Source organism: Tachyglossus aculeatus, chromosome X3, assembly GCF_015852505.1.
Source record: "Tachyglossus aculeatus isolate mTacAcu1 chromosome X3, mTacAcu1.pri, whole genome shotgun sequence".
In the NCBI taxonomy this organism is placed as follows: Eukaryota; Metazoa; Chordata; class Mammalia; order Monotremata; family Tachyglossidae; genus Tachyglossus; species Tachyglossus aculeatus.
This window is the reverse complement of record NC_052099.1, coordinates 3,276,112-3,416,818: the sequence shown is the minus strand read 5'-3', so window position 1 is coordinate 3,416,818 and position 140,707 is coordinate 3,276,112. Positions and strand designations below refer to the sequence as shown.

Here is a 140,707-nt window from a genome sequence, read left to right as displayed (position 1 = left end):
AATGATGGTATTTGTTAAGTGCTTACTATGTGCCAAGCACTGTTCTAAGCGCTGGGGTAGACACAAGGTAATGAGGTTGTCCCACGTGGGGCTCACAATCTTCATCCCCATTTTACAGATGAGTTAACTGAGGCACAGAGAAGTAAAGTAGCTTGCCCAAAGTCACACAGCTGACAAGTGGAGGCGCTGGGATTAGAACCCATGACCTCTGACTCCCAAGCCCAGGCTCTTTCCATTGAGCTACACTGCTTCTCCAGGAGATCATCCTCACAGGGTGACTGATGCAAGGTGCTCCTCTAATGGAACGCCTGCCTACCTCCCCCCAAACCCGTGTTTGCTGCCCTGACTTCAGGAAAAAGTGTTGTGGGGAAGGGAGGGGTAATCACTGGCTTCTTTCTACCAACTTGGTTGTGTCGTACTCTCCCGAGCGCTTTGTACAGTGCTCTGCACAAAGTAAGAACTCAATAAATACCAATGATCGATTGATTGATTTCACAGCTGCCCACCTGACCCTCACTGGAGGGGCTTAGTGCCAGAGAGAGAAGACCAGAAGACTATCCTATTACCAGCTAGTCCCAATGGACAATCACTTGTATCAAAGATTCACAGAAATGGCATCGCCACAATAGTAATGGTATTTGTTAAGCGTTTACTATGTGCAAAGCACTGTCCATCAGTGGTATTAATGGAGCACTTACTGTGTGCAGAGCCCTGTACTAAGTACTTGGGAGAGGACAATATAGTGAGCAGCAGTTGCTCCAGCTCCATTGCTCCTTGCCTGCAATCTTGCCCGGTCCTCGGTGCCCTCTCCCCCCCAAGGCCAGCTGGGCGGACTGGGTTGGAATGAGGTGAGCAGTGGTCAGAACGTCTTATGCCCCCCCCCCCCCCCCCGCCCCGAAGCCCACGGATGGTAAGAAAAGTGGCCGGCGCTGGCCTCGGCCACACCCTGCCATCCCGGGGCCAGAGGTGGATGGTAAGGAGAGACGAGGCTCCTTCTGATGGGGAGAGGGGCGGCATCGACAGAGTTAAAGTTCTTGTGCCTTTTCCCCTAAGAAAAAATACACATCACTGTGACTACTGTGTTCTGTGGACTGGAATTGGGAAAGGCTGGAGAAATAATCCATGTAGGAGGTAGGTGTAGAGCCTGGATTACGGGCATTAAATCACTCGATCCAATTTATTGAATTCTTACTCTATGAGGAGCACTGTACTAAGCGTTTTAGAGAATACAAGAGTAAGTATACATAATCCCTGCCTTCAGGGAATTTGCAATCTAGCAGGAGAGACAAGTGCCAAGTAGAAGGAAGTGATAGAGTCTAAAGACATGAGCAAAGTTCAACAGAGAGTGGGATGAGTACCCAAGTACTTAGATAACAAGAAAGTGCTGAAGTGGAAGGTGGAAGGAACATAGGGCAGGGAGATGAGAGATTAATCAGGAAAGGCCATGACTGTGGGAATTGAGAGGTTATTGTTGAACCATTTGCAATTCGCTCCAAGAAACCTCGAGTAGGGACATGAGCCTTATTTCCAGGGAAGGTGGGGGGATGTCACCCCCTTTGTCCTCCTGGGATTTGGTTCCTCTGCCCCTTTCAGTTTCCTGTCGGCTTCAAGCAAAGAATGATCGACCCATCCACCCACTCCATCTCTCCTCAGTGAGCTTTTTAGCAGGGACCACACGGATGGCAGCAACATCCGTGACACCCCTTCCCCCCTCCCCTCCGGCTCCCCAGCAAGTACTCTGAGCTGCCTCTAACTTGCCCGTAACAAGGTGCCCAGGAGCTCTCCTTATTCTAGGCTCACAGGGGTTGACAGAGGACTCACCTTCCCACCCACAGGTGTCAGGAGTGCTGATGAATGCCAAACAACTGACTGTCCTCCCCCTGAGCAGGGGAGGAAATTGAACATATTATCTTTGTTTTTGCTTCTTCAGAGGAACTTATATCTCTCAATTTTCTGGGACTTTGGGTGATAACATAAAAACGTGGTCCTTGGGCCCCTGGAACTCTCTCACACACATGCATACACACACACACACATTCATACCCACTCAGCAACTGTAGCATTAGACCCGCGCAATCCAAAGTCTTGCATCCTCAAAAGGAGCATGACATAGCTTGTAGTGGGGAATAGTCCCTTAGAATGTGAGCCCCATGAGGGACAGGGACTGCATCCAACTTGACAATTGTGTATCTACCCCCAGTGTTTATAGTACAGTGTTTGGCCCATAGTAAGTGCTTAACAAAAACCACCATGATTATAGTCAAACCTGTGCAGTCAGGGATTCTGGAGTCCTATGTCCTAGCGTTAGGATTCCGGTAGCCAGAGACAGAGAGTATGGCGGGCTAGTGAAGGTTCTGGGGAACCAACTTTTCTGGGAGGGAGAGAGAAGAGATAGTGGGTGGATATAGTGAGATTCATTCATTCAATCATATTTATTGAGCACTTACTGTGTGCAGAGCACTGTACTAAGTGCTTGGGAAGTACAAGTTGGCAACGTATACAGTCCCTACCCAACAGCGGGCTCACAGTCTAGAAGGGGGAGACAGACAACAAAACAAAACATATTAACAAAATAAAATAAATAGAATAAATATGTACAAATAAAAAAATAAATACATAGAGTAATAAATACGTACAAACATATATACATATATACAGGTGCTGTGGGGAAGGGAAGGAGGTAACGCGGGGGGATGGGGAGGGGGAGGAGGGGGAGAGGAAGGGGGGGCTCAGTCTGGGAAGGCCTCCTGGAGGAGGTGAGCTCTCAGTAGGGCTTTGAAGGGAGGAAGAGAGCTAGCTTGGTGGATGTGTGGAGGGAGGGCATTCCAGGCCAGGGGGAGGACGTGTGCAGGGGTTCAACGGCGGGACAGGCGAGAACGAGGCACAGTGAGGAGATAAGCAGCAGAGGAGCAGAGAGTGCGGGCTGGGCTGTAGAAGGAGAGAAGGGAGGTGAGGTAGGAGGGGGTGAGGTGATGGAGAGCCTTGAAGCCGAGGGTGAGATATTTTGTCCCATCTCTGCCCGCCTCTGGGGATGTTCTAGCTCTAGACTAGCTCCTAGACTGTGAGGCCACTTTGGGTAAGGACCGTCTCTATATGTTGCCAACTTGTACTTCCCAAGCACTTAGTACAGTGCTCTGCACACAGTAAGCACTCAATAAATATGATTGAATGAATGAGCTCTAAATTCTTCAGTTACTGGAATCGATTTTCCCCTTGGTGTCCAGCAGGTCACCTGAAGTGTGCCCTCTCACACATTGAGGTCAGAAAACATTCCCTTCACTCCCCTCCCTTGTTTTCCCCTTTGGCCAGGTTTACGCCTAAATGCTTAATCTGCCCAGACATAGAGTTTTTGTTAATCTAGAATTGGGAAAGTGCCCAGAGCAGGTACAAGTGTCTGAGTCCACTGAGTTGTTTTTCGTACGCCGAATACCTTTTGCAGTGGGTGGTAAGACGAATGGTTCTGACACTTATCGGGAGACGATAAAAATGGATCCCCTTCCTCCCTGGAGACTTTCTCTCTCAAGCAGCCAAAACACGAGGGACATGGTCCCCGGCCTGGCCTCAGCTGGCCCAACTCAGAAAGCGTAGCATGAGGAGAGTATTTTTGGCCTTGAGCTGGGATGGGGGAAGAATGGGGGAAGGAGCAGAACTTTCAAGGAAACTGCATCTGGCTGCTGAGAGAAAAGGACCCAATGTGTTTCAGAGAAAATGGCGTCCGTATCTTTTGAAACAAAGGAAAGCTTGGCCAGTGGAGTTGAGCCCCTGGAGTAGTGAAAATGTAGAAGATGAATGACGGGGTGGCTGTATTCCTTCTCACATCTGTCTGTACAAATGCCAGTGGTCTTTTCCTCCAAAATGCAATATTCGTTCAATCGTATTTATTAAGTGCTTACTGTGGGCAGAGCACTGTACTAAGTGCTTGGGAAAGTACAATACAACAATAAACAGTGACATTCCCTGCCCACAGTGAGTTCACAGTCTAGCTATGGACTGTGAACAACTAGGTTGTTATTATTCATAATGATAATCATGCAATTTATTAAGCAGCTACTATGTGCTAAACACTGGGGTGGATACAAAATAATAATAATAATAATGGAATTTATTAAGTGCTTACTATGTGCAAAGCACTAGGGAGGTAACAAGGTGATCAGGTTGTTCCATGGGGGGCTCACAGTCTTCATCCCCATTTTATAGATGAGGTAACTGCGGCTCAGAGAAGTTAAGTGACTTGCCCAAAGTCAAACAGCTGACAATTGGCAGAGCTGGAATTTGAACCCATGACCTCTGACTCCAAAGCCCAGGCTCTTTCCATTGAACCACGCTGCTTTCAGACATAATCCCTCTTCCTCATAGGGCTCACAGTCTAAGTAGGAGGGGGAACATTTTACAGATGAGGAAACGGAGGCCAGAGAAGTTGTGACTAGCTCAAGCTCACATAGCAGGAGAGTCAGGGGGCCAGGACTAGTATCCAGGTCTCCTGCCTGGGAGTCAGGGTGGGTCTTATGCTACGTTAAAACACACCAAAGTATAGAGCAGCGTCATGGCCTAGTGGGAAGGGCCCGGGACCTGACTGCCACTTTTTTTCATCCAAAACGGGACTTTTCGTAGCCTCTTCTCTTATTTCAGTTCACGGTGGTCTCCTAAGTTCTCCAAAGTAACAACAAAACCAGAAGAAGAAGACCCTTTTTCATACCAGTTTCTATGACAACCTTTTAAGAAGCCACATCCTCAGGAAGTGAGATTGCTGGATGATACTGTAACTTTGTGCAGTTTTGGGTTTTTTTTGAGGGGGGGGGCATTGTAAACTATTAATTGGTATATTGTGATTTCTCAATTTTGTAATTACAGAGTCAGATGCAAATCATGCCACTATTTTCCCCAATTAAACAACTGTGTTTTCATTTTTGATAGATTTTCATTTGTGCAAATCCCTTTTCACATTCCTTTAGCTAATTAGGAAAAATATAAATTATGGTCTGGCAATAGCAATAGAGTGGCAAAGAAAGCAACAGCAATTGCAATCTGGAGAATTTACCCGTGGCTATTTCTTCATCACAATATACACTTCATTTTGGCAACTTGCAGGGAATAGGTTGTGATCTTTCACTGTGATTGACACTGTGATCTTTTTCATTTTAAAGTCCTTGCATGTAGCACTAGGGAGAAGCTCTGGTTTCCAGAAGTTGATTGCTTGTTTTCTTGGTCGGGGGGGGGGGGGGGGGGGGGGGGGGAGGGTGTTTGATGACATTATAATGGTCTTAATTATATCCTCCCCCCCCACCCTAACTTAAAAACATATTTAGCAGGAAAAATGCAGGAGTCACCAAGTCCTAGTTATAGTCAGCACCAATTCTTAGAGTATGTTGTGATTTAACACTTTATTGAGTGACCATGCCGGCTGAGTCCTAATGCATGTGACACTGCTAACTATAGAATGGTGCTTTTCTTCCACCACAGACATCAGACTGTTTATTTCTGTGCTGATTCATTTGGTGGGAAAAGATATCTTTTCCATATTCACAAGGTCACGAAACCAAGTCATGAGCACGATTTCTGCAACACAAAATGTTGTCAGCATGCTACAGTTTAGCTAATTGGTCGTAAGGAACATCCTGTAATTTGTCTTTAGAAACCATTAATATGTTGATTCCTAGAGTTAATAAGCTTATAGTTTGATTCCTGGAAAAAGTCCCCCAGTACATGTGAAAATGTAGGTTTAGGAACCAGCAAATAATATAAACTTCAAATCATATTCTTTTAAAGAAAGAAATGTGTCAGCCTTTTCATTTAGGAAATGCCCCAGAAATATGTCCATCGAAACTGTCAAGTAAAGCACTGTCCTGGAAAGTTGATGCAAAAACACTATCTGTTCCTGTAGTGGATTTATCATAATTGACTCTAACTCAAAGAATATGGATCTTGAAGTTGAAGATGATAACTCTAGTCTTTTTCCTCCCCTTCACTTTATTGCTGCCATGCAATTTGCATCTCTAGTGTCCTGTCTGTTCATTCATTCATTCAATTGTATTTACTGAGTGCAGAGCACTGTACTAAGCGCTTAGCACTGTACCAAGGAGTTATAATGATGGCATTTGTTAGGCACTTACTATGTGCCAAGCCCTGTTCTAAGCGCTAGAGTAGATACAAGGTAATCAGGTTGTCCCATGCAGGGCTCACAGTCTTAATCCCCATTTTACAGATGAGGTAACTGAGGCACAGAGAAGTTAAGTGATTTGCCCAAAGTCACACAGCTGACAAGTGGCAAAGCCGGAATTAGAACCTGTGACCTCTGACTCCCAAGCCGGTGTTCTTCCCATTAAGCCACACTGTCTGTTAAATGGGGAAGGAGCTGGGGACATTCATTTGCAGGAAAGTAGGCTATGGTGGAGTAACAATCTGAATTCAGCCCAGCTGGAGACTCAGGGTAGAAGGCTTGACTTCCCAGCAGACAACTGAGATCTTTGCCTTTAAGCTTTTTTTTTCTTTTTCGACAGAGAGCCTGACGTTAAATAGCATTTTTCATCCTTTTTCTTATAGTTATGTTTATTCCCTCTTTCTCCTTGGCATTCCTGAAAAGGCATTCCTAATATTTAAATGAGAACACGTCTTTATAATACTCCCTGTTCCTGAAAGGATAAAGACAATAATAGTAAGAATAATAATAGTGGCATTTGCTAAGTGCATACTTTTGTGCCAAGCTCTATACTAAACGCTGGGTTAGATACAAGATAATCAGTTCAGACTCAATCCCTGTCTCTATCTCTTCTGGGGCCTTTGACTTGGATGCAGCATTTTAAATATATAGTCTGGGAACTGAGCGTTTCATCTGGTTGCTTACATGATGTATTTCTTAAACTATGGGTGTGCCACCAGTCAATTATTTTAAATTTGTGCCTCTAAATTGGTCAACCCAGGCAACCATTACATTTCATGGCATAATGTTAAGAAAATGTGTGCCCCAAGAAAGTCTTAAAAGCATTCATTTACATATAGAGTATCTGTGGATCCCAAATGGGAAAAATATTATAAAAACCCCTTTTTATGCAAGCTCATTTCAATCATAGGATTTGGCAGAAATTATATTAAAATTCTGTAAGGGGAATGTAGAGGCAGCCATGACATTGTGCTTCCCTAAAACTACCTTCCTCTTTGAGAATCTCTAAGCACTCTCCGTAAGAATGAGACATTGCCCCATTTTTTTCTGGGGTCTTTGAAAGTTCTCCATAACCAAGAACCTAACCCATCCTTCTGGATTTCTTGGGTTTCGGCTACTCCGAAATGTTTTCCTGGTAACCAAAATAACTTTTCTGAGATCAATAATTATGAAGGAACAGAACAATGAATGAATCAATCGATAGCATTTCCGAGGGCAAATTATCTTTCCTATCTTATTTTCTTCAGTGTGGGTAAAAGGCACTCAGAAAAGGTATGCCAGAAACTTCCATACCTTTTCTGTAAACGAGTAAAAGATAGCTTTCATGAACATGAGCTCATCCTCTAGACTGTAAGCTTGTTGTGGCAAGGAATGTGTCTGTTGTTGTATTGTACTCTCCCAAGCACTTAGTACAGTGCTCTGCACAAAGTAAGCACTCAATAAATACGATTGAATGAAAACCTTCATAGAAGGTTTTGGGTCACAATTTCACACCATCAAATTGGGAAGTAAGAACTTAACAATAATGAAGGCATTTGTTAAGTGCTTACTATGTGCCAAGCACTATTCTAAATGCTGGGGGAGGGGGGAATACAAGGTGATCAGGTTGTCCCACGTGGGGCTCACAGTCTTCATCCTCATTTTACAGATGAGGAAACTGAGGCTCAGAGAAGTTAAGTGACTTGCCCAAGGTCAAACAGCAGACACGTGGCAAAGCCGGAATTAGAACCCATGACCTCTGACTCCCAAGCCCGTGCTCTTTCCACTGAGCCACACTACTTCCCTGATAAAACTCACTCAAAAAGTTTATCTGATTGTCTCATAGAAGCAATCTATGAGGGGGGAATATTTTACCATTTTGGAAAACTTTCTTCAAGATATTTTTGGTCACAATGATTTGATTGCCCATATAGCCTAGAATATAATGGAGCAAGAAACAAACAGAAAGTTTGTAGGGGTGGACTTATTTTATCGCTCTTACATTCATTCATTCATTCAATCGTATTTATTGAGCACTTACTGTGTGCAAAGCACTGTGCTAAGTGCTTGGGAGAGTTCAATATAACAGAATTGGTGGACACGGAACTATCCTGGCTGGGAAGAACCCTGGAAAGGAAAGAAAGAGCCTAAAGTAGGGAAGAGAATAGCTAAACCAAATCTGATTCAAGTCTAGGATACTTTCCTAGTTGATCTCTGCCTCCCTATTTCCCCACCCTTCACAACTCTGTCCTTGACTTTTGGGAATTGGACCCCACCTTGAGATGACTCTCACCTCCTAGGTGCTTACACCATTCCCCCATAGATTTACAGCTGTTGTTGTTCTTTTATGGTATTTGTTAAGCACTACGTACCAAGCTGTACTACACGCTGGGGCAGATAATCGAGTTGGATACAATCCCTGTCTCACATAGGGCTCACAGTCTTAACCCCCATTTTACAGATGGGGTAACTGAGGCACAGGTAGGTTAAATTACTTTTCTTAATGGTATCTCTTAAGTGCTTACTATGTGCTGGGCATAGTACTAAGCGCTGGGGTACATGCAAGTTAATCAGGTTGGACACGGTCCATGTCCCAAGTGGGGCTCACAATCTAAATCCCCATTTTACAGATGGGGAAACTGAGGCACTGAACTGAGAAGTTAAGTGACTTGCCCATACAGCAGACAAGTGGTGGAACTGGGAATAGAACACAGGTCCTCTGACTCCCAAACCCTCATTCTTTCCACTAGGCCACACTGCTTCTCAATAACAGCTGTCCTGGGAAAGTAGTTGTTTTATGCAGGCTTGCATATCTCAGGTCTCCAACAGGCTCTCAAGTAATCATCACCATCATCATCATCATCATCATCATCAATGGTATTTATTAAGCTCTTACTATTTGCAGAGCACTACACTAAGTGCTTGGAAGTGTACAATACAACAGAGTTGGCAGACAAGTTGATGAGTTTACAGCCAAGAGCTCTTTGAATCCTTTCAACCACTCCCAAGAAGGATTGTAGTTTAGTGGATAGAGCACTGGGCCCGGGAAGGACCTGGGTTCTAATCCCGGGTCTGTTGCTCATCTGCTGGGTGACCTTGGGCAAGTCATTTCACTTCTCTGTGCCTCAGTTACCTCATCTATAAAATGGGGATTGAGATTATGAGCCCCATGTGGGACAGAGACTGTGTCCAGTCCGATTTACTTGTATCCACCCCAGCACTTAGAACAGAGTCTGGCACATAGTAAGCGCTTAATAAATGCCACTATTATTATTCTCCCACCTCCTCTCCCCTGAAGCTCCTCCTCCTTCTCTCTTCACGCTTAGAAGGAAAAGTAGGACACTGCCTCACTCCACTGTCTTCCTAGTGTCATGCACCCTAGAAGAGAGCATTGATACTTGTTGGTATTAATAATAATAATAATAATAACTGGTATTTGTTAAGCACTCACTATGTGCCAAGCACCATGTGAAGCACTGGGGTACAAGACAAGCAGATTGGAAACAGTAGCTGTCCCTCAAGAGGGCTAAAAGGGGAAGGAGAACAGTTATCGAATCTCCTTTTTACAGCTGAGGAAACCGAGGCATGGAGAGGCTCAGTGACTTGCCCAAGATCATATGGCAGGCATGCGGTGGAGCCAGAATTAGAACCTGGGTCCTCTGACTCCAAGCCCGTGCTTTCTCCACTAGGCCACATATTGTTACTTCCTTTGACTAGACTGAAACTCATTAGGAGAGTTGAGTTTGCTATCAGTTTCCATTTATGGTAATTAAAACATTTGTAATTGTATTTGCTGGAACGGTGTCTTCCACTGAGTGACTGTAGGTTACGTTCAAGCCACTAAGGGTTTGTTCTAATGAAGCAATGATTTTAACTGTCTTGTTGCAAATATCAAAGTTCCTTCAGGCTAATAGATGATGAATCTATCCACAGCTCATAGCAAATGCTCAATGGTTGAGTCACTGGTTGAGCATGCCACAACTAAGTGGAAAGTGAGCTTTGTATTAAGAGTTCTGGAATTTTTCTGCCAGAGTGGCTTGGTAGAGTCTCTGGAATCCTCGTTAAAATTCAGGTGCCATTCTGTTATATCTGCTACTAAGGGGGAAAAAAGCAACACAGCTACTTACTGTGGAAAGACTATCAAGACATAAACAGAGAAGAACGGTGGGGGGTGGGGGGGGTGTCATAATGGCCCAAAAAACTTGAGGCATCAGTAATGTGGTGCCACCATTTGAAAAGGCAGCATGCTATTGGGGTGCATTCAGGTAGACGTTCCAAGAATTAGGAAATAATCCTTCTGTTGAACTCTGTGCTAAGCGAACCCTAATTGGGCTAATTTGCTCACCAAATTAGACTTTGGATAGAATTAAGGAAGAACTCCTTTAAGATGTCGATTAAACTTTGGAGTATGTTACTGCTGAAGGCTGTGGAGTCTCCATCCCTGGGAAATATTTTAGACAAGAATAGGCACTAATTAATTCATTATGACATTTGCTAAGCATTGGCTATTTGCCATTCTCTGGGGTAGATACAATACAATTTGAAGCAGTGTGGCCTAGTGGATAAAGCACAGGCCTGGGAGTCTGAAAGATCTGGGTTCTAATCTCAGCTCCACTACTTTTCTGCTATATGACCTTGGGCAAGTCACCTCACTTCTCTGTGTCTTAGTTACTTGATCTGTAAAATGGGGATTAAGACTGTGAGCCCCACGTGGGACACAGACTGTATCCCACCTGATTAGCTTGTTGTACCTCAGTCCTTAGTTATAGTGGTTGGCATATAGTAAGTGCTTAATAAATACCATAAAAAAATAGATACAGTCCCTGTCCCACACAGGGCAAGCATGTTGTGGGGAAGGAATGTGTCTGCCAACTCTGTTATATGGTATTCTCCCAAGGACTTAGTACAGTGCTCTGCACACAGTAAGCATTCAAAAAATACAATCGATTTATTGACTGATTAAAAGCCATTTAGCATTTTTTCTTGATTTTTCCACCTCCAGAGGAGGAGCAGTGCCATCTGGCTAAACATATGGAATTTCAGCAAATCTATAGTCATCTTAAACATTAGTCATTCTGTCTGCATCGCAGCCTTGGTTGCTGGACTTTCACGTGATTTCCTTCCTTATAGCGTGGGGCTATGTGAAGCCAACCCCCCCCCCCCAATTTTAAAATTAGCATGAGAAGCAGGATGGCAATATATGACAAGTTGCACCGATTCATGTCATAACTGATCCTCCGGAACACGTAATGAAACTCTGATCTTCAACGTCGACTACTTCAAACCCTGCATGTCAAAACAAGCATAAATGACTCAGCGTGCCTGCATACACGTTGTAAAAGTAAACAGTGATTATCAAGCATACTAGAGCATTTAAGTTAAATACCTACTGCATTTCTGCCTTCGTTGAAAAATACAACATTCATTCTAATTACAGGATTAAGTTTAGGCCCACCACGTCTCCAGATTCAGCTGGAACATAACAAAGATCTAGAGAGGCAGTGCGGCTTAATGGAAAGAGCGAAGACCTTGGTTCTAATCACGGTCCTGCTCCTTGCCTGCTGTGAGACCTTGGGCAAGTCACTTCAGTTCTTTGTGCCTCAGTTTCCTTATCTGTAAAATAGGGATTCAGTACCTGTTCTCCTTCTCACTTAGCACCCTCATGGGACTGGGACCATGTCTGACCTGACTGACTTGTATCTACCTGGTGTTTAGAACAGCGCTTGACACATAGCAAGCACCTACCAAATACCACAGTCACCATCATTCAGTCATCAGCTGAGTTGGACCTCTGTCTTTCATGAGTTTTGCTTTCGGACGCATCTCATTTATCAAAACTTTCCCAGGGAGGTGCTCGCCTTTGAAACCATGTACTGCTCCTCTATTTGAGGACCCCTTGCTTCCCAGAAGGCTGGCTCACCTCAACTACACTTGGAGTTTAGGGGGTTTTGAAATGTCCATCCTCCTCTCCCAAGGACTGCCCTTGGTCCAAAGTCAATAGTTCATGGAACGTGGCAGGAACTGTCTGGAAAGAGCAAACACAAACCCACACTTTTGAACTATATTTAACTCTCAACATCAGTCTCTGCATCACATGTATTTCCACCCCTATTAACCTGCTTCCAGTATTCCAGAAAAACTTACAAACCCTAGGAAGCATTGCCTAGTGGATAGAGCACAAGTCAGGGACTCAGAAGGACCTGGGTTTGAATCCTGGCTCTGCTCCTTGTCTGTTGTGTGAGCTTGGGCAAGTCACTTAACTTCTCTGTGCCTCAGTTCCCTCATCTGTAAAATGGGGAGTAAAATGGTGAGCCCCATGTGGGACAGGGACTGTGTCTAACTTGATAATCTTGTATGTACCCCAGCGCTTAGTACCATGCCTGGCACATAGTAAGTGCTTAACAAATACTACAACCCCCACCCCCCAAAAAACCCCCCAACAACCTAAAAAATAGTCTCACAGAGACTCAAAAATACCCTTGCTTGTAGTTTCTGTAGATTCTTGGTTCTCCAGAATGAATCGGATGTGTATGGAGAACCAGAAGATTTTGCCTCTTGGAAGGACAAGGACACTTGAAGCTTTCTCAAAGCCTTCTAATTCTGAGACACTGTCAAAAGAGCCAGCCTAATCTTGGCTTGTGCTCTGAGTAGTAATAATATTTTTCAAGCATTCACAGTACGCAGAGCACTGTTCTAGCCTGGGAGAGAATACATAGGTGGGTATTAGACAAACTTTCTGTGAGGGAACTGATGGCATCACCGGGCTAACTGATGGCATCATGGGTGCACCATGTGACATCACCACATGGCGCTACCCACATGGCAAAGCAGGGAGGACTGGCACCTAGACCGCTCAGTCGGGCCCCAGGCAGCACTTGGAGGCCCGCTGGGCCCGGGGAAGATGGGGTAGGGGTTAGGCATTGGGGGGATTGGGCCGGAGGAGGACAGGAAGGCATTCCCCAGGGCACAGTCATGATTATGCCAGGGAGCTGGATCCTCTCCCCTCTTCCCTCAACACAGGATGGCCTGGCTTCAGCATCTGCTTGCGCTCGCCCTGTGCCAAACTAGTCTCAGGGGAGGGGGGCTTCAGCTTCCCCACACCGAGAAACCCCCGCTCCGCCATCAGCTCCTCCGGACCCTCCGGGCCCCTGGTCAGGCAACCCAGAGCCTCGGTCCGGTCTGGGCCACAGGACCGGAAGGCAGAGGGGTGGGTGTCTGAAGCAGTGCGGCCTAATGGCTAGAGCTTGGGAGTCAGAGGACTTGGGTTCTAATCTCAGGTCTGCCTCCCGGGTGACCTTGGGCAAATCAGTTACCCGATCTGTGCCTCAGTTTCCTCATCTGTAAAATCATCATCAATCGTATTTATTGAGCGCTTACTGTGTGCAGAGCACTGTACTAAGCGCTTGGGAAGTACAAATTGGCAACATGTAAAATGGGGATTTACTACCCATCCTCCCTTCCCCTTAGACTGGGAGCCCCATATGGAACAGGGACTGTCTCTGATCTAATTACCTTGTATCTATCCCAGCTCTTAGTACAGCACTTAGCACATTATAAGGACTTAACAACTACTATTATTAAAGGGTGGGAAATTAAAGATCCCAAGGTAACTCATTGGTTTGTTTAAGAAATGTCAATAAATGCAAAGAAACAAACCACTGCAGACTTTTATTTGGTGGGAGGCGATTTGGGGCAGTGGACAGAGACTGCAGCCCTGTAGCAGAATGAGATAGCAGGGAAGCAGCGTGACCCGGGGGAAAGAGCCCTGGGTTTGGGCGTCAGAGGACCTGGATTCTAATCCCAGCTCTGACATTTGCCTGCTGTGTGACTTGGGGCAAGTCACTTAACTTCTCTGGGTCTCAGTTTCCTCAACTGGAAAAGTGGGGATTCAATACCCATTCTCCCTCCTACCTAGACTGGGAGCCGGATGTGGGACAGGGACCGTATCCAGCCTGATTACTTTGTTTCTACCACAACCTTAAAACAGTGCTTGACACATGGTTAGCGCTTAAATACCACCATTAAAAAAGAGGATAGATACACTCCTGCTTAGCCTCAGAAGACCGAGATTAAATTCCCTCGTTCAAGATTCATGTTACAAAGTGATCCCCTCTTTTAATTTGATATCTTGTCTCTTTACACTTTTCTATGAGAAAAAAAAAGTACTAAGGAAATGGTGGCTGGTCATTTTTGCACCTGATAAATGTTCGCCTGTCCAGAAGATTGTTTACACTTGCACTGTTTTCAGAGTTTGACCTGAGATCTCCCCACAGCTCAGTGCATTCCCACTAAACATGGACATCAGGGGGTAAACCAACCCTCTGGCTGTTTTGGTAAACAATTTCCTCTCTTCCTAATAGCTCCCACAGTCCCTTTGATCAGCACGAAGCGCCTAAGGGCAGTAAACACTCAGCATTTGCTCAAGAGGGAGCAAGGAGTCTCCAACCCTTCCTCTTTTTTTATGGCATTTGTTAAGCGCTTACTATGTGCAAATCGCTGGGGAGGTTACAAGGTGATCAGGTTGTTCCACGTGGGGCTCACAGTCATAATCCCCATTTTACAGATGAGGTAACTGAGGTACAGAGAAGTTAAGTGACTTGCCCAAAGTCATACAGGTGACAAATCGGTGCCGGAATTTGAACCCGTGACCTCTGACTCCAAAGCCCGTGCTCTTTCCACTGAGCCACGCTGCTCTCCTTCCAGCAAGCAGAAGGCGAAAGAGGACAGAGACTACCCCCAAACAGGCAGCGAGAAGGTGCCATCTCACCCCTTTCGGGGCTTCATTTGGTGCAGGATTTAGCCCAATGACCCTTTTTGTGGGAAGTTAGTGTTAGTGGGAGGTTGGCCATTAGCCTGATTAAGAGTGAGGGAGAGAGAAACAAGTTAGTTGCCAAAGCCCCAGTTCTCTTCCCCCACTTTATATATTTTTTGTATTAAATTCAATTCAGAATAAAATCAATTTTTTTACATTTTCTTCAGTGCTCCTTCAAAAGATCATGCATGTCCCTCACTCCTCAAGAGCATTTTGTACATGTTGTTCAAGTCCTCTAACGCCAACCTGCTCAGTTTCATCTCTTTCACTGTCAGCCTCTTGCTCACATCCTCCCTCCTGTCTGGCATTCCCTCCTCCTTCACATCCAAACATACCTGTGTTCTCCTCATCTTCAAAGCCCTCCTAAAATCACATTGACTGATCGATAGCTTCCAGGAAGACTTCCCCGATTCATCTCTCATGTCCCCATCTTATTTCCTCCCTACATCACCTATGCACTCATGCATCGATTCACTTGAATCCTCTCCCCTTAGCATTGCCCTCCCCTCCACAATGCTTATCTATGTATTTTTAAACTCTGTTGCTGCTGCTCACCTGTAGTTTATTTTAGTGTCTGTCTCACTTCCTAGATTGTAAATTCCTTGAAGGCAAGAGCTGGGTCTACTAACTCTATTGTACTCTTCCAAGCACGTAGTACAGTGCTCTGTGCAGAATAAGCTCTCAGTAAATACTATTAATTAATGCTACTTTCAAGGAACGCAAATTGTACAACTGCAATTGAGCAAAATAAGTGTAAAAATCTTTGGGATGTTTTGGGAATTTTGTCCCCAATGGGGTTCATTTTCTCCCAGTTCAGGGCCCCCTGAAGCTTCAATCAGGTCACCCTCAATCCAGTAATCAATCAGTGGTATTTATTGAGTGCTTACTATGTGCAGAGCACTGTACTAAGTGCTTGGGAGAATGCAATACAATAGAGTTGGTAGATGCAATCCCTCCCCTCAAGGAGTTTGTAGCCAACGGGGGAAACAGGCATTAAAATAAATTATAGATGGGGAATAGTAGGGTATTAATACATAGAACATTTATTAGGCAAGATGCTTAGAGCTTACAAGTTTGCTTTCCCATATTGTCACTTTTTTGCTTTTCAGTTGGGCTCTTTTTACTGAGTGAAGGACAAACAGCCTCCTTCACCTGATTCAGGGAAGGAACTGGAGATGTTAAATGCAGCAGCCACTGCTAATCCCTCCTGGTACAAGAGTTTTACAGTGCTTCTTGTTACACTTCTCTTTGGGATGGGAGCGGCAATAAAGAGGATGTGGCCAGAAAAGGAAAGACAGAAAGGGTGGAAGGGAGAATAGGAGATAGGAGCGAGAAAAAGGAAATCGAGGAGGAAGCTAGCGGGTCATTGCCATCTTCTTCCCCACAGCCCACCCGGACACAAGGAGTGGTAGGAAGCTTGGCGGTCTTCCTTGGGTGGGCCTGCCAGGCTGAGTCGTGCCGGTGTGGCTGCCTCTCCTGTCTGCCCTGCAGAGGCTCTGGCTGAATTGGCCTACCCAGAATGTCTTTCTTCTGTGTTTGGCTCACTGTGCAGCCATCTTGGGCCATTTCCTTGGATTATTTTTTTCTGGATAGCTCATGAAACTCTTGTTTCCGAAATGTCCTTTGAGTGAAGCATCTTTCTCCCTCCTCCCCCCCTCCAACCTCAGAGTCATTTTGGTTGTAATCTGGCAATCTGGGGGAGGCAGGAGGATGAGGGTTATAGGGGAGCAGCCCTCCTTATCCACTCCGCCACTTCATCACCTGGAAACTTCTCCAAGCCAATCAGAAGACCCAGAGACAGCGACTTGCCATCCACCGGCCTTATTTCCTTTACATGCAATGTACACAGTTTATTTTCTGGCTCCAGTGGCTTACTACTTTTGCATTCCTCAGTGATGTCAATTCAGTTTTACAGTGGCTGCTTTGTTTTGACTCTCTGGTTCACTTGGTGACCAGGCCATAGAAACTGCAAGAAGTCTAGTGGATAGAGTCCAGGCCTGGGAGACAGAAGGATCTGGGTTCTAATCCCAGCTCCGCCACTTGTCTGCTGTGTGACCTTGGGCAAGTCACTTCACTTCTCCGGGCCTCACTTCCCTCATCTGGAAAATGGGGATTAGGACTAGGAGCCCCACGTGGGATATGGACTGTATTCATTCATTCAATTATATTTATTAAGCACTTACTGTGTGCAGAGCACTGTACTAAGTGCTTGTATCCAACCTGACTAGCTTTGGCGTACCTCAGCGCCTAGTACAGTGCATGGCACATGGTAAAAGCTTAACAGAGACCATTTAAAAAAAAGTCAAAAGAAGCTTATGAGCATTTTGTTGTGTTTTTTTTTCTTCTCTTGTGAAAGAGCAACTGGAGCAAATTAAGGACAATGAGCACACTTCCTGTATTGCGGCATTTCTTCTAAAGAAAAAATCCTTCCCTACTGGGATTCAGCAATGGGGTAGATAGATGATGATCAGATCGGACACGATATCGGGGCTTTTGTTTATGCATATGTACAGATGAGACTGGCCGCATCATGTAATGAGATGGGTCACTGATAAAGAAAGGTCACAGTGCCTTGCCATTATTTTTCTAAGGAAATGTCCTTCCAAAACAAATCTGTGAGCCCCATATAGGGCAGGGACTCTATTGTGTCTGTCCCAGTGCTTAGTAATAATAATTATTATTATTATTACGGTATTTGTTAAGCGTTTACTATGTGCCAAGCACTGTTCTAAGCACTGGGGTAGATACAAGGTAATCAGGTTGTCCCACGTGGAGCTCACACTCTTAATCCTCATTCAACAGATGAGGTAACTGAGACACAGAAAAGTTAAGTGGCTTGCAGAAAAGCAGAGACATATCCACTCCATTCCTAGCTTGGGTAGTGGCTAGCAAGTGGAAGGCAATTTGTTACAAGTTGAAACTCACCTGTGCTGGGCAGCAGTGGCATGGGAGAGAGTCGAGGACAGAGACTCAAGTTTACTGTGCCGAAGGAGGCGATGGTAAACCACTTCCGTATTTTTACCAAGAAAAGTCTATGAATACATTACCGGAACGATTGCAGGTGGAGATGGGGTATTCTGGGAGAGATGTGTCCATGGCATGGCTATGGGTTGGAGACGACTCGACAACATTAGACAAGACATAAGTGCTGTGAGGCTAGGGAAGGGGAGAAGGTGAATAAAGGGAGCGAGTCAGGGTGACGCAGAAGGGAGTGGGAGAATAGGAAAGGGGGGGCTTAGTTAGGGAAGGCCTCTTGGAGGAGACATGCCTTCCATGAGGCTTTGAAGGGAGAGAGGGTCATTGTCTGAGGATGTGAGGAGGGAGGGCATTCCAGACCAGAGGCAGGACATAGACAAGAAGACAGGGATCTTGTCGACTGACTCTATTGCATTAGTACAATGTCCTATACACAGTAAACCCTCAATAAATAGCATTTATTGACAGTTTTAAATGAAAATAATGAGCCAGGAGGTTAGCAAGGGGCAGGAAAAGACTGTTTTTTTTAGCATTCTGATGATCCTTTTTACACTCCTTTGCTCTACTCCCTTTCCAAGATATACTTACTCTTCTCAAAATATGGTGAGGGGCTAAACCTCACCATTTAGTCTTTTTAATATCTTCAGAGCTACATCTTCCAACCATGTGGTTATTTCTGGCTGATATGATCTTCCAGGCCTCCAGTCATCCATTTTATTCATGAGATCTAAGGGCTTCCATATTCCACTGAGAACTTACAGGTCAGAGTCTCTCCCCCTTAGGAAAAGGAGCTCTGTATATAATTATTATTATTATTATTAAGGTACTTGTTAAGCGCTTATTATGTGCCAAGCACTGTTCTAAGCACTGGGATCAATACAAACTAATCAGGTTGGACACAGTCCCTGTCCCAAATTGGGCTCACACTCTAAATCCACATTTTTTACAGATGAGGTAACTGAGACCCAGAGAAGTTAAGTACCTTGCCCAGGTAACACAGCAGCCAAGTGGTGGAGCTGGGATTAGAACCCCTAACCTTCTGACTCCCAGGCCCGTGCTCTATACACAACACCATGCCATAGCCGGGAAACCAGCTTAGGGATGAATCAGCCAATCAATCAGTGGTCTCCTTATTGAGCACTTATTCTGTGGAGAACACTGTACTAAGTGCTCGTATCCCTGCCCCAGGGATGCTCCGTGTGCCCAAGGTCAGGGATAAAATCTGCTTCCTTGTGCTGTCAGACTCCTCTACCCTTGCTGTGAAAAGCACCATCATAACGGCTCCCATGCACGCCCACCTGGGAGTCTTCCATAAAATCTAGGGAAGACTGGTGATTGCTAGAGTGGTTGTTATGGCTATGGGTGTGTCCTGAACTTCAAGCCTACTTTGTGTATTTGATTGTGTTTTTAGCATTTCATCATTCCTCATGTGTCTGTCTCAAATCCCTTCTCCCCCCTTGTACTCTTAGATTGTGAGATCCCTGAGAGACCGGGACTCTGTCTAATTCCCAACTGCGTATTCTTTTCCAGCGTTTAGCACAGTGCTCTGCACACTGAAGTGTTTCAGAAATACTATTACTAGTACTATTACACTACGATATAATCTGTAGACATAATCCCCACCCTCAAGAGTTTTCAGACTTTCTTTGTTGTAAAGAATCTTTCTTGTAACAGTTCAGTCGGTCATTTAACAGGATTTAGTGAATGCCTCTCTTATATAATGGGCATCCTTCATTTTTAGAGATTCCCAGTTCGCTGCCAGGTCACATTGTTTGAAACTGTGCTTCATTACGTCTTTATTTCAATTATTCGGCTCTCCCGGCTCAGATGGGCCACCAGGCCACCATACGGCAGCCATTCGTATCTTCTGACGCCATCCATTTTCCTTGTGTCTCCCACCCGGTGAAGGCAGATCTCTGTGAGCACTGACTCGAAGTTGGCGAGCTGACTGCATCCCAGGGCCTCAATGATGGTATGGTTGATAGATTATGCTAATGGAACAGCTAACGCTCCAAAGATGGGACACCATAGCAGTCTTCCAGAAAGAGCATGGGCCTGGGAGGCAGAGGACCTGGGTTCTAGTCCTGACTCTGACACTTGTCTTGCTGTGTGACCCTGGGCAAGTCACTTAACTTCTCTGGGCCTCAGTTACCTCATCTGTGAGAGGGGGATGAAGACTGCAAGCCCTGTGTGGGACAGGGCCTGTGTCCAACCTGATTAACTTGTAGCTACCCCAGCACTTAGTACAGTATTGGTCACATAATATTTGCTTAAAAAATTCCATTAAAAAACCTTTTTCTTTGAGACGATCACTTTTAGAGTACTTAGAGTTAAGGGAGAGTGGCAGGGCGTTTCAGGGATGGGGGATTTTTCTCCTACAATACTGAAAACCTAATTTTCAGGACTTAATTACTATACTAGCCAAACTGTCCTCTTCTCCCCCTCCTTTCCTCTTACCTCTTGAAATCAAGGCAAAATCTTACCAAGAGGCAGGAGAGAAGAGGGAGTGTCCAGAAAGTCAGAACCTTAGATTTTCCTTCTCAGTTCTCTCCCTCTCCTTTTTTGTTGAAAAGCAACAGGGAACTCAAATATGGTGACTCATCTCAGGGGCCCGTACTACAGTCCGACACTGCAAGTGATTAGTAGAAAAGCTCACACTGCTGTCTTTTAACATTTATAGACTTCCAACAATTAGCCAGATACAATTCCCATCTAAGCCAAAATGCCTCCTTGGTTGTTTAAAAAATTCTAAATTAGACATCCACACAAGATGACGATGGGAACTCCAGAGTGTCCCAGTTGTAAGGTATGTAATAATAATAATAATGATAAAAATGGTATTTGTTAAGTGCTTACTATGCGCCAAGCACTGTTCAAAGCACAGGGGGGATAAAAGGTAATCAGGTTGTCCCACATGGGGCTCAAGTCTTAATCCTCATTTTACAGATGAGGTAACTGAGGCACAGAGAAGTTAAGTGACTTGTCACACAGCTAAGTGGCAGAGCTGAGATTAGAACCCAATCTGACTCCCAAGCCTGTGCTCTTTCCACTGCTTCTGTAGCTTGATGTGGGCAAGGAATGTGTCTACCAACTCTGTTTTGTTGTACTCTCCCAAGCGCTTAGTACAGTGCTCTGCAAATGGTAAGCTCTCAGTAAATACCACTGGTTGATCGATTCCCAAAGTAGAATTGATGGGAAAAACTGTTGAGAGCAAAGGAAGCTATAAAATGGTTCTCCTGGACTCTCGTTTCCCATTCTATTTCAGAACATGTGCAGAAGTTCCTCCCTGCCAACATTGTGCCACTCCAGGAAACTCCCAACCTACAGCCTGCACAGAGTCCATTTCCCATTTCAAGATAAAAAGTCACAAAACCCCGAAGAAAGCACATCCAAGAAGCAGATGTGGTTTATCACGCTGTCTGTCAGACTGCTGACAACAGTTCTTCTACAACTTCCAGTTGAAAAGCATTGCCCCGAAGTTGTACCCTCCTGCTCTGAGGCAAAGGAGGAAATGAAACAGCAGCAAAAATAGAGTGACTCGTTAGGAGTTATTTGGTTTCTCTGAACAGGATGGCTACATTAGACTCATCTCTCCCCTTCAGTCGTCCATTCTAGCTTCGCAACGTCTCCAAAATTCACTCCTTCCAAACTGCTACCACATGGTTTGACTGCTTGTCATATTCCATCTCTACTACTGCACCAACCTCCTCGCTGACTTCTCTGCCTCCAGCCTCTTCCCTCTCCCGTTCATAATTTCCTCTGCTGCTTGGATCATTTTGCTAAAACTTTCAGCACCCATCGCCCCAATCGATTGCACCCCGATGGTTGCTCATCCATCTCCGCATCAAGCAGACATTCCTCACCATCGAATTCAAGGCACTCAATCATCCCTCCCCTTTACTCACCCTTGCTCCTCTCCCACTACAATCCAGCTCGCACACTTCGCTCCTCTAATACCAGCTAAAGCCACTGTCCCTCACTCTCACCTCATCTGCTCTCAACTTCTTTCCCATGGCCCTCCACCTCTCCTGGAAGCCTCTCCCCCTTCATATAATAATAATAATAATAATGGTGGCATTTATTAAGCGCTAAGTGCAAAGCACTGTTCTAAGCGCTGGGGAGGTTACAAGGTGATCAGTTGTCCCATGGGGGGGCTCACAGTCTTAATCCCCATTTCACAGATGAGGTAACTGAGGCACAGAGACATTAAGTGACTTGTCCAAAGTCACACAGCTGACAATTGGCGGAACCAGGATTTTAACCCATGACCTCTGACTCCAAAGCCCGTGCTCTTTCCACTGAGCCATGCTGCTTCTACCGGGCCATCACTCTCCCCATCATTGAAGCCCTTCTAAAATCTTGTCTCTGCCAGGAAGCCTTCCTTGACTAAGCTCTCACTTCAACCACCCCCTCACTTACAGCACTTATGTACATATCCTTCTACTCGCTTGCTTCCTTTACCTGTAATTTATTTTGATGTCTGGATCTCCCACTAGACGGTATGTACGCTCTTTGAGGGTACAGATTGTGTCTACCAACTGTTTTATAGCATGGCCTACTGGAAAGAGCACAGACCCGTGAATCATAGGACCCGGAGTCTAATCCTGACTCCACCACTGGCCCACTGGATGATCTTGGGCAAGTGACTTAACTTTGCAGCTGCAAAATAGGGGTTCAGTATCTCCTACTTGGTGAACCCATGTGGGCCGGGAACCGTGTCCAACCTGATTATCTTGTACCTACCCAATGGTACATAGTAAGCACTTAACAAATACCTCAATTATCATTATTCCCAAGCACTTAGTATAGTGCTCTGCACAAAGCGTGTGCTTAATGAATACTATCAATAGAATGATTGATAAGAAAAATAATCTTGTAACTCTTTTAAGCAGTGATGAATGAGAAATGGATTCAACTTCGAATGCTTATGAATTCCCATAATCAATCAATGGTATTTGGTGCTCAGAAACGTGTCATTGATTTCAGCAGGAGTTCCGCTGAAATGTGGATTGCAAGAACAGGCCAGGAAGCAGCAGGACCAGTGGAAAGAGCACCGGACTGGAAGTCAGGACACCTGGGTTCTAATCCTGCCTCTGCTGTGTGGCCTTGGGCCTCAGTTTCCTCATCTGTAAAATGGGGATCAAATATCGGTTCTTCCTCCTCTTAACCATGAGCCCCTAGTGGGAAGGATTTGTCTGACCTGATTATCTTATATCTACCCCAGTGATTAGTACAGTGCTTGGCACAGAGTAAGTGCTTAATTAATACCACAATTAGTAGTAGTATTATTAGCAGCAATTCAGGAATGATTCTGAACAAAGAAAAATTAGAAAATTCAATATTTGGAAGTCAGTTGCTTCATTGTTCTGGTCCCATTTGGTTTGGCTTTGGTGTGCTCACCAAGTAAGTGTGGGAAGGAAAAAAAATCAGATGAATGACTAATTATATTTTGTTCCATTTCAGTTCAACCTTTAAAAAACTGTGGAATCCTTCCAAAATATTCAGGGTTTTTTTTTTTTTTAAAAGCCATTCTATTGAAACTTCCCTCAGAAAAATGGCTGATTTTTGTCTTTGAAAAATCATCCACATACACTGTCTTTCAGCACTGCCCTGCACTTAGTACAGGGCTTGGCACATAGTAAGCGCTTAACAAATGTCACCTTTAACTGGCAGGGTAAAGGTTAAGGTGAGGAGGAGGTTCAGTCTGAATTTCCACTTTCTGCCCTGAGTCACTGTCGACTTGGGCCAAGGGGCAAATGAGCCACAGGCTTCCACCTGACAGTCTTACAAACCCTCCCAGGCAGGGTGAAACCTGGAATGAAAATTATACTAGATCAGTCTCAACCCAAAAGCAGCTGTGGTCACACATTCCAGCCCCCATCCCAGCGAAGAGTCACAGGATCTGAGGAGCAGGACGGTGGCCCCAGATATGACAGGGAGATAGATATTCATTCAGCTTTCTAGTGAGAGTTGGGTATAACTGGGGTGGAAGACTCTAGTCATAAGTGACTGTACTGGCTGATGTGGGCCTCACGAACGCTGGGATGGAGGGTGGGTTTCAGGAAACCCATAATTCATTCAATTGTATTTATTAAGGAGATGGGCTGGGGGTCAGGGCTTCAGGGGAACTAGTTTACAGTATTATTATTATTATTATTATTATTTTTGGTATCTACTAAGCACTTACTATGTGTCAACTACTGTTCTAAGCACTGGGATGATAATGATGGCATTTATTAAGCACTTACTATGTGCAAAGCACGGTTCTAAGCGCTGAGGAGGTTACAAGGTGATCAGGTCGTCCCACAGTCTTAATCTGCATTTTACAGATGAGATAACTGAGGCAGAGAGAAGTTAAGTGACTTGCCCAAAGTCACACAGCTGACAATTGGCAGAGCCGAGATTTGAACCCATGACCTCTTACTCCAAAGCCTGGGCTTTGAGCCACACTGCTTCTCTAAAAGATGATCACTTTGGACATAGTCCACATAGTCTCACATGGGGCTTACATGGGCTTACAATCTAAATAGAAAGAACAGGTATTGAATCCTCATTTTACAGATGAGGAAACTGAGACACAGAGAAGTTAAACACCTTGCCCAAGGTCATACAGCAGGCAACTGGCAGGGTGGAACTGAGAATCCAGGTCCTCTGACTCCCAGGCCTGTGCTGTTTTCACTAGGCCCTGCTGCTCAAACTGCCTTTTCTGCTCTTCCCATGTAACCGTAGGTCTCTTTTTCCTCTTGTAGCCAACATTTATTCCCATGGCTCGGAGATGGCTGTTGTCCCAAGTCCCTTATGATAATTAGCTCCTGGATGAGGAGAAGGGAGAGCCTGGTTTCCCTGACCATAGACAAACAAAATGAAAACAGCTGGATGAAGGAATCAAGCTAAACCCTAGTTTAAACAAGTGAGATTTACTCACTTCTAAAGTCAATAAGATCAGAGCAAGGTTCAGTGGCCCAGAGTGAAGTGTGATTCAGCATCGCCTAGTGGATAGAGAACGAGTTTCGGAGTCAGAAGAATCTGGGTTCTAATGCCGGCTCTGGCTTTTGTCTGCTATGTGACCTTGGGCAAATCACTTGACTTCTCAAGCACTTAGTACAGTGCTCTGCACACAGTAAGCGCTTAATAAATACGATCGAATGATATATGATTGAATGAGTTCTTTGAGGCTCAGTTACCTTATCTGTAAAATGGGGATTAAGACTGTGAGCCCCACGTGGGACATGGACTTTGTCCAATCTGAATAGTTTGTATCTACCCCAGCACTTAGAACAGTGCTTGACACCTAGTAAACACTTAATAAATAGCATTATTATTATTATTATTATTAAGTGTAGGGTGTGGGATCAACTTCAGATGCCAGAGTCTTGTGTTTGAGAGGTGAAAGGTTAGGTTCTGGGTGTGACAGAAATGTGTGCTGATAGAGCAGATATTCTCATCTGCAAAGAGGATGGAGTGCATTTGATGGGAAGAAGAGATAATTCATCCAGGAAGGTCTTCCGGGTAAGCTCTGTCTTTCAGATAAGGGAAGGAGGGTCAGGTCCCCATACAGATTGTAGGAGAAGCCAGCAAACAACTGCTAACCAAGCAGGGCACCGAAACCTACAGGATTCTTTGCACCGGTGAGTTGTGTCAAGGCGAGCCCACATACCTAGAAACGGGCCGTATGATGACCAGGAGTGGACATGGGGGTCAGTCCACCCTCCATTCCTCAAGCACTGTGAAGGGATTGGTCCCCACTCCCAACTCATTTCTGGGACAAGAAGAAAGATAACGAGGGTGAGGTGAAGGAGGACAAGAAGAAAGATGTGATTTTAGAGGGAAAGTGGACTGGCTAGAGAGAGTGTTCGTTCATTCATTCATTCAGTCATATTTATTGAGTACTTACTGTGTGCAGGACACTGTACTAAGCACTTGGAAAGTACAATTTGGCAACAAATAGAGACAATCCCTACCCAACAGTGGGCTCATAGTCTAGAAGGAGGGAGACAGACAACAAAATGAAACAAGTAGCCAGGCATCAAAAGCATCAATACAAATAGAATTATAGATATGCACATATCATTAATAAAATAAATAGAATAATAAATATGTACATATATTCACCAGTGCTGTGGGGTGGGGAGGGAGGTAGAACAGAGGGATGGAGTAGGGGCGATGGGGAGGGGAGGAGGAGCAGAGGAAAAGTGGGGCTCAGAATGGGAAAGCCTCCTGAAGGAGGTGAGCTTCCAGTAGGGCTTTGAAGGGGGGAAGTATGCTAGTTTGGCAGATGTGAGGAGGGAGGGCATTTCAGGCCAGAGGTAGGACGTGAGCCAGGAGTCGACTGCGGGACAGGGTCCAGGGGACACCTAGGATCAGTCTGGAGTGGTCATTATTATTATCATTGTTATTGTTATTATATTTGTTAAGCGCTTATTATGTGTCAAGCACTGTTCTAAGCATATGAGTTAATCAGGTTGGACACAGTCCCTGTCCCACATTGGGCTCACAAGGCTAAACAGGAGGGAGAACAGGCATTGAATTCCCATTTTACAGATGAGGAAATGGAGGCACAGAGAAGTTACGTGACTTGCCCGAGGTCACACAGTAGGCAACTGGCAGAGCTGGGATTAAAACCCAGGTCCTTTGATTAATAGGGCTGTGCTCCTTCGACTCCTCTAGTAGTGCAGAGGAAACGAAGGTTGAGCTGTGAGGGGACACGGCGAAGAGGACAGGAGCTGGGAGAGAAAGAGTTAGCTGGAGAGACGCATGGGGCAGGGAGGAGATTCACACAGAGGGAGAGAAGTTGTGGAATAAGAAAGGCAAAGGAAGAGAAAACGGAGAAAGAGAGATTTGAGCCTATCTGCTCTCCACCCCTCAAATTTTGCTTTCTTTTCCTCCTCCTTATTCTCCTAAAGCTCCTGCCAGCCTCCAGAAAGAAGGAAATGTCCTCTGGTCCATTGGTCTCTGGAAACTCCTAGCCCCGGACTTTCAGTTTTGAAGGCAAGGGGCATGTCTGGAGGTGAAAATGTGTCCCTCCCCCGGACATGGAACTGGGAGACACACACACACACACACACACACACACACACACACACACACACACACACACAATCTAGAAGTCTCTTTGCAGCCCATTTAGTGTCATTTTGGCACTGAGGAGCAATTGCCTAGTGGCTTGGTGTGCTTTTGGCATCCTGTGAAATTTCTGGCCATGAGCAAGGAGACCACTCCCCGACAGACCCACAGAGAGCTTGCTTCCCTTTCCCAAGTGCATCTCTGTTTTTGAGCCTACTTCTTCAACTCTTTTTTCTGGTCTTTGTTAGCTGTTGAGAAGCAGTGTGGCTCAATAGGAAAGCGCACTGGCTTTGGAGTCAGAGGTCATGGGTTCAAATCCCGGCTCTGCCAGTTGTCAGCTGTGTGACTTTGGGCAAGTCACTTAACTTCTCTGTGCCTCAGTTACCTCATCTGTAAAATGGGGATTAAGACTGTGAGCCCCCCATGGGACAACCTGATCACCTTGTAACCTCCCCAGTGCTTAGAACAGTGCTTTGCACATAGTAAGCGCTTAATAAATGCACAGAAAAAACTCTGTTCAGGCACTTGTACTACCTGTTCTTCCTCCTACTTATAATGTGGGACCTGATATTAATAATAATAATTATGGCATTTATTAAGTGCTTACTATGTGCCACGCACTGTACAAAGCACTGTGGTGGATACAAGCAAATCAGGTTGGACACAGTCCCTGCCCCATGTGGGGCTCACAGTCTCAATCCCCATTTTACAAATGAGGTAACTGAGGCACAAAGAACTGAAGTGACTTGCCCAAGGCCACACAGCAGACAAGTGGTCAAACCGGGATTAGAACCCATGACATTCTGACTCCCAGGACCGTGCTCTCTCCAATATGCCAGGCTGCTTCCCATGCTACTATGCCAGGCTGATGATTTTGTATGTGCTCCCGCACTTAGAACAGTGCGTGGCACATAGTAAGTGCTTAACAAATGACATTATTATTATTATTATTATTATTATTATTATTATTTTCCTCTCCTCTGCAAACCAGAGTTCCACAAATCTGCCTGTAAGACAATCCTGGGGAGGCAGAAATGTGGAATGTGGGGCCCTCCAAGATGGCTGAGGGTCTCAGGACTTTGGTGCTGAAATAGGCCACCAGCTGAAGGTCAAAGGGAGATTTGGACAAAGAGGAGTTGAGTGATGGGACTTGAAATCATATTATTTTTATCTGCAAATATATATATATATATATATATATATATATATATATATATATATAATGGCTATTGCCTACTTCTTTCTAGGAAAATAAAGGAAGCAAAACTTCCATCTGTTGTATGATTTGTGGCTGCACAAAATGTCCCAAATGATGCAGCCACCATAGTCAGAATTTCCTTTCCGAGGCACAAAGCGCTGCTTTCGCCAAGTGACTCAACCCTGTTGTATAATGAGGAATTTGGTATTTTCTCTTTATCCAAATGAAAGAGGAAAATTGGGTTTTTGAATTTTGAATCTTCTTTTTTTTAACTTGTTAAGGGCTCACTGTGTGAAAAGCACTGTATTGAGTGCTGAGGTAGATACAAGATAATCATGTACCATATGGGGCTCACAGTAGGAGGGAGAACAGGTATTGAATCCACACTTGCAGTTGAAGAAACAGAGGTACAGAAAATCAATCAAGCAATCAATCATATTTATTGAGTGCTTACTGTGTGCAGAGCACTGTACTAAGCGCTTGGGAAGTACAAGTTAGCAACATATAGAGACGGTCCCTATCCAACAGTGGGCTCACAGTCTAGAAGAAAAGTTAAGTGACTTGCCCAAGGGCGCATGGCAGGCAATTGGCAGAGCCAGGATTAGCACCCAGGTCCTCTGATCATGCTGCTTCCACATTTCTTGCGGATCTGGCTTGACTTCTACAGGACTTGTCAAAGTTTTAGACCCTGGAATCACTTTCCTGATGAACGTGTGTATGTGGGCCGGTATGAAATGATTCTTCCTTAGGAAGTGAATGTTATGGGGAAGCAGCGTGGCTCAGTGGAAAGAGCACGGGCTTTGGAGTTAGAGGTCATCAGTTCAAATCCCGGCTCTGCCACTTGTCAGCTTTGTGACTTTGGGCAAGTCACTTAACCTCTCTGTGCCTCAGTTACCTCATCTGTAAAAAATGGGGATTAAGACTGTGAGCCCCCGATGGGACAACCTGATCACCTTGTAAACTCTCCAGTGCTTAGAACAGTGCTTTGCACATAGTAAGCGCTTAATAAATGCCATTATTATTATTATTATTATTATGAGAGTTTGTAGCTGGAGTTGACTGCAAAATGTATATAGATTGGAATGGTGGGAATGGAGAGAGGCAGCAAATAATACACTTCAACCCAAACTAAAAATCCTGAGCACTGACCAATATAGGCAAATGTAATCTTCTAGATCTACAATATCAAGAGAGAATGAGCAGAAAAGTTTTTACAGCTTGTTAATGGTTTGGAATGTTTTTGCCACCACTGGCTGCCTGGATGATATGGGGTATGTGTTAAATCTCTTGACGTTCAGTTTTCTCCTCTGTAAAATGGGGTGATTATATTTGGACCCTTCCAAGATTACTTTAAGGATAGATGTATGAAGCCAATCTGGAGGCAAAACATCCACATAAAACAGAGTTTAAAGGAAGCAAACAGATGAAGTGAGGGACATGAAGAATTGGAAGCATCACATGAGAAGCAGCATGGCCTAGTAGAAAACACATGGGATTGGGTGTAAGAATTAGAGGACTTGATAGTCCCACTCTACTACTAGCTTGATGTATGATTTAACTCACAACTTCTTGGTGTTCAGTTTTCTCATCTGTAAAACAGAGATTCAATACCTATTCTCCCTCCTTTAGATTGTGAGCCCCACGTGGGACAGTGACTGTATCTGACCTGATTATTTTGTATCTACCCCAGCTCTTAGTAGAGTAAGCACTTAATAAATACCACAATTATTATTATTATTGTTAGCTTGATGCAATTTTAATAAGGCTTTGAAGGCCGGGAGAGGATGGTCTGTATTATAGGGAGGAGGAAGGAGTTCCATGTCAGAAGGAAGACCTGAGAAAGGGGTTAATAGTGAGATAGACAAGATCAAAACACAGAGAGTAAATTAACAATAGAGGAGCCAAGTGTACAGGCTGTCTTGTAGTAGGAGATTAGTAAAGTTAGGTAGGAGGGGGAGAGCTGATTGAGTCCTTTAAAGTCTGTTGTCTGTCTCCCCCTTCTAGACTGTGAGCCTGTTGTTGGGTAGGGACCGTCTCTATATGTTGCTGACTTGTACTTCCCAAGCGCTTAGTACAGTGCTCTGCACAAAGTAAGCGCTCAATAAATACGATTGAATGAATGGATGGGCAGCCACTGGAGGTTCTTGAGGAGTCTGAGCATTTGGACATTAGATATTCGCCCTACCTTTAGCCAACAACTGCCTCACCATGCACTTGATCCCACCCCCTAATCAATCAATCAGTGTTATTTATTGAGTGCTTAGCATGTGTGGAGCACTGTACGAAGCACTTGGGAGAGTACGATACAACAGAATTAGAGGACATGTTCCCTATCCATAATGAGTTTACCATCTAGAGGGGCAGACAGACACTAATATAAATAAATAATTAATGTATAATATACAATTTAAAGCTATGTCTATAAGGACTTGGGTACTCCCTCCTCCATTCTCCATACCCACAGCACTAAGGTTGGTCACAGTCTGTCCCAAATGGGGCTCACAGTCTTAATCCCCATTTTACAGATGTGGTAACTAGGCAAAGAGGAGTGAAGTGACTTCCCCAGAGTCATACAATGGACAAGTGGCAGAGCTGGAATGAGAACCCAGTTCATTCTGACTCCCAGGCCAGTGCTCTATCCACTAGGCCATGCTCCCCTATCTCTTACGGGGCTCTCGCAGCCTTACACTTGATTGCTTCCCTTACCTTTAACTTACTTTAATGTCTGTCTCCTCCATTAGACTGTGGGCTTCTTAGGCACAGGGACCATGCCTACTCACTCTAGTGTACTCTACCAAGGGCTTAGCACAGTGCTCTGCACACAGTAGGCCCTTATTAAATACAACTGATTGATTGATTGACTGATTGATCTTAACTTCCAGGTCTGGAGCATGGAAGGTAAAAACCCTCAGGTCCGTGAAGAGGGTCGGCTGAGCTACTCTCCCCAAGAACAGATCTGTGTGCACTATGGCCAGGCAAACCAGCTCTCCTCTGCTGAATGGTCCAAAAGTCAGGTTTTACAGCTCTTGGATGGGAGCTGGACTGCCAGTGACCACTTTGGAGATAGCGTGGAAGTACTCTGAGAAGCCGCGTAGCCCGGTGGGTAGAACATGTGCCCGGGGGTCAGAAGGACCCTGGTTCTAAATCTGGCTCTTCCATTTGTCTGTTGTGTGAACCTGGGCAAGTCATTTCACTTCTCTGTGCCTCAGTGACATCATCTGTAAAATGGGGATTAAGACTGTAAACCCTATATGGGATAGGGACTGTGTCCAACCTTATTAACCTGTGTGTAGTACAGAGCCTGGCAGATAGTAAGCACATCATAAATACCATTTTAAAAAATAGTAAGCACTTTATAATGCCACTGATTGATGGACTGATCTGGTGACCTGGAGAGACTTAAGACAGTGGAGCCTGGACTATTAGTCTCACTTGTTCATGATGGTGATTTCCCCTGAATTAAGCCCTCTTTTCCTGACTTGCTCTCTCTTCTGGATCATCTATGCACTGAATCCATACCCTTTTGGCATTTGGTATTTGGCCCACCCTCAGCCCCACAGCATGTATACAAATTAGTATACAGTCCATGTATACAAATTAGATATTCAGAATTATTTACTTAGAAAAATGTCTGTCTCCTCTAGACTGTAAGCTTGTTGTGGGCAGGGAACATCTACCAACTCCATTGTACTGTAGTCTCCCAAGCGCTTAGTACAGTTCTATGCACACAGTAAGCACTCAATAAATCCCATCGATTGATGGATTGGTCGACTGATTGGAGAGGATCAGTCCCGGGAAGACACAAAGCAGGGACCTGTGTCATCCACCTCACCCTCACCTCAGACTGAGCCTGGCATCAGGATGGAGGTGTCTACTGGTTCCACTGATGGGAGCAAACATCAATCAATAAGTGGTATTTATAGAGTGCTTACTATGTGCAGAGCCCTGTACGAAGCACTTGGGAAAGTACAATACAACAGAGTTGGTAGGTTGCTGCCCAAAGCAGTTTACAGGCTAAGTGGGGACTCCAGGGGCTCGGCAGCGAGAACTGTTTTGGGTGGTTCCCCGGGACAACAGGCCCCCAGGCCCTCGGCCAAAAACCCAGCTGCATCCTGTTCCGTGGAGAGGAAGCCCTGTTTCCTCCTAGAAGGCCTTTTAACCTCAGAAATCTCCCTCATCTCTGAAGAGACGGGGAACTCATGCTCTCTTCTGCGCCTCGCCCCTCGCTCTCCTTTATCGATTTCAAACTGAAAAGCCTGACAGGACCCCCAGAGCACCATTGAGCTGTCTGAAGTTGGTGGGAGGAATTTCATAATTAGTTGGTTAAGGCCTTCAGGAAAAATACCAGACATAGATCATAAATGTTCAACTACTTTTGCTTTTTTGTCCCTGCTGGAAACTGGAGTGAGCAAACACAAGTGTTCTAATGTGTAGAGAATGAGCAGCTTTCAGAGGGCCTCCTTGATTCAGGAGGCCTCTGGGGCATTTACAAACACAGAAGCGTCAAGCATCATTCCTGAAAAATGCGATCACACCATGTGCCTTTGTCTATTTTTCATACCTTGACTGCAATGTTAATTTCCTCCCTGAAAAGGGAAACTGCTTCTCCATCAGCCAAGCGTGGGTCTTAGAGGGGAATCAAACAGAAGGAAAATTATGCAAACATCCCAGTAGAAAGGAATGGGCCTGGAATACCCTTCCTCTTCCCTCTACTGGGGTCCTCTATTAAGACTGTGAGCCCACCATGGGACAACTTGATCACCTTGTAACCTCCCAAGCGCTTAGTACAGTGCTTTGCACACAGTAAGCACTCAAATATGATTGAATGAATGAATGAAACCAACAGCCAACTTTGGCCCTTGAATATTTCATATATATATATATATATTCAGCACTTATGCACATAATGTGTATTTTTATTTGTATATTTAATTACTTATATTCTGGTGTGGCTGAATGACTTCCTGGTATATCTTTGTAGTCCTTTTTTTTTTCCAGTGGTATTTATAAAGCATTTACTATGTGTCAACCGCTGTTTGTGCTGGGGGAGGTACAGGTTAATTAGTTTGGACACAGTCCCTGTCCCACATGGGGCTCACAGTCTCAATCCCCATTTTACAGATGAGGTAACTGAGGCCCAGAGAAGTGAAGTGACTTGCCCAAGGTCACACAGCAGACAAGTGGTGGAGCTGGGATTAGAACCCATGACCTTCTAACTCCCAGGCCCATGCTGTATCCACCATGCCATGCAGCTCCTCAGTAGGAGGGAGAACAGGTATATAGTCCCCATTTTACAGTTGAGGAAACTTAGGCCCAGAGAAGTTAAGTGACTTGCCCAAGGTCACCCAGCAAACAATTGGAAAAGCAGGGATTAGAACTCAGGTCCTCTGACTCCCAGGCCCATGCCTTTTTCACTAGGTCACGCTGCTTGTCAACTCATACTATCTAAAAATAATAATAATGGCAATTATTAAGCACTTACTATGTGCAAAGCACTGTTCTAAGCACTGGGGAGGTTATAAGGTGATCAGGTTGTCCCATGGAGTGCTCACAGTCTTAATCCCCATTTTACAAATGAGGTAACTGAGGCACAGAGAAGTTAAGTGACTTGCCCAAAGTCACACAGCTGACAATTGGCAGAGCAGGGATTTGAACCCATGACCCCTGACTCCAAAGCCCGTGCTTTTTCCACAGAGCCACACTGCTTCTCTGTGAACTAAATTAGGGGTCAGTCTCCCCACTTAGGTTGGGAGCTCCTTGAGGGCAGGGATCATATGCCATATTTCTGTTGTACTCCCTCAAATGCCACTACAAAGCTACAGGCTCAGAAGACACTCAACAAATTCCCTTGATTGAATGACAGAGCAAAGGGCCTCATTACCAACATCTCTAGAACAAAAGTTGCTTTCATAATGTTTTGCATACAGTATTTAAAAATAGCTGCTTGCCTAGGTCTGTAGAACTCAAGTGGTTTGTGTGGTTGGTGTGGTTTGGTTGGTATCTGTGGCTCTTGAAAAACAAAACACCTATGTATGTATGTAACAGTATGTACTTTTATAAATGATACGGACAGTGATGAGTTTGAGACCATTTACTACTCTCGGAATGCTAACTCTGAAAGTTTCCGCCAAATTTGAAATTTTCCAATGATTTCATTGCTGCTTAACATCAACTGGATTGCTGCAATCTGTATTCATATCCACAACAACAAAAGCAAAGTATTAATTAAGTTTGTTTTAAATCTTCCTCATGCCAGAGATTTCCTCTCTGTGAGTCATTTATTTTATTTTGCTTTCATGTCAGACTCTCAGTAACCAGTCAGTAGTGGGAGTAAGGAGTCAGTTGTCCAGCTGTAAATTAGAATATTCTGTCCCTTTTAATGATTCCAAAGTCCTCTAGAAGCTAATGGAAAGATCCCTCTCTATACCTCCTCTCTCACACACTAGCAGTTTCTCCAGAGGAAGGAAATTAAATGTTGTCTTCCACCTAATAATAACCGTGGCATTTATTAAGTGCTTACTATGTGCCAAGCACTGTACTCAGCACTGAGACAGGTTCAAGATGATCAGGTCAGACCTCATCCCTGTTCCTCATTGGGCTCACAAACAAAATGGGAGGGAGAATGGGTATTTAATCCCCATTGTACCGACAGGGAAACTGAGGCACAGAGTCACAGGTAAGTGACTTGCTCTGTCACCCGGCAGGCAAGTGACAGAGCCAGGGTTAGAACCTAGGTCCACTGATTGATTATTAGGGGAAGGGAAGAAGCCGGTTTCACTGATGCAGTTCTTTCTGTGTTCTCCTCTTAGGTCTCCAGTCAACTTTTCTCAGTCTCTTTCCCCGGCTCTTCCTTCTGCCTCCCACCCCCGAACTGTGGGTGACCTTCAAAGCTTCCATTTTGGGTCCCCTTCTATTCTCACTTGATTCTCACTGTTTCATAGAGTTATAATAATAATAGTGATATTTGTTAAGCGTTTACTTTGTACCAGGCACTGAACTAAGCATTGGGGTGGATACATGCAAATCTGGTTGGACACTTTTCCTGTCCACACAGGGCTCACATCTCAGTCCCCATTTTACAGATGAGGTAACTGAGTCATAGGGAAGTTAAATGACTTGCCCAAGGTCACAACAGAGCAGGCAAGCGGTGGAGTCAGGATTAGAACCCAGGTCCTTCTGACTCCCAAGCCCATGCTCTATTCACTAGGCCACAACTGTTCATCCATTTCCTTTGCTTCAATTATCTCCTCTAATCTCCCCCCCCCCCCCGGGCCCCTCATCTTTGAAGAAATGACATAATCCTTCAGTGTCCCTTCTCTTTCAACCCCCTTATTCAGTGTGTAACCAAAACCTGTTGGTTCTTCCACAACAATTTTGGAATCTGCCCATTCTTCTCCATCCAAAAAATCTCCAACCTGGTCCCAACACTCGTCATATCAATCAATCAATCAATCAATCGTATTTATTGAGCGCTTACTGTATGCAGAGCTTGACTATTGTATCAACTTCCTCCGTGAACTCTCTGCCTCTCTCTTCTTCAGTCCCTATTTCACTCTGCTGCCTAGATCATTTTTCCAAAATGTTGCACTGTACACATCTCTCCACTTTTCAAAAACCTCCAATGGTTGCCCATCCCTCTCCACATCAGGCAGAACTCAAGACCATTGGCTTTAAAATGGTTTCCTCCCTCCTCCTGATCCACCAACTTCTCAGGTCTAGTGGGTGTAGCGTGGCCTAGTGGAAAGAGCAGCCTGTGGCTCACGGTCTTAAACTCCATTTTAAAGATGAGGCAATTGAGGCCCAGGGAAATTAAGTGACTAACCCAAGGACACATGCAGACGTGTGGCCGAGCCGGGATTAGAACCCAGGTCCTCTGACCCCCCTCCCAGGCCTGGGCTCTTTTCACTAGGCCATGCTGCTTCACTTCTTAACGTACACTCCCAAGTGCTATTAATGGTGCTCTTCACCCAGTAGATGCTCAGTAAATACTATTAATTGATTAAACCTCCACACTGCAGCAGGCTACATTTTCCAGAACTGAACAGTCTTTTCAGGACACTCTGTTACCCTGATTCAAGTTGGGAAAACCTCATATGTTTTATAACCTTTCAGTGGTAAACTCTGTGGAATAAACTCACTATAGTTTGGGGAGAAATGTAGACACCAGATTTATTTGCACGAAGTAAAAAGGCAATTTTCTAGCCAAGGCATATGAGGATTGGCTTTCCTCTGCTCCTCCTCAATTCTGTGATGTCAGCTCTTCCACCCTCCAAATAAATCAAGCCCTCAAGGTCTGTGGAAACAAATGTGGTATTTTTTTTTTTTTACTCCTGAACCCCACCTCCATCACATCCCCCTCATTTTTTCTACCTCTCCTCTCTCCATCTTTGCCTGCCTCCCTTCCTTCTTCATGCCCCTGTCAGAGCTTGAGGGGAGGAAGCAGAAAAATATGTGTGTGTGTTTGGAGGGTTGGGGTGGCGTAGAGTCAGGAAAGTGTTCTATCTTGGCCATTTTTCTCCCCTGCCTCCCTTGCAGGGCTCCAGCTGCTATTTTCAAAGCCTGAAATGTGTGCCGAGCTGAGGCTGGAGGATGACAGAGAATCCAGTGGAGGATGGGCCTGTTTACTGTTTTTCTCCCCCGTCATTTGGCTTATAGTGTTTCTCTAGCTGTTAGCAAAACCACCATTGACTAGAAGAGCAGTGGTTATTTCATCAAGGGAGGAGACAGCTTGTAGCAGACTTATAGACAAATACAAAATGTACCTGTCTCCCTTCCTCCACTTAGGCTACATCTCCTGTAACTATCAATACAGGTAATAAAAAAAAAAATAAAACCAGCATTCTTCACCATTGACTTATGGCAAAAAATGTTGCAGAGTCACATACGTACTCACCCATGGCCAATAACAGTTTGTGCTAGGTGAGTAGTTTATAGGCTGGAGATTTTTCTGGCATTTAGATGAACTTAATGAAATTCTGTTGGTAAACACAAGCTTGAATCCTAACAGAACAATAATTCTTTCTTGCTCACCTTCCCCTTGCTCTAAATTGATACTCCGTCTGCTTGTGGATCAGGGGTAGGGGAGTGTTATATGAGAGGGCTTGGTCTCTCAGAGCACTCCTGGACAATGAAAATTATCCTAATGATAACGGTGTTTGCTAGGCGCTTACTATATGCCCAGCACTGTATAAGCACTGGAGTACAAAAAAGATAAATCGGGTCAGACACGGTCCCTGTCCCACACGGAGCTCACCGTCTAAAGGAAGGAGAACAGGTATTTTATCTTCACATTGCAGATGAGGAAACTGAGGCACAGAGAAGTTAAGAGATTCTTCCAAGGTCACACAGCAGGCAAGTGGCAGAGACGGGGTTAGAACCCGGGTCCCCTGGCATCTAGGATTGTCAGCCTATAATAATAATAATGATGGTATTTGTTAAGCACTTACTATGTGCCTAGCACTGTTCTAAGCACTGGGGTAGATACAGGGTAATCAGGTTGTCCCACATGGAGCTCACAGTTTTAATCCCCATTTTACAGATGAGGTAACTGAGGCACAGAGAAGTTAAGTGACTGGCCCAAAGTCACACAGCTGATAAGTGGCGGAGCCGGGATTAGAACCTACGACCTCTGACTCCTAAGTCTGTGCTCTTTCCACTAAACCACACTGCTTCTCTAATGCAGTGAGACCCCAAGCCAGACTGAAATTTGAGGAAAATCGAGTGGATCTACCTTGAAGATTATTTATTCCCCAAGACTGAGCTCTTTGTCATCAAAGACAAAGAGAGAAGCATTGTGGTCTAGACTGTAAATTCATCCTCTAGACGTTCCCTGTGGGCAGGGAACATGTCTACCAAGCAGCCTGGCCTAGTGGATAGGGCACGGGTCTGGGAGTCACAAGGACCTGGGTTCTAATCCCGTTTCCATCATTCATTCATTCAATCGCATTTATTGAGCACTTACTGTGTGCAAAGCACTGTACTAAGCACTTGGGAAGTACAAGTCAGTAACATATAGAGACGGTCCCTACACAACAATGGGCTCACAGTCTAGAAGGGGGAGACAGACAACAAAACAAAACATGTAGACAGGTGTCAAAATAGTCAGAACAAATAGAATTAAAGCCATATGCACATCATTAACAAAATAAATAGAATAGTAAATATGTACAAGTAAAATAGAAAATAAATCTGTACAAATATATACAAGTGCTGTGGGGAGGGGAAGGAGGTAGGGCCGTGGGATGGGGAGGAGGAGAGGGAAAGGGGGCTCCGTCTGGGAAGGCCTCCTGGAGGAGGTGAGCTCTCAGTAGGGCTTTGAAGGGAGGAAGAGAGCTAGCTTGGCGGATGTGTGGAGGGAGGGCATTCCAGGCCAGGGGGAGAACATGGGCCGGGGGTCGATGGCGGGACAGGCGAGAACGAGGTACAGTGAGGAGGTTAACGGCAGAGGAGCGGAGGGTGCGGGCTGGGCTGTAGAAGGAGAGAAGGGAGGTGAGGTAGGAGGGGGCAAGATGATGGAGAGCCTTGAAGCGGAGAGTGAGGACTTTTTGCTTGATTCGTAGGTTGACAGGCAGCCACTGGAGATTTTTGAGGAGGGGAGTAACATGCCCAGAGCGTTTTTGCACAAAGATAATCCGGGCAGCAGAGTGAAGTATAGACTGAAGTGGGGAGAGACAGGAGGATGGGAGATCAGAGAGGAGGCTGATGCAGTAATCTAGTACTTGTATACTGTGTGACCTTGGACAAGTCACTTAAGTTCTCTGTGCCTCAGTTCCCTCATCTGTTAAATGAGGATTAAGGCTATGAGCCCTATGTGGGACAGGAACTGTGTCCAACCCGATTATCTTGTATCTACCCCAGTGTTTAGAACAGTGCCTGGAGCATAGTAAGCATTTAACAAATGCTATCATTATTATTATTATTACCAACTCTGTTAGATTGCTACATTGTACTCTCCCAGGTGCTTAATATAGTGCTCGGCACACAGTAAGCGCTCAATAAATACCATTGATTGATTGATTAGAACATGGGACCGGGAGTTAGAGGACCTGGGTTCTAATCCCAGTTCCTCCACTTGCCTGCTATGTGACCTTGGGCAAGTCACTTCACTTCTTTGGGCCCCAGTTACCTCATCTGTAAAATGGGGATTAAGAATGTGACCCTCCACTGCGGGACATGAACTGTGATGAGCTTTTGTCTGCCCCAGCGCTTAGTACAGTGCATGGCACGTAATGAGAACTTAAAAAAAAATCAAATAAGGCCTCCATCCCTACTGGAGAGTTTAGTCATTGGCCCTTTTCATCTCTGCTATTCAGGGGTTCCAAGATTCTGAAACACTCCTGCAGGCTGTGAATTGCATATTCTCCCAGACAAAGCAATCAGTTGCGCAGCATGAAGCAGCTGCCCCAACACAACAGCCCAATTGAGTCCACAACTGTGTATGCAAAGACGGGTGCTGATGAAATTGAAACAGGAAATAAGATAAATTAGCTCTGGGCTTGTCTAGGTTTGCGTCTTTCTATAGCTGAGGACGATAACAAGCTGCTTCACTGCTTCAGGCTGCTTGTTTTCTGTTGGTCTATTTAGGTGCTGCTATTGTTGCTTGTCAGACAAATTTAGTAAAGAGAGACAGATGAGTTTCACAATGGTCTCTTAGAAGAAGTGTGGTCTAGTGGGTAGAGCCAGGGCCTGTGAGTCAGGAGTTCATGGGTTCTAGTCCCTTCTCTGCCATTTGTCAGCTATGTGACCTTAGGCAAGTCACTTCACTTCTCTGTGCCTCAGTGACCTCATCTGGAAAATGGGGATTAAGACTGTGAGCCCCGTGTGCGACAGGAACTGTGTCCAACCCAATTTGCTTGTATTCCCCCCTGCCCCCAGAACTTAGTACAGTGCCTGGCACATAGTAAGTGCTTAACAAATACGACAATTATAATTATTACCTACTGGAAAATAAATGTTTCAAGAGCTCAGTGCCTTCTGGTTGACCTGGGGCTGCACAAGCCATGGGTGGATGCCCACTTCAATCAATCATATCTGTTGAGCACTTACTCTATGCAGAGTTGGTTATATCTGATCCCTGCCCACAAGGAGCTTACAGTTTAGAGGGAGGGGCAGACACTAATATGAATAAATTACAGATATGAACATTGCTGTGGAGCTGAGGGAGGGGTGAATAAGGGATACAAATCTAAATGTGAGGGTAACACAGAAGGGAGAGGGAATAGGGGAGTAGACGGGCTGCTCGAGGGTGGCGTCGTTAATCAGATATATTTATTTAGTGCTTACTGTGTGCAGAATACTGTACTAAGCTTTAAAGGGACCATTTCTGGTTTTGCAGCCTTGAAACTCATGAATAATAAGGATTGTGGCATTCATTAAGTGCTTACTATGCAACAAGCACTGTGCCAAGCACTGGGGCAAGTACAACTCAATCATAGCAGGCATAGTTCCGGTCCCACACACAGTGTTCAGTCTAAGAGGGAGGGAGAACAGAAACTTCTGGTATGATAAAAAGGACTTAGCCTAGTGGGAAGCAGCTTAGCCCCTTGGATAAAGCACAGGCCCGGGAGTCAGAGGGCTTGGGCTCTAGTCCTGCCTCTGCCACTTGCCTGCTGTGGGACCTTGGGCAAGTCACTTCACTTCTTCAGGCCTCAGTTTTCTCAACTGCAAAAGGGGAAATAAATACCCATTCTCCTCCCTACTTTGACCATGAGCACCTTGTGGAACAGGGACTGTATCAGACCTGGTTAACTTGTATCTACCCCACTGCTTAGAACAGTGCTTGACACATAGTGCTTAAATACCATAGGAAAAAAGTTGGAGTTTACAGAGTGTTTTCCCACTGGTTTGTTTTTCGACTGGAGAATTTTCCTCTCCCTCGATTCTTCCAAGAAGGGTCTTCTTGGCTACATCACTTCATACCACGTATTTCACCCTTGACTAGTTCTACAGAAAGCTTCCAAGACTAAGGTCATTTGTTCTCTGTTTGCCAAGGAACTAAAGAGCTTCTGGCTCCCACTCTCTGGAGGGTTCACGGCAATGAAAACTGCATTTTTCCAGGCCCTGGGACAGGATGCCCAAGTGATGATATCACCACCCCAAACACTCAGCCCCTTTCTTTTCCTGTTTCCCTCCTGAATCCGGCTCATGAATCACATCAGCTTTTATCATTTGACTGGGAGCTCATTTCCCTGTTCCATAAATGTTTGGAAGTGGAGTAGGTTGGTGCCAAGAGCAATGAAAACACAAAGTGCTTACTTTCCTTTTTCCTTGAGAAAACTGGACACGTGTTCTCTTGAGAAAGAGAGAAAAGAGAGCGAGAGAACAGAAGAACAGAAGGAAGAATGCAAGGCACAGAGAGAGAAAAAGAAAGGAAGGAAGAAAGAAGTCAAAAACGATCTGGCTTCATTTAACAATTTCTGGAGTTAAACTGTTGTTGTTTGGGTCAAGCTACGCTGCTTTCAGTCTAAAAGCATCTGCTAAATATTTCCAACTGAGATACTGCATCATCTTTCAAAGAATCACATGCACACACATGCTATTTTGTATTTTTATCTTCACTGAATTTGTCATTAAACACCCAAAAACATTGATCTGAATCCCCATTGTAATGGGAAAGAGGGTGAGAATTGGCACAGCAGGGAAAGGACAAATAAGGATCATTTCTGACCAGAGATCAATCTCTAATTATTATTATAATTATATGAAAATTATAATTATAATATTTGTTAAGCACTTACTATGTGCCAAGCACCACACTAAGCACTGGTGTAGATACAAGATAATCAGGTCCCACATGGGGCTGATAGCCTAAGTAGAAGGGAGAACAGGTATTGAATCCCCATTTTGCTGATGAGGGAACTGAGGCACAGAGAAGTGGAGTGACTTGCCCAAGGTCACACAGCAGGCAAGCGGCAGAGCTGGGATTGAAATCCAGGTCCTCTGACTCCCAGGCTCGTATTCTTTCTATGTCCAACTTCCAGGCTCCACAGATCTTCTCCTCCAGAGGGGTCTATCTGGAAGACCCGAGCCAAAGTCTGATTATTTGCTGCAAGGGAAGAGTCTACTCTAGGGATGCATGCATAGTGGCTTTGTATGTGACTCTCTCCCACGATTGGTATGTCATACACTGAGTTATTATAATGGCATTTATTAAGCACTTACTATGTGCAAAGCACTGTTCTAAGCGCTGGGAAGGTTACAAGGTGATAAGGTGATCAGGCTGTCCCACGGGGGGCTCACAGTTTTAATCCCCATTTTACAGATGAGGTAACAGGCACAGAGAAGTTAAGTGATTTGCCCAAAGTCACACAGCTGACAATTGGTGGAGCCGGGATTTGAACCCATGACCTCTGACTCCAAAGCCCGGGCTCTTGCCACTGAGCCACGCTGCTTCTTTCTCTATACCCCCACTTTTTACAAAGGAATTCCACCTAGAACAATTCATATTAGTATTACTTTAGAAAGCCCAGCTCAGATACCGGCTTATCGTATACTATATCTTCCGTTCCCCCAGGCTATCAACTCGGCACTGAAAGTCTGTCACTGCAACAGCTCAGAGTTGATGTTGTACTTTGACCTAAGGACCTTTAGCTTAATGCTGGACGTTTATTGTCATTAGCATTACTAGACCAGAGGCAAAACACCATAGATGAAGCAACAAAAAAAGTAAATATTTGTTATGTCATAGGTTAGTCACCTGCCTGGGGGAGCAGATCTGACACCTCAGGAGTCAAAAGAAGGAGAAATCTCCCTCCCATCTCCCTCCCAGAAGCAGTGCGTCTTAGTGGAAAGACCGCAGGCTTGGGAGTCAGAGGTCATAGGTTCTAATCCCGGCTCCTCCGCTTGTCAGCTGTGTGACTTTGGGCAAGTCACTTAATTTATCTGTGCCTCAGTGACCTCATCTGTAAAATGGGGATTAAGATTGTGAGCCCCACAAGGGACAACCTGATCATCTTGTATCCTCCCCAGAGCTTAGAACAGTGCTTTGCACATAGTAAGCATTTAACAAATACCAAGATTATTATTATTATCTAGAAGGTACAGATATTTACTTGCTCTCGTCATTCCTTAGATTGGGAGTCAAGTGGAACCAGCACTATGTCTGATCTGATTGCCATGTATCTACTCCAGTGCTTAACACAGCACTTAACACATAATACATGCTTACTAAACACCCCTCCCACCACAAAACCATCCCCAAAATCTAGGTTAGATTTTGTTAGTATAATCGCTCATCATATCCTGACTGGATTACTGCATCAGCGTCCTTTCTGATCTCCCAACCTCCTGTCTCTCCCCACTTCAGTCTGTACTTCACTCTGCTGCCTGGATTATCTTTCCACAGAAACGCTCTGGGCATGTCACCCCCTCCTCAAAAATCTCCAGTGGTTGCCTATCAACCTTCATATCAAGCAAAAACTCCTCACTGTTGGCTTCAAAGCTCTCCATCACCTTGCCCCCTCTTACCTCACCTCCCTTCTCGCCTTCTACAGCCCAGCCCGCACACTCCGCTCCTCTGCTGCTAACCTCTTCACTGTGTCTCGTTCTCGTCGATCCCTGGCCCACATCCTACCTCTGGCCTGGAATGCGCTCCTCCTCACATCTGCCAAACTAGCACACTTCCCCCCTTCAAAACCCTATTGAAAGCTCACCTCCTCCAGGGGGCATTCCCAGACTGAGCCCCCCTTTTCCTCTGCTCCTCCTCCCTGCCTCCTCATCGCCCCCACTCCCTCCCTCTGCTCTACCCCCTCCCTGCCCCACAACACTTCTGTATATATGTACATATGTATTATTCTGTTTATTTTATTAATGATGTGTATATACCTATAATTCTACTTATTTATATTGATGCCATTGATACCTGTCTACTTGTTTTGTTGTCTGTCTCCCCCCTTCTAGACTGTGAGCCCATTGTTGGGTAGGGATTGTCTCTATTTGTTGCCAATTTGTACTTTCCAAGTGCTTAGTACAGTGTTCTACACACAGTAAGCACTCAATAAATATGATTGAATGAATGAATAGGTAGGAAAGGTCTTATGGCTCTGCCGCTTGTCTGCTGTGTGAACTTGGGCCTCAGTTCTCTCATCTGTAAAATGGGAATTAAGACTGTGAGCCCCATGTGGGACAGGGACTGTGTCCAACATGAGTACAGTCCATACAGTACATGCCTAACAAATACCATTCATTCATTCAATCATATTTATTGAATATTCAATACCAGGAAAAAGGTCTACCAACTCAGTTACACTGTACTCTCCCAAGCGCTTAGTATACTGTTGTGTACACAGTAAGTGCTCAATAAAAACCCTTGACTGATTCAGTGGCCTTCTGGATTCCATTCTCTTATTTGGAAATCCATACTGAGAAATAGTACCAAGTAGCAATAAAAAACAAAGGAGAAGAAGAATGCTGCTTTATGATATTTAGAAGGGTGACTGAATGTTTGAAGATAATTAAGATATCATGCTGCTTTCCTATGGGGCAGATATCACATCCAATTTGATTTGCAGTAAGAAGAAATGACTATCTAAGGGTCTTGTCTTTTCCCCCTTAAACTGATTATAACTGGAAAAAAGAAAAGCCAGTTCTTCTCCTGAGACCTTGTAAAGCCAAACAAACCCTCTCCCGCCAATGCAATAGCCCTTAAACTGGAATTATTGGAGAAACAGTGACAAACCTTAAACTAAAGTGACACGAGCAGATGCCACTATAATTTATCTCCTCTTCTCACACCTGGGATCTTGGAATTAGCCTATCCTGTCTTTCTTTAAGCAATGCATAATTCATGTTTGATATCTAATGGTTCCTCAACATAATAATAATAAAAAAAACCACACACAACAATAATCCTTCTTGGAGTTTCAACTGTGGGAAACAAAATCCAATATCTATTTTTGAGGATTTTATCTTTTCTGATGTGTTCATTTCTGCTGGGAACAAATGACAGAAAAATGCATTGGATGGGAAATAAGTCAATTGTTGCTTTTCTGACTGGCCGGTAGTGGAAATGCATATTTTTAGATAAACGAATTGCTCCAGAAGGATGGTGCTGCCCTTTTAGGAGAAGAAAAATGATGTCAGCCAATGAATCGGTGATGTTTACTGATGTTTGCATACTGTGTGTAGCACACTGTACTAAGAGCTTGGAAGACAACTCAGTAGAGTTAATGTATACAATCTCTGCCCACAAGGAGTTTAGAGTCTAAAGGGGGAGACTGACATTACAATCAATTACAGAGAGAGGGAATGTGGGATTATAGGAATAAATACATTCACTTATTCAGAAAGAGGAAATGTTCTTTTCCATGCTTCAGAACTCTCAATGGAATTTCCTGCCCCTTCATATACGACAGACCACTGCTCTCCCCACCTTCAAAGCCTTATTAAAATCACATCTCCCCCAGGAAGCCTTCCCCAATTCAAGCCCTAATTTCCCCTATTCTCTCTCCCTTTTGCCTCACCTATGCACTTAGAACTGTATCCTTTAAACTTGATATTCACCCCACATAAGTGCTGTAAGCCCATTGTAAGCAGGGAATGTGTCTGGTATATTGTTATAGTGTATTCTCCCAAGCGCTTAGTACAGTGCTCTGCACCCAGTAAATACAATTGACTGACATATATCTGTAATTAATTTTAATGCCTATCTTCCCCTCTAGACTGTAAGCACCCCATAAGCAGGGAATATGTCTGTCAAATCTGGTGTATTGAACTCTCAGGCACTAAATGTAATGCTCCGCTCACTAAGCGCTCAATAAATACCTTTGATTGATTAGGTATTCACCAAACACCAACTGAATGCTTAACCCAGTTCTAGTGTTGAGAAGCAAGACCCATCTTTCCTGCCCTCAGGTGGATGAGGGAGACAGGCTGAAATGACTCACGATTAGAATGAATCCAGCCCGCATTGAGAGCTAACGAGAATTATTGAGTTCTGTTAGCTAAGAAATGTGGAAAGGGTGTTAATTCCCTCCATTTTCATTTTACTTTATAAAATTCGACTGTGTGGTTTCCTTGTCAAGGCTTGTCCAGTGTATGCTCTGGGCGGGCGGATTTTCTGTGAAAAAAAGAGATTTTCCTGAAGAGTTCAGGGTGCATAGAGTTAGATTGCTGTAGCCTCTGCTCTGAAACAAGGGGGTCAATCATTCAATTGTATTTATTGAGCACAGAGCACTGCACTAAGCGCTTGGAAAGTACAATTCAGCAGTAGAGAAAATCCCTGCCTACAATGGGCTTACAGTCTAGAGGGGGAGAGACAGACATCAAAACAAGTAAACAGGCATCAATAGCATCAATATAAATAGAATTATAGATATATGCACATCAAAACAGGTAAACAGGCATTAATATAAATAGAATTAGAAATATGGGTCCCTTCCTACTTAGCGGTGAGTTACCTGTACATTTCTACCGGACCCAAGAATGATGGTGGCGCTTATTAGGAACTCATTATATGCCAAACACTATGGTAGATACACAATCTAATTGGACACAGTCCCTGTTCTGCATGGGGCTCTCTCTCCCTCTCTCCTTAGATGGTGAGCCCTCCCAAGGGACAAAGACGATGTCCAATTCTCACCTGTGTATTCTCTTCCACTACTTAATACAGTATTCTGAGCACAGTAGACATTTAATAAATACTATTACCACTACTCTCTTTCTCTCTGTCTCTTTTTCTAGTTTTCTCTCTCCAGTGGATCATCAAGAGATTCTTACTCTTTATCATTATGAAAAGAAAATGACGATATAGACTGTGCAGCATTGTGGCCTAGTGGAAAGAGTACGGGCCTGAGTTGTTATTCCAGCTCTTCCACTTGTCTGCTATGTGACCTCCACACCTCAGTTTCCTCATCTGCAAAATGGGAATCGGTGCCAGTTCTCTTGCCTACTTAGAAACTGAAGCTCCTTATGGGACAGAGGCTATGTCTGATCTGATGATCATGTATTTTCTTCAGTGTGTGGCACAGTACAATGTGTGGCACATAGCAAGTGCTTAACGAATATTACAAATATTAGGAGGCACAGTAGTTGAGGTGTCAGACAAGTGCTGTCAAGAAAGTGAAGATGTCACCTTTTTCTTCAGCATTGCTTTGAAAATAAATGGTGGAAACAACTCCTCTGCAGGTGTTCTGTGTTGAATTGCTCAGTCATGGTGTGAAGAGGCTGAGGTCAACGTTAACTCCCGTCCTGTTCGGGGACAGGCCCAGAGAGGCTTCTGGGATTACATCAGGATGATGGCAGTAAAAGCTGGGGTCTTCCATTAAAGTGAGAAAGATTTGAAATATAGACCCATCAAGCAATGGTATGTAATCAATGGCAATGATTGAGCACTTATTATGTGCAGAGTACTGTACTAAGCTCTTCCGAGAGTACAATCGAGTCAGTAGACACGCCCCCGTCCACAACAAGCTTACAGTCTATAGGCAGAGATGGACATTAATATGAATAATTTAATATGTATATCAGTGCTGTGGGATGAGCATTGCTTAAATCTTCACTCCACCCTGCAGCTTGTGTTCAGATGAATCAATCGGTGGTATTTAGTGAGCTAATCCCTGTACTAAGCACTTGGGACAGTACAACCCAAGTTGGTAGACATGTTCCCTGCACACAAGGAGCTTACAGATCCTTATATTCTGTTGCTTTCCCCACAATTTTGAATTTATTTTAGACTAAGCCCCACTCTAGACTGAAAGCTCTTTTGTTCTGTACTCTCCCGAGGACTTAGTACAGTGATTTGCACACAGTAAGCACTCAATAAATACCATTGATGGATTGATTTAGGGTCTAGATTACAAGCTCCTTGTGGGCAGAGAAGGCATCTACCGACTCTACTCCACTGTACTTTTACAAGTGCATCATGCTCAATGAATATTGTTGATCGATTGATTGAATTTGGTGGTGGTGATTCTGAAGTTCAGATTGAATCTTGGCACAGTTGGATGGAATCCAGGAGCAAGATTTCCTTCCAATCTGGGGGCAGGGGGGAGGGGGAAGAGCTATTCTGAGTTACAAGAACAGAGAAAGCCATTGTGTCAAAGGCTTTTGCCTTGCTTTAACCACCAATCGACTTGGTTTCTTAAAATGAAACTGGGAAAGGATAAAATGCCTAAAAGCTGAGCAGCTGTATGGAAAATGCTGGGTTTTCCTCAAACTGCAGTCTTCCTCATTTTTCTATAGCAAGGGCTTTGCTGCAGTTCAGGAGCTATGTCTGCTCTTGGAGTCAACTGTGGTTCTCTTTTTTTTTCTTCTTCTTTTTATGGTATGTGTTAAACACTTACTGTGTGCCAAACACTATTCTAAGCACCGAGATAGGTACAAGTTAATTAGTCTGGCTGCAGTCCCTGTCCCACATAGGCTCACAGTCTAAGTAGGAGGGAGAACAGGGATTGAATCCCCATTTTACAGTTGAGGAAATGAGAAATGAAGTGAGTTGCCCAAGATCACACAGCAAGCAATTGGCAGAGCTGGGATTAGAACCCAGGTCTTTCTGATTCAAGTTCATGGTCTCGCTATACTGTGTCACGCTGTTTCTCAAGCCAATTATGAAGGTGGGGAGGGTAGGAGAAGGGCAAGGTGTTTCTAGGCGTTGTCCAGGGTCTTGGGCTAAGGTTGTGGGTGAGAAACAGTGATCCCTCTATAACATGTAGTGCTGATCTCACCTATAGCATCATCACCAGAGGACCTAGCGGCCATAGGAGAAAGCACAGACCACCAAGCTCCTTCTGGCCTATCACTGCTGGGGGCTGGGATGTCAACAACAGATCATTCCCTAGCCCCTGTCACCCAAAAAGTCATCTGTGTGTCATCTCCACAGCACTTATGTACATATTCATAATTTATTTTTATGCCTGTCTCCCCCTCCACACTCTGTGCTCCTTGTGGGAAGGGAACATGTCAACCAACTCTATGTTGTATTCTCCCAAGTGCTTAGTACAGTGCTTGTCACACAGTAAGCATGCAATAAATAAGATTGATTGAGGAGAAGACAAAAGAAGCACTTTGTCATCCGTGAACACTAAAAACTAATTAGGGTTCTTTTTTCACGGAGCCGTGAGCCCGGGTTTTCTTTCTTACTGCTTCAGGAGTCCCGGAGATTAAGTACCTGATCTGATGATGAATGCCCATGCCTACATCATCCTGAATGGTGAAAAGGAAACAAGGAGACCGAAGCCCGGTGCCAAACTTTTCATTTTGTGTGTCCTAACAGAAGTGGGCCATTGAGAGGTGGGGTGTGGGGTGGACATGTATTTTGAAGGCGAATAGGAGGAAGGGGGAGTGGTAGAGACAAGGAGGAGGTAGGAGAAGAGAAGAAGAAAGGTGAAGAAGAGAGGAGGAAAGAAAAAGAGAGGGAAAGGAAAAGAAGAAAGTGATAGAGAACTTGAAAGCAGGAACCATCTCTTGTCAATCAATCAATGAATCAATCAGTGGCATTTACCTAGCCCTTACTGTGTGCAAAGCATGGTATTAAGCACTTGGGAGAGTACAGTAAAACAGGTCGGTAGACACGATCCCTGCTCAAAACAAGCTTACGGTCTAGAGGGGGAGACAGACATTAAAATATGAATATGCACATAAGTGTTATGGGACCAATATCAAGTGCGTAAAGGGTACAGATCCAAGCGCTTAAGCAATACAGAAGGGAGAGGGAGTAGGGGAAATAAGAACTTAGTCAAGGAAGGCCTCTTAGAGGTGATGTGATTTTAATAAGGCTTTGAAGGTGGGGAGAGTGGTCCTGTCTTATGCCGTCGAGTCGTCTCTGACCCATAGAGATGCCATGGGCCCATCTCTCCCAGAATGCCCCACCTCCATCTGTAACCATTCTGGTAGTGTATCCATAGAGATTTAGCCTGTCGTATATGAAGGGGAAGGGAGTTCCAGACCACTGCATTCTTCCAAACGTTTACCACAGTCTCCTCTACTGTTCCTGCCCCTACCACTTAACTCATCCGACTGACTGGCTGTCGGGTCAGAGGTCCTTCTTGCCCCTGGCCCAGAACCAGTGAGGACGAATCACCTGGAACTCCCATTCAAGACCCATTGCCATCACCAAAACACCAACAGCTCAGTTGGCCTATCTTAGATCAGTCTCGTGACTGATGATGGAGGCAGCGAATGGTGACAGGAAGTGACACAGAGACAGCCTAGTCCCATAGGACTGAAACATCCTTCTCAGCAGCTGTAGATGCCTAAACCTCAGAAAGGGTAGCCCAGAAAGCTCTCTATGGGAGAACTATACTACCTGCTCACATGCAAAGTCACTAAACAGTGGCAAAGCTCCTTGCAATTTAAGGGCTTTTTTAAACAGAATGTGTTAAGCATTTACTATATGTTAGGCACATATAGTATCTGGTATAGATACAAAATAATCAGATTGGGTACATTTTCTGTCCCACACAGGTGTCTAATTCCCATTTTACAGATGAGAAAACAGAGAAGTTAAGGAATTTACCCAAGATCATACTGCAGACGGTGGCAGAGCTGGGATCAGAAACCATATCCTCTGACTCTTTCAACTACACCACACTGACTCTCTGAAACTCCCTAAACCTACAGGGGATTTATTTATTGGCAAGTTTGAAAACCACCTGACTCCCATCATCGAAGTGTGAACCGATCCCCCCAATTAGTGTGTTAATTAACTTTCAAGTGATCTGCATCCATCCAGATGGAATTTCCCTAGTATAGACTTGAACCTTTATATTTCTTAGGCCTCAAAACCACCAGTTGCTCCAACATAGTCAAGTTATTCAATTCAGTAACCGAAGTTGATTCTCCCAAGGACAATCAATCTGCTCCTGGGCCATTTTACAAATAAATTTTGAATTTTTCTTTCATTTGTTCATTTCAAGTGTCTCTAAATACAACTTGAATCATGAAATCAATGCCCCCGATTTCCCAACGCTTTCTGGTATGTGAGAAATGTTGGGAACAAAATTATAAAATGAACTGAGAGAGCAAATGTGGGACTGCAGGAAAATACTCTGTAGAGCTCATATTTTGCATTCTTTGACAATTACGTATTCGATTGGCAAATGCTCTCAAGAGGATGGTTTATTATTTATCTTTCCTAATATCTGATCTTTCCGATTCTAATTCTCCTCTAGACTTGTTAGAAGCCATGTCCTCTGAGGGCATGGAACTGTTACATTGTACTCTCCCAAGCACATTGTACAGCGCTCTGCAAACAGTAAGCGCTCAATAAATACAACTGATTGATTGATCGAAGTCATCTGGGTACTGTATCTTGGGGCAGGAATGATAAGACTGAGGCTGGGTGGTGTTGCTTTTGGAAACTACATCTTTTTTGTTTTCAATTGTTACTTCAAACCTTGTGGGGCCCAGCCTTAAGTTAGTAAGAACAGTTCTTTCCCAGATGTTCTGATCCCGTTTCAATTTAGACCTTTAGACCCAGGAAGACCTGCAAGTTTAGCTCTCTGCAGATTTTTCTAAACCGCCTAAAGTGAAAGAGAGAAAAAGCAAATTCCCCAAGTGCTGTCTGGAAATAGGCCGAAAGCACTTTTGTGGACCAAGAATGATGGCTCTAATATCTGATAACAGAAGAATCAACAACACTAGTATTTCTCCACAGAGACATCAGAAAGATTCTTGCTTTACTTCAGTAATCTCGTAAATCAGATGCTCAACAAGAAATGTTTTCTTAGAAGTCTCTGGAATATTGTTAACAGATGGCTTATGGCTGCAATTTTGCTGTTTTTGCACATATGTTTACGGTACTGCAGTCAACAAAGTATAATTATGAAACAGACATGTATAGATTGGATTATAGTGCCTTTACCTATATATCACCACAACCCTAGAGATATGAGCATTTTCTGCTTTAGAAGATTAAGAACAGAATATCACTAAAGTGCCTTTTCAGCAGGGAAGCAGTGTGGCTCAGTGGAAAGAGCACGGGCTTTGGAGTCAGAGGTCATGGGTTCAAATCAAAGGATTGAATGAGTGGTTTAACACTATGTGCCCTGGAGCTGGGTTTTGCCTGAGGCAAAGCTAACGGCAGGTTGCAAAACTTGCCAAATCTACCCCTTTTAGCGGCTCTAACAATATTTCATGGACAATCAATTAATCAGTGGCATTTATTGAGTGCTTACTGTGGGCAGAGTACTGAACTAAGCGTGGTACTGTACAGTAAATAGAGAAGGCAGACATTGCAGCATGGCCTAGTGGATAGAGCACAGGTCTGGGAGCCAGAAGGTCATGGGTTCTAACCCAGCTCTGCCATTGTCTGCTGTGTGACCTTGAGCAAGTAACTTAATAATAATAATGGCATTTGTTAAGTGCTTACTATGTGTGAAGTACTGTTCTAAGTGCTGGGGAGGATACAAGGTGATCACGTTGTCCCATGTGGGGCTCACAGTCTTAATCCCCATTTTACAAATGAGGTAACTGAGGCTCAGAGAAACTAAGTGACTTGCCCAAGGTCACACAGCAGACGTGGCAGAGTCGTGATTCGAACCCATGACCTTTGACTCCAAAGACCTCTGACTCCTCTGACTCTGACACTTCACCTTTCTGGGCCTGTTACCACATCTGTAAAATGGGGGTTGGTATTTGTTAGGCACTTACTTTGTGCTATATCCAACCTGATTGGCTTGTATCCACCCCAGCACTTTGCACAGTGCCTGGCACATAGTACGTGCTTAACAAATACCATGATTATTACACTGAAATAAATTACAGATAGAGAAAGCGGTAGGGTCTAAGGATATGTACGTTAGTGCTGTGGGGCTGGGGTGAGTATCAAAGTACTTAGTGGGCCGGACCTAAGTGCATTGGTGACACAGAAGGGAGGGAGAATAGTTTAGGGAGATGACAGGTTAGTTAGAGTAGACTTTTAGAAGAGATGAGATTCAAACAAAAACTCCTTATGATCAGCTTTAAAGCACTGTCAGCTTTGCCCCCTCTTACCTTACTTCACTGATTACATAGTAAGCACTTAACAAATACCATTATTATTATTATTATTATTATCTCCTACTCTAGCCCAGCCTCCACACTTTGCACTGCATCTCATCGATCTCTCTGCCAATACCTTTTCTACATCCTCCCTCTGGCCTGGAATTACTTTCCCCTCCATATGCACCAGACCACCACTCTCCCATCTTTCGAAGCCTTTTTTAAAGTCACATCTCCTCCAAGAGGCCTTCCCCAATTATGCCCTCTTTTCCCTGATTCCCTCTCCCTTCTGCATTGTCTACGCACTTGGATCGGTATCCTCTGGACATTTGGTAATCCCCCCTCCTTCAGCCCCGCAGCCCTTATGTAAATAACTGTAAATGATTTATTTGTATTAAAGTCTGTCTCCTCCTCTAGACTGAAAGCTTGTTTTGGGCAGGGAACGTGTCTTCCAATTCTGCTGTGTTGTACTCTCCCAAGTGCTTAGTACAGTGCTCTGCACACAGTAAAGGCTCAATAAATACTATCAATTGATTGAAATATCATTGGTTGATATGATTTTAGTAGGGATTTGAAGAAGGACAGAGACCTGGTCTGCTGGATGTGAAGGTGGAGGGAATTCCGGGCAGAAGGGAAGGAGTGAACCAGGGGTCGATGGTGAGAGAAAGCAAGGGAATATGGGAAAGTTGAATACTGATATGCTGGATACTGCCTTTTGGGATGGAGACTGGGAAGGCCCTTGATATAATCTGTATACATCTGATACATTTGGAGAACAGACACATACGGTTGTCGATTTCTAAGACTGGAATAGTGCTTGGCTTCTGACAGTACATCAACTTTTCCTTTAATGATATTGGTGCCAAAAGTTGAATTTTAACCCATTGCATATTCGGGTCACAAAAGGAATTTCCCATCAGAAAATGTCCTTCATAAACTAGGCATGTCTTCTGCAGACATGTATATTTTTTAATGGCATTTATCAAGCGCTTAGAACAGTGCTTTGCACATAGTAAGTGCTTAACAAATGCCATTATTATTATTATTAAGCACAGAGGAGCAGTGTGGCCTAGTGGAAAAAGCACGGGCATGGGAGTCAAAGGACATGGTTTCTAATCCTGGCTCTACCACATATCTGCTGTGTGATGTTGGACTGCTCTTTGACAAAGTTACTCCATCTCTAAATTGTTGATTAAATTCTACTTCCTCCTACTTCAACCGGGAGCCCCATGTTGGACAGGGACTGCGTCCAACCTCATTAACTTGTATTTACCCCAGTGCTTAGAACAGTGCTTGATGCATAGTAAGCGCTTAACAAGTACCATAATTATTATTATTAAACACTTACTATGTGTCAGGCACTGTACTTAGCACTGGGGTAGCTACTGAATAATAAGGTTGGACACAGTCCCTCTCCCACATGGGGCTCACAGTCTTAATCCCCATTTTACATATGAGGCATCTGAGGCACAGAGAAATTAAGCAATTTACTCAAGGTCACACGGCAGACATGTGGCAGAGCCGGGATTAGAACTCAGGTCCCCTGATTTAGGCCCATGCTCTTTCCACTTGGCCACACTGCTTAATATGTCATTAGAGGCTGGCCAATCTCAGACTGTTCCCTTATTCCTTTTCTTTCTCTTCATCATCACCTAAAATCATCATCATCATCATCAATCGTATTTATTGAGCGCTTACTATGTGCAGAGCACTGTACTAAGCGCTTGGGAAGTACAAATTGGCAACATATAGAGACATTCCCTACCCAACAGTGGGCTCACAGTCTGAAAGGGGGAGACAGAGAACAAAACCAAACATACTAACAAAATAAAATAAATAGAATAGATATGTACAAGTAAAATAAATAAATAAATAAATAGAGTAATAAATATGTACAAACATATATACATATATACAGGTGCTGTGGGGAAGGGAAGGAGGTAAGATGGGGATGGATGTCCTCATTTCCTGCATTCTCTTCCCTGAGGCAAGCATTGCTTCTGGAGCAGTGTGGGAGAATGAGTCCATTTTTTCCTGTGCTTTACGTCCCCGACAGAAGAGGCCGCTTTCAGGAAAGCAGAGACCTACTGACATCTTGAGCCTTGGATGTTGTACTCTCCCCAAGTGCTTAATGCAGTGCTTTGCACACAGTAATAATAATAATAATGATGGCATTTGTTAAGTGCTTACTATGTGCAAAGCACTGTTCTAAGCGCTGGGGAGGATACAAGGTGATCAGGGGTGTCCCACGTGGGGCTCACAGTCTTAATCCCCATTTTCCAGATGCGGTAACTGAGGCCCAGAGAAGTTAAGTGACTTGCCCAAAGCCACACAGCTGACAAGCGGCAGAGCCAGGGTTTGAACCCATGCCCTCTGACTCCCAAGCCCCTGCTCTCTCCACAAGGACACGCTGCTTCCCATTTTGCCATTTTGTCAGGAATCCTCTATGTGTGTGGGGAGGTCGCAGCCATTTTACTCTTCAGAGTTGCTGTGATAGCGGGTAAGGGCTGTCTATCTTACTTGTTGATGCATAAAAGCTCTTGGCTTGGTTGCTGTCCACATATCCTTGGCAAGACCACACATGGCTCTGGGAAGCAGAAAGAGGGGGTGAAAATGTTAAATGAGGGCAGTGCTATGGCAACTTTTATGTGCTTGTGAAATGCTGGAAGTATATTGATATTTGAAAAAGAATTTAATTCCCTGTGCTGTGAAATGTCTGTTTTCCACATGACTGAAATAACAAACTCATGGGGGTGATTATCGTTATTGTTAAACAGTGAGGCAAGAAAAAGTATTTACATTTTTGTATATTCAGTTCCATTTCTACATAACCATGAGAGAGGCATGCTAAATGAAAAGATCTCTGTCAGATCCTTTTGCACTGCTTAATCTATGCTTTGCTGTCTATCCAGTTTTGCATTCTTGGGCCTTAAAAATGTTTCTTTCCTCCTTAACTTTACTCTGTTCAGTTTCACAGTGTTTGGGTCAGTCTCGCTCCTGACATCTTGGGCAATACAGGACAAAGAAAAAAGGCAACATGCAGAAAAATTATCATACCAAAAGCACCATGGTCATGGGAAGCAGCATGGCTTTAGTGGATAGAGCATGGCCCTGGGAGTCAGAGGGACCTGTGTTCTCATCCCAGCTCTGCCACTTGTCTGCTGTGCAACCTTGGACAAGTCACAACTTCTCTGTGCCTCAGTTTCCTCATCTGTGGAAAATGGGGATTAAGACTGTGAGCCCCACGTGGGAAAGGGACTGGGTCCAACCTGATGATCTTGTATCTACTCCAGCGCCTACAACAGTGCTTGACACATAGTAAGTGCTTAACAAATTCCATTATTATCATTATCATTATTATTCCCTTTCACTTCACTAATGCCCCGTTCCTATTCTGAACATCGGTGCTGAACTGCTGTTTTTACAGACACCAAATATGGTAGCAACATGGCAAACCCATGTGATTTTTCTTAATCTTACTGCTATACTTTGTTTAGATGTGTTTATGATAAGATTTTTTTTAATTTTATGCCTAGATAAACAAAAGGCTATATATAGAAAGAGTGTCACATACCGTAACCAAAGAAGGGTCGTTATAGTGCGATTTAATGAACAGGAAGTCAGGAAAGTAAGAAGGAAAGTCTGTTAGACTGGAATGACTTTTCCATATGGGACTTGGAACCAGGGCTTAAAGTATGCCGGAAGTAGTTGGAACTTGGCTCTGGGATGAGAAGCAATGTGGCCTAGTGGAAAGAGCATGGGCCTGAAAGCCAGAAGACCTGGGTTCTAATCTTGGCTCCACCACTTATCTGCTGTGTGACTTTGGGTGAGTCAGCTTCTCTGTGACTCAGTTGATCTCATCTGTAAAATGGGGATTAAGACTGTTAGCCCGTATGCAACATAGTAAGAGTTTAACAAATATCACAGTTATTTTTAGGGAGCTGTCAAAGTAGTAGAGTAGTAGTGACAAGGAGTGGAAAGCTGCAGGAAATGTGGAGTGCCCCAGAGAGGTGGAAATGAAAACCACAGAAGCTGTGAATGGATTGTCAAGGCCAGGTGCAGAAACAGATTCCATTAGCAGGAGAAATTTAGTCAAGATGGATCATGTGGAGAGAGAAGCTTCAGTCGTGAATGCATATGAAGACTAAAAAAGCCAAGAGTGAAGCTCAAACTTCATACCGGTCCAAAATATTTGTTTCTCTACCATCAGCCAACGAATCTGTTTTATCAATTAAGGTACTTGGCTGCATCTATATTAACCGCAGAAAAACACAAGCCTTTAAAACTCTATTCCCCTGAATTCCCTCTGCAAGCGTTGCCTTTGTGTACAACTTTCCATCGCAGCTCCTATTAAGAATTTAACAATATAGTAAGGTAGTTTTGACAAAACTTGTGTAGTCCTGTAAAAATGGAAATCATTGTGTAGAAAAGGCAGTTCTAAACCAGCCACCTAAATGGGACCTCTCCCATTTAATGTTTATGGCTTATTATCTAGGTGATGCGAACCTAGAGTTTATTTATTGAGCGCTTACTATGTGCCGAGAACCGTACTAAGAACTTGGGAGAGGTCAACAGAATTAGCAGACTTGTCCCCTGCCCATAAGGAGCTAGAGTCATGTCCAAGACTGAACTCCTTGTCTTCCCTCCCAAACCCTGCCCTCTCCCTGACTTTCCCATCACTGTTGATGGCACTACCATCCTTCCCGTCTCACAAGCCCGCAACCTTGGTGTCATTCTCGACTCCGCTCTCTCATTCACCCCTCACATCCAAGCCATCACCAAAACTTGCCGGTCTCAGCTCCGCAACATTGCCAAGATCCGCCCTTTCCTCTCCATCCAAACCGCTACCCTGCTCGTTCGAGCTCTCATCCTATCCCATCTGGACTACTGCATCAGCCTCCTCTCTGATCTCCCATCCTCATGTCTCTCCCCACTTCAATCCATACTTCACGCCGCTGCCTGGAATGTCTTTGTCCAGAAACGCTCTGGGCATGTTACTCCCCTCCTCAAAAATCTCCAGTGGCTACCAATCAATCTGCGCATCAGGCAGAAACTCCTCACCCTGGGTTTCAAGGCTCTCCATCACCTCGCCCCCTCCTACCTCACCTCCCTTCTCTCCTTCTACAGCCAAGCCCGCACCCTCCGCTCCTTTGCCGCTAATCTCCTCACCGTGCCTCGTTCTCGCCTATCCCACCATCGACCCCCGGCCCACGTCCTCCCCCTGGCCTGGAATGCCCTCCCTCCCAACATCCGCCAAGCTAGCTCTCTTCCTCCCTTCAAGGCCCTACTGAGAGCTCACCTCCTCCAGGAGGCCTTCCCAGACTGAGCCCCTTCCTTCCTCTCCCCCTCGTCCCCCTCTCCATCCCCCCATCTTACCTCCTTCCCTTTCCCACAGCACCTGTATATATGTATATATGTTTGTACATATTTATTACTCTATTTTACTTGTACATATCTATTCTATTTATTTTATTTTGTTAATATGTTTGGTTTTGTTCTCTGTCTCCCCCTTCTAGACTGTGAGCCCACTGTTGGGTAGGGACTGTCTCTATATGTTGCCAATTTGTACTTCCCAAGCGCTTAGTACAGTGGTCTGCACACAGTAAACGCTCAATAAATATGATTGATTGATTGATAGAGTCGGGGGGACATCAGGAGAGGCACTCTTTCCACAGATGCTCATCTCTAGACTGTAAGCTCATTGTGGGCAGGAGACATGTCTACAACTCTCTCAAGTTGGTAGAACTTTACAAGAACTTTACACCCAGTAAGTACTCAACAAATACCATTGATTTATTAAAAAAGGGGTTTGAGGACTAAGCTCACTGAAGGTTGCCTCCTGCTGTTCAAAACTGTTTTTTACAGTCTTACTGGTTTTCAGTCTTTTTCTAGCTCCCTGCTTTTTTTTTTTTTTTTTTTTGAGGGGAGAAGGGGAGAGCTTACTGTTTGTTCAGGCAAATCTCATTTCCCTAAACAGCTTCAGCGAAAAAAAAAAAAGGCAAAAAAGAGAGGGAGGGCAGGTTTTCAGGGGGAAGAGCGTGGAAAATAGGGATGAATAAGGATCTGTTCTGGAACAAGTTGGAGAGCGGGGATCTAGGAAAACAGCTGAAGCATAATAAATGCAAGGTCACTGCTACACCCTGCTCAGTTTGTCTGGGTTTGCCAAGAGGAGGTAGGCGATCTCGTTGGCTGGACATGTAAGGAAAAACAGTCTGGACAAGCCCTACCAAAGAGATTCTGAAAAGGAGCTGAGCTCCTTTTTCCTGTTGCCAGTGAAGAGCAAACGTTGAAGAATTTCCCCTGCTAGCCTCTCTCCCATCCAGCAGAATGGCTTAGTGGAAAGAGCACAGGCTTGGGAGTCAGAGGATGCCGGTTCTAATCCCGGCTCTGCCACTTGTCAGCTGTGTGACTTGGGGCAAGGCACTTAACTTCTCTGTGCCTCACTTACCTCATCTGTAAAGTGGCGATTAAGACTGTGAGCCCCATGAGGGACAACCCGATTACCTTGTATCTACCCCAGTGCTTAGAACAGTGCTTGCCACATAGTAAGTGCTTAACAAATACCATCATCATCATCATCCATTCATGGATTGATTCCACCATCTGCAGTCATATGTATTGAATCACCATTTTACCGATGAGGAGATCAAGGCACAGAAAAGGCAAGAAGTGACTTGGTCAAGGTCACTCAGCAGACAAATGGTAATTATTATTGTCATCATCTTGCCTATTGCTGTAGAGTCTAACTCTTGAATCTCTTTGAGTTGCTGATTAAGAGGTACTGCAAGGTTGGGGGGGGGGGGGGGCAAGTGCTACAGTAAATGGGAAACTTCTCACCAAAAACTGCCATCCACCCTGATGATTAATCAATCAATCACATTGAGCACTTACTGTGCACAGAGCACTGTACTAAGCACTTGGGAGAGTACAATACAACAACATAACAGGGTTAGTAGACACAATCCCTGTCCACAAAATGCTTACAGTCTAGAGGGACGATGATGATGATGATGAAGATGATGATTATGATACCCTTCTCAGGATGGCACCTGGAGAGTTTCCAGTCCTCTTCCAGTCTCGACTATAGGACGGAGAGTCAAGCAGGGGCATACCCATTCCATTCCTAGCTTGGCCAGTGGCTAGCGAGTGGAAGGCAATCTGCTACACATCAAAACTCACCTGTGCTGGGCAGCAGAGGAATGGGAGAGAGTCAAGGGCAGAGACTCAGGTATACTGCGCCAAAGAAGGCAATGGTAAACTGCTTCCATATTTTTATCAAGAAAACTCTATGGATACACTACCAGAACGATTGCAGATGGAGAGCGGGGCATGCTGGGAGAGATGTGTCCTTGGAGCCTCTATGGGTCGGAGACGACTCGACAGCATGAGACAAGATGATGATGATAATTACCACTATTATGGTTATTATTGTTGTTATTATTTGATTACTGTGTGCCAAGCACTGAACTAAGAGGTGGAGTAGCCATGGGGCTTCCAGTCTAAGTAGGAAGGAGAACAGGTATTGAATCCCCATTTTACAGATAATAATAATAATAATAATAATAATAATAATGGCATTTGTTGAGCGCTATGTGCGAAGCACTGTTCTAAGCACTGGGGGGATACAAGGTGATCAGATTGTCCCACGTGGGGCTCACAGTCTTCATCCCCATTTTACAGATGAGGTAACTTAAGCTCAGAGAAGTTAAGTGACTTGCCCAAGGTCACACAGCAGATGTGACGGAGCCGGGATTAGAACCCATGACCTCTGACTCCCAAGCCTGTGCTCTTTCCACTGAGCCACACTGCTTCTCCGGGATCCACTCCTTCTGAAAATGACTTTTTGGTCAAGAGGAAGATATGAAGTTCCTCATTCTCGGTACATGTAGAAATAGGAACCTGCTGCTTTGTTTTACACACCGCAAAATACGCTTATCCCTCTTAAGTGCTGCAGAAATCCTGCCTCTGCTCAGCCAGCAGCACAGCCTTTGCTTGGTTCCTGTGGGAATGGTCAGGCAGAGAATTCAAATTCACAGGCTTTTGAGTAGATGGGGGCAGGAGGGATTTTTTTATTATTATTATTTGAAGGGAGTTCAGATTGGGTTTGGGCACCATTAATTCTCACTCTGAGGGGGTGCTGCCTTGAAGAAAATGTCTTCTCTCTCCGGAAGAACAAAACAGGTTGAGAAAGGATGAAAACAACTGCTAAAATGTTCCCTAGCAGGGCAGACATGCACTACATGCACTGTCCTTATCAGACAGTGCTGTGTAGCAAACAAGAATGACTAAGATGCCTTATTAACTGTTGCCAATTTTTTCTAAATCATGTCAACCAGTTAGAGAGAGCTGCAGCTGTTTTAAATATGTATGTTTAATACAAGTAAATTTAATTTGTCTCCTCCTGTTGAATTTAAGCTAAGCAATTTTCTCTTTGGTAAACAGAGAATTGCAACGGGCAACTTGGGACTGGCCTCTATGTTGCACTGAGAGGACTGGCTACGTCGGTTTTGCCCAGCTTGTCATCTTAATAGTTTACGGGATTGGTGGCTAATAAAAAAAATTAATGGGTGATGCAAAGGAATTGTTTTTTTAATGCTATTTTTATGCACTGACTATGAGCCAATGCACTGTACTAAGCACTAAGGTAGATACAAGCTAATCAAGTTGGACACAGCCCATGTCCCACATGGGGCTCACGATCTTAATTCCTATTTTCCAGAGGAGGTAACTGAGGCCCAGAGTTAAAAAAAAATGTGGACAGGGGCACTGTTATCACTGTTAACAGTGAACACAGTTGGTCTGACACTCTTTCTCGCCTCGCTTTCAGGAAAAGCAGCCTGCTGTAAGATACGCACTATTAAAGTATTGAAATATAGGCCAAAGTGCAGAAATGTAAAAGATTGTGAGTCCAAGTGTTCCCGATAGGAGCTGCCTGTGAAGAAAAGAAATTTTAATCTCTGCCATAGTTCCTGAAATTCAGATAGCATCAGAACCTTGCTCAAGAGATCCTCACTGCTTTAGTGCTGAGGACATCTCTCTGTTTTCAGTTCTCCACACAAAAGCATTTAAACATGAAGGTTACGAGCCTGGAGAGAGGTTCTTTACTCCTTTATTTCCATGTAATGTTTTTAAATGTCCTAGAGAAACATCTTTATATTATTGTTCTAGTGGCATATAGTACTAAGTAATGGTACATTTCCTGTGTGCAGGGCCCTGTACAAAGCCCTGGGAAAAAGTTTGAGGCTGAAAATTAGCCACAGTCCTGGCTCTCCAGGGGCTAACAGCCTAATCAACAATCAGTGGTATTTACTGAGCACTTACTGAGTGCAAAGCACTGTACTAAGCGTTTACAGTAGAACAGAGTTGGTAGACACATTCCCTACCCACAACAAGCCTAGAGTCTAGAGGGAAGTAGAGTCAAATAAAATGGGGGTTAAGACTGTGAGCCCCATGAGAAGCAGCGTGGACTAGTGGCAAGAGCTCGGGCTTAGGAGTCAGAGGGCTTGGGTTCTAATCCCAGCTCTGCCACTTGTCTGCTGTGTGACCTCGGACAAGTCACTTCACTTCTCTGTGCCTCAGTTCCCTCATCTGTAAAATGGGGATTAAGATGGCGAGCCTCATGTGGGACAACCTGATTAACTTATATCTACCCCAGCGCTTAGAACAGTGCTTGGCACATAGTAAGCGCTTAACAAATACCATCACTATTATTATTATTAACTCTGTTATACTCTCCTAAGGGCTTAGTATAGTGCTCTGCACTGAGGAAGTGCTCAATAAATACTCAGGACTGATTGATCTACTTGGATTTTATCTACCCCAGGGTTTCAGACTTAAATGCTTAATAAATACCGTTATGATTAAGAATATAAACCAAATGGACCCAAGGGGGCTATGAAAGCCTTTAGTTTATACTACTCCATCACGCAAACTTCACCCCCACCCACTTCCTGCCCTCCATCAGCTTTAAAGCACTCAACGCGCTGTCCCCTTTTTCCGTTTCCTTGCTGGTTTTCTACTACAACCCAATCTGCACACTTCACTCCTTTAATGGCAATGGCGTTGAAATGTTGTTTTTACTGAATAGATCGTGATATTTCTTTCCCCCTATGCCTGTCCTCCCCAGGGCCCCTTCCCCATTTAGATGGTGAAAATCAAATCAATATTGTTCAGAAAGAAAACAGTCAAGAGAGCAAGCTCTAAAGTCAAAGGCTGTTCCTGAACTACTTAAAGCAAGGTGAGCGATGAATTGTGTGAAGCAATGAGGCTGTGAAAGAAATCAGCATGGCCTAGTGGTGGGAACTAGAAAACCTGGGTTCTAGTCCAAACTCTGCCTCTAGCCTGCAAAGGGCAAAGATACTTAACCACCTTCATTTTCTCATCCGTAAAATGGGAATAAGATACCTGCTCTTAGTCTGTGAGTCCCTTCTGGGGCAGGGACTGTGTCAGAACTGCTAATGTCCACTTGTCTGCTGTGTGGCCTTGGGCAAGCCACTTAACTTCTCTGTGCCTCAGTTACCTCCTCTGTAAAATGGGGATTAAGACTGTGAGCCCCACATGGGACAACCTGATCAAAGCCCTACTGAGAGCTCACCTCCTCCAGGAGGCCTTCCCAGACTGAGCCCCCCTTTTTCCTCTCCTCCTCCCCTCCCCATCACCCCCTTCCCTCCCTCTGCCCTTCTCCTCTCCACAGCACTTGTATATATTTGTACATATTTATTACTCTATTTTATTTGTACATATTTACCATATTTATTTTATTAAAGATGTGTATATAGCTATAACTGTATTTATTCTGATGGTAGTGACACCTGTCTACTTGCTTTGTTTGGTTGTCTGTCTCCCCCTTCTAGACTGTGAGCCCGTTTTTGGGTAGGGACTGTCTCTATATGTTGCCGATTTGTACTTCCCAAGCACTTAGTACAGTGCTCTGCACAGAGTAAGCACTCAATAAATATGATTGAATGAATGAATAAATTACCTTGTATCTACCCCAGTGCTTAGGACAGTGCTTGGCACATAGTAAGCGCTTAACAAATACCATAATAATTGTTACTATTATTAATAATAATCCAGATCCTCTGACTCCAAGGCCCCGGGAAACTTTCCCCTAGGCCATGCTGCATCTCGTTAGGCTTATCAAAAAGAAAAGATTGGTGATAAAATATTGGTTAAAAAGAAGTTATTTTGTTACATGAACAGAAAGAGAAGGGGGGGGTGAAAAAAAATGAGATTGGTTATGCCAATATTTCAATGCAAAGTCCAAAAATAATAAAAAAGTGGGATATTCAATAAACCAAGTTCAAGCCAAGTTGAGAAGCAATTGAGGGTGAGGAAATTGAGCAATTGAGGAAAATATTGTAGAGGGTTGGAAACTGATGGAAATTTATTAAATAAATGGGACAGATCCAAGAATGTGGGCAGAAAAACTTAAGTTGTTGCAGAAATCATCAAAATTGGTCCCAGGCTGCTAATGTCCACATTTTCTGTTAGTTTGATTTTCTTCAATTTTATTTCTATGTGGATATGGCAATAAAAAGGATAGATGCTTTTATTTTTTTCTGAATGTTTCATTAGTAAACTAAACATGACTATCATTTGATTATGAAATTATGTCCCATGATTTTTTGGGATGGTATTCGATAAGCGATTAGTATATGCCAGCGCTTGGGGTAGATACAAACTAATCAGGTTGGACACAGTCCATGTCCCACGTGGGGCTCACCGCCTTAATCCCCACTTTGCCGATGAGGTAACTGAGGTGCAGAGAGGTGAAGCGACTTGCCCAAGGTCACCCAGCAGACAAGTGGCAGAGTCAGGATTAGAACCTAGGTCCTTCTGACTCCCAGGGCTGCGTCCTATCCCTGGGCCACATTGCTTTCCCGTGTGTTTCACTGAGGAGTCCTAAAATGTCTAGAGCCACCCTGGAGGACGGAGAGAAGGAAAATGGGAATAAGAACACCCTTTGTCTGGAGCAAGTCGACGTCATTTCTGATTAAGGTGATTAGTACTCGGTTTTCTGTGCCTGTGGATTGGCCAGGGCTCTCTCTCTCCAATCACCCCCCACCCCCAGCCTTTTCCCCAGTTTTCTCCCCTTTTTCACTTTTCTAGAAGAAACTGCTACCTCTGCTCCTGCTGCAGAGCCCAAGAACTGGGGTCGGGGGTGGGGGGCAGTGGCGGGAAAGGAAGAGGGGGTCTACAGGCTGCAATCCTTCCAAGGCCTCGTCCCCCTACGCCACCAGATCCAGCTCCTCTGCAACCATCCCCCTGCCCTGGCCCCACCTGCCTCACCCCTGCCTGCCGGCTCTGCAGCCCCACAAACAGTGTGGCCTAGTGGAAAGAGCATGAGACTGGGAGACAGAGTACCTGGGTTCTAATCCCGGCCCTGCCACTTGTCTGCTGTGTGACCTTGGGCAAGTCACTTCACTTCTCAGAGTGGCTCAGTGGAAAGAGCACGGGCTTTGGAGTCAGAGGTCATGGGTTCAAATCCCGGCTCCACCAATTGCCAGCTGTGTGACTTTGGGCAAGTCACTTAACTTCTCTGTGCCTCAGTTACCTCATCTGTAAAATGAGGATTAAGACTGTGAGCCCCACGTGGGACAACCTGTTCACTTTGTATCCTCCCCAGCATTTAGAACAGTACTTTGCACATCGTAAGGGCTTAATAAATGCCATCATTATTATTATTATTCTCTAGGCCTCAGTTTCCTCTTCTGAAAAACGGGGATTAAATCCTACTTCCTCCTACCTAGACAGTGAGCCCTGTGAGGGACAGGAACTGTATCCGACCTGATAACCTCATATCTACCCCAGTGCTTGAAGCAGTATGGCCTAATGGATAGAGCATGGGCCTGGGAGTCAGAAGGCCAGGGGTTCTAATCCTGCCTCTGCCACTCATTTGCTGTGTGATCTGGGGCAAGTGACTTCACTTTTCTGGGCCTCAGTTACCTCATCTGAAAAGGGGGGATTAAGACAGTGAGCCCTACGTGGAACAGAAACTGTGTCCAACCCGATTTGCTTGTAATAATGATAATAATGATGGCATTTACTAAGTGCAAAGCACTGTTCTAAGCACTGGGGAGGATACAAGGTGATCAGATTGTCCCATGGGGGGCTCACAGTCTTAATCACCATTTTACAGATGAGGTAACTGAGGCACAGAGAAGTTAAGTGACTTGCCCAAAGTCACCCAGCTGATAATTGGCGGAGCCGGGATTTGAACCCCTGACCTCCGACTCCAAAGCCCGTGCTCTTTCCACTGAGCCACGCTGCTTGTATCCCTCCCAGCACTCAGTACAGCGCCTAACACATAGTAAGCGCTTAACAAATACCACAGCTATTATTACTCTTATCGTCAAATAGCAAATGCTTAACAAATACCATAATTATTGAGGGGCTGGTGTTGGCAACAGCCTCAGTAGTAACAGCAGTTTAAAGGGGAATAAAAGCTCAGAGAACAGAAACGTTGTTGGAGAAGGGCCAGGTTGGGGTGACTGAAGAAATGGGGAGGCAGGTAGCGCCACAGACCTCCATAGGAAGGAGGCTGTGCTCTTGACACTTTACCCCACAGAGCCATCCACGGCTGCATTGTTCGGTCATTTCTGAGGCTGTTCTGTGTTTTCAAGACTCACCCGATCCCTGAGTGGTATTTATTGAACGCTTACCACGTGCAGAGGAGAGTACAGTGGAATAGGTAAACACGATCTCTGTCTTCCCGGAGTTTACAGTCACATTACTAGGTGGCCCTCATTTCCCCCATTCAGTCACCCGGCTATGCAGCCTCTGCATTGCTGCTTCTCTTAAGAACTTGTGAGTCACCCCATTCCTAACTCCGTGGCCCTTTTCTTCTTCGTTGTTTTTTTTTTTTTTTTAATGGTATTTGTTGAGCGATTACTGTGTGCCTGGCACTGTACTAAGTGCTGGGGTAGAAACCAGTTAATCAGGTTGGACATAGTCCCTGTCCCATGTAGTGTTCAGACTCTCAATCCCCATATAACAGATGAGGTAACTGAGGTGCAGACAAGATAAGTGACCTGCCCTAGGTCGCTCAGCAGGTAAGTGGCAGAGCTGGGCTTAGAACCGTAGTCCTGTTGACTCCCGTGCTCCAACCATTAGGCCATATTGCCTCTCTCTCTAGATTTTGAGTTCTTTGTGGGAAGGTAATATGTCTACCAAATCTGTTGTATTGTATTCTCCTAAGTACTTAGTAGAGTACTGTGCACACGGTAAGCAATAGATACCATGGATGATGATCATAATGATGTTCCTCACTCTCTCATCCCCCCATAAGTAATTTATTCTGGTGTCTGTCTCTCCCTGTCTGTCTTCCCCTCTAGATTGTGAGCTCCTTGTGGGCAGTGAATGCCTTGCCCAAATACCTAATAGAGTGTTCAGTAAATACCAGCGATGGATTGATTGATTGATTGATTGAAAATGCCATCAAACAATTACTTATTTACATGGTCTTTATTTAGAGTGGTAGAAGTTTGAACTCCAACTTAAAAATGTACATATGTAAATAAAGGAAGACTGCATTCCATTCATTCTTTCCACTGTTATCTGAGCTCTGTGTGACCTTGAAACTACCCAAGATATGCAAATGGATGCTGTATCTAGTTACTCACCAAAATACTCCGGGATATTTTGAACAAATGAGGTGAACTGTATCTTGTGGGAGTACACTTTCTCTCATTTCTTCAGAGCAAAAATTTGTACTGCATCATCATGCAAAGAGAATTTTTTTTTTGTCTCTCACAGGAGTTTAAAGTCAAAGGTTTTAATTGGGCCAAAACGAGATATGACAAGGTGGTGATTTTTTTTTAAATGGTATTCATTAGAATTGATTATAGCCCAACTAAGCACTGGAGTAGATACAAGCTAACCAGGTTGGACACAGTCCATGTTCCATGTGGGGCTCACAGTCTTAATCCCCATTTTACGAAGAGGTAACTGAGGTACAGAGAAGTTTAGTGACTTGCCCAAGGTCACACAGCTGACGCAAAGAAGCACAGTAGCCTAGTGGGTAGAACACGGAACTGGGAGTCAGAAGGACCTGGGTTCTAACCCCAGCTCTGCCTCTTTGCCTGCTGTGAGACCTGGGCTGTGTCCACTCTAACTTGCATCTTACCCCAGTGCTTAATACAGTCCCTGGCATACAGTAAGCGCTTAACAAATATCATTATATTTATAAAAAAGTGGCAAAGGTGGGATTAGAACCCAAGTTCTCTGACTCCCAGGCCTGTGCTCTTTCCACCAGGCCACACTGCTTATGATGTCTACATTTATCTTTCTCCTTTTGGGAGCAAGTGATAAAAGGAATACTGAGAATTACTAAAGAAATTTAATTTTTAAATTTAAAAATATCCCCTAAGCTCTCATTTTGTTACACATGTTCCATTTACTGGTCTCAGGGTCAAAGGGAAGTCAGGATTTGGTTTTATGTATTGCTGTATAATAGCCTCCCACACCCCCATTATTCTTTGAGCTTTTGAGCACTTCAGCGTGGGGTGGATGTTTTCTCATCTATAGGAAGAATTGGACAGAATGAGCTTGTAAACAACATCTCTAAAGAAAAGACTTCCTTCAGCCAGAGGCCCCAATATTTTAAACTATGAAAAAGCTTTTTACGCAGCAGGAGAACACAACGATTGGAAGTCACTGCATTAATGTGCCCCAAAGGCATAATCCCTAAGTGACACAGAAAGGATTTTACAAGTAAAAATGTTAAAATGTCCAGATTTTTCAGAGTTTGCTGGAATCAATCCATCAATCATATTGACTGAGTACTTACTGTGTGTAGAGTACTGTACTAAGCGCTTGGGAGAGTACACTATAACAATATAACAGAGTTGGGAGATACATGCCTTGCCCACAATGAGCTAACAGTCTGGAGGGGAATAATAATAATAATAATAATAACAATAATAATAATAATAATAGCATTTGTTAAGTGCTTACTATGTGCAAGGCCCTGTTCTAAGCACTGGGGGGGATACAATGTGATCAAGTTGTCCCACGTGGGGCTCACAGTCTTAATCCCCATTTTTACAAATGAGGTAACAGGCTCAGAGAAGTTAAGTGACTTGCCCAAGGTCACACAGCAGACATGTGGTGGAGTTGGGATTTGAACCCATGACCTCTGACTCCAAAGCCCATGCTCTTTCCACTGAGCCATGGGATGCTCAGTTCCTCCCTGCACAGGAAGGAGGCCCTGCACTTTGGCTCCATTGACTATATTTTGGGCCAGTAATAATAATAGTATTTGTTAAGCGCTTACTATGTGTTAGGCATTGTACTAAGCACTGGGGTGGATACAAGCAATACCAGGACTGTCCTCTGTTCCGGTTTCTCAGCAGCCCACAGAATGATGCTCCTTGTTTGCAGTTTGCTTATGTGTCCCTAAGGCATTTCTTCTGCCCTCTTCATTGGAGTTTGCCCAATTCAGTTTGGCTCTCCCTGTTGTCACCCAGTCCACTGAAGCTGTGAGGTGGAATCCACTGCTTTACTGTTAGCAGGTTGTTTTAAGTTTTCACCAAATTGTAGCTAACTTCCACCTGGACTTGCCTCAGACCAGGAATTTTAACAGCATCACTTCTGAACTGCTTATCAAATGACAGAGAAGGAGGAACCACAATGAGAGCACCATGTAATTACAGTGATCACAATGTCTTGAGGAGTTGGTCTTTGAACCTGGCAATTTCCCCACAGAAGAACCAACTTTGGAAAGGAGGTGGCTTTTTCAAGCTGCTATACGCTTCAGAAGCGTTCAGTGACTTTTCTAGACATGATCTCATGAACTCCAGCAACAGTGCTCAGGGAGGCAAGCATGGGTGGTAAATAGCCTGTCGCTGTCTTTCAGAAAGGGAACCGTTGTCTCCCTGCTTCTCAAAACACTCAACTCCCTCACGGTGTCCCTCTACATCAAGCCCAAACTCCTCACAACTGGCTTCAAAACGCTCCAACTCATCTCACCTAACACTTTTCACCTGTTTCTTCTCAGACTGGTCTCCTCTTTCCTCTCCTGCCTCCATCCCCTCACTCACACTGTTTCCCCTGCTCAGAATTCCCTCCCTCCCTAAATCCGACAGTCCTCTCCATATTCCAAGCCCACCTCCTCCAACCTACCCTCTCTCAGCACAAGTCATATAAAGCCATCAGCCCTCTCTAGCACTTATGTACTTACAAACCCCCATGCTCAGCACTTGTATGTAGCCACTTATTCTGCTTTACATTCAATTATTCATTTTGATTACTTTCTAAATCATATCTGCCTACCTTGTTAGGCTGTAAGCTCCTTGTGGAAAGGGAATGTGCCGCTTAGTTATTTTGAACTTCCCAAGTGCTTAGCACAGAGTCCAGGCATCACTCAGATGCTAATAAAAATAGTAGTAAAGTAATGGTATTTGTTAAGCACTTACTGGGTGCCAAATTCAAGATAAACAGGTTGTACACAGATCCTTGTTAGTCAAGAAGAGAAGGACACTCTGTTGATGATCTGCCAATAAGCTCAGCTTTATTCATGTAACCAGTCAATCGATCAGTTCTATTTATTGAACTATTATTTTATTTATTACTTATTGCTTATGTGTGCAGAGCACTGTACTTAGTGCTTGCGAGAGTACAATATAACAGAGTTGGTAGATGCGTTCCCTGCCCACAATAATAATAATGGCATTTATTAAGCGCTTACTATGTGCAAAGCACTGTTCTAAGCGCTGGGGAGGTTACAAGGTGATCAGGTTATCCCACGGGGGGTTCACAGTCTTAATCCCCATTTTACAGATGAGGGAACTGAGGCCCAGAGAAGTTAAGTGACTTGCCCAGAGTCACACAGCTGACAGTTGGCAGAGCCGGGATTTGAACCCATGACCTCTGACTCCAAAGCCCGGGCTCTTTTCCACTGAGCTTCCAGTCTAGGCTCGGAGACAGACACTAATATAAATAAATTACCGATACGTACGTAAGTGCTGCGATAGTCTGTTGGATATGAAGAGGGAGAGTGTTTCAGGCCAGAGGCAGGATGTGGGCAAAGGGTCGGCGGAGAGATAAGTGAGACTGAGGTACAGTAAGTGGTTGGCATTAGAGGAGAAAAGGGTGTGGGATGGATTGTAGTCGGAAATCAGGTAGGAGGGGGCAAGGCAATTGAGAGCTTAAAAGTTTATGGTAAGGAGTTTCTGTTTGATGCACAACCACTGGAAGTTCTTAAGGAGTGAGGAAATATGGACTGAATGGTTTTGTAGGAAAACAATACGGGCAGCGGAGTGAAGTATGGACTGGAGTGGAGAGAGCCAGGAGGCTGGGAGGTCAGACAGGAGGCTGAGGCAGAATCAAGGCGAGATAGGATAGCTGCTTGGATTAACGTGGTAGTAGTTTGGATGGAGAGGAAAGGGGTGGATTTTAGCAATGTTGTGAAGGTTGAACTGATAGGATTTGGTGGCAGATTGAATATGTGGGTTGAATGAGAGAGACAAGTCGAGGATAACACCAAGATTATAGAAGGGCCTGTGAGACAGAGAGGATGGTGATGCTGTCTATAGTGATGGGAAAGTCAAGGAGAGGACAGGGTTTGGGTGGGAAGATAAGGGGTTCTATTTCAGACATGTTAAGTTTGAGGTGACAGGAGGACATCCAAGGAGAGATGTCTTGAAGGCAGGAGGCAATTCGAGACCACAGAGAAAGAGAGCAGGGCTGGAGAGGTAGATTTGGGAATCATCCAATCTTCCGCCTAGAGATGGCAGTTGAAGCCACAGGAGCAAATAATTTCTCCAAAGGAGTGAGCGTAGGTGGAGAATACAAAAAGGGACCCAGAACTGAGCCTTCAGCGACTCCCAGTTAGGGAGTGTGAGGTACGGGAGGAGCCCATAAAAGAACCTGAGAATAAGCAGCCAGTAAGATAGAAGGAGAATCAGGAGAAGACAGTCAGTGAGGCTAAGTTTGCCGACTTGTACTTCCCAAGTGCAGTGCTCAGCACACAGTAAGCGCTCAATAAATATGACTGAATAAATGAATAATATTTCCAGAAGAAGGAGGTGGTGGTCCACAGTATCGAAAGCAGCTGAGAGATCAAGGAGGATTGGGATGGAGTAGAGGTGGTTGAATTTGGCAAGAAGGAGATCATCGGTGACCTTTGAGAAGACAGTTTTGATGGAGTGGAGGGGGCAGAAGCCAGGATCAAAGGAAGCAGACCGTGGAGGTAAACCAGGGCTACTGTCTAGTGGTATGAGACTGGCGAGCGAGTGAGTTCAGGAGGGAAGGTAGTGTTGAGGGCATCAATTTGGGAGACTAAATTGGGCGTAATGACGAGAAAATTAGGGTCAAGGAGAGAATTGGAGGAGAGGAAGTGGAGGCATTGGGTGTAGACAACTCACTTAAGGAGTGATAGATGAGGTCAAGGAAAGGTTTTGTTTTAAGATTGGTGAGATACGCCTTGTTTGAAAGCAGTGGGGGAAGATTGATTGATTGATTAGGTTGTCATTCATATTTATTGAGCACTTACTGTGTGCAGAGCACTTTAGTAAGCGCTTGGGAAGTACAAGTTGGCAACATATAGAGACAGTCCCTACCCAACAACGGGCTCACAGTCTAGAAGGAGAGTACCCTGGTGGCAGAAAACCTGAGTGCCACGCTGGTGTACTTTCCCCAAGAGCCTTGTTTAATTTCCCGCCCTAAAAATGAACCCAACAAATACCACTGAGACCTAAATTATGTCCAATTTAGGTACCAGGCTAATGGTGCGGACGGCATGTGCCTTCCCCTTTACTGTTTCAAATCAGCCACGATGTAAGTGCACCAAAGTCAACAGTGGCTGCAACAGATGAGGGATTCTTTTAACGGTCAAATAAATACCTGGTTTCAGAAATACCTTTCTTAACGGACCTAAAACTCGTCCGTGTGTTTCTGTGGGGTTCGGATGAAGCCTGAAATATACAAGAGCATTGCACGAGACCACTGAAGTTCTGAAAGCCAGTTTATTGGATGTTACAGTTCAACACGCTTTCTGCGTTTATTGTTTCACCACCTGACAGTCGGGAAGGGGGTCGGGGGCGGTCACCTGCCCGCTATAAATAACAACCGAGAAGAATGCTAGCTGTCAGAGGTTCTCGGTGGCCTATTTAACTTGATCAACTTACCGAGATGCCTCGCTGTTTCTGTTTTTCGGCCTGGGATCCGGAACGCCCAGTCTGGCATTTATATGAGGCAGCACGGAAACCTTGCAGAAACCCAGAGTTACCGGAAAACTTAAAGCGGTCCGCTCGGGCCCTGCCCACACGTTAGGATCTAGATCATGTTAAGAAGCTCCAAGCCAAAAGGGATAAATTCACATGCAGTGGGTGAGGAGGAGAAACGTCCAGCCCGGGGCCCGTCCTCTGAGTTGTGTGTCCTTGTGATGGTTGCTCCTTCTCTTCTGCCCGGAGATAACCTACTTGGTCGTCTCGGTGAGAAGACCCAATGCCTGACGTGAGCGGCTGCGGTGGCATCCTTTGGGATTAGCTCCTTTGACAGGGGACCCCGCTCGCAGAGTCTAAAGATCCCCGGGAAATGGTTTGAGGCCGGGGTTTGGCTGGCCGTTGGTCGAGGGGGTCTCTGCACCGTGGTGGTGTTTCTTTGTGTGTTTCCGGAGGAGTTGTTTGTCGGGGGAGGAGTAGCAACAAAAATTACAGGCAAATGCCTCTCCTGTGTGGTGGCGCCGGACGTGGAGATCCAGGCTCTTCTTCTGGATGCTGTTGCAGGTGAAAACGGAATAGGAATTTATTAGGACGGTCTTCCAGAGGCGGCGCTGGAAAGCAGTCACATACCCCCAGTTCTCCTCTGATAATAATCATCATTATGGTACTTGTTAAGCACTTACTATGTGTCAGGCACTGCACTAAGCGCTGGGGTGGATACGAGCATATTGGGATGGACACAGTCCCTGTCCCACAGAGGTCACACTCCTGATAGACATCTCAATACAGAAAATTCAAATCCTAGTTCTTCTGCCTAGACCGGCACCTCGCTCGTGTGCACGACCGTTTCATCGCACCACGTGTTCTATCCAGATAGGTGCAGCTTTGTCAAAATAATAATAATAACTATGGTATCTGTTAAGCGCTTACTCTGTGCCAAGCGCTGTTCTAAGCAATGGGGTAGATACAAGGTAATCAGGTGGTCCCACGTGGAGCTCCCAGTTTTAATCCCCATTTACAGATGAGGTAACTGAGGCCCAGAGAAGTTAAGTGACTTGCCCAAGGTCACACAGCAGACAAACAGGCTCTAATTCCCTACCAGGGCTCTATGAAAAATGTGTTGGAAAAAACATACGCTGACAAAAAAGGACGTGCTGTGATTCCAAATCAAAATCTTTTGAGTGGGTGCTTGCTGTTCCTCTCTAGACTGTAAGCTCGTTGTGGGCAGGAAACGTGTCTACCAACTCTGTCACACTGTACTCTCCCAAGCGCTTAGTGCAGCGCTCTGCACACAGTAAGCACTCAACAAATATGACTGCTTGATTGACGGCTCCTAAATGTGGCCACTTACCCTTTGGAAAGCCACATCCGGAAACTGTTTGAACGCTCTCTGCCTTCTGTAGTTTGAACCACAATGTTACATGTGTGCATTCTGACAGAGGTGACCTTCTGGTGAAAGCAACACTTCCCCAGGGCCAGTTACTAGTTCAATAATTATGACTTCAAACTGCCAATCTAACATAGACTGGCACTCGGTTCGCTTAGAATTCTCTGGGCTCACGGAGATAAGAGATGGAAGATTCCAAATGTGTAACCTGGTCCATTTCTCCTGAGTCCGTGTAGGATTTCCCTGACACTAACACCAATGAATCAGGATGCAAGAACCATGTGCTGGCTCCTAACTTTTCACAGTCTGGCATCAGGCTGGCCACTGGATACGCCCTGTAAGATTAGCGTGATTATCGGTAGGTACAATCAGTACACTGCATCAGGAAGCTGCTCATTTTTGAGAGGCCCAGCATGGTGTCCACTAAACCAACTTAAGGAACGCTCGAAATGTGTGTCAAATACATAATTAACTGATGAAAACACACGGAAAAGAATTAGCTGAAATAAAATAGACCACTGGCTGCAAGGCATGTTATCCTCCGTCTCCCCTTTTCTTATCCACTCTCTTCTCCCACTACCCCCTCAACTTACATTCGTCCCAGGCCTCATTCTTGACTCTCCGGTTTCCAACCCATTCCTCCGCCCTCCTCTCCTCCCAGGGACTCCCTCCCCTTCCAAATTTACCAGATCACAGCTTTCCCCATCTTCCAAACCCTCCTGGAAAACACACCTCTTCCAAGAGACTCTTCCCAGATCATTTCCTCCCAATGACCACCTCAGCCCTTAGACACAAACACAAAGCCACCTCTAGTTCTTTTGCACATATTATTTTCTGTACTCTTTTTCAGTACTTATTTATCCATCTCTCCAGCTTTCCAATCTCATTTTCCTCCTACTAGTAAATCATTTTAATATCTGTTCCCCCCTGCTAGACTGTAAACTCCTCAAGGGAGTGTCTTTTACCTTTAACTCTCCTGCGCACTTTACTGTACACACCCATGCAGTCCCGCACACAGCAGGCACTCAATCAATGGCATTTTAGCAACCAATGGTATTTACTTAGTGCTTACTGTCTAGTACACTGTACTAAGCACTTGCAAGAGTAGGGTAAAACAGAGTTGCCAGACAGGCTCCCTGCCCACGAGGAGCTTAAGGGCAAGAGGTGAGCGGGAAGGACAGGTATTAAAATAAATCAAACATGAACATAAATGCTATGGTGTTGAGGGTGGGGTGAATAAAGGGTAGAGATCTGAGTGCGAGGGTGACACAGAAGGGAGAGGGAATAGGGGAGATGAGAGCTTGGTCAGGGGAGGCCTCTTGGAGGAGATGGGATTTTACTAAGGCTTTGAAGGTGGGTAGAGCGGTGGTCCCTACCTTCAATACATACTACTGATTGATCAGCAAATATATAAAAACACACAGTCTTCCTAGAATATGTGGGGTACATTTCTGCAAAAGTCCTCCATTCAAACAACGGAATTTATTGAGCGCTTACTGTGTGCACAGCATTCACTCATTCAATCGCATCTGAGTGCCTGCTGTGTGCACAGCACTGTACTAAGCACTTGGGAGAGTACACTACAACAGACAGAAACATCCTCTGCCCACAACCAACTCACAGTCTAGAGGGGGAGACAGACATTAATATACAGAAATAAGTTACAGATATATACATATACACTGTACTAAGCACTTGGGAGAGTACAATATAACAGAGTTGGTAGACACATTCCCTATCACAACAAGCTTACAGTCTAGAGGAAAATTCTAAGGGAAACTTGCCCCACAGTATTCCCCAGGTCCAACACTGTGTGCATGGGTGGATGTGCACACTTCCAACACCACAGCGTGCTGGATTCAAACACGCTTGCTTTGTTGAACAAGGATTCCCTAACAGCGCTCAAAACTAAACGCATGGTAAAGACATGCAATTCAGCAGGACTGAATGTGGCACAGAGACAAGGTCAGGGTGATCTGCATACACACCTACAGATACATAAATATATTAGTTCTTGGGCAAAAAGGCAATGGAGCAATCCAAAGAAACATTATCAAGATAAAAATTTCCTGTGTGAATTGGGAAACAGCTACAGTGGCTCTCTGATGAGGTCACTGACCAATCAGGCAACCTCTTCTTGAAGCCAGAGTCCAGGGTGTTGCCAGAAAAACTGGCCCAGGAAGGCAGGCTAAAAACGTGGTTGCCTCATCCCAGCTCCCTACCTGGATCCAGAGCTCACCAGCTCTACTAACAATCTTGCTTCGCTCTAACCCCATTCAACACGGAGAATAATAATAACGGTATTTGGTACGCTTTCCTCTCAGGGTCACACCTGGAGAGTTTCCAGTCCTCTACCAGTCTCGACTACGGGAGGGAGAGTCAAGCAGAGGCCTACCCATTCCATTCCTAGCTTGGGCAGTGGCTAGCGAGTGGCAGGCAATCTGCTACAAGTCAAAACTCACCCGTGCTGGGCAGCAGTGGCATGGGACAGTCGAGGGCAGAGACTTAGGAGTACTGTGTGGAAGGAGGCTAAACCACTTCCATATTTTTAACAAGAAAACTCTATGGATACACTACCAGAATGATTGCAGATGGAGGTGGGGCGTTCTGGGAGAGATGTGTCCATGGAGTCACTATGGGTCAGACACGACTCGACGGCATAAGACAACATTTGTTAAGCACTTACTATGTGCCAAGCACAGTTCCAAGCGCTGGGGTACATATAATCAGGTTGTCCCATGTGGGGCTCACAGTTTTAATCCCCATTTTACAGATGAGGTAACTGAGGCACAGAGAAGTTAAATGGCTTGCCCAAGGTCACACAGCAGACAAGTGGCAGAGCTGGGATTAGAACCCATCTCCCCTGACTCTCAAACCCGTGCTTTTTCCACTAAACCTCGCTGCTAACACAGCCATAGACGCATTCTTGGCACCGCCCCGGGCGGATGAGATCTCGGCCGACCTGATTATCTCCACCACAGCCCTTATCGCAGTGCTTGACGCCTAGGAAGCATTCAATGAATATCAGGATTACTACTGGCCCTGGCTGGGCTGTGGAAGAGGGCTTCCTGAGACAGGAGTGAGGGAAAGCCGAGCCCAGGAAGTATAAAAAACTTTCCCCTTCAATCGATGATATTTACTGAGCGATTACTATGTGCAGAGAACTGTACTAAGCGCTTGGGAGAATACGATGCAAAATAATTAGCAGACATGTTTGCTGCCCATAATGAGTTTATGGTCTAGAGGGGGAGACAGACATTAATATAAATAATCTATAATATGTAATTTAAAGATATGTACCTATGTTCTGTGGAGTTGGGGCTGGGGTGAATATCAAATGTCCAAAGTTCACAGATCCTTGTGGGCAGGGAACGTGTCTATCAATTCTGTTACACTGCACTCTCCCATGTGCTTAGAGAAGTGCTCTACACAAAGTAAATGCTCAATAAATATAACCGGTTGACTGCTCTAAGAGCTTGAGTGAGCATGTTTGTTTCTCCTCCTGTCCACCTCCCCAGCAAGGGCTTTCCAGAGGCTATTTGGAATTTACAAAACTCTTATGGGTTCCTCAGGAAGTGTGCCCAGAGTAAAACCTTAACTCCAAAAACGTCTGCTTAGGAGAGGACACACTACTGAAACCTCCAATCGACGGGAGGCTGACCCAAAACCGGTATTAGAATGCACAGCCTAAACTGGGCAAAATGCTCATGAAATACAAGCTCGCCATAAAAATACTCCCAAACTACAAAACATCAGAAAACTCTCACTTCTCAAAGGCAACGTCTGGTGGGAGAAAACCTCGCGAGTCAGCGTAAGGCCGCACTCTCCGCAACGACGATTTTCCCCTTCTCATGCAGAGAAGCAGCATGGCTCAATGGAAAGAGCATGGGTTTTGGAGTCCGAGGTCAGGGGTTCAAATCCCGGCTCTGCCAATTGCCAGCTGTGTGACTTTGGGCAAGTCACTTCACTTCTCTGGGCCTCAGTTCCCTCATCTGTAAAATGGGGATTAAGCCCCCCGTGGGACAACCTGATCACCTTGTAACCTCCCCAGTGCTTAGAACAGTGCTTTGCACACAGTAAGCGCTTAATAAATGCTATCATTATTATTATTATGAGAACAGAGAAAAATCCTTGGTCAAAATCTCCCCATTCCACAGCAGGTGAGTAACAGCTGGCAACTGCCCTGAGAAATCTCTCTTTGCCTTAGAGAATATTTATATTCCAGTTACTCCCTTCAATATTGCTAATGAGTTTAGTCTTAGGAGAAGCAACAAGAATGAAGTGGAGTCCTGTTACAAAAATGGCAAAAACATTCCACTGCCACAGAGGGAATATTCATTAGCTTCGGGCACGGTGGCTCGTGGGGATTTTGAAATCTCACGACCTTGCTCCCTGGGCAGATTTCTGGGGTTCTTATTTGGTTTTTAAACACTCAGAGGGGCACGATCCCCAGCTAATGACTTCTTGTCTCCTTAGAGGGGCTGTGGGCGACATTTTCACTTACCAACTGTACGAACAAAGCTGGCATTTGTTTGGCCTCTCCCGGGTGTGAGTCCTGAAATGCCTGCGCAGGGAGCTCGCGTCGATTGAGGCGTAAGGGCAGACTTCACACTTGAAAGGCTTCTCACCTGTCAAAAGTACAGAAAACAAACAATGGAGCGTTCGCCCGGAGCCGCAGAGGGAGCCCATCGTGGAAGTGGCGGGAAAACCGATTTATTGAAGGAATGAAGACTTAGTGATGGGTAATCAGAGTTCTTACATGGGTTGGTCTTAAGAGAATCACAGAAGCATAAGGCGGGAAGAGGCTATAAAAAGCTAACGTCCATTTTCCCAGTCCCCCACCCCCAACTCACGGCATCCTATCCAGAGAAGGGAACAATAATTAATAACGATAATAATAATAATAATGATGATGATGGCATTTGTTAAACGCTTACTATGTTCAAAGCAATGATGATTGTGGTTCTTGCTAGGTGCTATGTGCCAGGCATTGTGACTAAGCCCTGGGGCAGATACAAGATAATTCAGTTGGACACTAGCCCTGTCCCTCGTGGGGCTCACAGTCTAAGTTGGAATGAGAATAGGCATGTAAGCCCCATTTTACAGATGAGGAAACTGAGGCCCAGAAGTTCAGTGAGTTGCCCCAAGTCATACTGCAAGCAAGTGGTGGAGCCGGGATTAGAACCCAGATTCCCTGATTCCCAGGCCTGTACTCTTTCCACTAAGCCACGCTGCTTCCAAATACCTCAAGTAATATTATTATTATTATTCTGGTATTTGTTAAGCACTTGACAATGTGCTAGTCCCTGTCCCACGTGGGGCTCACAGTCTCAATCCCCATTTTACAGATGAGGGAACTGAGGCCCAGAGAAGTGAAGTGACTTGCCCAAGGTCACACAGCAGACAAGTGGCAGGGGCCGGGATTAGAACCCATGACCTTCTGACTCCCAGGCCCGAACTCTATCCACTACATCATGCTGCTTCTAATCCACCCCAGTTTAATAACCCTGCAGAAAATATCCTCACATTGATTCTAAAGCCACATTCTGCAGCTCTAACCTAAATCCTCAGTGGAGATATTGGGCGGGGGTCCTATTGAAGGTCTCCTTCGTTCTTCACTTCTCCAGGCTCTAGTGTCTGTCCCCTCTTCTCAGGATTTTCTCCAGCCTCAACTCTGATCACATCTTGGAGGGAGAGATCATTTTAAAGGCAGAGATAATCGCCACAGAGGACGATGCTCATCCCCCCTCTGATCCCCACAGCACTTTTGTACACATCTGTAATTTATTTATATTCATGTCTGTCTCTCCTTCTCTTGACTGTAAGCTCGCTGTCAGCAGGGAATATGAATGTGTCTGTTTATTGTTGTATTATACTCTCCCAAGCATTTAGTACAGTGCTCTGCACACGGTAAGCACTCAATAAATATGACTGAATAAATGAATGAACAACGGCTCACCCACCGTGCCGGTCCTCAAAACAGATCTTTTAAAAGTTACCCGCCAGTTGGAGAAGAATTCCGGTTCCATGGCCTTAATTTGTTTACTGTATTTCGCCTGATGGACAATCAGCCAGTGAACGCTTACTGTGCTCAGAGCGCTTGGGATCCTACAACAGAGTTGGGTAGACAAGTTCTCTACCCGTGTGGAGCTTTCGTTCTAGAGGGGGAGACAGACATTAAAATAAATTACAGATATGCACGTAAGTGCTGTGGGGCTGAAAGTGGGGTGAATATCAAGTGCTTAAAAGATATAGATCCAAGTTCATAGGTGATGCAGAAGGGAGAGCAAATGAGGAAAATAAGGGCTTAGGGTAGGCCTCTTGGAGGAGATGTGGTTTTAGTAAGACTTTGAAGGCCAGTAGAGTGGCAGGCTGTCGTATATGAAGTGGGGAGGGGGTTCCGGGCCAGAAGGAGGATGTGGGCAAGGGGTCAGTGGTGAAATAGGTGAGATCGAGGTACTGAGAACAGGATAGGATTAAAGGATTAAACCTTGCGGGCTGGGTTGTTGGAGGAAATCAGTGAGGTAATGTGGGAGGGTGAGAGCTGAATAAAAGCTTTAAAGCCCGACGGTAAGGAGTTTCTGATTGATGTGGAGGCACATGGGCAACCACTGGAGGTTTTTGAGTGGGGAGATGTGGACTGAATGATTTATTTTTTGTTTTTTTTTTTAGAAAAATGATGCAAGCAGTAGCATGAAGGGTCAGCAAGGAGGCCGGTGCAGTAGTCAAGGCAGGATAAGATGAGCGCTCGGATCAGTTTTGTAGCAGTTTATATGGAGAGCAAAGGGCAAATTTTAACGATTTTGTGCAGATAGAATTTGTGCAGATAGAACCACCAGGATTTGGTGACAGACTGAGTATGGGTTGAGTGAAAGAGACGAGTTGACAAGTCCCATATTCCTGAGACTCTGATTTCACACCAGCGCCGCGCAAGGGTCGGTAGAGCAACTTCTCAGAAACAAATCAATAAGGGAAACAAAATATTGGCAGTAAAACCACCACATTGAAGGAGTAAGTATTTAGCGGGCCTATGGGTTTGAAGATGACGGCTGAAAAGCCCTCTATGTGACTGCTAATCCTTTCCGTAATGAACACGTGAAGATTCTCTTGTGCTCTGCTATTCCATTTGCTCTTTGCAGTTCTTATTGCTATTTTTATTCCTGTCTCTTGCTATCACAAACTTCCTGACGCCTCTGCCCTAAAAGAGCCATTCCATTCCCGATGACTACACCCCAGTCTGGGGTATCTGAAATCCACATAGCCCACACAGATTCAATCTGTATAAGTACTATCTCCTGCATGATTTTGAGTTTGCATTTCACCAGATCTTTAACAACTGCCTTCTTGCTTACAGTTTGCCATTCCCAACCCAACTTCAGCATGGCCTAGTGGGAAGAGCACAGTCAGAGGACTTGGGTTCTAATCCCCGCTCTGCCACCTCCCTGCTGGGTGACCTTCGGCAAGTCATTTAACTTCTCTGGGTGTCGGTTCCCTCATCCGCAAAATGGGGATTCAATACCTGTTCTTCCGCCTACTTAGAACAGTGAGCCCCATGTGGGACAGGGACTATGTCTGATCTCCTGCATTACATCTACTCCAGCATTTAGTAAGGTGCTTAGCATATAGTAATAACAACAGCAACTAATTTCATCCCCACCCCGCTAGTGATGCTGGGATAGAGAAGCAGCAAGGACTAGTGGATAGAGCACGGGACTGGGAATCGGAAGGATCTGGGTTCTAATTCTGACTCCGCCAATTGTCTATGTGGCCTTGGGCAAGTCATTTCACTTCTCTGTGTCTCAGTCACCTCATCTGTAAAATGGGGATTAAGATTAGTTATATTAATGTCTAGACTGTAAGCTTCTAGCCTGCAAACTCACTGTGGGAAGGGAATGTGTCTGTTTATTGTTGTATTGTACTCTCCCAAGCATTTAGTACAGTGCTCTGTGCACAGTAAGTGCTCCATAAATACAACTGAATGAATGAATGATTCTGAGTCCGATGTGGGAGTCTGTGTCCAACCCAATTTGCCTGTATTCCCCCCCAATGCTTAGTACAGTGCCTGGCACATACACTTAACAGATACATTATTATTATTGTTATTCCAAGCGAATGTCTCTTTGCTGCTGGCGGCATTCCCAGACCTAGACGGCGCCCCGATCTTATTTTCCAGTGTTAACTGTGGTGGACAACCTGATCACCTTGTAACCTCCCCAGCGCTTAGAACAGTGCTTTGCACATAGTAAGCGCTTAATAAATGCCATTATTATTATTATCATGAAAAGAGGACCATGGCAGAGAAATAAGACCATACACAGAGAGGAGCACATTTTGGCAGGTAAAGTCCACAAAGCCCTAAATCCTAAGCAAAAAAATAAGCATCATTCAATAACAATGTAAGGAGACAAACTAAGTTATCTCTTTAAAAATGGAAACTAACTTGGAAAGTTCGTTGGTACTGGGCAAATTAATCGTGCACGGTTCATACTGGGTGAACAAAGAGTTCTGTTTTTGTTTCCCCAAAATATTACTCTTGGTTACTAAACAGAAATCACAATTTTTTCCCCTGGATTTCAATACGATTTCGGGTTTCACACACAAAAAGAAAACAGCCAGAATGTAATTACATCCATCTTCTCTTCACGTGGGCAGAATACCAGGGAAACTGAATGCAAAAGAAAACAAGAATCTCTAAACTACATCTTTTCTGATATTGTTGTTTGAGCCCCATCGTTTTGGAACAGTAAATGGGTGGATTTGTTGTTTTGTTTATCACTGGAGTGCAGGAACGAAATGGTATTCAACGGTTTTGAAAGCAAAGTTGTATCTGCCTGTTTTAAATCTGAAGATCAAAGGGTAAAGGTTTATTCACATTTCTGTTCTGAAACGAATTCTTAATCACGAATGTTAAAAAACTACTGCAGCCAAGGGCTCTTTCATGCCAGTTACCAGAGTTACAGGCTTTGAATAACAGTTCCTTCACTATTAACTCTGTTAAGACCAGGTTACTCTTTCCTCTTAAGGGGTACAATAATGGACAGAGCTTTAAAATACGAGGTAGGAAATGGGCAGTGTCTCTCCCATTACTTAACTGTGAGGTTGCAGGACTTCAAGAGCCCTCCCAAACCTAAGACTCTAAGCCCCTGTATGAATCAGTTTCTACATCCTTGAGGGCTATAGCCCCTCCCCACCTCAGAATCAATCGCATTTATATCTATATCTGTCTATACATGTATGTGTATATATGTATCATGAGAGAGAGTTGTCCTTCATATTTAAACATGCCACTGATAGTTCACCTATGATGTATGGAAAGATGAATGAGCTACAGGACTGTTGTTTTCACAAATCTGCATCATTCTGTGGATTTTAGGGGCACAAGATGGATTACAGGATAACTGAGGTCTGTTTAGTCCTCAGCCAGTTGCCACTCTGACATTCTAATGCCATTTTGCCATTAGATAAGCAGCGTGGCATTGTGGAAAGAGCATGGGCTTGGGAGTCAGAGGTCATGGTTCTAATCCCAGCTCCGCCACGTGTCAGCTGTGTGACTTTAGGCAAGTCACTTGACTTCTCTGTGCCTCAATGACCTCATCTATAAAATGGGATTGAAACAGTGAGCCCCACGTGGGACAACCTGATTACCTTGCATCTACCCCAGGGCTTATAACAGTGCTCAGCACACAGTAAGCGCTTAACAAATGCTATTATTATTATTATTATTATTATTACTATTATGGGTGGTTACTAGAAATAACCACAAGGGGGCGCTGGCTCTGGGAGTTTTTTGCCACTTTATAGTAATAATGATAATAATAATAATGATGGCATTTAAGTGCTTACTATGTGCAGAGCACTGTTCTAAGAGCTGGGGGGGGGATGCAAGGTGATCAAGTTGCCCCACGTGGGGCTCACAATCTTAATCCCCATTTTACAGATGAGGTAACTGAGGCTCAGAGAAGTTAAGTGACTTGCCCAAGGTCACACAGCAGACATGTGGCGGAGTCTGGATTCGAACCCATGACCTCTGACTCCAAAGCCCATGCTCTTTCCACTGAGCCACGCTGCTTCTCTCTTTATGTTTTTGAAGGATCATTCATTCATTCATTCATATTTATTGAGCACTTACTGTGTGCAGGGCACTGTACTAAGCGCTTGGGAAGTACATCGATCAGACAATCATATTTATTGAGTGCTTACTGTGTGCAAAGCATTGTACTGGGCGCTTGGGAAAGTACAATATGACAGAGTTGGTATAAAAGGAAAGGTTGAAGCCCCAAATGGGGCAAAGGGGTTGGGTTGGGATTAGAAGGGGGAGGGACAGGGAGTAAAGAGGAAACCACCTGCCTCCACACTGCTCTCCAGCCCCACCCCTACTTGGCTTTCCCAACAATTCAAAAAGAATTTGCCCGGCTGAAGCCTGAGGGCAAAGTATTGGTGGCCGCTCTGAGCAAATATTAATTCTTTGAGCTCCTTAGAGAAATATACTGTCTGAAAAATAATGTCTAGTGGAAAGAGTGCTGGACTACGAGTGAAAAAGATCTGAATCTATTCCACGCTCCGCCATCGATTCTATAGGACAATACTTGGCGAGACATACAGACATACTAAGACTCGGTTCTTCCTCTCTGAGCCCTCTTTGGCAAAATGGGGGTATCACGTAATCCAGGGTGCCGCCTCTGGCTCCTTGGACTCAGCCTCCCTACCCCTGACTGAAGAAGGCTTCTTCTGATCAAGTTTTCCCGTTTATTCTACCTCTCCGCAGAGCAGGTGGCACCACAGAACTTGCAGCTCATTCATTCAAGCGTATTTACTGAGCACTTACTGCGTGCAGAGCACTGTACTAAGCGCCATCACCCTGATCCTGAGAACCTACGGCTCAAAGGGTGCCGCGTGGTTTGACAGAGGGGTGGTGAGGAGAGGAGGGAGACAGCTGCACAAACACCTAGGGCTGAGTTTATCGTTCCATGAGGATTAAGTAGATCGTGTCCATGTACTGGATTGAAAGTCTTGGGGAATAACAACAGCAATAATAACTGTGGTATTTGTTAAGCGCTTACTCTGTGCCAGGCACTGTACTAAGTGCTGGGATAGATACAAGCTAATTGGGTTGGACACAGTCCCTTGTCCCACATGGGGCTCACAGTCTTAATCCCCATTTTACAGATGAGGTCACTGAGGACCAGAGAAGTGAAGTGACTTGCATCAAACAAAAACTCCTCACCATTGGCTTTAAGAGCATTCACTCACCTTGCCCCCTTCTGCCTCACAACCCAACCCGCACACTTGGCTCCTCTAACGCTAACCTTCTCACTGTATCTCGATTTCGTCTATCTCGCCGCCGACCTCTCGCCCTCATCTTGCCTCCGGCCTGGGACGCCCTCCCTTCTCAGATCAGACAGAAAATTGTTCTCCCCTACTTCAAAGTCTTACTGAAGGCACATCTTCTCCAAGAAGGCTTCCCCAACTAAGCCCTCCTCTCTTCTCCCACTCCCTTCTGTATCACCCTGACTTGCTCCCTTTATTCATTCCCCCTCCCAGTCCCATACCACATATGTATATATCTGTAATCTATTTATATTATCGTCCGCCTCCTCCTCTAAACTGTGAGCTCGCTGTGGGCAGGGAATGTGTCTGTTGTTGTACTGTACTCTCCCAAATGCTTAGTACACTGCTTTGCAAACAGTAAGCACTCAATAAATATGACAATGAATGAACGAACTTGTCCAAGGACACACAACAGACAAGTGGCAAAGCTGGGATTAGAACCCAGGTCCGTGCTCTATCCACTAGGCCATGCTGCTTCCCTTAAAGAGGAAGTTGCAATATTCATATCTCTTAGAGGCAAAACCACTCCCGTCTCGCTGAATCAACCACCAGTAATTGAGTGGCTGTCACAAGGGAAAACACGCTACAATTTTTCCCAGTTGATGGAATAAATCATCAATTCTCCATTCGCTCAGGTGGGCAAGTGCTGTCTGAAGCTGCTAATATGTTACCCTGGTATTCCCATTTCTTCCATTACTATACCACTACATAAACAAGTCGCTCTGGGCACCGGGAAGGCCATTAACTAATCCCTATTCTTCTACATCAAATCAACCCTGTTAAATGTAGTCAAGGAACTAAATGCATCATATGTGGATCACATCCAACAGTCCCATATGAAGATACACCCACAAGACATCTGTGTGGTAATCCAGGAATTATGATTCAGAGTCCTCTGTGGGGGTTTGGGGGGGGGGGGGGCTTTGGGGGTTTGTTTGTTTTGGTTTTTTTTGGGGGGAAGCATGGTAAGGAAAGGAATCTAGCTGCAACCATGGAAATGTAGCCTCTATACCCAGACCGCAAACAAAATTAAAAAGTCCAAGAGCTAGACTGAACCAGCTCTAGACTATGAGCTCACTGTGGGAAGGGATTGTCACTGTTTATTGTTGTATTGTACTTGCCCAAGTGCTTAGTACAGTGCTCTGCACACAATAAGCACTCAACAAATACAGTTGAATGAATGAATGAATGAACCAGACCTAAGTAACTCTAGCTTTCCAGACATGAAGATGATGAAAAGAAAACTCCGAAATAGGAAATGCTGCATTTTTACCACTGCGCAAAGCTTATTTTATGAAAAGACACTTTCTAGCTACTTTAGAAATTAAAAATTTAAGTTTAATTTTTAAGTACAATCATCTTTCTAACGCGGATTTTTCCTACATGTTTTGGATGGGACACAGCCGGGGAATTAGGGAACCTTCTTTCGACAACGCAAGTCTGTCCGGATAAAATACAACAGGATGTCTGAAGAAACAGTCGGGCGCACACTTCAACATGACCTTTCCTTCTCACGGTGCCAAGAACGAAACTCCTATGTGTTATTAGAGTCTCGTCTGTAGGGCATTAGTCAGGGGCTGGTTTTTGGTGGGGTACAGTCCTCTAGACCATAAGCTCCTTGCGGGCAGGAACTGGGTCTACCAACTCTATGTATTGGACTCTCCCAGGTAGTTGGTACAGTGATCTGTATAAGTAGGCCGACGATAAATACCACTGACTGATTATTGATTGATGGGCTGAAAACAGGACAGTTCAATCCCAGAGTGTGAGGCCAACCCGAGCACTCTTCTTCTGTTAGTTGTCATGGGGAAGTGACTTAGTTGGGGCTCAACCTGGTTTGAAACAATAGCTGAAAGCCAGGCAAATTTGGATAGTGTCACTGCTCTCTTGTGCCAGGGTGAGTGGTGGTAAAGAGGAAGACTGGTGGGGGGGTGAGGGGGCTCTATCTTCACCTCCTATGTACATACAGGAGGACACCTACAGATATGTAATTTTATTTATCTCCCCCCACCCCAGACCGTGTTCATTGTGGGTAGGGAACGTCACTGTTTACTGTTGTAATAATAATAATAATTGTGGCACTTGTTGATCGGGTTGGACATGGTCCCTGTCCCACATGGGGCTCACACTCAATCCCTATTTACAGATGAGGTAACTGAGGCACATAGAAGTTAAGTGACTTACCCAAGGTCACACAGCAGACACGCGGTGGAGCCGGCCTTAGAACCCAGGTCCTTCTGACTCCCAGGCCTACAGACTGAATTCAATGGAAGGAAGGAGGGGTCTGGGGTGTGTTTTGGGGGTTGGGAGGGGATCTTAAGGGAAGCAGCGTGGCCTCATAAATAGAACCCGAGCCTGGGAGTCCGAGGACCTGGGTTCTAATCCCAGCTCCGCCACTTGCCTGCTGTGTGACCCTGGGCAAGTCACTTGACATCTCTGGGCCACAGTGCTTGTTGCATTGTAAGTGCTTAACAAGTATCATCATCATTATTATTATTATTTCCTATCCTCCTGTGGCCATGCCTCTGTCCCCTGTCCTTCGCCTCTCATGCTACCCCAGTCCCTGGAGACCAGATACTGGGAAATTGGTGCCGTGCTCTGCTGCAAATCACAGCGTGGCTCGGTGGAAAGAGTACGGGCTTGGGAGTCAGAGGTCATGGGTTCTAATCTCACTCCTCCACTTAGCTGTGTGACTTTGGGCAAGTCACTTAACTTCTCTGTGCCTCAGATTAAGGGGATTAAGACTGTGAGCTCCACATGGGACAACCTGATTATCTTGTATCCCCCCCCAGCGATTAGAACAGTGCTTGGCACATAGTAAGCGCTTAACAAATACCATCATCATCATTTTTATTATTATTATTAATCACGGGGTGGCCGGCGGGACGGCCAGGTTTCCTGGGCCCCGAGGAGTGAAAAACCTGGCTCACCAAGTCACGTAATCACTGTGGACTCAGTGGGAAACGGATGTCATGGGACCAGGTTCCGGCCAAAGGCCAGTCAGAAAGGACAGGTGGAGGCTGGCCACTTACCAGTGTGGACTCGCATGTGTTGTATCAGAGAAGCCTTCAATCGGGTTTTGTAGTCACAGTGATGGCAGTGAAAGGGCTTGACTCCCGCGTGTATTCCCATATGTCTCTGTAGGGCCAATTTAGAGGAACATTTCCTGTCAGAGAGGAAACAAACTTTAACAGAGTCTAGTGACAGTCAGCCATTTAACCACAGACGCTGCCTTTCTGGGAGAAATTTCGGGGAGGGTGACATCTCTCCTTTACAGAATCAGAAAGTTAGAGGGCTTTGATTCCTTAATGACTTCGAGGTAGCTCTTGCAAAGACGAATAAAGTGGGAGGGAGACATGTGACTAAGAATTTCCAACTGTGCTCCAAGGGTTGTTATCCACCTTAGGTACCGATGAATCTTCTTTAGAATATGAACAGGGAAGCAGCGTGGCCTAGTGGATAAAGTTGGGGGCTGGGAACCAGAGGACCTGGGTTCTCATCCCAGCTGCGCCACTTGGCTTCTGTGTGACCACAGACAAGTCACTTACCTTCTCTGTGTCTCAGTTTCCTCATCTGCAAAATGGAAATTCAATCCCTGTTCTCCTTCCTACTTGGACTGAGAGCCCCATGTGGGATGAGCACTGATTAAATTGGACCTAACCCGGCGCTTAGAACAGTGCTTGACACATAGGAAGCGCTGAACAAATACAGTAAAAAAAAAAGTGCCCAGAACAGCTATGGAGAATCATCAGTCACCATCTTGCTGTATAAATTGGGTTGGAATCACCCCCTCCCTGGGTCCATAACAGAATGCCATGCACAGGTGTTAGTGTACGTATGTATGTACACGTGTACATGCATGGCAGCGCGATCGCCAGAGGGCAGCCAGATGCCCTCTTCTCCCCACTGGACCCGCCTTATCATCCACCTCCATGCAGGCCCTGCTCTCTAGTAAGGAGAGCCTGGTAGACTCACCCCTCTTCCCCATGCTTCCCACCCTCTTCCACCCCTGTCCTCTTACCCAGTTTTCTCCCTTTTTGGAAGAGGATGAGAAGCGGCAGCTTCACTCCACAAAAACTGCCCTCTCTACGGTCACCAATGACTTCCTTCTGGGAAAACCAGTGCTTAGAATAGTGCTTGGCCCAAAGTGCTTAACAAATGCCAATGAAAGAAGAAAAATCCATGGACCGTCCCCTTGCCCCGGAAACACTACCTAACCCTAGCTTCACGGTCACTGTCCTCTCCTGGTTCTCCTCCTATCTCTCTCTGCCTGTTCATTCTCAGTCTTCTTCACTGCCTTCCACCCTGTAACTTTGGGATTCCCTCAAAGTTCAGTTTTGGGTCCCCTTTTTATTCTCCATCTCCACCTACTCCCTTAGGGAGTTCCCTCGCTCCCATATTCAACTAACATCTCTTTGCGGATGATTCCCAAGTCTACATCTCCAGCCCCGACCTCTCTCTGTAGTCTCAGATTTCCTCCTGTCTTCAGGACATTTCTACTTGGACATCCCACCGACATTTCAAACTTAACATGCTCCTTTGTCTTACCTCACTGCCTTATGGCCCACTCGCTTCGATCCTCTAATGTCAATTTACTCAGTGTGACTTGACCTTGGCCAGTCTATCTTGCCATCAACCCCTCAGCCGCATCCTCCCACTGGTCTAGAACTCCCTCCCTTTTCATATAACAATAATAATAGTATTTGTTAAGCGCTTATTATGTGCCAAGCACTGTACTAAGCGCTACTCTCCCCATCTTCAAATGAGCCATATTAAAATCACATCTTCTCCAAGAGGTCTTCCCCCACTAAGCCCTCATTTCCCCCACTCCCTCTCCCTTCTGCCTCACCCTTGCGCTTGGATTTACACCCTTTAAGCATTTGATATTCACCCCACTCTCAGCCCCACAGCACTTAGGTACATATTCACTTTTTAAAAACATTTCTGCAGCTTCAGACCGCCTTCCCCATGCCTGGTTGGCCCGGCCAGGGTGGTGGGAAGTTTCGATCGGTTTCCACATCCAGCCTGCCCCCCATTCTAGCTGGGGATGGAGCCTCGAAGCAATCTCTGACAGCAGCCTGGTGTGTGTTTTGGGACGTGTGTGTGTGTGTGTGGGAGAGGCGGGGAGCTGCTGAGGTCTTGGGTGATCAGTTGTGTTGTTCCTCGAACCTGGGACATGGGGTTTAGACAACCAAAACAGGGTATCGGGTCACCCACCCACAGTGCCATAAGAACAGCTAGACTGTGAGCCCATTGTTGGGTAGGAACCATCTCTATATGTTGCCAACTTGTACTTCCCAAGCGCTTAGTACAGTGCTCCGCACACAGTAAGTGCTCAATAAATACGAGTGAATGAATGAATGAACAGCTCCCTCAGCACACAAGGTCAGAGAAGGTTCTGAGATCGTGGCTCTACCTCCTTTTCCCACTATGTTAATAACGAGCTCGTCTCCCCCCCTCCCTTCGCCAAAAATGAAGAGAACAAGATTGGTCCCTCACTACCTCACAGAGTAAATGAGATTATTTGTAAACTGGGTTGGATTTTAAACAGAAAAGCATTATGAATTCAAAGTGTTCTGTTTAATCAAAAACGTTTCCCTACACATAAATCTCCTTGGATAAGCTTACCTGTAAGGCAAGGGTTTCCTTGTACTCCCAAATAGTTTTGTTATAATTAATAATAGTAATAATAATAATGGTGATGGTGGACCATCTCTATATGTTGCCAACTTGTACTTCCCAAGCGCTTAGTACAGTGCTCTGCACACAGTAAGCACTCAATAAATACGATTGAATTAATTTGTTAAGTGCTTACTATGTGCCAAGCACCGTTCTAAGTGCTGGGGGGATACAAGGTAATCAGGTTGTCCCACGTGGGGCTCACAGTCTTAATCCCCATTTCACAGATGAGGTAAGTGAGGCACAGAGACGTTAAGTGGCTCGCCCAAAGTCACATAGCTGACAAGTGGTGGATCCGGGATTAGAACCCATGACCTCTGACTCCCAAGCCCGTGCTCTTTCCACTGAGCCACGCTGCGCTTAGGAAAGCAAATTATTGGCAAATGAACTGCACAGAGAAGGACTGCGACTTGCACAATGGAGTGATTTCAGGAGGAACAAAAGCCTACAAAGAATTCCTGCCAGATTTCAGTATCAGGCTACTCTACCAAAATCATTCACAGGTAACACTGCAGAGTACTGGGGCATCTTGAATGACTTTTGAGTCTGTATTCACTTTGTTTGCCAGGAGTAGCTGAAAACAAGATAAAGCTACTCATTTAGTGGGGTGAGTGGGTTTAATCACCTTAAGAACAAGGTGGAAAACCCCGCCCGAGGGGTGTTGCCGCCCATCCTGATGTCCTGTTCTTTCTACTAGGCCATGCTGCTAAACCCTAAAAAGACCTTAAAAGATACCTAAAAAACGAGGGGATCATCTTTCTTCGCCATTTTCTTTTATTTCATTACAAAAATGCATTTAAAATCATATGGCTCTTGGAGTAATAAAAAAGATTTAACTTAGAAAATGAGCACATAGAATAAGGGAAAAAAAATTCTAGTGACCATCTGCTGCCCCCTTCTGGATGTCAACAGCTAACAGTGCTTTGCACATAGTAAGCGCTTAACAAATGCCATTATCATTATTATTATTATTCTCTGTTGTTGACCTTGGGCAAGTCATTTAACTTCTTTGTGCCTCAGTTACCTCCTCTGTAAAATGGGGATTAAGACTGGGCGCCCCATTTGGGACGTGGATTGTGTCCAACCTGATAACCTTGTATAATAATGATGGCATTTATTAAGCGCTTACGATGTGCAAAGCACTGTTCTAAGCGCTGGGGAGGTTACAAGGTGATCAGGTTGTCCCACGGGGGGTTCACAGTCTTAATCCCCATTTTACAGATGAGGGAACTGAGGACCAGAGAAGTTAAGTGACTTGCCCACAGTCACACAGCTGACAGTTGGCAGAGCTGGGATTTGAACCCATGACCTCTGACTCCAAAGCCCGGGCTCTTCCCACTGAGCCACACTGCTTCACGCTGTATCTCCCCCAGGGCTTAAAACCAGTGCCTGACACATACTAAGCACTTAACAAATACCATTTTTTTTTTAAAAAAAAGGGGGAGGGGAGAGACGGCCCATTCAATCAAGAGTACTTATTGACTGACTGCTCCTTTTTTTTTTGTTTATTAAATGGTTATTATGTGTCAAGCATGGGATGAAAAAATTAATCAGATCGGACACAGTCCCTGTCCCACATAGGGCTCACAGATTTAATCCCCATTTTATAGATGAGGTAACTGAGGCACAAAGAAGTGAAGTGATTTGCCCAAGGTCACCCAGCAGACAAGTGGCAGAGCCAGGATTAGAACCCAGGTCCTTCCGACTCCCAGGCCCGTGCTCTATCCACTAGGCCGTGCTGCTTCTCGTGCAGAGCACTGTATGGTGTGCTGTACCTAACAGTTGGGAGAATACAATAGACATGATTTCTGACCTCGAGAAGCTTACAAACTAATGGGGGAGACAGACATGAAGATAAATTACAGATAGTGGGAAGCAACAGACAGCAACAATATGTACCTGAGACTGTATATAGGTGGGTGGGAGGTGATGGGTCACCCGAATACTCGGGTGATTCACAAGTTTGGCAGTCGGAGGAGATATAGAGTGAGAAGGTAAGAGATTAATCAGGGAAGGCTTCCTGGAGGAGGTGTGATTAGAAAATGAGGGGAGCAGTGGGTCTGCCAGATAATAATAATAATAATAATAATAATGATAATGATGGCATTTATTAAGCGCTTACTATGTGCAAAGCACTGTACTAAGCGCTGGGGAGGTTACAAGGTGATCAGGTTGTCCCACGGGGGGCTCACAGTCTTAATCCCCATTTTACAGATGAGGTAACTGAGGCACGGAGAAGTTAAGTGACTTGCCCAAAGTCACACAGCTGACAAGTGGCGGAGCGGGATTTGAACCCATGACCTCTGACTCCAAAGCCCGGGCTCTTTCCATGTCAGATGTGATGGAGGAGGGAGTTCCAAGCTGTGGGAGGGCACGAGGAAAGTCAGCCGCAGGACACGAGAATAAGGCCCAGTGAATATGTTACTTGAGAGGATTCATGAGGCAAACTAGGATGGGAAAGGATTATGGGGTCTTTTTTATAGTGGGAGAAGATATACTTTCCTGTTTCCCCATCTGCAATGTAATTATCACTATTTTATTTTTAAAGCAATTATTACTGCATGTCAAGTACCATTTTAAGTGCTGGGATAGATACAGTCAGCTCATGTCCCAAAATACTACTTTCCAGGGGAAGAGGGAAGGCTAAAGGAAGAGGATTCCATCTCAGGGCAGCTCCCCTATTCCTCTTTTATGCGCAACTGGTTATGCCAACCCTCGATTCCCTCTGACTGCCTATGAATCACTTCTAATGTACCTCCGTGCCTCTGAGAGGTGGGCCAGAAATGGCAGCCAGGGGCTCACCCTGATGACCGCTCCGGCGGGAAGACCATTACCTATTCAAGTAGCCACCCAGTCCAATTCCAGAGTGGCCAGGGAAGGGGAAAGATCCTGGCCCGCAGAAGGAAAAGGTTTAGTGAGGAGTGCTCCTCAGTTAGTCAATTGCATTGATTGAGCACTTACTGTGTGCAGAGCACTGTACTAAGCGCTTGGGAGAGTACAATACAGCAATAAACAGGCATTCCCTGCCCACAGTGAGCTTACAGTCTAGAGGGGGAGACAGACATTTACATAAATTCATTACAGATAAGTACCAAAGTGCTGTGGGGCTGGGAGGGGGGATGAATAAAGGCAGCAAGTCAGGGCAACGCAGAAGGGAGTGGGAGAAAAGAAAAGGAGGGTTTAGTCGGGGCCCAGGCTGGATGGTCCACTCCCCTTCCTCTGAGGTGGGGAGAGTGGTGCTCAGTCTCTGCAAATGCTTTCGAGTCCCTAGATGAAAGATGACTTTCTCTTTTTTGCTTGCACTTCTCCATCCTTGTTTCCCACTGCAGACATATGCTGAAGACGCCCCCCAAAAAGGGGCTAAATCGCCACAAGAAAGATCAGAAATAACTTCAAGGGCAACCAACTAGAAGCCCAGCTCCACAGCCACAATTCCACAGTAACAGAGCAAAAGAAAAACTGAGCTTCTTAGCTCTCGATTAAAGATGAGAGGTTGTACCTCGCTCGTCCAAAATTCACAACAGGATTTCCAAAATGGCAAAGACAGCCTCGGATCGAGTCCCGATCAAGTGTGGAGTTTGGTCGGGAATTTCTAGTTGAGATTTTGGAGTGACAGCCTTGAATTTTAAGAAACAATTACGCTCATCATCAATCATCAATCGTATTTATTGAGCGCTTACTACGTGCAGAGCACTGTACTAAGCGCTTGTGGACTAACCCCAAACGGGTTCTACTTAAGGCTAAAATCCAATGCGGGAATGGTTCCAGGATAAGGCCCTCCACCCCAGGAATGGTGTCTTCAGCTCCAAGTCCAGGAGGGAAGGGAGGGAAGGAATCTAGGTGCCCTCGTCCACCTGAGCCAAGCTCACCTCCAGTCCCCAGCCTCTTCCGGAAGGAATGAGGTGGGAAGGAGAGCGCCTGAGACTTATTCTAAAATCCTCGCTAAGATGTATGCTCCTCTGCCCTTCTCATTAGGGGCTTGAAGAGGCAGGGAGGAAGAGGGAGGGCCAACCTGGGGATTCCCAGCTGTCACATGGAGCCCAGCGATCCACACGACGCTCACGGTTGGGCTGAGCTGCCGCAGTTCCAGGTAACTGAGTCACAGAGAAGTTAAGTGACTTGCCCAAAGTCACACAGTGACAAGTGTTGGAGCCGGGATTAGAACCCACGACCTCTGACTCCCAAGCCCTTGCTCTTTCCACTAAGCCACGCTTCTCAGCCCCGGCCCCACGAGGGGCTCACTGTCTACGGGCGACGGAGAACAGGCATTATGCCCAGATGAGGAAACTGAAGCACAAAGAAGGGAAGTGACAGAGCCGGGATTAGAACCCAGGACCTCTGACTCCCAGGCCCGGGCTCTTTCCACTGGGCCCCGCTGATTCTCTAGATCTGTTTTTATGCGCTGGACAAGAGGTGGGCCAGAGGTGGGCCTCAATAAAGAATTGAGGACTGCAGCTGGATCAACGGTGCATTATCTTGACCCAGATCGGTAATCTCGACTGCAAGCAGGATCGGCTGTTCCTAAGACTCCATCTACAGTGCAGATACTCGTCCCCTGGGAGAACTGAAGCATCACAACTACGTCCTTCGACCGAAAAACCTAAAGGATTACAAGGCAAAGTCCACTTTGGCCCTAAAATAACCCATGCGACTTTGGGTCTCCAGCGAGTAACGACTAAAACTAGCCAACCTCCTTAAGTCATTAGGACGGATCCAATGCCAAGCGGAAAAAAAGAACCTAAAACAACCCATACGATGATTAGCTGTAAAAGCCCACGATACCTGTTACAAATGTTGCAGACATACTCTTCGGTGTCTGTCCTGCTTCTGGCTGTGGCTTCTGGGGCTGAAAAAATGAGGCCACCCTCAGCTTTCCTTCTTTTTTTCCTTTCCTTTACACTTGGCTTTTGATGTGCACGTTTGTGATGCCTGCTCAGCTGACGTCTGCCCTTGAACGCCTGCCCGCACAGGGAACAAAGAAAGGGCCGGCCGTCCTTGGGTTTGGACAGGGGCTCCTTTTGCTCCGTCCTGAATGGATAGGAAGGAAACAGACAGGACCCGAAAGGCATGATTCAGTCCAAACGTTCGGGCCGTGAACATCTGAAGCATACGTTTTGGACGCAAAGCACATCTCGCGTCGACAACAGTGGGGCTGGGCTGTTCACGCAGCCCAGAGACTCAGATTTAATCAAAGATTCTGCCAGGAGGCCAGACGGAAATGCCCTGATGATATTTAACGTGACGCTGGAGACCAGTCTGGGAACTCGGTATGCGTTCAGTAAATTCCACTGACGGATTGACTAGAGAAGTTATATAACTTGACCAAGGAAGACACTGGTGTAAACAGGGAAAGATCTGAATCTCAGTACTCTTAGCCAATTATACATCCCCACTCCTAATCAAATATTTCAGCCCCGGTGGTAGAATTGGAAATTAGCTAAATCTAGGCTTCGGAAAGTAATTAGCTGAATCTTTTCCTCCCTCGGAGAAGGATAACAAACTAAGGTGGAAAAAAAAGAGACCAGAATAGATATTGGAACCATTTCTCCTCAAATTCCTGTCAGGAACAGTTCTGAGAGTCTGAGGAGTGCCACTTTCATTACACATGAATTTAATAAACAAGACGGGGCCAGAAACGCCCCAAAATGAAAGTGTCCGTTACTGATGGAACTTTATATGTTCCAGAGGATAATCCAGTTTCTACTTCAGTCTCTGCCCCTCCCCACCCTTCAATCCAGTGGCACTTTTTTCCACTCAAGCAGGGAAGGGCTCCTTTTGGCTTTGAGGACTCCCTCCTGAAGAGTGCCCAAATCCAGAGAATACAAAATAATCAGATCAGGGAAAAGGAAATTGTGTGCAAAAGCGATATACTGTTTTAGGAACTGGAATAAAGATCAAATGTCTGATCTATCAAATTCACGAATATGGAACTGAGTAATGGAGGAGCTTCACGGCCTCTTGAAATAAGATAAAAAAAAGGGCTAGAACCAAGGGAGTTCTAACTCACAGTAGTCTTTCTGGAACCCAGAATTTGATTCTGGGAGAAATCGCATTTTTAAGAGGAAATGAAAAGCAAAAAGGAAACACATGGAATGTTGGGAACAAAGAGTTCCCTCACAAGGAATGTGGCAAAGGGTAAAGAAAAAAAAATGGACATCTATCTTCACATAAGAGAAGACGGATGACCAGATGACTTAGTATTGATAATAATAATAATTATTATTGTGGCATTTATTAAGTGCTTACTATGTGGCAAACACTTTACTAAGTGCTGGGGTAGACACGAGATAATCAGGTTGGACACAGTCTCCATCCCATATGGGATTCATAGTCTAAGTAGCAGGAGAAGCGGTATTTAATCCCCATTTTACAGATGAAGAGACTGTGGCACCAGGAAGTTAGATGACTTGCCCAAAGTCACCGCACACAAGTGGCAGAGCCGGGATTAGAACCCAGGTCCTCTGACTCCCAGGTCTGGACTCAATCAATTGTATTTATTGAGCACTTACTGTTTGCAGAGCACTGTATTAAGTGCTTGAGACAGTTCAGTATAACTGAGTTGGTAGACGTGCTTCCTGCCCACAAGAAGCTTACGGTCTAGATGGCTCTGAAAGGGAACTCTTGTTTGATTTTAGTCACATTTTCCTGTGCTGTAAAATGACTTGGTAAATGCGGGTGTCTTCCCATTAAAGAGGAAAAAACCCCCCAAGGAATAGTGGGCTCTTCCCACTAGGCCATGCTGCTTCTCATATTTCTTTTGTAGGATTTTCAGCAAAAAGAATGGTTCCAGAAAGGACAAGCATCATAACAACTGAACTTCTCTGCTCTGTGATGGGCCACAAAATCCTCCCAAAGCGGAGAGAATTGGCTTCTTTTTCTACTGCTGATGATGGACCCTGATCTTCATCCTAAAGTTTCAACAAAACCTCAAACCAATAACTACTGGAACAGATTTGCTCTTGGATCCCTTCCAGCACACACGACCGGGATGGAATTTGGTTTCGCATAAAATTAAATGAAAACCATGCAAAATTATTGCAGATATCAAGGTCACTCACATTCTGAAGAATTTCCTTTCACCATCGGTGCAAGAATGTAGTTTTGCATTGGGGTTATGGGTGATCAGATGCTTGTGAACCCTGGGCCATTCTTTATCTGTTTGAGAGAGCATTTAGAAGGATGTATTATTGTCTAGAATTGGCAATACTATGAATTGAAAGGAAAACGCTCACGATTACCACCTTTCAGAATGAAGAGAAGTCATTTAATACATTTTCTAAACATTTTTGCTTAACATCAACAAGGAAGTTTCCTTTTATAGCATCTGGTACTGCGTATATATTTGTAGACTAACAGACCACTGAATTAAGTGGGTCCTCACTCACTACACATCCAGATTTCTGCCGCTCACAAACCACAAGACCGGAGCTTTCGTAGTTTAACCACAGAACTCACAGATGGAATTAATGGCTCCAAGATATGAAATTGAACTCTGTTGCATAACCTCATTCTAGACCGCAAATGATATTTATTAAGTGCTTTCTATGTGCAGAGCACTGTACTGAGCACAGATCGGCCTCAGCCTTTTTTTTATGGCATTTATTAAGCGCTTACTAGCCTTCCCATCCATCTCCCCATTAGTCAGATCTGAGTTGCCCTTCCTTTCTGTCAGTTGATCAATCAGTGGTATTGATTGAGCGCTTCCTGGGTGCAGAGCACTGTACTAAGCATTTGGGAGCGTACAGTATGACAGAGTTGGCAGACATATTCCCTGCCCATAACGAGCTTACAGTCTATAGGGGGAACTCTGTCCTTCCAGAGCTGACTACCTAAGGGAGCATCTGGTTTCACCCAACAGACAAAGCAGCAGCCGTCTGACTGAGGGATGGCTGGATTGGGCCAACCCTTCAGGCTGGGAGTCCTCAGATTTGACTTTGGACCGGCAGACCTGATTTAGCCCATACGGTGGTTCTAAATCGGAGGCAACGGCGAGGAACTGATATAAGAAAGGCTTCCGCAGAACAGTCGCCTCATCTCCTCCTGGGAATTCCCACTGAGTCGACCTCACCGGTTATTTTAAGCAAAACTATAGACGTTCTAAGTTCATATTATCTTCAAAATGAAAAATAGAAAAAATACTGCAATAGGCTAAAAAATGGGTACTGAAAACTGTATTTCCCACATCTACGGCTTCTGGTAATAAGAAGCCAGGAGAGGGTAACTGTTACTATTATTGGATTCATTAATAATAATCAGATTGGACACAGTCCCTGTCCAACATGGTATTCACCATCTAGAGTGAAGGAAACCTGCTTATTTTCCCCATTTTACAGACGAAGAAACTATGGCAAAGAGAGATTAAGTGACTTGCCTACAGTCACACAGCAGGCTTAGAACAGTGCTTTGCACATAGTAAGCGCTTAATAAATGCCATCATTATTATTATTTATTAGTGGCAGAGACAGGAGTATTCTTTCATTCATCCATTCAATCATATTTACTGAGCACTTGTGTGCACTGTAATAATAATAATAATGACGGCATTTATTAAGCACTTACTATGTGCAAAGCACTGTTCTAAGCACTGGTTGTACTGTACTAAGCACTTGGGAGAGTCCAATACCACAATAAACAGACACATTCTCTGCCTGCAAGCTTACAGTCTTGGGGTGTGGGGGAGAAAGACATTAATGTAACTAAATTACAGATATGAACATAAGTGCTGTGGGGTTGGGAACGGGGGGGAGGAACAAAGGGATCAGGTCAGGATGACACAGAAGGGAGTGGGAGAAGAGGCAGAGGGGGCTTAGACAGGGCAGACCTCCTGGAGGAGATAATAATAATTGCGGTATTTGTTAAGCGCTTACTATGTGCCAGGCACTGTACTAGGCGCTGGAGCGGATACGAGCAAATTGGGTTAGACACAGTTCCTGACCCACGTGGGGCTCACAGTTTCAATCCCCATTTTACAGATGAGGTACGGGAGGGAGAGTAATTGTCTGTCAGATTTGAGGAGGGAGGGCGTTCCGGAGCAGAGGCAGGACGCGGGCGAGGGGTCGGCGGTGGCATCGAGATGCTCAGTCCTATGCCCTCTCCGCTAAGCCCTGCTGTTTCTCATAAATAATCCCACTAGGGAACACTGCTAAGAGTCAAAAGAATACAAGAAATGCCACCAATGTGTCTCATCAATGATTCTCCCAGCCCAGTATTTTCTCTTCAAAAGTGGGACAATGGAATGCTTCAAGGAACCATTTGATGGTAGTTGCTCTCAAACCTCCCAGTTAAGGATGCACCATCTAACTTTTCTTTCCATCTAACTTTTCTTTCTATCTCTAACTTTCCCAACAGCTACCCATTATGGACAACACAAGCCCCTCGAATAGTTCCTGGTATTCTGGGCCGACGGTCTGTGATGACGAATTCCAGATGCTTACCCATCCACGTGTGTGAAGAATGGCCTTCTGTTTTAACAATTCCTAGAGCGCAAAGTCACCGGAATGTTTATGAGGAAGGTGTGAATGCTAAGGTGGAACACTTACCAGTGAACTCACAGTGCGGACATTTAAATATGTCATCGTAATGACAAGACTTGTGGAGATTTCGCAAATGCTCTGTTTCGTAAAAAGACGAACACTTTGTGCACTGAAAAAGATCGGGCTTTCTCCCGTGACAATCCTTGTGCATTCTCCGGGCACTCTGTGTGACGAAAACTTTTTCACAGGCCGGGCACTGATAGCTCCCTTTGATCTGCTTGTGTGTTTGTAGATGCTTTTCCATTAAGTTCCATTCGGTCACGTAGCAATTACAATAAACGCAATTGAAGCCTTGGTCTCTGTTATGACACTTCACGTGGATTTTAAGTGCGGCTTTGGACTTGAACTCACAGTCACAGGAGGAACACAAATGAAGCAGTCTCCTTTCTTCTCTGCCTTTGAAAGTGTAAATGTCTTTCAGAGGCTGAGTGGAGGCACTGCTGTCGGCTCTACTTGGTTTCAGACTTTTACCAGCTTCCTGCCTCGGGCCCAGGCCAGGCCCTTTCAGCCCCACCCCTACGGTTTGAGACTTGACCCTAGAAATGCGGCACAAACCGAGAGACATGAGATGCTCAGACTGGGCTTCCTCATCTTCCCTCCTTTCAGCAGAGTCAGCGAGGCCCTCGGAGAATGGGCTGGGGTCCGAGGCCCCAGGGCAGGACTCGATGAGTTGAAATTTCCCAGCATCTTCTTCGAACAGGGGGTCGGCCTGACACGTCGGGGGTCCCGGGGGACTGCCGGGGGGGCTCTCCAGGTTCACGCCACAGCACTCGGGACTCATGTTCCGAAGCATCCTGTACATCGGCAGAAGGAAAGACATTTTCTCCAGCGCCTCTTCGTTCTCCTTGTTTTCTTGGCTGACCTCATCATCGCCAACGCTGAAGGAGTCATTTTCCTCGGGATCCGTGCTAATTTCTGAGCTCAGATGGATCCCATCCTGTTCGTGAATGTTAACCATATGAGTCCGGATTTTCTTCTTTATGCTGCTGGTGAACTGGCAGAGCTTGCACCTGTACACTTCCACCAGGAACATCTCCACCAGGCTGGCAATTTGGGCTTCAAACCCCTCAGCTGCTGAAGAATAGAGTTTGGAGGTTGTGATTTCCTCATGCAAACGTAAGGTCACCGGTGGAATGTACTGGGATTTGCCTTTAAGGTCATTCATTTTCAAGTTCGGCTGTGCAGGCCTACAAGCGGAAAGGACAGAGTTACAAAAGGTTCTGCAACTTTTAGAATAAACGCCCCGGGAAGGTCCTGCAATAAAGGAAAAAAAGACGTCTGCTTTGATTGATACCTACTACATCGCCGCCAGATTCCAAGCGCTTAGTACACTGCTCTGCACACAGTAAGCGCTTAATAAATACGACTGAATGAATTCCTAAGCCCTTATAATAATAATAATGGCATTTATTAAGCACTTACTATGTGCAAAGCACTGTTCTAAGCGCTGGGGAGGTTACAAGGTGATCAGGTTATCCCACAGGGGGTTCACAGTCTTAATCCCCATTTTACAGATGAGGGAACTGAGGCCCAGAGAAGTTAAGTGACTTGCCCAGAGTCACACAGCTGACAGTTGGCGGAGCTGGGATTTGAACCCATGACCTCTGACTCCAAAGCCCAGGCTCTTTCCACTGAGCCACGCTGCTTCTATTAATGTAAATAGAATTATAGATAGGTACCTATATATACAAGTGCTGTGGGGCGGGAGGGGGGTAGAGCAAAGGGAGCGAGTCGGGGCGATGGGGATCTCCTACTGAGAGCTCACCTCCTCCAGGAGGCCTTCCCAGACTGAGCCCCCTTTTTCCTCTCCTCCTCCCCATCCTCCCCACCATACGTCCTTCCCCTCCCCACAGCACCTGTATATGTTTGTACAGATTTATCATTATATTTATTTTACTTGTACATATTTACTATTCTATTTTGTTAATGATGAGCAGCTAGCTTTATTTCTATTTATTCTGATGACTTGACACCTGTCCACATGGTTTGTTTTGTTGTCTGTCTCCCCCTTCTAGACTGTGAGCCCGTTATTGGGTAGGGACCGTCTCTATATGTTGCCAACTGGTACTTCCCAAGCGCTTAGTACAGTGCTCTGCACACAGTAAGCGCTCAATAAATATGATTGAATGAATGAATGAATGCTTCTCTGTGTACAGCAATCGATCACGTTGATCCTCGGCTTTTTCCTTCTTCTTGTAATACAGGAAACTGCTATTTTGCAGGCATTCAACAACTCTAAATCTGTGATCGTTTGGAAATGGTTGTGCCGAAACTGCCTCAGAGGATTTGAAGAAGCCTGTCTTTGGTCGGCAAAAGTTAGCGCAAGGTTCCCTGCCAAAAAATTTGAAAAAGAAATTGGAACTTTCATTGTCAGTTGTTGAAATGCCACTTTGTTGCTGTCTTTCTTGCTTTAATCAATCAATCGTATTTACTGACCGTTTACCGTGTACAGGGCACTGTACAAAGCCCTTGGGAGAGTACCCTAGCATGCGGTAAGTACTCAATAAATATGACTGATGACAACGTGAGTAGACACGTTCCCCGCCCACAACACGTTTACAGTCTACAGTCATTTGTGATTCCATGCCCTGCTTTCACAAGCCTACATTTTCCTGCTTTCAAATTTCTATCATAAATGCAAATTGCCTTTTACCACCTTAAAATGGACAATCTGGCAACGGTACTTACTGAGTGCTTAACTGTGTGCAGAGTACTGTATTAAGCACTCGGGAGAGTACAGTATAACAGAGTTGGCAGACGCGTTCCCTGCCCACAATGACAATTGAGCATTTTCCCATTACTTCTGGGTGGGTTTTCTCTCCTACACTAGCGTACGTTCGGGGCAATCGGATTAACATATAACCGAGTTAACCAGAGTAGGGGGTGGGAGATTAAGGTTTTCAATGATGATGATGAAGGTATTTATAAAGCGCTTACTATGGGCCAAGCACTGTTCTACGCGCTTCCAAAATACGCCCCAAATAGATAATGCGTTACTTTGTGCTGAAATAGTACTTCCATTTACCAGCTAACAGAAAAGTAAAAATCGCCCCTAAGAAAGCTTGATGCATACAGTACTAAAAATTCAAGAACGTCAAAAAAAGCAGGACCGGTTCTTTTTAAAACCCCAAAACACACACACACACAAAAACAACCCGAATAATTCATTCACTCAATCGTATTGAGCGCTTACTGTGTGCAGAGCACCGTACTAAGCGCTTAACGTGCCGGGGTCTCGTCTTAGGTTTCCTTCGTGTGCCTGCTGCTCTTAGTATTTTGCAAGTGGGGTCCAGGAAAATAGCCTGTGTTTAATGATAATCATAATGGCTGTTATGATCATTATTCTTTGGCACTAACCGTGTTGCAAGCCCTCTCAGCTTCTCTTCTGAAAGTGTACTCTAAGGAATACGATGGTGCCCGAAGCTTGGGGACGAGGCCAGTCGGCGCGCAGCCTGGAGGCCCCCGGGCCTGCTGCTTCACTGCCCCTTGCCTCAGTTTCCCCGGGGGCCGCAGCAGGCCGAGCTCACGACGGCGGCCACTGGAACCCCACCCCCAACCCCGCCCCTTCCTTCCTTCCTTCCCGGCCCTCTCCGCTTCTACTTCCGCTCGGCAGGCCCCCTCTCCGCCCACCAGTTTTAAAGCCAAGGATGAGGAGTTTTTATTAATAATAATGTTGGTATTTGCTAAGCGCTTACTATGTGCCAAGCACTGTAGCATGGATCAGTGGAAAGAGCCCGGGCTTGGGAGTCGGAGGTCATGGGTTCGAATCCTGACTGCCACATGTTCGCAGTGTGACCTTGGGCAAGTCACTTAACTGCTCTGAGCCTCAGTGACCTCATCTGTAAATGGAGATTAAGATTGTGAGCCCCACGTGGGACAACCTGATCACCTTGTATCCCCCCCAGCGCTTAGAACAGTGCTTTGCACATAGTAAGCACTTAACAAATGCCATCATCATCATTATTATTATTCTATTAGGAGGCCTTCCCAGACTGAGCCCCCTCCTTCCTCTCCCCCATCTCCTTCTCCCCCACCTTACCTCCTTCCCTTCCCCACAGCACCTGTATATATGTATATATGTTTGTACATATTTATTACTCTATTTATTTTACTTGTACATATCTATTCTATTTATTTTATTTTGTTAATATGTTTGGTTTTATTCTCTGTCTCCCCCTTCTAGACTGTGAGCCCACTGTTGGGTAGGGACTGTCTCTATGTGTTGCCGACTTGTACTTCCCAAGCGCTTAGTACAGTGCTCTGCACACAGTAAGCGCTCAAATACGATTGATTGATTGATTTTACACAGGAGGTAACAGGCACAGAGAAGTGAAGTGACTTGCCCAAGGTCACACAGCAGACATGTGGCGGAGCCAGCATTAGAACCCATGACCTACCTCCTTCCCCTCCCCACAGGACTTGTATATATTTGTACAGCTTTAGTACTCTATTTTACTTGTACATATTTACTATTCTATTTTGTTAACGACATGCATAGAGCTGTAATTTATTTGTTCTGACGATTTTGACACCTGTCTACGTTTTGTTTTGTTGTCTGTCTCCCCCTTCTAGGCCGTGTTGTTGGGTAGGGACCATCTCTGTTGCCGACTTGTACTTCCCAAGCGCTTAGTACAGTGCACTGCACACAGTAAGCGCTCAATAAATGCGACTGAATGAATGACCTCGGACTCCCAAGCCCGTGCTCTTTCCACTGCGCCACGCGGCAATTTCACTTCCACCGAGGTGCTGGTTTCAAAGAGGGAAAGTCAAAACAGGTATGTAAAATGTGTGGAGTCTGCACCCCTTACCCTTGGCTCCGTACTAGCCAGGAGTGGCAGGGAGTTAACGAGACTTCCCCGGTAATTGCCCCTCTGCCCTCTCCCCCATTTTCCTGGACTAAGCTGGTAGAAGGGCATGTAGGTCATGTCCTTATGTAAAGCTGAAGAGCGCACCATAAGTAAGGAAAGCAACCCCCTCCCTCCCGGCCTATTTAAAACGAGTACATCTTCTGGTATTCTTAATGCAGGCATCGATTCAATCATATTTATTGAGGGCTTCCCGTGTGCTGAGCACTGTACTAAGTGCGTGAGAGAGTACAACGTAACATACCAGACGCATTCCCTGCCCCCAGTGAGTTTACTGTCTAGAGGGGCAGACATTAATAGAAATAAACGCCAGATCGGCACATCGGTACTGCGGGGCTGGGAGAGGCGATGAATAAAGGGAGCAAGGGATGCAGAAAGGCGTGGAAGAAAAGGGAAGGAGGGCTCAGTCGGGGAAGGCCTGTTGGAGGTGATGTACCTTCGTGAGAGCACAGAAGTTGGGGAAACGGAGGGGGAGGGCGTTCCGGGTCAGAGGCGGGACGTGGGCGAGATGTCCGCGGTGAGGTAGGTCAGATCTAGGTACAGTGAGTAGGTTGGTATTAGAGGAACTAAGTGTGGGGGCTAGGTTGTAGGAGGATAATAGTTAGGCGAGGTAGGAGAGGGCGAAGTGATTGGATACTTTAAAGGCGAGGGTAAGGAGTTTCCGTTTGCTGCTGCGGTGGATGGGCAAACACCGGAGGTTCTTGTGGGGAAAGAAGCACGGGCTGAAGGTTTTTGCAGAAAAATGATCTGGGCAGGAGAGGAAAGTATGGACTGGAGTGGGGAGAGACAGGAGACAGAGAGGTCAGCAGGGAGGCCACTGGAGTAATGGAGGCGGGATAGGCCAAGTGCTTCTTTCCTTAACCTCAACCCAAACCTTCTAATGCTTAAATAATGTTATCCTTCAGTTTCGAACTGCTGGTGTTGCTACTGCTGACGGTGTATCCCCGGAACAGAATCTTCTGTACGTTCTGACCCTGAAAATCCAATGGGGCGTCAGTCACCGGACGGTCTTTGTGGCGTAATAACCTTCGTGGGTGCTTTCCTCCCCCTGGCGACTTGGGCGGAGCACTGCTGAGGCAGCGGTGCTTCCGAAGGGCAAGGTAGGGCCCTCCCGTGCTCGGGCCGCACCCTGGAATTGGTTTGGCCCCCCACTGCCCACGTGAGCCCCCGTCACCCGGCGCCGGCGGCAGCACCAGCCCGGCCGAACCAGCGGAAGTGTCGTGTTGGCGCCTCGCCCCCCGGCCCGCTCCCGGAGGAGCGGTGATATCCCCGCCTCTGCTATGGTGCATGCGCACAGGCGACCCCATCCCGGCAGTCGCCGCCGCCGCCGCCTCCGCCAACGAGGAGTCGGAAAGTTCAAAATGGCTGCTGCAGAACCCCTGGCGCCGCCGCGGGAACCTCCCGAGTAAGTGATCCCGCCCGCGTGGTAGGCGGGAGACCCCGGATGGGGGAGCGGAGTTAGGCGGTCCGGCCCGGGGGCCGGTTCGGTCCGGTCCGGTCCGGGGCGGGGAGCTGGGCCCGCCGGCGGCGGCGGCGGCGGCGGCGGCGGCTCGGCAGCTCTCCCTCCGCCCGGAGAGCGAGGTGCGCGGGCACTGGAGGCTGCCGGGGCTGGCGCGCGGGCGCGGGCGGCCTCCTCAAGGTCCGCGACGCGTGGAGGAAGCGCGCGCGCGCCCGCCCGTCCCCGGCGGCTAGCGGGGGTGCGGTCGGGGCCGGCCGGCCGGCAGACCTACCCGATGCCGGGCCCGGCGACCCTCCGGACCCACGGGGCGGGCGGAGACTCGGACCCGCCGGCCACATCCAGGCAACTGCGCGCCGAAAACCGCCGGGGACAGACACAGAGAGAAAGGGAGGGAGGGAATGAAAGAAAGAAAGAATCCAAGCGGGAGTGGGTGAGATGGGCTAAAGTGGGCGAAAAGCAACAGGTGTCCGAACCCGTTTAAAAGGGAGACACGGGAAACCCAACGCGTCTCTTCAAAATGGAGCTTCGGCCGAAACGAGGAGAACCTCGAGAGAGACTAGAAGCGCACAACGTCTCTTTGGAAGCAGGTAGAAGTTTTGACACTTTCACCGAGGGCCAGTCGGCCAGAAATTCAATCGTAAACACCCCCCCCCCCCCCCCCGAAGCCACCGGTTTCCTAGTGAAGCTTTCGTCAACACGTTGGAAAGACGCCCAGTTTGGCCCCTCGGTGGGGACCGGGGGCGGCCTTTACATCCCTTTCAAATGAACTCCAGGGCTAAGGTGGGTTTCCTTCAAGACCCCCTCCCCTCCGAGCGTTTTGATCTTCCAAATAGCGGGTTGCACCGTTTGAGGACAATCGAGAAGTCTCCCTCATCCGGTATGACTCTGTGTAATACCGGTAGCCAAGGCATTATGGCGTTTAGGCTTTTACTCTGTGCTAAACAATGGGGTAGGGACAAGATCGAACGTGAGGCGCACGGTCCGAGTTGGGAGCGCGGGAATTTTCTGCCACTTTACCGCGAGGAAAATCGAGATCCGGAAAGGTTCAACGATTTGCCCGAGGTCACGCAGCAAACCCGTTGACGGAGGTAGGACTAGAACCCAGATTTCCTGACTTCCACTAGCTCTCCCCGGGCAAGAAAATGTGGGCCTATTGCCATCCAGAAGGGCGTGGCTCTCGGTGCCAACGATTCTTCTGGAAAGAAAGGCAATGAGGCAAAAGATAAAACTGCAACAGTCCAACAGCACGGAGGAGAAACTTTTGGGTGCCCAATGCCACTGGAACCGACAATCCCTTATTGCCCGTTTTCAGGCTCACACGCGCGAATTTCATGGTTAGTGGTGTCTTCAAATCTGAGGGCCAAATACATACTTAGTAAAACAAAGATAAACGGAATCAGAAGATGAAAAAGCAAGCGGACATGGGAAATTTGTGAGCTGACAGTGTTTTGGCAGTTTTAACATCTTCATTTGCAGGGGAAAAGTTTCATCCCAATCTGCTGCTCTTATTTTCTGTGCATCAAGGCTGAGGGCCAGTCAAGTCCAATTGTATTTATCGAGCACTTACTGGGTGCAGAACACTGTACTACGCACTTGTGAGAGTAAAATATAACAGATACATTTCTGGCCAGAGGGACAGAGAGGATTGCACTTCAAGAAATGACCCATTCCCTAGAATTTACCGCAAATGACCAAAGCATGTAATTGCAAGCAGTTGGGAAGTTATCATTTAAATTAATATATCTTGGATTTAGAGCATGCCTTTGTTCTGAATAGCTCAGAGTATTTAATGAAAGGATTACAACTGTACCTCAGAGAGGTTGTTCTCTGAGAATTGAGATCTTATGTGTGAAAATGTTAAGGAGCCTGTAGTTGATGTTTTTCAGCATTACCTTTTCCATGCCGTTAACCTTGATTGTTTTCCTAGTCGCCCCCCCTTCCCATTCTAAACCATGAAGAAAGTGAGGATTAACTTCGTCTTGTCTAGTGTTTTCAAAATCCTCTTCAGTGTCTTAAGCCACTCTCTAAATAGAATAACCTTTTAAAGTTGGGTCTTTGATCATTTATAGCTCAAGTGCATACACCATTCAATCGTATTGCGTGCTTACTGTGTGCAGAGTGCTATACTAAGCGCTTGAGAGAGTACAGTGCAACCATAGACACATTCTCTGCCCACAACGAACTTACAGTCTCGAGGAAAAAAGAACTGAGGTATTTACATGCTTACTATGTGCTAATCACTGTACTAAACGCTAGAGTGGATGCTGCTTAATAAGAGAAGCAGCATGGCTCAGTGGAAAGAGCACGGTCATGGGTTCTAATGCTGGCTCTGCCACTTGTTGGCTGTGTGACTTTGGGCAAGTCACTTCTCTGTGCCTCAGTTATCTGTAAAATGGGGATTAAGACTGTGAAACTCACGTGGGACAACCTGATTACCTTGTACCCCCCCCCCCCAGCGCTTAGAACAGTGCTTGGCACAAAGTAAGCACTTACTATGTGCTAAGCATTGTAGTTAGTGCTGGAGTGGATGCAAACGAATTGGGTTGGACACAGTCCTTGTCCCACTTGGGGCTTGCAGTCTCAATTCTCATTTTACCAATGAGGTAACTGAGGCCCAGAGAAATGAAGTGATGACTTGCCCAAGGTCACGCGGCGGAGCTGGGATTAGAACCCACATCCTCTGACTTCCAGGCCCATGCTCCTTCCACTGGGCCATGCTGCTTTATGTTCCAAAATGTTCTGCATGAGTTATATCTAAAAAATTTGTTTCCAGATTAGCAACATTAACGACATTGTGTCTTGATGTGGAATGCTCTATGTGGCCAAAACTTTCCAGCTATTTCTGTAATACGAAAAAGTTTGGAAAGGAAACTTTTTTAAAAGCAGTTTATTTTTCAAACCCTCAAAAGCGCCCTTTAGTAGTGTGTAATTTTTCTTTAGTTTTTTGTAGCTTATGGAATTTTTTAAGGACTGATTTGTCAAACATTTTAGCTACAGGAGAGTCAGATCAGACACCATGTTGGTCTCTCACAGGGCTCAGTGTCTTAAGAAATGTGAGACTGCAGACTTACAGACACGTATTGGTTTCTAAGATTGTCCTTTCTGTTCTGTAAATTTTGTTTACGACTTGTATGATGTGTGATTTTCATAGACATCTTATCCTTCCTCTTATAGCTCCTCCTCTCTTCTCTGTCACCATGACTTGCTCCCTTTGCTCTTCCCCCTCGTCCCCCGACCCACAGCACTTGTGTATATGTGTATAGATCTATAATTCTGTATTATGTTGATTCCTGTTTACTTGTTTTGATGTCTGTCTCCCCCTCCCAGACTGTAAACCCTTTGTGGGCAGAGATGGTCTCTCTTTATTGCTGAGTTGTACTTTCCAAGCGCTTAGTACAGTGCTCTGCACACAGTAAGTGCTCAATAAATACGATTGAACGAATGATCATTTATTTGTTTATTTTTCCCTTCCACAACTTCAGGAGAGGTGAACGTCATGTTACTTAAATTTTCTCGTAAGGCTCTGGTGTACGAGAATAGTTGAGGAGGAAGGCAACCAGTGGATTATCTATGGATATGATTTTTTTTCCCACATGATCCTTGCCCCTACATTATTGCAGATAATTGAGAACATTCTATTTTTGGAAAATTCGGAGTTTTGTGTTTTTTTTTTTAAGCAGCTGTTTTCCAATCAGTGCTTTGAGGGAACTTTATAAAAGAGGTGTTTCTTGTTCGTTTTGTTTTTGCATCCGTATGCAGTATTTGGAGATATTTTAATCTTATGATATTTGTTAAGCCCTTAACTGTGTGCCATTACTATACTAAGTGCCCCAAGGGCAGATACAAGGTGTTAAGACTGGACCCCCTGTACCTATTCTTGAATTTTCTATTTTACACCTGAAGAACTTAAGTGACTTGCCCAAGGTCACACAGCAGGCAAGTGGTAGAGCCAGGATTAGAACCTAGGTCATTTGGCTCCCAGGCCCTTGCCCTTTCCACTAGGCCACGCTGCTTCTCTGAGTAAAGTGAGGGAATATTTTAAGTGCTTTTTCTTGTGAAAAATACTATACTTTAACCAAATGAAGAAGCAGTGTGGCACAATGGAAAGAGCCCTGGTTTGGGAGGCAGAGGTCATGGGTTCTAATCCTGGTTCTGCCGCTTGTCAGCTGTTTGACTTTGGGCAAGTCACTTAACTTCTCTGTGCCTGTTACCTCATCTGGAAAATGGGGATTAAGACTATGAGCCCCATTTGGGACAATCTGATTACCTATCCCCTTCAGCCCTTAGAACAGTGCTTGGCACATAGTAAGCGCTTAACAAATGCCATTATTATTAAATGAAGGGTTGAGATCAGTACTTACCCCGCAACATTGGTGGTTCTTCTTCTAAACTGTGAGCTTGTAGGCCGGGAATGTGTCCACCAACTTGGTTGTACATACTTTCCCAAGTGCTTAGTACAGTGTTCTGCACACAGTTAGTGCTTAATAAATACAAATGATCTGTAGATTGTTCTAGTTGTAAAAGATGAAAAGTAGAAGGCATGGAGAATTGGAATCTTTTTTAAAGAAAATGTAAGAGTTTACAAATATTTGATGGCATTAGTTGTTAAATCTGTGTGATTTAACACAGATTGAAATCAAGTATCTTTTACCCTCTCGCCTATTACCTTAATCAAATTTTCCTTTGAAGGGTTATTTTGCGAATGACCCAACACATAATTTGGCCAACTGTAGGAAGCAAAATGAGAAGTTGCTGTCTGAGATCTGTACTATTTAGAATGTTTAAGTATCTGCAGTTTAGTTTCCTCAGCTTCAATATTCTAGCTGTATTACTTCTCTAAATTTTCTTTACCTAGGGCTGTTTTAGATGTGTGGACTTACTGAAAAGAAATTCCATTTTCTAGAGTCAAATGTATGGAGCAGGTGAAGAGAGAAATTACTCCTGTTACTTTCACTACCTGCTCTGACTTCCCGCCTTCTTTCCCTTTGAGGGACACCAACAAAAGCAGCCCAGTCATAGAAGCTACTGCTCTCTTAGTTATACCCCTTATGCTACTTTGAAGTACTCCTAGGGATTTGCTTCAAATTGCATACCTTAGAATAAACTGATTTAAAGGGTTTTTTTTGCCACTGATAGGGTTTGTTGTGCATTGACCATAAACTCCATGAGGGCGGAGGGGACCCGGGCCTTTTACTGATGTTACAAAGAGGACTCATAAATGTTTCCTCTTCAGGCACCCTGTAATAGCTGTAGATCCATGGACTCACCTCCAGTAGTAAATTTCTTTTGGCCTGAAAGCGATGTGCGTTATCACTTTTTGTGTTGTGCTTTCAGCTGTCTTTCACGCCCAACTTAGTTGTAAAAAACGTGTGTTTTGCTTCCTTTGCAGGGTAGAAGACGCTGATATTTCAGAAAAAAGTATCAATGAAGAAAATGGAGAACTATCAGAGGAGGAGCAATCGCAAAACAAACATAGTCGTCACAAAAAAAAGAAGCACAAACACAGAAGTAAGCATAAGAAACATAAACATTCTTCAGAAGAAGACAAGGACAAAAAACACAAACATAAGCATAAACACAAGAAACATAAACGGAAAGAGGCTATTGATGCCTCTGACAAAGAAGGTATATCGCCAGCAGTAAAAAGAACTAAAATTGATGACTTAGCTTTGCTAGAAGATTTGGAGAAACAAAGAGCTTTGATCAAAGCTGAGCTCGATAATGAATTAATGGAAGGCAAGGTCCAATCTGGGATGGGGCTGATTTTACAAGGTTACGAATCAGGTTCAGAAGAGGAGGGAGAAATCCACGAAAAGGCAAGAAATGGAAATAGACCCACCACTAGGTCATCAAATGCCAAGGGGAAAATTGAACTTGTGGACAATAAGACCAGCTCAAAAAAACGAAGTAAAAGTAGGTCAAAAGAACGGACTAGACACAGATCTGATAAAAAGAAAAGTAAGGGCAGTGTTGAAGGAATCAAAGAAAAAACTACGCGGAGTAAGTCTAAGGAAAGGAAAAAATCAAAAAGTCCATCCAAAAGAAGCAAGTCTCAAGATCAGACGAGGAAATCCAAATCTCCTCTACTTAAAAGGCGATCGCAAGAGAAAATTGGAAAAGCCAAATCTCCCATGGAAGAGAAACTTAAAATAGAAGACAAAACGAAGTCAAAAGATCGCAAAAAATCCCCAGTCGTAAATGAAAGCAAAGCTCGGGATCGTGGCAAAAAATCCAAATCTCCAACAGAACTAAGAAGCAAATCCAAAGACAGGAGGTCACGATCCAAAGACCGCAAATCCAAGAGGTCTGAGGCGGAGAAGGAAAAGAAGCCGCTGAAATCTCCCTCGAAGGATGCTTCTTCGGGGAAAGAAAACCGGTCCCCTAGTAGAAGGCCAGGTCGCAGTCCTAAAGGAAGAAGTTTATCGCCAAAGCAGCGTGACAAATTGAGACGAAGTCGGTCCCCTCTCTTAAATGATCGCAGATCAAAGCAGAGCAAATCACCTTCTCGAACCCAGTCTCCCGGAAGAAGAGCCAGGAGCCGCTCATTAGAAAGAAAACGTCGAGAGCCAGAGAGGAAGCGGCTTTCTTCCCCGAGGTAATTTTCAAAGACATATAGTAAGTGTGATATCTGTTGAGCACTTACTCCTTGAAGACAAGAGGACCTGGGTCCTGATCCCAGCTCAGCCACTTGTCTGCTGTGTGTGTGACCTTGGGCAAGTCACTTCACTTCTCTGTGCCTCAGTTACCTCATCTGTCAAATGGGGATTGAAACTGTGAGCCCCATGTGGGACAGGGACTGTGCCCAACCCGATTTGCTCGTATCCACCCCAGTGCTTAATACAGTGCCTGGCACATAGGAAGTGCTTAAGAAATACTATTTTTCAAAAAAAGAGCCCAGAACAAGATAATCAGGTCAGACACAGTCCCTACCCGGGACTCACGGTCTAAGTGGGAGTGAGAACAGAAGAAGTAACTGAGGCCTAGAGAAGTTAACTGACTCGCCCAAGGTCACGCAGCAGGCAAGTGGTAGAGCTGGGATTAGATCCCGGGTCTTCTGATTCCCAGGCCTGAGCTCTTTCCACTAGGCCATGCTGCTGCTGTAACTTCCAAAAGGACAAAACGTTCCCACCGATCCTGCCAGAAAGCTTGCAGGAAGTTGCTGGGGAATTGGGGAAGATCTGTCAGGTAGCGTGAGCCCGTGGGGATCTGAGGTGCTGCAGTGTCAGAGGAAACCACTTGTACCCTTGGCATCGGGCATGGGCAATTCGGTGCCAGTTTGCCTTAGCGAAAGGTTTTGCCTGAATGTGGCCCTCCCATTTTAGGGTAGCAGATTTCAGTCTGTTACCTTTTTCATCCTTCCTTCGCTCCTCTTATTCCAAATACATGGATCTGATTGCTGAGTGCCTTTCTTGGCCTTACGCTGGATTTTTTTTTTCCGTTGGCTTTATGTGCTTATTGAGTTTACCATACAATATGTATCGTATGGAAGCTTAGTTACCCTTAATCCACACCCTTTTTTATGATTTAGTCCATAATTGCTAATTGCATTTAAAAAGATCCTCACCTCATATAAATGACTATCAAAGTTTGGCCTCTGGAGCCTATTGTTCATTCATTCAATCGTACTTATTGAGCACTTACAGTGTGCAGAGCACTGTATAAGTATGCTTGGAAAGTACAATTCAGCAATAAAGAGAGGCAATCCCTGCCCACACCAGGTTTACAGTCTAGTCGCAGGGTGGTGGTGCGGAGGCGGAGAGGCAGACATCAAAACAAGTAAACAGACATCAATCTAAATAAATAGAATTACAGTTATGTACAAATATACACAAGTGCTGTGCTATTGATCTGTTACCTGGCAGGTCCTGCACTAGTTTTCTGTTGAATTTTTATTTATGACTAAGGGATTCCCTCTGAGGATGGTAATTGTGTTTGTTAAGCACTGTGCCACGCACTGTATTAAGTGCTGGGGTAGATAGGGTATAATCAGGTCGGACACAGTCTCTGGCCCACTTGAGGCTCACGGTCTACGGGGGAGGGAGAACAAGCATTGAATCCCCATTTTACAGATGGGGAAGCAGGCACACAGAGAACTAAAGCAACTTGTCCAAGGTCACACAGAGGGCCAGGGCCAGAGCCAAGATTAGAACCCAGATCCTCAGACTCCCAGTCTCATGCTCTTTCCACTAGGTCATGTTGGAGATTAGGGTTCTAAACATACTCCAATCAAGTCTTCTTCACCTCTTAGTTATACTTGAAATATATTCATGAGTGAATTAATTGCTAAATTGGTTTTTAAATTAAGTTGACAGGAATCTATCTGCACTCAAGTAGAGCTCTGTACTCTGATCCATTTAACTTTTGCCATCTTTCCTTTTTCTCCCATTTCACCACTCTCATTTCCCTTTACTCCCTTTCCCCTCCTCTGATTCTTCTGTCTTTTCCTTTCTGTGTTGCCCAGTTTCTGTCCATCTACTCCTGTATCATTTTGTCTCTCATTTCCCCTTCTCCTTTTTGCTCACTTATCCACTCTCCTTTCTACTTTGTCTTTTTTCTGTGATCCTCCCTGGGTCCCTTTCATCTGTTCTTTTTACTGCCTTGTAATCTCTTCCCTTTCCCCTTTCTTTTTGTCCCTTTTCCTCTCTACCTCCTATTTTCTCTTCTTTTCCGTTTTCCTCTTCTGTTTTTCCGGTTTTCCCTCCTTCCCTCCCCCAACCAAGGGCTTTAGTGGCTGGCCAGTTGGTTAAGGTCTGCACCAGGAATTTGTCATCCTAGTCAGTCAGTGGTATTTATTGAGCGCTCACTGTGTGCAGAACACTCTACTAAGCTCTTGGGAGTACAGTACAACAGAGTTGGTAGACATGTTCCCTGCCCACACCAAGCTTACAGTCTAGAGGGGTCCCAAAGGACAACAGCAGGAAGCAATGGGAGTCAGCCCAGCCATGGGCCAGGCTCTTGCTCAGCAAACAGTAGCTGCACAAGAGCGTAGCTGGGGAGAGTGGGCTATCTTTTGGCCACCTTCCTGCCCCTGTGGGGTGGCTGGAAAGAATTGATCCATCTGAAGTATTAGTTGAGCACCTACTGTGTGCAGAGCACTGGACGAGGGGCTGGACAGAACGCTGCCATTACGGAGTGTATAGTCTAGCAGAGGAGACGCTAAAATACGATGCAGCGAGAAGGAAGGAATAGAGTGTGTGTTTAGAGAAGTATCACATGAAGGGGATACTTAGGTGGTGCGAGTGTGCTGAAGTGGCAGTGGGGAAATTGAAAATCAACCGGAGAAGGCCTCCTGGAGGTGATTCAATTTCATAAGGGTTCTGAAAATGGAGGGTGCAGTTGTCTTGTGGGCAAGGATCGCGTCTATCGACTCTGTTGTGTCATGCTCAGCAAATGCCACCTATTGATCGACTGAAGCGGGGGGGAATTCCAGGCGGCGGAGAGGTGAGTAAGATCTGGGTGGGAGAGAGATGAGAATGAGGCGCAGTGAGTTGGTTAGCTTGAGAATCAGCCGGCTTCCCTGGGTTGCTTCCCTGCGAGGCCTGGAGTGTGCTTCTGTGGGCTGGGCAGGTCTTGGAACGCAGCTTGCCACCCGGCCAATTGGTGCACCGTAACCCTGAGTGCCTCAGAACAGACAGCCCTTACATGCCATATTAATATTTCATAAATAAATCTACAGCAGAATAAATCTATAGCAGAAAGTACCTTCTAGACGTACAGTCTTCCCAAAGAACAGAAGTCCGGAAGGTGCTTGAACCCTTTTTTTAAATAGTATTTAAGCACTTACTATGTCAGATGCTGTTGTAAGTCAATTAGGTTGGACACAGTCCCTGTCCCACATGGGGCTCACAGTCTAAATAGGAGGGAGAACTCAGGCACAGAGGAAATTAAGTGATTTGCCCAAGGTCACCTAGCCAGCAGTTGGCAGAGCCCCGTTTAGAACCCAGGTCCTCTGAATCCCAAGCTCTTTCCACTAGGCCGTGCTGCTTCTCAGGGTTTCTTGCCCTGTGGCCTACAAATCCTTAAAGCCTCTCTTCCTCTCTATCCTTCTCTTTTTTTCCGTGTTCAAAATAAAACACTAAATCGAATAGTTAATTTTAAATAAGCAAATCCAGCCAACTAGGGCTCTCTCTCCCCACCTGTCGCCCTACACGTTAGAGACAAGAGATGTTTCTGGAATGAGGAGTTCTGGAGTACTAGGATTTTATTGTACATTTTATAATGCTGTGATCGAGTTTTTGTAGAGCCCCAGTTTAAGGAAAACTTGAGTTGTAGTAGTAATAATAATAATAATAATAATGGAATTTAAATGTTTACTATGTGCCAAGGACTGTATTAAGCACTGGAGTAGATAATCAGATCACATGTGGCACTCAGAGAGAATGGATATCGAATCCCCATTTTGCAGATGAGGGAATTGAGGCACTGAGAAGTTAAGTGATTTGCTCAAGGTCACATAGCAGGCATGGGGTGGAGCCAGGATTAGAACTCAGGTCCTCTGACTCGTAGGTCTGTGGTCTTTCCACTAAGCCATGCAGTTCCCCTTGTATTTCTTAATTCTGTTGTTTCGTACTCTCCCAAGCACTTAGTACAGTGCTCTGCACACATAAGCATCACACTGTGCTGTGTCCAGATTTAAGGAGTGTAGGAAGGACACTCTTTAATTCTGCTGTTTTATCTCAGCATGTAGTGAAAATACATGCTCTGGCATAACTCAGTATTTTTTTATTGACTTAGTTCTCAGACATGAGTATAATTCCTTATGGGGCTGTATTAACTGAAGCATGTGAATGTGTCAACATGATATTAACGTATCTCAATTCTGCTTACATTTTACACCCGCATAAGTTTTCATAAGGGGAGGCAGTTTTCTTGAGCAATATACTGTAAGCTTTCAAGGAGAGTTGAATTTAATTAGTTTTGTGTGGGTACTAACTTTTCACTGGATCATTTTTTAAGAACACGACCTAGGGACGATATCCTTGGTAGACGGGAAAGATCCAAAGATGCCAGCCCAATCAGTAGGTGGTCTCCAACCAGAAGAAGATCCAGTAGATCACCCATCCGAAGACGATCTCGATCCCCACTCAGGCGCAGCAGGTCTCCAAGAAGGAGAAGCAGATCTCCTCGGCGAAGGTATAGCGGCGCCCCTTTGTCATCATTTCTTAATGAAGTGTTAACTGGAACAGATATTTCTCAATTGGAAAAAGCCATTTGATTCATTAATAACAAAACTTTTTTCCCCACTCCGAAGATTCCATGTCCTCTCACGGGTGTTCTGTGTTGCGTTGAATTGGAGATTACAAAGTGGGGAGGGAAAAAACTAACTACAGTTGGTTGAGGTCCCCATGTAATGTCATCTGTCTTTTTTCTTTTTCTTAACCGGACATGCTTTTCCCTCAACAGGGACCGAAGTCGTAGGAGTAGATCTCGTCTGAGGAGGAGGTCTCGCTCTCGGGGCGGGCGAAGACGAAGAAGTAGAAGTAAAGTAAAAGAAGACAAATTTAAAGGAAGCCTTTCTGAGGGAATGAAAGCAGAGCAAGAATCCTCATCTGACGAGAAGTAAGAATACGTTTCTAAAAGTCAATTAAAACTCCCAAGGAAGCTCTGATAGGATTAGGAGTTATTCCAGTTCAGTTTTTCCAATTAATTAATCCCTCTAGACCAAGATCTTTATGGCCAAGAAACGTGTCTACCAACCCTGTTACATTGTACTTTCCCAAGTGCTTTAGTACAGTGCTCTGCACAGAGTAAGCACTCAGTACATATGATTGAGTGACTAGTATTTATGTACAAATGCAATTAGCTGGTACCTTGAAATTCTGTGATAGATCTGAATACTAGAGAGATTCCCCCAAGGTCATCCTGCAGGTCACTGGTAGAGCCGGGACTAGAACCTGGGTGTCCTGACTCAAAATTCCATGCTCTTTAAGGCATATAATTGAAGCAGAATCAACTGATCAATCAATTAATAGTATTTATTGAACTCTTACTGTGTGAAGAGCACTGCAGTTAGTGCTTGGGGGAAAAGTACAATATAATAAAGTTGGTAGACATGATCCCTGCCTGTAAGGAGTTTAGAGATTACAGAAGAATACTGTAAGGCTCGATTAGCAAAAATCTTAGTACCCTTGAATGCATGCTTGTGTTGTTTGCCTTTTCATCTATCTTTCCTAGAATAGTTTTCAGATGGGCAAATTTGTGGTTAAGCTTCCTGACTGTCCCCTGGAGTTTTACAGATAGTAAAATATAATTACCCTTAAAGGTATAAAAGTGAAGTAGAGAATGAACATTTTCCTCTTTGCCGAAAATTGGAATTCAGTGGACAAGGATAAACTTGACCAGCTTTTATTTAATGAGCTTATTAAAGTGCTTGTTTTGAGAGCTATAAAATTCTGAAATTGCTCTAGACTTTAAGCTCATTGTATGCAGGAAACATGTCTACCAACTCTGTTATTTGTCCTCTCCCAAGCACTTAGTACAGTGCTTTGCACTCAGTAAGCGCTTAATAAATACAGTCGATTGAAATCACAGCCACAAAATTGTAAAATCTTGCAGCCTTGAAGACTTCGATGTGGAGGAAGAAGATGAGGAGGCTGTAATAGAGCAAAGAAGAATGCAGAGGCAAGCAATTGTACAGGTAAGTACAATTATAAATGCACATATAAAAAGACAATTTGTCTAGCTTTTTGAGTATGAACGACATATATGTGACAGCGGGGGATACCCAGTGATGAAAACAGAAAGAACCGGCGTTTTCCTCCAGCTTTCCCACCCCACAACGCCAGCCACAGTCGACGGCCTTGCAAGCTCCAGCCAAGCTCCCATACAATGATTTCCTGTAGACCAGGCAATTTCCCCCTGCCGTGGCCAAGCAAACGCCACATCCCAGAAGAGCTTGGGTGATTTGAGGAGAGCGTGGACAGAGGAATCGGCAAGCAAGCATCTGTTATACTGCGAAAAATGTACTGGTTTATCTTTGCAGAAATATAAATACCTTGCTGAGGATAGCAATCTGTCTATGCCGTCTGAGCCAAGCAGCCCACAGAGCAGCACCCGAACACGATCACCCTCCCCAGACGACATTCTGGAACGTGTAGCTGCTGACGTTAAGGAATACGAACGGGAGAACGTTGACACCTTTGAGGCCTCTGTAAAAGCCAAGCACAATCTCATGACTGTCGAACAGAACAATGGTAAAATTAAATTTGTCTTCTCTCTGTGGCTCCATTTACATTCTGCATCCTTTTTTTTTTTTAAACAATAGGAGGGAAGGAATTCTTGGGGTGATTGGGAGGTGTAGTAATTATTAGCAATTAATCCTCATGAAATAAAACTTCCCCCATCTCCTGTATCTGCAGATTGTTTCTGAATGTCATTGTGAACTCTAAATTCACTGCTATTGTCTTCCATCCAGTGGAATGATTAAAACTGGGGAAAGTGATGGAATTTGGGGAAAGTTCTAGGGAAATCGGCAAGAAAGTATTTAAAATATAATGGGACTTCCAATTTTTAGGGCTTAGTGGGAGATAGTTTTGTATAATATTCTCTATCACTTTCACCAATGGTTTAAATTTTTCATCTTTAACAGAAAAGAACATTTTTTTCTTTTTGTCCACAGGACATTTGCAATTTATTAAATCTCCCCTCAGAAAATGAGTAAATGTGAAATTCCCTAGTGTTTTCACTACTCCCAATAAGAGTTCTGACAAGAGTCCAGGCCTGGGAGTCAGAAAACCCAGTTCCAATTCTAGCCTGACCACTTGTCTGCTCTGTGACCTTGGACAAGAAATACAGCCTCTCTGTGTCTTGGTTTCTTCGGCTTTAAAAAAGATTGAATACCTGTTCTCAGACTCTGAGCCAGCCCTATGAGGAGCCGGAATAATGTCTGATTTGATAATCTTGTACCCTATAGCGATGCGTAGGACAGTGCTCGGTACATAGTAAACCCTTAACAAATACCAGTATTATTAATAACGCATTTCTGTTAGAATGTGATGTGATGTTGGAAATAGTAGTGTACCCACTCGCAACATTAGTCAAGACAGGCATATCAAATCCCAACATTAGTCAAGACAGGCATGTCATAAACTGGCTTTCCCTACCAGGAGTTTCATCAAGAATATAACCTTGATGTCACAGGAGAAACTGAGTGTAACGTGACTTTTTTTTAAAGGCTCGGCTCAGAAGAAACTGTCGGCTCCTGACATGTTCACAGAATCTGATGACATGTTTGCTGCATACTTTGATGTAAGTGACTTTGATTCTTTCGTACCGGAAAGTAGCATTTTTGACTTGATTGGCACAAACCTAGCAGAAAACTCTCCCCTCTCTAACCCTTAAAACATAGACCCTCGAGGCGTTGTATAAGGGGCTGCATTTATCAATCAACGGCATTTCTTGAGCGCTTACCGTATGCGGAGTACCGTACTAAGCAGTCGAGAGACTACAATACAGCCGAGTTGACCGACATGTTCCCCCGCCCCCAAAGCAGAGGGGCCGGAAATGCGGGTGTGAAGTCCGAGGAAGTACACGACCAGGAAATGGGATGGGAATGGGAGTGGGCCAGGCTGGCGAGGGATTTGGGCAGTCATATTTTATATGGCGTTGTCTTTCAGAGTGCTCGACTGCGGGCGGCTGGCATTGGAAAGGATTTCAAAGAGAATCCTAACCTTAGGGATAATTGGACTGATGCAGAAGGCTATTACCGTAAGTGTGCCTTTCTTACTACTTGGCAGTTCCATCTGAAGTTAGAGGAGATTTAAAAGCACCTGGTCGGAAAGAGCTACAGTAGCATTATACCACAGTGCCATCACTTAAAAAGTGTGGCACATCCATCGGCTGCATGATCCCACACTGTAATATCCGATTGAGCTGCCCAGTGGTGTCCCAGTCAAAGCAGATTAAACTCTTGATGTAAAATTAAAACCTATCCAAAGTTATTTTCAGCCATGATCTTCCTCCAGAAGGAAGGAAGGGGTACGTCCACATGCTCGCCTTGATCTGAAACCAAGAAAAACAGCGTGCAAGCAACTTGGATGCCAATCGTGCAGTATATATCATGCAAGACTCCATTTGGAAGCGCTTCAGTGAGCACATTTCTTCCCTACTCAATGTTAAAGTCATCAGCAGTGAGAGAGCAGCAGAAACATTTCATGTAATGGGCTGAAGTGGGCATGCAATTTCTAACTTCATTTATGAAAGAGATAGTGACAAAGGCAGCCAGGTTTTGATGCTCCGTGATTCCCACAGCCGGGCACGTAGCAGAGATGACACAATTTTTAAGTGACCGCACTGTGTTTGCTCATTTCTTAGTGGCTTAGGCAATTTACAAGATATCTTTCATTAATATTCTGGTTCTCTGACGTCAAGTTCAGAATGCGGTTTTTTAATCTCTTCCTTTCCCCCTTCAGGTGTGAACATCGGCGAAGTCCTCGATAAGCGTTACAATGTCTACGGTTACACGGGGCAGGGCGTCTTCAGTAACGTAGTGCGAGCCAGAGATATGGCAAGAGCCAACCAAGAAGTCGCAGTAAAAATCATCAGAAATAATGAGCTAATGTAAGCCACGCCACACAACAAATTTATCAACCGTCATGTACAAGTGTGCCTAAATAGCATTAATTTTACTGCACGTATGCTTCAGATAGAGGCGTTTCAGGTTCAAGTAAACCTCAGTTTCTCTACGTGTGGACTTATTTGGAAGGGTCTCTTCTCTGTCTAGAGCCCAGTGTTTATTAATTCAGAAGCAAGTTTTGTTTTTTGGTTTTTGTTTTTAATGAGAAGTACTTTATAAATTCTCACTACTTAACTGTTTGGGCTAAATTGTCCTTTTTGTTTCTAGGCAGAAAACTGGTTTGAAAGAACTGGAGTTTTTGAAAAAGCTTAACGACGCTGACCCTGATGATAAGTTTCATTGCCTGCGACTCTTCCGACACTTTTACCACAAGCAGCATCTCTGTCTTGTATTTGAACCTCTCAGGTAAGGTGATAAATGGGGAGAGGTGGAAAATGACAGTGTTTTATTGGATGCTTTTTAGAGCAACACAGTACTAAAATTTCCCATTTTCTACATTATTTATTCTCTAAGTAATTTCATGCTTTTATTTTCACTGCACTACACCTCAGTGAGGGAAGCACATGTCTGTGGTCTTAACCACACCTGCAGTTTTTTGGGTTTTTTTTTTTTAATCCGGCTGCAGATACACACTTGTTCTTTTTAACATAGAGTGGAGGATGAGGGTAGAGGAACTGATGCTAGAATAGGCTTACGTCTAAGACACTGAGTCTTAGTCTTGAGTCAGGGGAATACTTATGTGATCCCCAAGTTTTTGTGTTTAGTGTTTTGTGTTCTAGACTGTAAACTCCTTTCTAGGCCGTAAGCTCATGGGCAGGGGATGTCTGTTTATTGTTATAGTGTACTCTCCCAAACGCTTAGTACAGTGCTTTGCACACAGTAGGTGCTCAATATATACAAATGAATGAATGTTCAATTCGTGCCACCTGGATTTAAACTTCAGGGCATCAGAATCGTAATTTGTTTATTTTGCAATAATCAGAGCGTTTTTGAGGGCACTAAGATGGAAAATCTCTAGTTCACTAATAGTGATTTCTTAATTCTGATAAGGCTCTTGCCAGTGTGTTGGAATGTTGGTTTAGAATGTATTCCATCCTATATTTGCAACGCACCTTTCATCTGCTAATTTCATTCTCTCTCTTCTAAAAGCATGAATTTACGAGAGGTACTGAAGAAGTATGGTAAGGATGTTGGGCTTCACATAAAAGCCGTACGGTCCTACAGTCAGCAGTTATTCCTGGCATTGAAACTCCTTAAAAGGTGCAACATCCTTCACGCCGATATCAAACCGGACAACATCTTGGTAAGTGAAAAACAAAATGTGATGTGTTGCTCTGTGGCTACAGATGTGACTCTGAGACCTGAAACCTCGAGGCGCCTGAAATTCCCAAAGTACCCTACTGCTCTATGTTTGTTTTGTGTATTCGTCTTTGTCTTTTACGTTTTAGTATTTGTTCCATTTCTCCTTAAGCGTCCGTCACCAGTCCCCTATCCTTAGCTTTTATTCTTACACTGTGAGCCTCTTGAGTAAGCTACCGTTTCTAATATCCACGGGTGTATGCTTTCCCAGCACCTAGCACAGTGCTCCTCAGTCAGTACTGCTACTACTATTACTACTCTTTTACCCAGGCAACCTCTTTGATCTCCTGGGGGCTGATAGTTTACGTCTGTCTTGGCTGAATTTTCCCCGAGAGTGTGTTGTGCTGTGAGAGGTTTTACTGTATATCTGATTTGAGCTCTGTCTCCACTTTCTATTCGTTCAAAAGTGTGAAATGGGGGGGCTTGAGAATAAAAATGTTTTTTTTCCAGGATTAACCTTGACTAGTTTTTGACCAATTCTGATGTGACAAGGAACGGTTGATAGACCAGTGTTAGCTGAGATAATGATGTAGCTGTTACTCTTTGGTGGGATACGAAGAGTAGCCTCAAGTCCCAACTCAGAATGAGTGAGTGAATCTCTTTTGCAGAGGGGAAGGGGCCCTGGAACTTTAAATCTCGTGTTACATCTTGCACAAAGTTCTGCCTGTGGAATGGCTTGTAATTGGGAGTAACTTGTAGCCTTTATCAGCTGATACCATCATTGCTCTATGAGTTGAAAAACTATTTAAAAGAGTGCAAACGATTAACGCTTCTATTGGTCTCTTTTGGTCATGTGTACTTTGAATATTTTTTTTCCTTAATATCTGGCATCCGTTTAAGAGGTTTCACTTTCCCCGATTTGGTCCATCGTTTCCCTCACTGCATTTGGTAAATTATCAGCATCTTTTGGTGGAAACCATCCTTCTGCCATCATCACAAAATACACAGAATCTGTTTGCTTTAGTAATGCATATTCATGTCAGTGAAACTATTCAGCGTTTTAAAGTTTATGATTGTTGCAGAGTTTTCTAATTAGAAAGGCAGCATCTTGTGAGGAGTGTTCTTCAAAAAACCCATTTCGCCTCAATGAAGCTTTTCTTCATTTTAAGCATGCAGAGTAGTGTAGGCTGTAGACCAGATGGAAGTGTCAGAATTGTAGAAGCAGAATCAAAAATTGCCTGAAAGCTGACACTTTTGTAAGCTAGTTGTTTTGCTAGCCTGGGTAACTTCACTGTGGTGATCTTAAACTGTCCATGTGCTCAGTGCAATCTCTTTAATCTTTTGTAGGTGAATGAATCAAAAACTATTTTAAAGCTTTGTGATTTTGGGTCAGCCTCACATGTTGCCGATAATGACATTACTCCATATCTCGTCAGTAGATTTTATCGTGCTCCTGAAATAAGTGAGTATCATTAAATGTTTTCAGAAGCATCGATCCCCTACTTTGTGCACAGCTCTGAATTAAGCAGTTGGGAGAGTGTAGTAGAATTAGTAGACATGATCCCTATCCTCAAGGAAGTAACAGGGAGACAGCTCAAAGATAAATTACAGATAGTTAGTGGCATACGAAGGTGGGTCTGTATAAGGGAGTGTTTGGTGAGGAAGAAGCACTTGAAGTGGCACTTGAGTGGAGGGATTTCAATTAAACTGGGAAGGCTTCCTGGAGGAGGAGAGCTGATTTCAGAAAGATGGGGGAGATCGGCGGTGTGCTGATGTGAAAGGGGCTGGAGTTGAGGAGGGCAGGCTTGAGCAAGGATTCAGATGTGGGAGAGATAAAAGTGAAACACTGTGGCTCCAGAGGATATCACTGCGGGACCTGGGAAGTGGCGAGGGCAAAGTGGAATATGTAGTCATGCGAGTCTTGATCGAGGGCCTTAAAATCACCAGATAGGATGTGGAGGGAAATGAGCAAACTTCGGAGGCTTTGGAGGAGTGGCGAGGAAAGTGGAGTGTGACTGTTGGGAAAAAAAATCGACAGGGTTTGGTGACAGACTGAATATGGGTGTTGAAAGAGAGGGGAGCCCAGGATAACACCATGGTTATGAGTTTGAGAAATGGGGGAAATGGGTCGTCAGCTGCAATGGGAAAATTAGACGGAGGAGAGGATTTGGGAGGGAAGAGAAGTTACAGTCCGTAGATACCGTAGAAGCAGCATTCTTTGAAGATTTGTCATCTGTCCTGGCTTTTTAATGAAGAATGGGCCAATTCTAATAACTGGTAAGGATCTCTAGTCAGTAGGGAGGGAAGCTAATGGCTTTACCTTCACAGCTTTTTAGGCAAGGCGGATGACTTTGACTAGTTATCACCCAAAGTAATCATAATTATAATTATAGACTTAAGTATTCACTCTGCTGAAGCACTGTGCTGAATGCTGGGTTAAACACAAGGTAATCAGGTAAGATATAGTCCCTGTCCTGTAAGGAGCTCTCAGTCTTTAGAATGGGCATTAGGCGTAGCAGAGAAGTCAGCTGCCACATCCTGACACTGTAGCCATTTCCTAACTCATCCTTGCCAAGTGCTTAGCCCTCCTTGCCCTGGCCCCCCAGGGAGATCTATGGGAACTGGAGTGACAGTGAGGTCGAGGCAGTTGCGTATTCCCCATGGGACCAAATGGTCAACATAATCCACACCACTGCTACTGCTACCCTCTACTCCTTCCCCTTCCATACTACCCCACTTTACTTCCCTTCCCTCCTTTTTCTTTCCTCCACCACCCAGCCCCAAGTAGGGTGATGCAACAAATGTGGAAAAACCTGCAACCCTAATACCTAACTCTCAGTAAGGTCTCATTACAAACCCGTATTTTGGTTTCCTTTGCTGATTTTTGCCCATTAGCACCTCGACCAAACATGGGAAGTGGGAAAAGGAAGCAACAGCACGAAGCGATTTTGTTATCCATTCTTTTTACCTCATTAAGTGAGTTTTGCATACTGGTTTGGTTTTAATCATTCTTTGAGGATAGAAACTGATAACATTCTCTTTCTGATTTCAGTTATAGGTAAAAGCTATGACTATGGTATAGATATGTGGTCTGTAGGCTGCACCCTTTATGAACTTTATACTGGAAAAATACTATTTCCTGGCAAAACAAATAATCATATGTTGAAACTTGCCATGGACCTGAAGGGAAAAATGCCGAATAAGGTAAGAAATCCGCGTGCGCAACTTATTCATGATGTGTAGAGCCAGCAGAACGAGCCTAGGGATCAAGGACCCTGCCAGTAGTGGTCAGAAGAAATTAGACCCCTCCCTCCTCCCGCCCCAGTGCAAGGCGTGTGGCTGTGGGTTCCTTCTGTCACTACTGAACCTCTAATCTTTAAGTAGCATTTTCCACCGGGGACCTAACTAGTCCACAATCTCCCCCTTCGCCCCCACCCCCTTACCCTCCCTCTCTTCCCCTATGCCATTTAAATCTGCACCTTTAGCCCTTCCTCTGAGGCAAAACCAAACGCAACAGGCAGAACCAGCAGTACGGGGCCTGGGTTTTAGTCGACACGAGGGCGGCTTAGATCCAGCGCCATGTGTGGGTTGTATAACCTGATTCTCCCACTGTTGGATTCCTTCCTCCTCTTCCCTTCCAGTCCCCCCAGGGGTTGATCGGCACCATGAAGGGTAGAGCCAGCCCTTCTGGAGAACATGTTTCTGAAACCAGGCAATGAGTTTTGGGGAAAGGGAGCTGAAAGAGGGATAGACGGCAGAGTAGCTACAACGGAGGCAGGTGTGACTGTGGGGGATCGAGGCGCATAGCCAAGCTGTGCTTGGGTTCAGCCCCTCTTGTGGGTTTTGAGGGGTTGGTACCAAGGTGACCCAGGTCCAGGCAGCCTCCCATAAGGTAGGGGGCATGCGGGCATTTTAACCCATTTTAAATGGGTTAAAATTGGAGGTTACCAGTACCCATTGGCTTCTTTACCCTGGGGCTTGCCGTCTCTGCGGGCTCTACCAGCTGCACACAGCAAGAACAGCTAGAAACTGCTCGGGTCTCAGTGTCAGCAGATTTGGAAAAAAAATGGGTGTGGACAGACTGATTTCCAGAAGTCTGTTAAGCAGGACCAGTTCAGTAGATTTTTTGAAAGGTTGAAAGCGTTTTCATTCGTACAGGTCTGTTGTGACTGTACTTTAAGATTTCATCAAGCTCCCTAAAGTCTGGAGAAGAGCTCTTAAAGTGTAAAGTAACCTTTTTTTTCTCCTTGAAAAATTATCCTACTGTCTAAAATCTCTTGGATTTAGTTACCTTATTGATTTTTGAATACAGAGGTGAACACCCACGTTGACCTTTTTAAAATAAAAATCCGTTCTTTGTGACATCAGCAACTGAGAGCCTTCAAAAACCATTGTGTTCATTAAGCTGGTCTAGAGGCAGCGCTTGCAGTGGCTTTTTTGAAGGATTTTTATTTCACAACGAATGGGATGGTCTGTGCTGCTTCTGGGAGAGAGGAGCAGAGCAGTCATCCCTGTAGCTGATTTCCTTGCATGGAAAGAAGCAGCAATGGTGCATCATCAGCTTCCGTTTGGGTTATCCCAGCTGCTGTGGCTGGAACCAGCCGTGAGGTGGCTCTGGTTTCTGTTTTTAGTTGCTACTGCTACTCCGTTTCTTGTGGAGCTTCCGGCAAAGGTGAGAAATCTGGGGAGCCCAGCAACCAGATGATCAGTGTCCCTTATCGAGCTCTGACCTAGGCGTTTGGGAGAGAGCAAGCCACTAGAGTCGGTTGACAGTCCCGGCCCACAAGGAGCTTCCAGTCTAGAGGGGGAGACAGAGAGTAAAATGAGTTACCGATAGGGGGAACGAGAGAGCGTAAGGATATGTCCGTACCTGGGGGCGGTGAGGATCAACTTTATAAGTGGAATAGGTCCAAGTGCTTAAGCAGAGTCCTAGTGGGAGGAGGAGATAAGAGTAAGGAGCTCTAGCTACTAAGCTAAGCTCGCGTTCCCTCATGGCCCAGTGTCTCCTAGCAAATCCAGTCCACCACCATTCGCTATTGCGGTGGCCTTCCTACTTGGCGGTGGCAGGCTGCCGGCCTCAGGGTTGGTGAGCATATGGCTGGCAAACGCTTGAAATGGCCAGGCTAAACCTACCTTCTTTTAAAACAAGAGTAAAAGAGGATTTTCTTTTCTCTTTCAGATGATACGTAAAGGGGTGTTCAAAGATCAGCATTTCGATCAAAATCTCAACTTCATGTATATAGAAGTAGATAAAGTGACAGAAAGGGTAAGTATTTTAAATGCACAGGGCTAGCCAAGTACTTTGGGCTTTAAATCCGTGTTCTGTGATTTGTTTATAAACAATGGCAGTTACAGGAGCCGAGACTGGAGAGTAATAAAACCATCATTCCCTAAATCATCATTTTAGCTCCGTTATGATTTGAGTCCTAGTGTTTGTGCAAACAGGGATTCTGTTATTTACTGGAGAAAACGATATACGAATCCTCCCTAGAGAATTATGTGGCGTTTGAAATTAAGTTGGAGGTAGAGACAAACAGCATTTTTGGCGAGGTGAGTTTTTTTATGTTTTCGTTTTTCTGTAAATGATATTTAAGTGCTTACTTTATGCTAGGCACTGTACTAAGCGCTGGGGTAAGATACAAGCTCATCAGACTGGGCACAGTCCATGCCCCACATGGGGCTCACAGTCTTGATCCCCACTTTACAGATGAGATAACTGAGGCACAGCGAAGTTAAGTGAATTGCCCAAGGTCACCCGGCAGATGAGTGGCAGAGCTGGGATCGGAACCCAGGTCATTCTGACTCTCAGACCTGTTTTCTATTCACTAGACCACGCTGCTTCTTGCATTAGGGTTATAAATCCTAGAAAGTTATTTCTAAGAAGTGATCGTCTTAGACCACTCTGACTCGTAGAAGTCTTTTAGGTTATCTTCTCCTATTTCAACCGACAGGTGGGTGAAACAGAACAGAAAGCCCGCTAAGTGAGGTTGAATGATATTCTTTTATCTCACTGTAAAACCCTTGCTTCAGCTTTTCCATACATCAGATAGAGCGCTTGTGCCCAGAAGCCCGTGTTGAGTTTGCAGCAGGTAGGCAACCAGAACAAATTTCAGGCAAGTCTTCGTGCTTTGGCCAGCAAAAGATAGGCACCGGTTTTGTGTGTTTGGATTCTAGCGGTAGATTGGGCCATAAATGACGGTGGCACTTTGAAACCTGTCTTTTAGGAGAAAGTGACGGTCATGAGCACCATTAATCCAACCAAGGACCTGTTGGCCGACCTGATCGGGTGCCAGCGGCTCCCAGAAGACCAGCGTAAAAAAGTACACCAGCTCAAGGACTTGTTGGACCAGATCCTAATGTTGGACCCGGCTAAACGGATCAGCATCAACCAGGCTCTGCAGCACGCCTTCATCCAGGAAAAGATTTAAATGAGACGAAGAAGCTCCAAGGGTTTGAGTAAATTAAAGTACAAAGACTGAAGCAATGATGTCCCAGCCGTTTATTAATGTATATAAGCCTATAAATATCTTTCCCCGCCAATTGAGGAAGCATGATCTAGTTGAATTAACATGAAGGCCGATATTTCGTTTAGAAATGTCAGTCGCTCCGTTTGTGTCTTTATGTGAGAATTGTCCCTGTAGAACTGTTTTAATTGCCAAGACTGCACAAAGTACAATGCTACCGTGTATGGTTGCAGTTCCCATGAAAGCCAAGGCTCTGTGATGCAAAGAACAGTAATACCGGGTGGTTGATTTGTTTTGAGCCGACATGGCTTCAGTTTGGTCTCTGAGAAAATGGCCAGCATAAATGCTGTTTATATTCACATTTTCCTAGGTGTGTGTGTGCGCGCAGGCCACAGCAGCGTGCCCTTGGTGTAGTCAGTGCCGAAGGGGGCCCGTTCCTTCTTGCTCTGCCCGCAGGGATGGTCTCCTTTTAAAGCAGGTTGTGTACAACTTTCAGTACACTGAAGGTAAGCTAAACCATCCACATCACTGATGTTTTAAGATGTTATTTTACTGGAACAGCTGGCACAATGAGGGACGGTAGTTTGGCGGCAGAATTCCCTGCATGTCGGGTAGATGAATCCTCTGTTTTATAATCTTTCTTTTTTTTTTTTTTTCCTTTTCTTTCATTTTCCTGTTTGTTTTTTTTTTCCATTGCAACTGTGGCGTAGTTACAACCTCGGTTCTTGTTCATCACATTTAAGATTGGGGAGAGGGCACACTTGGTGGATTATAGAGCACCTTCAGTGTACTGTTTCTTCTTACTTTCAATTTTTTTTAAATCGACTGGCTATATAGACTTTGGATACGTTTTGTTACTACGGTTCCCAACTAATACGTAAATGCCTACAGGATTTTCATTTACTAATTACGAATGTCAGGACCTCCTTCTTCTGAAAGCCCTCCTGTCTACAAGTTAGCTAGACAACATTAAGTTTTTAACTCTTTGTATGTCATTTTGAAAATGTACTGCTTTATGGAAAAAGTGTTTTCATTTGCTCATTGTTTTCATTATTTGTGATCATGTTGTCTTTCAATACAGGCATAAACCTTCCACTCTTGAACATAGCAGCTGCTTTTTAAAAGCGGTAATTGCTTCTTTACCTTTTATTTCTTTTGTAAATGAAGCTTTTTCTTTAATAAGAAATGTGACTTGAAAGTGTTGTCTATTGCGTAAAACAGTTGACACTCACTTATTGTAAAGTGAAGATTGTTCTGCTGCATGTAAAGTGGACCATGCAGATTTCTGTATGTTTTCAGTATGCATCGTTAGATAATAAAGTCTTTTGTGAACAAGGCATTTGTAGCCATCTTTAAAAGTTTTTGTCTTCAGTGCTGGTAAGTCAGGTAATCCAATAAAGGGTTGAAAGCAACCTTTCATTTTTTTTTATTTTTTATTTTTGTAAAATCCTTTAGCTTAAACGGATTACTAAGGATGTAAATCCTGCAAGGCTATGTCAGGCTATGTTAATTTAGAAGACCTCCCCCTCCAGATATTTCATCATAAAGCCCTACGGCTACTGTCTGCTTTCGTTGTAGTGCAGTTATTCCTTTAGGTTATATAGGAGTGAATTCAGAGTTTAACTAATGTTTGTGCTGTTCTCTCACTTTTCCTTTTGATGGTGCCGAAAGAAAAAAAGGAAAGCTGGGCACAGGCCACTCACCGCCTTCTCCTGGGGGTCTGATTGCTGAGACACCACCTTCACCTTCCTCACAAGGTTATTTCTGACAGCATGTGTAGATAAACAAGTTAAAACGATCATTTGAATTGGTTTGATTTTTTGCAACATGAGGAAACCAGAAATGTTCATTTCTGCATTCGTATATTAACATAAAGGATGAGAGCCAGAGGTGGCAGTCATTTTGTTTGTCGGGCAGTACAACGAAACAGTATTTGTTTGGCCCGGCAGGTATCGAATCTCTCCCTCTTTTTTTTTTTTTTTTCCTTTTTGGAATTTTTTTTAAAGGTTGTGTTTTTCTGGTTTAAAGAGACTTGAAATAGTCAACGAGATCTTTTCTGTTCATCTAGGCACATAATTGGAACAAACAGGCACACTTGGTGCAGTCGTGGATGGAAAATGAGAATAGCAGGCACTGTGCTGATGGGGTGGGCCCTATCAAGGAGATGAAATGAATAAACTGCAAATAGGCAGGGCATGGGTGATGTTTTAACATCCCTTCAACCTGTCCCCTAAGGATTTTCCTTTTTTAAACAAGATGAATACGTTACTTCCAAATAATAAGTCTGTTACATAGAGCCAACAGGAATGCACCTTATACTCTCTAAAAAAGCGAGTAATTGTTCATAAACTTCCCTCTGGAGTTTGCCGCACTTTGATACTGGCATACCTCAGTTTTAGGAGCAGGTTTTTTGTGTTTTGTGTTTTTTGTTTTGGTTTTTGGGTGATTTTCTTCAGATTTAGTAATTACTGCGTCTGCTAGTTTGTGGCACCATTTTTACATCATGATGTAAGAATACTGTAATGCAGTAACATCCCCTTCACTAGAACGATTCATCTAATGCCTACAGAGCTTTGTAAACTGTTTTAAAATAGCATAAAGTTGCTCGTTTGCTTGTTCTTTGTGTTTTAGGTGCAGCTGAAAAGAAGGTGACGATCTCCAGAAGACATAAGCTCAGGTTTCTACTCTATAAAAGATATGAAATAGTCATTTAGTTAAGTCTAATCTTCTGGTCTACAGCACTTAGATTTAAGATCTCATTAATGTGTTTGTAATCTCGATGACACATGAAAATACTGTCCCTGTGGTGGTCATGTGTTATGGTTATGGAGTTTTTGCTTTCAATAAATTGTAGCAGGAGGGCGTACTTGGTGATCTTTTTTGTTAAGGAAGTTTTTTTTTCCTTTAAAATGGAAATGAACCATCCAGGGATACTTAAAAAGTACACTCGAAGAAATTCGGGGGCAGTCAGCCGTGTCAGAGCAGATAAGAAAACGGCACCCACCAAAACCATTGCGAATAAAAAAAAATAGACTTGAATTTTAATTCTCCTCTGGCTCAGTGTTGGCGCGAGTTTGAGGGAATGGTGGCTGGAAAAACCACCTGGTCCAGTCAACGCTCCCTCCTCCAATTGGCCTTTCCCGCCATATTCTTTGAGACCGCCTCTCGAGTTCGTGCCTGGTCGGCATCTTCACGCTGTCCGAGGCTTGAAGGGTGCCACCTGTTCTCGTTCCTCTAACGTCGCCCAGACAAGGGCCATGTTACCAAGAGCCTGGGAAGCAGAGGCGTGCATATCTGGCACAGCGCTCTTGGCTTCATGAGGGCGGCCCGCTCTTTAAGCCCGCGCCAGTCTAGTCATTCCCCTTCGCCTCGGCTGTGCAATGGCGCTGTGTCCTCAGGAGTCTGAGGAGTTGTTGCAGGTTCCTGATTCTTCTCTGCACTTCCCTCCCCCTCTGCCCTTCTCCAAGGTGATCCCTCACAATGCCAGACTACACCACCTCAGCGGTGCTGAGATGAAAACGATAAAGGAAGTGTCGTAGAGAATTATCCGAGCCTGCAACATTTTGATGGTACTGACAGCTCAGGACAGTTTGTGGCAGAGGAGGGTGGGAGGTCTGGCATTCGACTTGATTTTGGCCAGTTTGCTCTCCGGAGCCTTTTCCCCCGTACAATTACTATGATTTCATACCCGAACACTGACTTAACAGTTCAGTTGCTTTGTTGATGCCAAAGAATGATGTTTGGAATAAAACAAAGCAACTGAATACGGAGATCTAATTTAGAGCAGCAATGAAGGCTCTCCGGGTGAAAAATGTTAAGCGCGAGATGTCCGGGATGTTCACCTTGCTCCTCCACGGTACACGGGGTTCTTGTTCACTAAACAGGAATGTTATATGTAAAAGTGGAGATGTGCTTTCATGAGAGTTGAGCCCGCGATATGTAAATTCTACCATCAGGATGATACACGTGCCCACGCAGCCAGCCAGAGTCACGAATTTCACACCTGGCTGTTCTCTGAGTGAAATATATCATTTCCTTAGTAATTTGTTTCCTGGAAATCGTAGCTAAAAGTTCGTTCACGTCTTTGTATGTCATGCCGTAACGTGCTGAGTGACTTTTTTTTTTGCAAGCATCTTTGCAATCACTTTGTTCGACTTTGTTGCTATGTTATCTTTAGATTTCTCTATCTTTTTCCCTTACCCCAGGGTAAGTGTCTGCTCCTGAAGGACTTTTCACATTTTTTGGTCGACCCGGGAGCCTGATGTATCTGAGAATACAGAAGACATAACTTGAGCTCTTTCATGGCATCCTTAAAATTCTAATGTTTAGAAGAACACAGTCCCTGCGTGGTTAACGAATCTCTTAATAAAATCTTTCTTGTACCCGTTTGCTGGCCTGTTTCTTTTTTCACATCGGATTGGTGTTCTGAGTTATCGTTTATTTGATGAGGTTGTTTCCCGGCTTGCCGGTTGGAGTTTTTGCTGGAGCTTGGGGGTGGAGGGAGGCGGAGCAGGGAAGATGGGGGGGCCTCGGTTTCAAGCCATTTTCCTCATCCCCCACCCCAATTCTGTTCTACCTCCAGCCAAAACAGAATTTCTCACTCAGCTGTTCCTGCCTTCTCAGTCCCTGCTTTTCAGTCAGCGACATTCGAGGCCCACCATCTGAATGGGGAAGACAGTGGGCTGTGGTCTGGGAGTGGGAGGGGAGGTGTCCCTTGCTTCCATTTGGCTCTGACCCGTCCCACCCCATCTCCTGTGGACTCCTGGATCCAACCTCTCAGATTGTCCTCTGACTACCCAGGCATCTGGCCTGAAGCCGTGCCTCATCTCAGCATTGAGGGCCGACAGGCAACTGGTGCAGAGACAGAGGTACCTACGTGAGGGATGGCACCATGGTGGTGAGAGAACTTGGCTAAGTCAGAGCGGGCCAGCTCCCTCTGTTAGGGGCCAGAAGCCAGACATCCAGCAGGCTGTTGGTGTCACAACTGAGGCCCAGTAACGTATTCCTATCCCCCTCCTGACCTCTGCGGCATAGGGCTTGAGTGGTGGGCTGCATCAACTCCTCACCCTGAATGCTGGGTCGGATGGAAGGGGCTGCATTCGGAGTGTTCTCCAGGGGCCGAGAGACACCGAAGGGAAGACGGGCACCAGGAAGACGCTAAAGTGGGATTTCTACTTGGTCGAGTCGTGGTGGATTCTGGAATTAATCCATGAAAAGCGCATATGGTGCCTGGAGGGTTCCCGTCAACTCTCCAGGCTCCTTGGTTGGGCTAACGACACTTCTCGCCCTGGGTCCCCATAAGGGGATGCCATCCCCTTGCCTTACTCTGCACAGAAGTTGGGGTCTCTCTGGGGAGGAGGTGTCATTTCTCAACCCAGAGTCTCCAGGCACTGCCACCACCAAAGGCCGAATTCTCTCCCCTGTTTCTCCTCACCCCCTGTTGCCCCTCATGTCCATCTTTGCCCTGTCCTCTTCCCACAAATCTCACTCCTGAAATGCCCCACCACATCAATGCCTTTGTCTTCTTTGGGGCTTGAGTTTTTATTTTTTCACTGCTCCTGATTGTGTCTTTCTCCAGTCTTCTCTCCCTCCATTTATATCCATGGATTGTGAGCCCCTTGTGTATTTCCCAGTCCTTAAGGCACAGTGTGTTCTCTGGGCACAGTAAGTGCTTAATAAATACTATTAAGTACTGTTGTCCTATTACTAACTACTGCTCCGAGTGATGGTTAGTTGATCCCAGGGGTGAGGAGCAGGCCAGTAAAAACCTGTAAGAAAAACTTCAAAAAATGCAGTTTTTTTACTTTTAAACTGAAGTGATTTCCTGTATCGTTGAAATGAGTCAAATACTAATTGGTTGTTTGATAAAGAATGAACTAGCAATTTGAATGTTCCTGAATTGGAATACTGTGAGTTGTCTTGGTATTTAGTGAGTGCTTACTAGATACTACAAGATAAAGCCTTCTAATAATAATAATGGCATTAAGTGCTTACTATGTGCAAAGCACTGTTCTAAGCGCTCTGTGGGCCAGGGACTGTGTCCAAACTGATTACCTTAGTAAAGTGCTGGGCACTTAGTAAGCGCTTAACAAATACCATAATTTTATTATCAAGCACAATCCCTGTCACATGGGACTCAGAGTCTTCATTTAAAAGCTTGCTCTTTCCCTGTGCCATAGATTTAAAACATTCTCCATGAACTGTCAATAGAACATCAACTTTGAATCTGAAAACACTATCAAAGCAATTTACTGAAATACACCTGCATTCTGAATTTTCATTCTTGGGGGTTGCTCGTTCATATGAATCTCATTCTTGCTAAACTCTCTTCCCTCCCCCAATCCTCCACCCTATTGAAAATTAGGGTGGGGTCATTTAGAATGATCCTGTTATCTGGAATCAAAGAGAACTTTATTTCCTAAACCCTCCATCTGTCGCCTGCAGCAACACTAGGTTTGTGGTCTTAGAGAGTGAGACTAGGTATTTTTTTAAATGGTATTTATTAAGCACTGACTATGTGTCACACACTGTTCTAAGCCCTGGGGTAGATGCAAGATAATCAGGTTGGATTCCCAGCATTTGGAAGAGTGCCTGGCCCATAGTCAGTGCTTAACAAAGACCATTAAAAAAGAACAAGTTGTCTGGGAAAATCTGGTTTTTGGTTGGCACAGGTAAGGGAGGACCCCCAAGAAGTTGAGGGTAGGGCAGGTTCACTCTCCATGAGGTGGAGTGTCCCTTGTAGCCTGCTCCTTCCTTTCTGGCCTTAGGAGGAAGGCCTGATAAAGGGAGGCCAAAAAACCTAGACTGTTGGGCTAAATTTCCTGCTAAATGGAGTCACCTTAGGTTGTGAACCTCATTCGGGATAGGGATCGTGTCCCATCCGACTGCAATGGCTCTACTCTAGTACTTAATATAGTGCTTGGTAAACTCCTTCAGGAGTCTCCTAAGCACTTAATACAGCTCTCTGTACATGGTAAGTGCTAAATAAATACCATTGATTGTACGTGCCTAGTAAATACTATTATTATTATTATCATCATTATTAGATGCAGAAAATCTAAGATATGGAAATCTAATTTTCTTTTTTCTATTCCAGATCATTTTCTTTGTAAACAGATTGACCAAGAGTTCGAATTCACATGGACAAATTGTCTTGTGCCGTCGAGTCGTTTCTGACCCATTGCGACGCCATGGACACACCTCTCCCAGGAAACCCCACTTCCATCTGCAATCGTCTTGGTAGTGTATCCGTAGAGTTTTCTTGGTAAAAATACGGAAGTGGTTTAACATTGCTGCCTTCCACAGAGTAAACTGGAGTCACTGCCCTTGACTTCTGTCCTGTGCCGCTGCTGCCCAGCATGGGTGAGTTTTGACTTGTAGCAGATTGCCTTCCGCTTGCTAGCCACTGGCCAAGTAAGGAATGGAATGGGTAGGCCTCTGCTTGACTCTCCCTCCTGTAGCTGAGGCTGGTAGAGTACGGGAAACTCTCTAGGTGCGACCCTGAGAGGGGGCATTGATAAATATGAAGGTGCAATTTCTATGGGAGAAATGTGGTTTCAATTATCCAGATTTCATAAAGATTCAAGCTTTCCAGGCTGTCCTAATATCAGGGGGAATTATTCCATTATAAAATAAATGTTTGGATGGAAACTTTTTTTCTAGTTCTTGTTTTAATTCCCAGGAAATGGGAAGAAATGCACGTTACCTGCTTCAGGGGCTTGTTTCTAATAAGGGCATCTCAAAATGTTATTGATATTTATATTTACAGTCCTTTAGATTTGTGGTCGTTCCCTACAGCTCTTCTCTTCAAGTCACAGGGACATAATTTCTACTTGCTATTATATTATGAGAAGCAGCGTGTCAGTGGAAAGAGCACTGGCTTGGGAGTCACAGGTCGTGGGTTCTAATCCCAGCTCCGCCACTTGTCAGCTGTGTGACTTTGGGCAAGTCACTTAACTTCTCTGGGCCTCAGTTACCTCATCTGTAAAATGGGGATTAAGACTGTGAGCCCTCTGTGGGACAACCTGATCACCTTGTAACCTCCCCAGCGCTTAGAACAGCGCTTTGCACATAGTAAGCGCTTAATAAATGCCATTATTATTATTATTATTACCCCAGTGCTTTGTTTTTTTTAGAGAAGCAGCGTGGCTCAGTGGAAAGAGCTCAGGCTTGGGAGTCAGAGGTCGTGGGTTCTAATCCCGGCTCCGCCACTTGTCAGCTGTGTGACTTTGGGCAAGTCACTTAAATTCTCTGGGCCTCAGTTACCTCACCTGTAAAATGGGGATTAAGACTGTGAGCCCCATGTGGGTCAACCTGATTACCTTGTATCTCCCCCCAGCGTTTAGAACAGTATTTGTCATATAGAAAGCACTTAACAAATACCATTATTGTTATTATTATCTCAATAGCTATGGAAAGGAAACAGTATTTTCATCAGACAGACCCTTTGTTCCTCAGTTCATCCACCTGTGCTTTTTCCTCTTTTGTTGCCAAGCAAGAATAGATTCCAGGTTCCTGAGCATTCTCCTCAGAGATTTATCAACCGTAATTACATCTTCTAAGAAACTCCAATTTGTTCCCCTAGACTGAGTTGGTACTTGAAAAAGTTCTTTCCATTTACCATTCCTAGTTGGCTGTGCTGCCCTCTTCTGGACACTATCCAGAATGTCATCAAAAAAGTATTAATAATAATTATAATAATAATACTGATGGTATTTGTTAAGCGCTTACTATGTGCCAAGCACTGCTGTAAACACTGGGGTATATACAAGATTATCAGGTTGTCCCACGTGGGGCTCACAGTCTTAATCCCCATTTTACAGATGAGATAACTGAGACCCAGAGAATCAATCAATCAATCAGTCGTATTGAGCGCTTACTGTGTGCAGAGCACTGTACTAAGCGCTTGGGAAGTACAACTTGGCAACATATAGAGACGGTCCCTACCCAACAGTGGGCTCACAGTCTAGAAGGGGGAGACAGAGAACAAAACAAAACATATTAACAAAATAAAATAAATAGAATAGATATGTACAAGTAAAATAAATAGAGTAATAAATACGTACAAACATATATACATATATACAGGTGCTGTGGGGAAGGGAAGGAGGTAAGGCGGGGGGGGATGGGGAGGGGGGAGAGGAAGGAGGGGGCTCAGTCTGGGAAGGCCTCCTGGAGGAGGTGAGCTCTCAGTAGGGCCTTGAAGGGAGGAAGAGAGCTAGCTTGGCGGATGTGCGGAGGGAGGGGGGGCGGGGGAAGTGAAGTGACTTACCCAAAGTCACACAGCTGACAAGTGGCGGAGCCAGGATTAGAACCCACGACCTCTGACTTCCAAGTCCGGGCTCTTTCCACTAAGCCACGCTGCTTCGCTGCTTCTCTATTAAGCACAGTGTGTGTGTTTGGGGTGGTGGGGAACCATATGGTGCGTGTGAGTGTTCTGGGTACTGTTGGTTTGTAAAGTAAGCAAGAAACAGGGATCAGCCATCAGGACTTCCCCGTGGAAAGCAGCATGGTGTAGTGGATAGGGCACAGGCTTGGGAGTCAAAGGTTATGGGTTCTAATGGCACTCTGCCACTTGTCTTCTGTGTGACCTTGGGTGAATCACTTAACTTCTCTGTGCCTCAGTTACCTCACCTGTAAAATGGAGATTGAGACTGTGAGACAGGGACTGTGTCCAACCTGATTTGCTTGGATCCCCCCCAGTGCTTAGTACAGTGCCTCGCACATAGTAAGGAATGGGGGGCGGAGGGGATACTGAGGCAGCCGCCCTGTCAGGAGAGGCCTGCAATGCCTCTAGTTTACCTGACTGATCTGCGGGCAACCTGAGCAGAGTTGATGGTGGGGTCGGCTAAGTA

At 45.0% G+C, this 140,707-nt stretch overlaps 2 protein-coding genes and 2 non-coding genes across 7 annotated transcripts; 3 read left to right on the top strand and 1 right to left on the bottom strand.

The window, feature by feature from the left end:
* Window positions 1–60,131: 60,131 nt before the first annotated feature.
* LOC119949059 lies at window positions 60,132–60,269 on the top strand. Its single transcript, XR_005457155.1, has one exon. It is a non-coding gene; the product is annotated as a small nucleolar RNA SNORA7 (small nucleolar RNA).
* A 12,798-nt stretch (window positions 60,270–73,067) lies between these two features.
* LOC119948716 (zinc finger protein 497-like) lies at window positions 73,068–107,283 on the bottom strand (the record flags this gene model as incomplete). Its single annotated transcript, XM_038770193.1, has 7 exons — window positions 73,068–73,820; window positions 79,157–79,280; window positions 89,013–89,146; window positions 96,442–96,687; window positions 98,718–98,814; window positions 101,199–102,379; window positions 107,084–107,283. Coding segments are annotated over 7 exons (2,181 nt in total), but the record flags the coding sequence as incomplete, so codon positions are not given.
* Window positions 76,967–77,104, top strand: LOC119949042. Its single transcript, XR_005457139.1, has one exon. It is a non-coding gene; the product is annotated as a small nucleolar RNA SNORA7 (small nucleolar RNA).
* LOC119948960 (serine/threonine-protein kinase PRP4 homolog) lies at window positions 107,124–135,235 on the top strand. Of its 4 annotated transcripts, XM_038770531.1 has the most exons (19): window positions 107,125–107,462; window positions 112,906–114,111; window positions 118,473–118,649; window positions 118,920–119,075; window positions 120,072–120,153; window positions 120,499–120,709; window positions 121,690–121,763; window positions 122,132–122,222; window positions 122,927–123,074; window positions 123,358–123,495; window positions 124,240–124,393; window positions 125,737–125,851; window positions 127,442–127,593; window positions 129,569–129,655; window positions 130,614–131,359; window positions 131,935–131,980; window positions 132,525–132,610; window positions 133,485–133,530; window positions 135,059–135,235. In XM_038770531.1, exons 1-15 carry the CDS (start codon window positions 107,338–107,340, stop codon window positions 130,815–130,817), a joined length of 3,120 nt encoding a protein of 1,039 aa, XP_038626459.1. In that variant the 5' UTR covers window positions 107,125–107,337; the 3' UTR covers window positions 130,818–131,359; window positions 131,935–131,980; window positions 132,525–132,610; window positions 133,485–133,530; window positions 135,059–135,235. The 4 variants fall into 4 exon arrangements, with proteins under 4 accessions (XP_038626461.1, XP_038626459.1, XP_038626460.1 ...); XM_038770532.1 differs by lacking the exon at window positions 131,935–131,980; XM_038770530.1 differs by having other exon boundaries at window positions 130,614–131,980.
* Window positions 135,236–140,707: the final 5,472 nt, after the last annotated feature.

Bases quoted from the DNA above. Each gene is read 5' to 3' on its own strand.
- LOC119948960 (XM_038770532.1), top strand. From the start codon at position 107,338: ATGGTGCATGCGCACAGGCGACCCCATCCCGGCAGTCGCCGCCGCCGC. The intron at 107,463-112,905 runs GTAAGTGATCCC...CTTCCTTTGCAG, and splicing joins CCGCCGCGGGAACCTCCCGA to GGTAGAAGACGCTGATATTT. The intron at 118,650-118,919 runs GTATAGCGGCGC...TTCCCTCAACAG, and splicing joins AGCAGATCTCCTCGGCGAAG to GGACCGAAGTCGTAGGAGTA.